At 49.2% G+C, this 115,690-nt stretch overlaps 18 non-coding genes across 18 annotated transcripts; all 18 read left to right on the forward strand.

The window, feature by feature from the left end:
* The first annotated feature begins 13,611 nt into the window (after nucleotides 1-13,611).
* Nucleotides 13,612-13,684, forward strand: Trnaa-ggc (transfer RNA alanine (anticodon GGC)). The gene has a single exon. It is a non-coding gene; the product is annotated as a tRNA-Ala (tRNA).
* An 8,352-nt stretch (nucleotides 13,685-22,036) lies between these two features.
* On the forward strand, nucleotides 22,037-22,109 carry Trnat-agu (transfer RNA threonine (anticodon AGU)). The gene has a single exon. It is a non-coding gene; the product is annotated as a tRNA-Thr (tRNA).
* Nucleotides 22,110-23,625: 1,516 nt separating this feature from the next.
* Trnat-agu (transfer RNA threonine (anticodon AGU)) lies at nucleotides 23,626-23,698 on the forward strand. Its single transcript has one exon. It is a non-coding gene; the product is annotated as a tRNA-Thr (tRNA).
* A 26,894-nt stretch (nucleotides 23,699-50,592) lies between these two features.
* Trnat-agu (transfer RNA threonine (anticodon AGU)) lies at nucleotides 50,593-50,665 on the forward strand. The gene has a single exon. It is a non-coding gene; the product is annotated as a tRNA-Thr (tRNA).
* A 3,055-nt stretch (nucleotides 50,666-53,720) lies between these two features.
* Nucleotides 53,721-53,793, forward strand: Trnat-agu (transfer RNA threonine (anticodon AGU)). Its single transcript has one exon. It is a non-coding gene; the product is annotated as a tRNA-Thr (tRNA).
* Nucleotides 53,794-59,452: 5,659 nt separating this feature from the next.
* On the forward strand, nucleotides 59,453-59,524 carry Trnaa-ggc (transfer RNA alanine (anticodon GGC)). The gene has a single exon. It is a non-coding gene; the product is annotated as a tRNA-Ala (tRNA).
* Nucleotides 59,525-67,318: 7,794 nt separating this feature from the next.
* Trnaa-ggc (transfer RNA alanine (anticodon GGC)) lies at nucleotides 67,319-67,390 on the forward strand. The gene has a single exon. It is a non-coding gene; the product is annotated as a tRNA-Ala (tRNA).
* Nucleotides 67,391-72,004: 4,614 nt separating this feature from the next.
* Nucleotides 72,005-72,076, forward strand: Trnaa-ggc (transfer RNA alanine (anticodon GGC)). The gene has a single exon. It is a non-coding gene; the product is annotated as a tRNA-Ala (tRNA).
* Nucleotides 72,077-73,552: 1,476 nt separating this feature from the next.
* Trnaa-ggc (transfer RNA alanine (anticodon GGC)) lies at nucleotides 73,553-73,624 on the forward strand. Its single transcript has one exon. It is a non-coding gene; the product is annotated as a tRNA-Ala (tRNA).
* A 6,247-nt stretch (nucleotides 73,625-79,871) lies between these two features.
* Nucleotides 79,872-79,943, forward strand: Trnaa-ggc (transfer RNA alanine (anticodon GGC)). The gene has a single exon. It is a non-coding gene; the product is annotated as a tRNA-Ala (tRNA).
* A 2,019-nt stretch (nucleotides 79,944-81,962) lies between these two features.
* Trnat-agu (transfer RNA threonine (anticodon AGU)) lies at nucleotides 81,963-82,035 on the forward strand. The gene has a single exon. It is a non-coding gene; the product is annotated as a tRNA-Thr (tRNA).
* Nucleotides 82,036-86,691: 4,656 nt separating this feature from the next.
* Trnat-agu (transfer RNA threonine (anticodon AGU)) lies at nucleotides 86,692-86,764 on the forward strand. Its single transcript has one exon. It is a non-coding gene; the product is annotated as a tRNA-Thr (tRNA).
* Nucleotides 86,765-89,872: 3,108 nt separating this feature from the next.
* Nucleotides 89,873-89,945, forward strand: Trnat-agu (transfer RNA threonine (anticodon AGU)). The gene has a single exon. It is a non-coding gene; the product is annotated as a tRNA-Thr (tRNA).
* A 12,117-nt stretch (nucleotides 89,946-102,062) lies between these two features.
* Nucleotides 102,063-102,134, forward strand: Trnaa-ugc (transfer RNA alanine (anticodon UGC)). Its single transcript has one exon. It is a non-coding gene; the product is annotated as a tRNA-Ala (tRNA).
* Nucleotides 102,135-105,231: 3,097 nt separating this feature from the next.
* Nucleotides 105,232-105,303, forward strand: Trnaa-ugc (transfer RNA alanine (anticodon UGC)). Its single transcript has one exon. It is a non-coding gene; the product is annotated as a tRNA-Ala (tRNA).
* A 3,107-nt stretch (nucleotides 105,304-108,410) lies between these two features.
* On the forward strand, nucleotides 108,411-108,482 carry Trnaa-ugc (transfer RNA alanine (anticodon UGC)). The gene has a single exon. It is a non-coding gene; the product is annotated as a tRNA-Ala (tRNA).
* A 3,096-nt stretch (nucleotides 108,483-111,578) lies between these two features.
* Trnaa-ugc (transfer RNA alanine (anticodon UGC)) lies at nucleotides 111,579-111,650 on the forward strand. Its single transcript has one exon. It is a non-coding gene; the product is annotated as a tRNA-Ala (tRNA).
* Nucleotides 111,651-113,168: 1,518 nt separating this feature from the next.
* Nucleotides 113,169-113,240, forward strand: Trnaa-ugc (transfer RNA alanine (anticodon UGC)). Its single transcript has one exon. It is a non-coding gene; the product is annotated as a tRNA-Ala (tRNA).
* Nucleotides 113,241-115,690: the final 2,450 nt, after the last annotated feature.

Consider the following 115,690-nt stretch of genomic DNA (forward strand, 5'->3'; position numbering starts at 1 on the left):
AATTCCTCTCACCCGATTTGGACCTAATGCCTCCCTTGCCCCTGCTCCTTCCCCTTCCTCCCCCCGTCAACCCCAACCCCCACGTCGCCCGCCGACCCTCACCGCCGTGATCACTCGGCTTAGCCCGACGATCACGGAGGAAGAGGTGCTGGCGGAGTTGAAGGCCCACCCGTACCTGGAGGTGCGAGCTGTTCGCCGCATTTTCAACTCTGCGGGCCCCACTCGCCTTATGCGAGTTTTCTCCGAACACGCTCCCTCCATCGACCATCTCCTTAAGGAGGGTGCCCTCCTCTTCCACCGCCGGTATAAGGTTGACCCCTCCCGCTCCCCACCACAATCCATTCGCTGCCAGAGGTGTCTGCGTTATAACGCACACCCAACATCCGAGTGCCGCGAGGCCCCAGTCTGCCCGCATTGTAAGCAAGCGCACTTCCTCCGGCAGTGCCCCAACCTTCAGTCTCCTCCCTCCTGCAATACCTGCAACCTCCAACACCCTACCTACTCCCAGAAATGCAAGGCTCGACCTCCTCCATCCGCTCCTGAACTCACTGTTCCTCTCCGCCCTTTGGATGACCCCACCCCTCCTGGCAATTCCCTCCGTCCTCCCCCCACCGCAGAGGACATCATCAGGTTCGTCACAATAGTGCTCCAGAACGTCCATCCCTTTCAGCGTCCCCACACCCTCCACCAGATTTCCCTCGCTGCCCGTTCCGTGTTCCACCTCAACACCTACGCCACCTATTCCCACAACCAGGCCCATTTCACCTTCTCCCGTCTCGACACCCTCGTTTAAATTCCCATTATGGCACGACAGCACCGTATCCTGTTCAATAACATCCGCTCCCTTCCCACCAACAAGCACCTCCTTATGCATACCCTTACGACCCACCGTGTGGATGCCTTCCTTCTGAACGAAACCTTTCTTCAGCCCCACCACACCGTCCACACCTCGCCCTACCTCCTTCACCGGTCTGACAATCCACTCCAGATAGCGCGTGGCGGAGTTGCCATTGGCCACCACCGCCAGATCCCTGTCCGGCTCCAACCCCTCCTTCCTGACCCCACAGAACACTTGATCCTTAGTCTCTTCTTCCCCGGCCTTACCCTTACCTGTGCCACCATCTATGTCCGCCCCGCTGCACCTATTCCTTTCGACTTCCTTTCCCACATCGACCGTACCTTCTCCTCCTACGTGATCGCCGCCGACCTTAACATCCATAGTCGTTCTGCCGCCCAGTTACGGCGGTGGCATCGGTTCCTTGCCACCCTCCAAGGCGACGTCCTTCCAATTCCCCAACACACCCGCCCTGAATCCAATACCACTCCCGATGTCGTCCTAGCCTCCCCCACCCTGCTTGGCCGCATAGCGGTGGACGTCCTTGATCCCATTGGCAGTGACCATCTCCCTGTCCTCCTCACTGTATCAGACGGTCGTCGCCCCCGTCCCGACCCGCGCCATGACCCTCCCCCGAAATATGTCCATGACTACTCCCGTGCCAACTGGAATGCCTACCGGGACTCCCTTGCTCTCCAGGTCGATAGCCACCCCCTCACCTACCACCAACCTGATGACGTTACCCGTGCTGCCTCCTTTCTCCAGCAGACCTTGTCTGAGGCCGTGGAGGCCCACGTCCCTACCATTGCCATCCATCCGCACCGCCCCACCTTACCCCCACAGGCCGTCCTTCTCCTGCGTGAATCCCGCCGGCTCTACCGTGCCTTCCTTCACACACGTGACCAGGACACACTACGACGCCACCGGCAACTACAGCGACACATCAGGAACTTACTCACGGCAAAGAAACGCCGGGACTGGCGACAGACATGCACCCGTCTTAATGCCACCTTACCTATCAACTCGTCCAAGTACTGGTCAGCCTTCCGCCGCCTTACCGGATCTAAACCCTCTCCCTACTACCCTCTCCTTCATGATGACCACCCCTTCCCTGATGCCCTTAGTAAGGCCAACCATTTCGCCTCCTACCTCTCCGATATCCTTACCATCCCTGACGATCCCCAGTTCGATTATTCCCTCTTTCCTGATGTCCGTGATCGAACTGATACCTCTGTCCCCCCGCTTGCTCCTGGCTTCCAGTACTTGGACAACATCACACACACAGAACTAAATACCCCAATCACCACTCAAGATATCATTGCTACACTTCGCCCTAAACGCAACACTGCTCCCGGTCACGATCGTGTTACTTACCGTCACCTCCGTGAAGCTCCTGCCTCCTTCCTCTCCACATTGGCCAGGCTCTACAATGTGGTCCTGTCCACCGGCTACTACCCCGACCTGTGGAAAACCTCCCGGATCCTGATGTTCCTCAAGCCCGACAAACCGCCTTCCGCTGTCTCCTCCTACCGTCCCATCAGCCTTACCTCGGTCTTCAGCAAGGTCCTGGAATCCATTCTTACCCGCCGCCTACACAAGCACCTTCACCAACACCGCCTCCTCCCCCCTACCCAATGTGGCTTTCGGCCGTCCTTCTCAGCCGATGACCTCCTCCTTCACCTCACTCACCTCCTCTCCGAACAACTCAATTCCCGTCGTTCCGCCATCTTCCTTTCCCTCGACCTCGAACGCGCATATGACCGTGTGTGGCATTCCGGTCTCCTTTTCAAGCTCCAAACCTTTGCTCTTCCTCTCAACTATGTCCGTCTGGTCGCTTCCTTCCTTTCCCACCGTCCTTCCTATGTCACCATCCACAACACTGATTCCTACACCTTCTACCCCTCCGCCGGTGTGCCCCAAGGTTCCGTCCTTTCCCCTCTTCTCTACCTCCTTTACACGGCAGACATGCCTCCACCTGCACCTCCCCTACACCTTCTCCAGTACGCCGATGACACTGCCTTCCTTGCCCTCGCTCCCACCCTGCAACGCTCCCAGCACCTTCTCCAATCCTATCTTGACCGGTTCACCACTTGGTGTAACCAGTGGTTGCTCAAGGTCAATCCTTCCAAGACCCAGGCGATCATTGTAGGCAAAACCACTCGTTCCTTCCGTCTCCTTGATTTCTATCTTACTATTTATGGCCGTCCCATCACCCTCACACCTACTCTCAAGTACCTTGGTGTCACCCTCGACCGTCGCCTCTCCTGGAACCCACATCTCCGGACGATCCAAGCCAAGGCACGCTCCCGCCTCCGCCTCCTTAAGCTCCTTTCTGGCCGTACATGGGGTCTGGACCCTTCCACCATCCTCTACACCTACAAGTCCCTCATCCGTCCTATCCTTTGCTATGCTCATCCCGCCTGGATCTCTGCCCCTCCTACCTTCTACAAGTCCATTCAGATCCTAGAACGCCATGCGCTCCGCCTCGCCTATCGCATCCGTCTCCCTTCCCCCACGCGGATCCTCTATGACCTGATTCCCTTCCCGCACCTCCTCCTTTTCCTCGAACGGTTACGGATCCTCTACACCTCCCGCAAGCTTGATCCTCCACACCCTCTTGTCTCTCCCATCCTCTCCCACCCTAACCCGCTGCCGCGCCTGCATTCCTATATCCCACCTGCTCTCCATCTTTACACCCTCCACACCCTCTCCCTCGGTGGCTTCCGTCAACTCCCCCTCCCTGATGATGCCCTCCTCCCCTCCATCTACCCCTCCTACCAACTTTGAGCCTTACCTTCCCTCTCCTCTCCTTTTCCTGTGGGCACCCTCTCTCCCTTCTCTCCCTCCCTCCCCTCCCCTTTCTCCTTGGGCTTCCACTCCCCCTACCCTCCCCCTTCTCCTCCATCCCTCTCCTCCACTGGCATCTTCCCCTCCCCCTCTCTCTCCTCTTCCCCACACCTTTTCCCCTTGGCAGGCCACGACTCTGCTGTCTTCCATCAGTTACTTTCATCGTCCTACGCCGAAGACCATCGCATGTGTTTGTGCCTCGACTCTCCTGCAGTGTGTTTGTGTTTCGTCGTTTGTGCTCCGCTGGTTCACGTGTGGCCATCTGCCATCTGCGTTTGTGCACCGTGTTTCTCCGCTTTTATCCATTGTGCTACGCACGTGACCGACTCCGTTTTAACTCTGTTTTGTCTACTGTTTGTACCCCGCCGTCTTGATTGTTTTTATATCTCACTCATCTCTGTTCTGTGTATACTCTGAGGCCGAAGAGCGGCATACTTGGTCCGCTGCCGGCCTACCTGTTTGTCACAGGTATTAAAATCACAATAAAGGAAAAAAAAAAAAAAAAAAAAAAAGCGTGAGCGTCGTGGAAAGTCGGAAAAGTCGGCTGCAAGGGTGAGTGCCAAGTTTGGGGAACGTTTTGTAGTATGCGCATTGCAATGGAGACGCGGAAACTTGTTGTGGCCCAGTGTTTTGCAGTTGGATGACAAGATTGGAACACAGTAGTAAAGAGCGAGGCACTGAGTTGGCATGAATAATGGAGTGCACAATGGGGCTCGAGATGTGTTTGTTACCTCAGGTGCTGTATGATTGTCGACAAGGAGTGAAAACGGAGCAATTTGTGACGGCTCTTTCAATTTAAGACTTTAAAAACAGACGGAATTTGCATTTGTAATACCAGAGCATCGAAACTACTTGGAACTTTTGTGTATATGAACGGGTCCGCGCCTTTGTACTCTGCTCCCTTCACCGCTACAAACCAACCAACCATCGTGTCCGTGCGCATCTGAGTCGGAAAGAATGGGGAATAGCGCAGTTTGCTCGTGCATGGGGCGTAGCTCAGTTGGTAGAGCGTTCGCTAGGCATGTGAAAGGTCCAGGGTTCAAGCCGTGGCGCCTCCATTTTTTGTGGTCAGTGCATGGTAAGTGTTGGTCGCGGCGAACCAAAAGGCACGCAAGATGTTGCAAAGCCAGCGTCACAGACTGATATGATGTATACTGACGTAAGGAGAGCAAGATGTAAGTGTGGGGACCGGCTGTTATCGAGGTGTCATCGAGTGCAGATCTGTCTTAGGTATCACGGCTTAACCTCATTGAAGTCTAGAGGGTGGACAACACGTTCGTCTTACTCAGAGCGTTATCCGAACTCTATTTTCGACGTTATACGTGCCACTTTCATTGTGGCCAACTACGATTCGATACAGAATGCACGAAACCTGAAAGACACCCTAACGGATACATAGAGAGTAGTGTTTGTCTGCTGAATAATGGGAGTGCAAGGGTCTGTGTCGTCTATATGGCTGTATGTAGCACCATTATTCTTCGGGGGGGCGTGCGTAGCTCAGATGGTAGAGCGCTCGCTTAGTATGCGAGAGGTACTGGGATCAATACCCAGTGCCTCCAGAATTTATAACACACCTACATGCGCACCTTGCCATGCAAGAGGAATAATTCACAACCAGCAGATGTGTCTAGGAAGATACAAGCGAATGATTAGCATCCACAATTGACAAGCGTGCTGTTATTAGTGCGCAGGAAGCACCCTCCTCCCACGCCTACACTTAATTTAGAAACAGTACAAGTGTTCCCGTAAGATTCTCAAGCCTATGCCGGAAAGATCTGCCTTGCGCCGAGTTCACGTAAATCCCACTGCACATTCCTATTCTTTGCGTGCAGTCAGCTGCTACTGGTGTTGCTAGTTGTGACTGCTGATAACAGATGCCGTAGCAATCAATTCATGGAGTGAGTTGTATGTTTTGCGATAGTCTGTCTCTGACAAGCAAGCACAGGTGACATAGGTGCGAACACTGGAAGCTTGCAGACCCTCGCTGCACACCGAAACCGACACCGAGCAGCCACACTAGGAGGGCGGCCTAAGCCGTAGGCGAAATGTGCTCATTCGCTTTGGCGCCACGTCGAACTATAAATAATGCTGTCACTAGCGTGAGCGTTGCGTGAGCGTCGTGGAAAGTCGAAAAAGTCGGCTGCGAGGGTGAGTCCCAAGTTTGGGGAACGTTTCGTAGTATGCGCATTGCAATGGAGACGCGGAAACTTGTTGTGGCCCAGTGTTTTGCAGTTGGACGACAAGATTGGTACACAGTAGTAAAGAGCGAGGCACTGAGTTGGCATGAATAATGGACTGCACAATGGGGCTCGAGATGTGTTTGTTACCTCAGGTGCTGTATGATTGTCGACAAGGAGTGAAAACGGAGCAATTTGTGACGGCTCTTTCAATTTAAGACGTTAAAAACAGACGGAATTTGCATTTGTAATACCAGAGCATCGAAACTACTTGGAACTTTTGTGTATATGAACGGGTCCGCGCCTTTGTACTCTGCTCCCTTCACCGCTACAAACCAACCAACCATCGTGTCCGTGCGCATCTGAGTCGGAAAGAATGGGGAATAGCGCAGTTTGCTCGTGCATGGGGCGTAGCTCATTTGCAGTTGCGAGTCAGCCGCCGAGCGGGACGGACGTGTGGCGGAGCTGGACGTCTGGCTGTAGTAAACACAGGCTGAGTCGCTGCGTTTGAGGTTAGTGGTGCTGCTAAGCCGCTATTCGTGTTGCACTTGTATTCATGAAGTTCTAGAATGAATAGGTCGAATTATTTGAGGAAAGACACAATCAAGTTTACTTTCGATCGAAATTTCGTTCGACCTAAAGCATTTGAAATTAAAGCATGGTTTATCGAAAAAGTATTGATTAACGGTGATGATGTTGTCGGAGTTTATCTCTCGTTTGTGACAAATGCTGTGTATCTGAAGATGAAAAGTCCAGAATTATGTAGTTCCATTGTGGATCGTTGCGGAGGTAGCGTGAAGTTTAATCATTCTGATGGGAATGTGAGTGACGTTGCTGTTAGTCATGCTGGGTACGGGATTCGTACGATCAGAGTGTTTGAGCTCCCTTTTGAAATTCCGCCCGAAGTACTTAATGTTGCCCTTCGGCCTTATGGCAGAATTATTTCCAATGTGGCAGAAAGGTGGTCTGAAGCTCATATGTTTCCTGTCTTGAACGGCGTAAGGCAAATTTAGATTGAATTACAGAAGCATGTCCCCTCTTATCTTAATATTTGTGGGTATCGTGCTTTGATTATCTATGATGGGCAACCGCGGACTTGCGCTTTATGCAATTCCACGGAACACATTCGTGCAGAATGTTCACGGAGGCGTGTCCCGCAGTTACCGCGTGACGAGATGCCGGGTTCCGGCCCTGTTGTTGGTATGAAGTTGTCATACGCTGCCGCTGCTGACTTCCGCAGCCGAGGCGAGTCGGTGCCGCCTGTGCGCGGGGAGCCTGCTGCCTCGCGGGCGGTTGTCGATGATACTCCGGCTTCAAGCTCTAGATTTGCGGATGGTCTGCCGATCAGCTCCGCGCCCCTCGAATCTATGCCGACGCCAACTTTTTCCAACTCTCCCACTGTGGTTGCTCGTTCTTCCGCGGGCTCGGCCGAAGATCCCCAAATACCCGCAACGGAGGTTTCCTTGCGTCGTCAGGATTCCCACCAACGTGAGGATATTGCCACTAGCTTCCGAGGAGTGGACGCTCCAGGCATCCACTCTGCGGGAACTATGAACGAAGATAGCAATCTGGACATTGGTTTCACGTTGGCGCCCATAGAAGACACTTGCGTCAAGGAAACCACAACGAGCGATAGTGTAGAATTGGAGACTGGGTTGCTACCAGTGGGAGCCATGGAAAAAGATGCGCCTCCTTCTGCCGTTGTGGAATGCGATACGCGGACTTTTGTCCGAAAAAAGGAACAGGCGACGTCAGACGTATCATCCGGTACTTCTCCTGACAGGTCGCAAACTTCATCTCCTGCTAGATCGCCGAAGAGATCTTCGAAGAAAGGCAAGAAGAGGAGATTGGCACACAAAGCAGCAGAGAGTTTAGCTCCTGCATTGCGGGAAAAGTTAAAACATTTAAGGGATAATGAACGACTACGAGAACAATGCCCAGTAGCACGAGTTAACGAGTGTACTGAAGCGGAGATGAGTCGTGCCGATGCAGATGATCTTCAACAACAACCTCGCGCACCGCTTGGCGTCGCAGGTTTGCAGACCGGCACTACTATGGATTTAGACCGAACTGTCTCAGGAAAAGGACTTGATTGGGCCGATGCCCAAGAAGATCGCACCGACCACGGAATGGAGATGGACCTGACACATGCTAGTGGCATTTAATTTTTTTTTTTTTTTTAATGTCTATTTTTCTTTCTGACAGACAGAATGGAATGGTACAGACGTGACTCTGCATGGGGTATACTTCATTAGCCAATTTCTTTTACCTGCACCTATGCCAACGGAACTGACATATAATGTGACCACGATCAATATAAATCGGATTCGCAGTGAAACGAAAGTCGCTTCTTTAAAAGATTTCCTTTACCAGTCGGATACTGATATAGCCCTCCTACAGGAATTTAATGTCCACAACTTTTATGTCCCAGGTTTTCAAGAGATTTTAAATATTGCACCGGAAGCCACATGTGGGACTGCGATCCTTGTCAAAGATGGTATTGATGTGAAGGATATCTGTCTGTTAGAAAATGGGAGGGGCATCAGTTGTAAAATTTTTACTACTACTGTTTTAAATGTATATGTCCCCTCTGGTAACAACGCTAGAGATGATAGGGCTAATTTTTTTAAGAACGATATGGTCTATTTACTTAAGGGGAATCCGGCGGAAGCTTTAATCGGTGGTGACTTTAATTGTGTACTTCACAAAAAGGATCAGCGACCAAATTTTAACTTCTCCAGGGAACTGGCGGCTTTGGTGACAAACATGAAGTGGACAGACGTGTGGGAAAGCAAATACCCCACGTTAGTCAAATTTACGTACATCAGTAGTCGCTCGCAAAGCAGAATAGACAGAATATACGTCACAGCAAACCTGGAAAATAAAATCAGTAGTATCGAAGTAATTCCCACTACCTTTTCGGACCATCTTGCAGTGAAATGCAGCATTCGGTTTCAGAAGCAAGGAACGTATTGGGGTCGCCCCTTATGGAAGCTGAATACCCATATGTTGTTCGAGGGTGCCCTATCAAGAACAGTAGCGGAGGTATGGCAGGCTGCTCTACGTATGCGCCATAAATACAGCTCTCGCCTTGCGTGGTGGACCTCATGTGCTAAAAAGAAATTGAGATCATCCCTAATAGCTTACGGGAGGGAGCGAGCGATGTGGTCTCGCAATACCGTTGAATTTTACTATACATGCTTAAGGGAACTATCAGCTCAGCAGATGACTGATGAGGTTTTCATTGAAATAAAGAAGATCAAGGCTCACCTCATAAGTCTCAAGCGACAACAGCTGGAGGGTTTAAAAATTAAATCTCGTGTCCCGACAACGGTGGAGGACGAAAACGCATCGCTGTACCACTTACTCGAACATGAAAGAAATAGAAGACGAGCGTTTATTGCTTGTCTTAGAGTGGGCGATAACCGGGTGCTGACGGAACACTCTGACATTTTAAATGCAGTTTATGGATTTTATCGTACGTTATATACTGATACCCGGTATAATCTAGACTGTGCGAACGATTTGCTACGAACTACAGGTATCGACAACGTTATCAATGACGAGGACAATGTGTCCCTTACCACTGCGATCACATGTGAGGAGGTGTTTGATATACTTAAATATTCGCCTACCCGTAAGTCCCCAGGGCCTGATGGCTTGCCTGTAGAGTTTTATTGTAAATTTTGGCCTCTCATCGGTAATCAATTCACAGAAGTGATAAATGAAGTGTTGCAAGGTGTTACTGTTCCACGCGAGTTCAAAGAAAGCGTAACTGTGCTAATACCAAAGGGAAGGAACGCGACAGTTAAAGATCTCAATCAATTGAGACCAATATGTTTGATGAACTCGGATTATAAAATAATTGCACGTGTACTGAAGGAAAGACTGAGACCTCTAATGGAGAAGATCATAGGTGACCACCAAACCTGTCTCTCGGGGCGGAATATTTTTAAAACTGTTTGTGAATATAGGGATGTCTCTGCAATTTTTGCAACGTCATCCTCACCAGGAGGCCTTTCCTTTATCGACTTCTCAAAGGCTTTTGACAGGGTCAACCACTTATTTTTGTTCAGAACGTTGACCTATGTGGGTTTTAGTCAACATTTTGTGCAAGTTTTAATTAACATTGTTGAAGGCATCCAAACACAAGTGTCTGTAAATGGGCATTTCACTCCACCCATTGAAATTCGCAACGGCGTCCCGCAGGGAAGTCCTTTGTCAATGCTCCTGTATGTTGTTGCACTGGAGCCTTTACTAAGGAGACTCGATGTCGATCTTGAGGGTATCACGATATCTGGCGTTAACACCGTCACGAATGCATATGCTGATGACGTTGGAGTGGTTATTCGTAGTAACGAAGATTTAGAGAAATTAACTACGAATATTCAGATCTTTTGTGAAGCTACAGGCGCTAGGGTTAACGAGGTGAAGAGTTCGTTTTTAAATCTTAAAGGTCTTCAAGATGTCCGTTTGGAATGGGCACGCTCCGTCGATCGTCACACCGCTCTGGGTGTCACCTTTTACCGATGTCCGCTTCAGACCATGACCTACAATTGGAAGAAAGTACTGGATACAATCAGAGGAGCCACAATACTCAATCAGACCAGACATCTGAACATTAAACAACGAATCAGAATAATTAATTGGTCCATTTTATCAAAAGCTATATATATAGGTCAAATATTGCCAGTTTCGAAACCCATTGCCAAACGTATAATGAGTATCATTTGCCGATTTATATGGACAAGGAATATTTTTAGAGTAGCAGTCGGTACAGTTACGTTACCTTCCGCTGAAGGTGGCCTAGGTTTAACAGATATATGGCGGAAGACTACGGCGTTATATATAAAGAGGACCCTACAAATTATAGAAAAACATCCACATAGTATTACAGCCAGGCTGTATCGACTCCTACAGCCAGAAAATTTACGTCCACCCATAAATATAGGCGGAATTAATTATAAATTGAAATATATTCGCCAGTTCTTTTTAGAGATTAGCTACATGGACAGTATTGTCACGAATCCACAATGAAGGAATTGCAGTAAATTAATGGAACTCTTAACAACGAAAGAACATGTCAACAAAATGGAGTGCAGATATCCCGACAAAGACTGGAAAAGAATTTGGAAAAATATTAGTAATCGTGAACTGTCTTCCGACATTCAAGCAACCTGGTACCGAGTTGTTAATAACGTAGTTTCCACTAACGAAAAGTTGCACTCCATTGGTCTTAGTGATACGATTGTGTGCACCCGATGTGACGCAGTTGACACATTGATCCACCGCTTTCTCTGTGGCGGATACGCCGAAATATGGAGGGGACTCCAACGGCGGGTAGCCTTTATAACCAGAACTGTTAGTACTGAGATCAATGTTGAAAAATTACTCTTCCCCGATGGTGTTTTCTTCCCTGTCCAGAAAACTAATGCTGTGTTGTGGTTGTTTGGCAATTATGTACATTACGTTATATCTGAACACGGCAATGACCATGTTTTAGAATACGAATTATACGAACGAGCAAAATATTATCAGATATGTACGCGCAGGGACCACAAAAAAACTTTTGGTAACATGTTACACATTCTGTTTCAGAGACAAGGGATTGGATAAACATCTTAATAGCCCTCGTCTACGAAAAATGTAGTCACAGGCCAAAGTAGGGGATCGCTGTTGAGGGTGAAGTACGGTGGGGACTTCGTGTGCCCCAGGGCCGCTACGGTAGCCGTGAAGGCCTCGGACAGAACCCCGAAACGGCACTGCGGCTTCACACTTACTGCTGGATGAACCCCATATCTCCAGCAACTACTTTCATCTATGATGATTTTCCAGGATCTCGGTAATATCGGAAGGTGGTTTCGTTGCACACAATGCAGTGGAAGCTTTTTGCACGTGTTCCTCAGTTACAATCTTTCTATTTTTGTTTAATTTTTTTCAGTATGAAGCAAGAGTGACAATTTATTAATTCCCAAGAAGCCTTAATTTTTCAATTTTCAGTTCTACGGAGGAGAAGCCTCACATGGCGAAGAAGCCAAACATCATTTCATTTCCCTAACTGTCACAGTAAATTTGAAAAAAAAAACAGTCGATATAGCATAGAAGCTCGCCGAAGAAGGCATAAAAGGAGAGCGAATGGATGGGCTGTGTGGGGAGAAGGGAGGCCCAAAAAAAAAGAAAAAAAAAAGTTGGTAGAGCGTTCGCTTGGCATGTGAAAGGTCCAGGGTTCAAACCGCGGCGCCTCAATTTTTTGTGGTCAGTGCATGGTAAGTGTTGGTCGCGGCGAACCTAAAGGCACGCAAGATGTTGCAAAGCCAGCGTCACAGACTGATATGATGTATAATGACGTAAGGAAAGCAAGATGTAAGTGTGGATACCGGCTGTTATCGAGGTGTCATCGAGTGCAGATCTGTCTTAGGTATCGCGGCTTAACCTCATTGAAGTCTAAAGGATGGACAACACGTTGGTCTTACTCAGAGCGGTGTCCGAATTCTATTTTCGACGTTATACGTGCCACTTTCATTGTGGCCAACTACGATTCGATACAGAATGCACGAAACCTGAAAGACACACTAACGGATACATAGAGAGTAGTGTTTGTCTGCTGAATAATGGGAGCGCAAGGGTCTGTGTCCTCTATATGGCTGTATGTATCACCATTAGTCTCCGGGGGGGCAGGCTTAGCTCAGATGGTAGAGCGCTCGCTTAGTATGCTAGAGGTACTGGGATCAATAACCAGTGCCTCCAGAATTTTTAACACACCTACATGCGCACCTTGCCATGCAAGTGGAATAATTCACAACCAGCAGATGTGTCTAGGAAGATACAAGCGAATGATTAGCATCCACAATTGACAAGCGTGCTGTTATTAGTGCGCAGGAAGCACCCTCCTCCCACGCCTACACTTAATTTAGAAACAGTACAAGTGTTCCCGTAAGATTCTCAAGCCTATGTCGGAAAGATCTGCCTTGCGCCGAGTTCACGTAAATCCCACTGCACATTCCTATTCTTTGCGTGCAGTCAGCTGCTACTGGTGTTGCTAGTTGTGACTGCTGATAACAGATGCCGTAGCAATCAATTCATGGAGTGAGTTGTATGTTTTCCGATAGTCTGTCTCTGACAAGCAAGCACAGGTGATATAGGTGCGAACACAGGAAGCTTGCAGACCCTCGCTGCCTGCAGACACCGAGCAGCCACACTAGCAGGGCGGCCTAAGCCGTAGGCGAAATGTGCTCATTCGCTTTGGCGCGACGTCGAACTATAAATAATGCTGTCACTAGCGTGAGCGTCGTGGAAACTCGGAAATGTCGGCTGCGAGGGTGAGTGCCAAGTTTGGGGAGCGTTTCGTAGTATGCGCAGTGCAATGGAAACGCGGAAACTTGTTGTGGCCCAGTGCTTTGCAGTTGGACGTCAAGATTGGTACACAGTAGTAAAGAGCGAGGCACTGAGTTGGCATGAATAATGGAGTGCACAATGGGGCTCGAGATGTGTTTGTTACCTCAGGTGCTGTATGATTGTCGACAAGGAGTGAAAACGGAGCAATTTGTGACGGCTCTTTCATTTTAAGACGTTAAAAACAGACGGAATTTGCATTTGTAATACCAGAGCATCGAAACTACTTGGAACTTTTGTGTATATGAACGGGTCCGCGCCTTTGTACTCTGCTCCCTTCACCGCTACAAACCAACCAACCATCGTGTCAGTGCGCATCTGAGTCGCAAAGAATGGGGAATAGCGCAGTTTGGTTCGGCATGGGGCGTAGCTCAGTTGGTAGAGCGTTCGCTTGGCATGTGAGAGGTCCAGGGTTCAAGCCACGGCGCCTCAATTTTTTGTGGTCAGTGCATGGTAAGTGTTGGTCGCGGCGAACCTAAAGGCACGCAAGATGTTGCAAAGCCAGCGTCACAGACTGATATGATGTATACTGACGTAAGGAAAGCAAGATGTAAGTGTGGGGACCGGCTGTTATCGAGGTGTCATCGAGTGCAGATCTGTCTTAGGTATCGCGGCTTAACCTCATTGAAGTCTAAAGGATGGACAACACGTTGGTCTTACTCAGAGCGGTGTCCGAATTCTATTTTCGACGTTATACGTGCCACTTTCATTGTGGCCAACTACGATTCGATACAGAATGCACGAAACCTGAAAGACACCCTAACGGATACATAGAGAGTAGTGTTTGTCTGCTGAATAATGGGAGTGCAAGGGTCTGTGTCGTCTATATGGCTGTATGTAGCACCATTAGTCTTCGGGGCGGCCGTAGCTCAGATGGTAGGGCGCTCGCTTAGTATGGTCGAGGTACTGGGATCAATAACCAGTGTCTCCAGAATTTTTAAGACACACACATGCGCACCTTGCCATGCAAGTGGAATAATTCACAACCAGCAGATGTGTCTAGGAAGATACAAGCGAATGATTAGCATCCACAATTGACAAGCGTGCTGTTATTAGTGCGCAGGAAGCACCCTCCTCCCACGCCTACACTTAATTTAGAAACAGTACAAGTGTTCCCGTAAGATTCTCAAGCCTATGTCGGAAAGATCTGCCTTGCGCCGAGTTCACGTAAATCCAACTGCACATTCCTATTCTTTGCGTGCAGTCAGCTGCTACTGGTGTTGCTAGTTGTGACTGCTGATAACAGATGCCGTAGCAATCAATTCATGGAGTGAGTTGTATGTTTTGTGATAGTCTGTCTCTGACAAGCAAGCACAGGTGACGTAGGTGCGAACACAGGAAGCTTGCAGACCCTCGCTGCCTGCAGACACCGAGCAGCCTCACTAGGAGGGCGGCCTAAGCCGTAGGCGAAATGTGCTCATTCGCTTTGGCGCGACGTCGAACTATAAATAATGCTGTCACTAGCGTGAGCGTCGTGGAAAGTCGGGAAAGTCGGCTGCGAGGGTGAGTGCCAAGTTTGGGGAGCGTTTCGTAGTATGCGCAGTGCAATGGAAACGCGGAAACTTGTTGTGGCCCAGTGTTTTGCAGTTGGACGACAAGATTGGTACACAGTAGTAAAGAGCGAAGCACTGAGTTGGCATGAATAATGGAGTGCACAATGGGGCTCGAGACGTGTTTGTTACCTCAGGTGCTGTATGATTGTCGACAAGGAGTGAAAACGGAGCAATTTGTGACGGCTCTTTCAATTTAAGACGTTAAAAACAGACGGAATTTGCATTTGTAATACCAGAGCATCGAAACTACTTGGAACTTTTGTGTATATGAACGGGTCCGCGCCTTTGTACTCTGCTCCCTTCACCGCTACAAACCAACCAACCATCGTGTCCGTGCGCATCTGAGTCGCAAAGAATGGGGAATAGCGCAGTTTGGTCGTGCATGGGGCGAGGCTCAGTTGGCAGAGCGTTCGCTTGGCATGTGAAAGGTCCAGGGTTCAAGCCGCGGCGCCTCAATTTTTTGTGGTCAGTGCATGGTAAGTGTTGGTCGCGGCGAACCTAAAGGCACGCAAGATGTTGCAAAGCCAGCGTCACAGACTGATATGATGTATACTGACGTAAGGAGAGCAAGATGTAAGTGTGGGGACCGGCTGTTATCGAGGTGTCATCGAGTGCACATCTGTCTTAGGTATCGCGGCTTAACCTCATTGAAGTCTAAAGGATGGACAACACGTTGGTCTTACTCAGAGCGGTGTCCGAATTCTATTTTCGACGTTATACGTGCCACTTTCATTGTGGCCAACTACGATTCGATACAGAATGCACGAAACCTGAAAGACACCCTAACGGATACATAGAGAGTAGTGTTTGTCTGCTGAATAATGGGAGTGCAAGGGTCTGTGTCGTCTATATGGCTGTATGTAGCACCATTAGTCTTCGGGGGGGTGGGCGTAGCTCAGATGGTAGAGCGCTCGCTTAGTATGCGAGAGGTACTGGCATCAATACCCAGTGCCTCCAGAATTTTTAACACACCTACATGCGCACCTTGCCATGCAAGAGGAATAATTCACAACCAGCAGATGTGTCTAGGAAGATACAAGCGAATGATTAGCATCCACAATTGACAAGCGTGCTGATATTAATGCGCAGGAAGCACCCTCCTCCCACGCCTACACTTAATTTAGAAACAGTACAAGTGTTCCCGTAAGATTCTCAAGACTATGTCGGAAAGATCTGCCTTGCGCCGAGTCCACGTAAATCCCACTGCACATTCCTATTATTTGCGTGCAGTCAGCTGCTACTGGTGTTGCTAGTTGTGACTGCTGATAACAGATGCCGTAGCAATCAATTCATGGAGTGAGTTGTATGTTTTGCGATAGTCTGTCTCTGACAAGCAAGCACAGGTGACATAGGTGCGAACACTGGAAGCTTGCAGACCCTCGCTGCACACGGAAACCGACACCGAGCAGCCACACTAGGAGGGCGGCCTAAGCCGTAGGCGAAATGTGCTCATTCGCTTTGGCGCGACGTCGAACTATAAATAATGCTGTCACCAGCGTGAGCGTCGTGGAAAGTCGGAAAAGTCGGCTGCGAGGGTGAGTGCCAAGTTTGGAGAGCGTTTCGTATTATGCGCAGTGCAATGGAAATGCGGAAAGTTGTTGTGGCCCAGTGTTTTGCAGTTGGACGACAAGATTGGTACACAGTAGTAAAGAGCGAGGCACTGAGTTGGCATGAATAATGGAGTGCACAACGGGGCTCGAGATGTGTTTGTTACCTCAGGTGCTGTATGATTGTCGACAAGGAGTGAAAACGGAGCAACTTGTGACGGCTCTTTCAATTTAAGACTTTAAAAACAGACGGAATTTGCATTTGTAATACCAGAGCATCGAAACTACTTGGAACTTTTGTGTATATGAACGGGTCCGCGCCTTTGTACTCTGCTCCCTTCACCGCTACAAACCAACCAACCATCGAGTCCGTGCGCATCTGAGTCAAAAGAATGGGGAATAGCGCAGTTTGGTCGTGCATGGGGCGTAGCTCAGTTGGTAGAGCGTTCGCTTGGCATGTGAAAGGTCCAGGGTTCAAGCCGCGGCGCCTCCAGTTTTTGTGGTAAGTGCATGGTAAGTGTTGGTCGCGGCGAACCTAAAGGCACGCAAGATGTTGCAAAGCCAGCGTCACAGACTGATATGATGTATACTGACGTAAGGAGAGCAAGATGTAAGTGTGGGGACCGGCTGTTATCGAGGTGTCATCGAGTGCAGATCTGTCTTAGGTATCGCGGCTTAACCTCATTGAAGTCTAGAGGGTGGACAACACGTTGGTCTTACTCAGAGCGGTGTCCGAATTCTATTTTCGACGTTATACGTGCCACTTTCATTGTGGCCAACTACGATTCGATACAGAATGCACGAAACCTGAAAGACACCCTAACGGATACATAGAGAATAGTGTTTGTCTGCTGCATAATGGGAGTGCAAGGGTCTGTGTCTTCTATATGGCTGTATGTAGCACCATTAGTATTCGGGGGGGGGGGGGGGGGGGCGGGCGTAGCTCAGATGGTAGAGCGCTCGCTTAGTATGCGAGATGCGAGAGGTACTGGGATGAATACCCAGTGCCTCCAGAATTTTTAACACACCTACATGCGCACCTTGATATGCAAGTGGAATAATTCACAGCCAGCAGATGTGTCTAGGAAGATACAAGCGAATGATTAGCATCCACAATTGACAAGCGTGCTGTTATTAGTGCGCAGGGAACACCCTCCTCCCACGCCTACACTTCATTTAGAAACAGTACAAGTGTTCCCGTAAGATTCTCAAGCCTATGTCGGAAAGATCTGCCTTGCGCCGAGTTCACGTAAATCCCACTGCACATTCCTATTCTTTGCGTGCAGTCAGCTGCTACTGGTGTTGCTAGTTGTGACTGCTGATAACAGATGCCGTAGCAATCAATTCATGGAGTGAGTTGTATGTTTTGCGATAGTCTGTCTCTGACAAGCAAGCACAGGTGACGTAGGTGCGAACACAGGAAGCTTGCAGACCCTCGCTGCCTGCAGACACCGAGCAGCCACACTAGGAGGGCGGCCTAAGCCGTAGGCGAAATGTGCTCATTCGCTTTGGCGCGACGTCGAACTATAAATAATGCTGTCACTAGCGTGAGCGTCGTGGAAAGTCGGAAAAGTCGGCTGCGAGGGTGAGAGCCAAGTTTGGGGAACGTTTCGTAGTATGCGCATTGCAATGGAGACGCGGAAACTTGTTGTGGCCCAGTGTTTTGCAGTTGGACGACAAGATTGGTACACAGTAGTAAAGAGCGAGGCACTGAGTTGGCATGAATAATGGAGTGCACAATGGGGCTCGAGATGTGTTTGTTACCTCAGGTGCTGTATGATTGTCGACAAGGAGTGAAAACGGAGCAATTGGTGACGGCTCTTTGAATTTAAGACGTTAAAAACAGACGGAATTTGCATTTGTAATACCAGAGCATCGAAAGTACTTGGAACTTTTGTGTATATGAACGGGTCTGCGCCTTTGTACTCTGCTCCCTTCTCCGCTACAAACCAACCAACCATCGTGTCCGTGCGCATCTGAGTCGGAAAGAATGGGGAATAGCGCAGTTTGCTCGTGCATGGGGCGTAGCTCAGTTGGTAGAGCGTTCGCTTGGCATGTGAAAGGTCCAGGGTTCAAGCCGTGGCGCCTCCATTTATGTGGTCAGTGCATGGTAAGTGTTGGTCGCGGCGAACCAAAAGGCACGCAAGATGTTGCAAAGCCAGCGTCACAGACTGATATGATGTATACTGACGTAAGGAGAGCAAGATGTAAGTGTGGGGACCGGCTGTTATCGAGGTGTCATCGGGTGCAGATCTGTCTTAGGTATCGCGGCTTAACCTCATTCAAGTCTAGAGGGTGGACAACACGTTGGTCTTACTCAGAGCGGTGTCCGAATTCTATTTTCGACGTTATACGTGCCACTTTCATTGTGGCCAACTACGATTCGATACAGAATGCACGAAACCTGAAAGACACCCTAACGGATACATAGAGAGTAGTGTTTGTCTGCTGAATAATGGGAGTGCAAGGGTCTGTGTCGTCTATTTGGCTGTATGTAGCACCATTAGTCTTCGGGGCGGCGGGCGTAGCTCAGATGGTAGAGCGCTAGTGTAGTATGCGAGAGGAACTGGGATCAATACCCAGTGCCTCCTGAATTTTTAACACACCTACATACGCACCTTGCCATGCAAGAGGAATAATTCACAACCAGCAGATGTGTCTAGGAAGATACAAGCGAATGATTAGCATCCACAATTGACAAGCGTGCTGTTATTAGTGCGCAGGAAGCACCCTCCTCCCACGCCTACACTTAATTTAGAAACAGTACAAGTGTTCCCGTAAGATTCTCAAGCCTATGTCGGAAAGATCTGCCTTGCGCCGAGTTCACGTAAATCCCACTGCACATTCCTATTCTTTGCGTGCAGTCAGCTGCTACTGGTGTTGCTAGTTGTGACTGCTGATAACAGATGCCGTAGTAATCAATTTATGGAGTGAGTTGTATGTTTTGCGATAGTCTGTCTCTGACAAGCAAGCACAGGTGACATAGCTGCGAACACAGGAAGCTTGCAGACCCTCGCTGCCTGCAGACACCGAGCAGCCACACTAGGAGGGCGGCCTAAGCCGTAGGCGAAATGTGCTCATTCGCTTTGGCGCGACGTCGAACTATAAATAATGCTGTCACTAGCGTGAGCGTTGCATGAGCGTCGTGGAAAGTCGGAAAAGTCGGCTGCGAGGGTGAGTGCCAAGTTTGGGGAACGTTTCGTAGTATGCGCATTGCAATGGAGACGCGGAAACTTGTTGTGGCCCAGTGTTTTGCAGTTGGACGACAAGATTGGTACACAGTAGTAAAGAGCGAGGCACTCAGTTGGCATGAATAATGGAGTGCACAATGGGGCTCGAGATGTGTTTGTTACCTCAGGTGCTGTATGATTGTCGACAAGGAGTGAAAACGGAGCAATTTTGACGGCTCTTTCAATTTAAGACGTTAAAAACAGACGGAATTTGCATTTGTAATACCAGAGCATCGAAACTACTTGGAACTTTTGTGTATATGAACGGGTCCGCGCCTTTGTACTCTGCTCCCTTCACCGCTACAAACCAACCAACCATCGTGTCCGTGCGCATCTGAGTCGCAAAGAATGGGGAATAGCGCAGTTTGGTCGTGCATGGGGCGTAGCTCAGTTGGTAGAGCGTTCGCTTGGCATGTGAAAGGTCCAGGGTTCAAGCCGCGGCGCCTCCATTTTTTGTGGTCAGTGCATGGTAAGTGTTGGTCGCGGCGAACCAAAAGGCACGCAAGATGTTGCAAAGCCAGCGTCACAGACTGATATAATGTATACTGACGTAAGGAGAGCAAGATGTAAGTGTGGGGACCGGCTGTTATCGAGGTGTCATCGAGTGCAGATCTGTCTTAGGTATCGCGGCTTAACCTCATTGAAGTCTAGAGGGTGGACAACACGTTGGTCTTACTCAGAGCGGTGTCCGAATTCTATTTTCGACGTTATACGTGCCACTTTCATTGTGGCCAACTACGATTCGATACAGAATGCACGAAACCTGAAAGACACCCTAACGGATACATAGAGAGTAGTGTTTGTCTGCTGAATAATGGGAGTGCAAGGGTCTGTGTCGTCTATATGGCTGTATGTAGCACCATTAGTCTTCGGGGGAGCGGGCGTAGCTCAGATGGTAGAGCGCTCGCTTAGTATGCGAGAGGTACTGGGATCAATACCCAGTGCCTCCAGAATTTTTAACACACCTACATGCGCACCTTGCCATTCAAGAGGAATAATTCACAACCAGCAGGTGTGTCTAGGAAGATACAAGCGAAAGATTAGCATCCACAATTGACAAGCGTGCTGTTATTAGTGCGCAGGAAGCACCCTCCTCCCACGCCTACACTTAATTTAGAAACAGTACAAGTGTTCCCGTAAGATTCTCAAGCCTATGTCGGAAAGATCTGCCTTGCGCCGAGTTCACGTAAATCCCACTGCACATTCCTATTCTTTGCGTGCAGTCAGCTGCTACTGGTGTTGCTAGTTGTGACTGCTGATAACAGATGCCGTAGCAATCAATTCATGGAGTGAGTTGTATGTTTTGCGATAGTCTGTCTCTGACAAGCAAGCACAGGTGACATAGGTGCGAACACAGGAAGCTTGCAGACCCTCGCTGCCTGCAGACACCGAGCAGCCACACTAGGAGGGCGGCCTAAGCCGTAGGCGAAATGTGCTCATTCGCTTTGGCGCGACGTCGAACTATAAATAATGCTGTCACTAGCGTGAGCGTCGTGGAAAGTCGGAAAAGTCGGCTGCGAGGGTGAGTGCCAAGTTTGGGGAACGTTTCGTAGTATGCGCATTGCAATGGAGACGCGGAAACTTGTTGTGGCCCAGTGTTTTGCAGTTGGACGACAAGATTGGTACACAGTAGTAAAGAGCGAGGCACTCAGTTGGCATGAATAATGGAGTGCACAATGGGGCTCGAGATGTGTTTGTTACCTCAGGTGCTGTATGATTGTCGACAAGGAGTGAAAACGGAGCAATTTTGACGGCTCTTTCAATTTAAGACGTTAAAAACAGACGGAATTTGCATTTGTAATACCAGAGCATCGAAACTACTTGGAACTTTTGTGTATATGAACGGGTCCGCGCCTTTGTACTCTGCTCCCTTCACCGCTACAAACCAACCAACCATCGTGTCCGTGCGCATCTGAGTCGCAAAGAATGGGGAATAGCGCAGTTTGGTCGTGCATGGGGCGTAGCTCAGTTGGTAGAGCGTTCGCTTGGCATGTGAAAGGTCCAGGGTTCAAGCCGCGGCGCCTCCATTTTTTGTGGTCAGTGCATGGTAAGTGTTGGTCGCGGCGAACCAAAAGGCACGCAAGATGTTGCAAAGCCAGCGTCACAGACTGATATAATGTATACTGACGTAAGGAGAGCAAGATGTAAGTGTGGGGACCGGCTGTTATCGAGGTGTCATCGAGTGCAGATCTGTCTTAGGTATCGCGGCTTAACCTCATTGAAGTCTAGAGGGTGGACAACACGTTGGTCTTACTCAGAGCGGTGTCCGAATTCTATTTTCGACGTTATACGTGCCACTTTCATTGTGGCCAACTACGATTCGATACAGAATGCACGAAACCTGAAAGACACCCTAACGGATACATAGAGAGTAGTGTTTGTCTGCTGAATAATGGGAGTGCAAGGGTCTGTGTCGTCTATATGGCTGTATGTAGCACCATTATTCTTCGGGGGGGCGGGCGTAGCTCAGATGGTAGAGCGCTCGCTTAGTATGCGAGAGGTACTGGGATCAATACCCAGTGCCTGCATAATTTTTAACACACCTACATGCGCACCTTGCCATGCAAGAGGAATAATTCACAACCAGCAGATGTGTCTAGGAAGATACAAGCGAATGATTAGCATCCACAATTGACAAGCGTGCTGTTATTAGTGCGCAGGAAGCACCCTCCCCCACGCCTACACTTAATTTAGAAACAGTACAAGTGTTCCCGTAAGATTGTCAAGCCTATGTCGGAAAGATCTGCCTTGCGCCGAGTTCACGTAAATCCCACTGCACATTCCTATTCTTTGCGTGCAGTCAGCTGCTACTGGTGTTGCTAGTTGTGACTGCTGATAACAGATGCCGTAGCAATCAATTCATGGAGTGAGTTGTATGTTTTGCGATAGTGTGTCTCTGACAAGCAAGCACAGGTGACATAGGTGCGAACACAGGAAGCTTGCAGACCCTCGCTGCCTGCAGACACCGAGCAGCCACACTAGGAGGGCGGCCTAAGCCGTAGGCGAAATGTGCTCATTCGCTTTGGCGCGACGTCGAACTATAAATAATGCTGTCACTAGCGTGAGCGTTGCGTGAGCGCCGTGGAAAGTCGGAAAATACGGCTGCGAGGGTGAGTGCCAAGTTTGGGGAACGTTTCGTAGTATGCGCATTGCAATGGAGACGCGGAAACTTGTTGTGGCCAAGTGTTTTGCAGTTGGACGACAAGATTGGTACACAGTAGTAAAGAGCGAGGCACTGAGTTGGCATGAATAATGGAGTGCACAATGGGGCTCGAGATGTGTTTGTTACCTCAGGTGCTGTATGATTGTCGACAAGGAGTGAAAACGGAGCAATTTGTGACGGCTCTTTCAATTTAAGACGTTAAAAACAGACGGAATTTGCATTTGTAACACCAGAGCATCGAAACTACTTGGAACTTTTGTGTATATGAACGGGTCCGCGCCTTTGTACTCTGCTCCCTTCACCGCTAGAAACCAACCAACCATCGTGTCCGTGCGCATCTGAGTCGCAAAGAATGGGGAATAGCGCAGTTTGGCCGTGCATGGGGCGTAGCTCAGTTGGTAGAGCGTTCGCTTGGCATGTGAAAGGTCCAGGGTTCAAGCCGCGGCGCCTCCATTTTTTGTGGTCAGTGCATGGTAAGTGTTGGTCGCGGCGAACCTAAAGGCACGCAAGATGTTGCAAAGCCAGCGTCACAGACTGATATAATGTATACTGACGTAAGGAGAGCAAGATGTAAGTGTGGGGACCGGCTGTTATCGAGGTGTCATCGGGAGCAGATCTGTCTTAGGTATCGCGGCTTAACCTCATTGAAGTCTAGAGGGTGGACAACACGTTGGTCTTACTCAGAGCGGTGTCCGAATTCTATTTTCGACGTTATACGTGCCACTTTCATTGTGGCCAACTACGATTCGATACAGAATGCACGAAACCTGAAAGACACCCTAACGGATACATAGAGAGTAGTGTTTGTCTGCTGAATAATGGGAGTGCAAGGGTCTGTGTCGTCTATATGGCTGTATGTAGCACCATTATTCTTCGGGGGGGCGGGCGTAGCTCAGATGGTAGAGCGCTCGTTTAGTATGCGAGAGGTACTGGGATCAATACCCAGTGCCTGCAGAATTTTTAACACACCTACATGCGCACCTTGCCATGCAAGAGGAATAATTCACAACCAGCAGATGTGTCTAGGAAGATACAAGCGAATGATTAGCATCCACAATTGACAAGAGTGCTGTTATTAGTGCGCAGGAAGCACCCTCCTCCCACGCCTACACTTAATTTAGAAACAGTACAAGTGTTCCCGTAAGATTCTCAAGCCTATGTCGGAAAGATCTGCCTTGCGCCGAGTTCACGTAAATCCCACTGCACATTCCTATTCTTTGCGTGCAGTCAGCTGCTACTGGTGTTGCTAGTTGTGACTGCTGATAACAGATGCCGTAGCAATCAATTCATGGAGTGAGTTGTATGTTTTGCGATAGTGTGTCTCTGACAAGCAAGCACAGGTGACATAGGTGCGAACACAGGAAGCTTGCAGACCCTCGCTGCCTGCAGACACCGAGCAGCCACACTAGGAGGGCGGCCTAAGCCGTAGGCGAAATGTGCTCATTCGCTTTGGCGCGACGTCGAACTATAAATAATGCTGTCACTAGCGTGAGCGTTGCGTGAGCGTCGTGGAAAGTCGGAAAAGTCGGCTGCGAGGGTGGGTGCCAAGTTTGGGGAACGTTTCGTAGTATGCGCATTGCAATGGAGACGCGGAAACTTGTTGTGGCCCAGTGTTTTGCAGTTGGACGACAAGATTGGTACACAGTAGTAAAGAGCGAGGCACTGAGTTGGCATGAATAATGGAGTGCACAATGGGGCTCGAGATGTGTTTGTTACCTCAGGTGCTGTATGATTGTCGACAAGGAGTGAAAACGGAGCAATTTGTGACGGCTCTTTCAATTTAAGACGTTAAAAACAGACGGAATTTGCATTTGTAATACCAGAGCATCGAAACTACTTGGAACTTTTGTGTATATGAACGGGTCCGCGCCTTTGTACTCTGCTCCCTTCACCGCTACAAACCAACCAACCATCGTGTCCGTGCGCATCTGAGTCGCAAAGAATGGGGAATAGCGCAGTTTGGCCGTGCATGTGGCGTAGCTCAGTTGGTAGAGCGTTCGCTTGGCATGTGAAAGGTCCAGGGTTCAAGCCGCGGCGCCTCCATTTTTTGTGGTCAGTGCATGGTAAGTGTTGGTCGCGGCGAACCAAAAGGCACGCAAGATGTTGCAAAGCCAGCGTCACAGACTGATATGATGTATACTGACGTAAGGAGAGCAAGATGTAAGTGTGGGGACCGGCTGTTATCGAGGTGTCATCGGGAGCAGATCTGTCTTAGGTATCGCGGCTTAACCTCATCGAAGTCTAGAGGGTGGACAACACGTTGGTCTTACTCAGAGCGGTGTCCGAATTCTATTTTCGACGTTATACGTGCCACTTTCATTGTGGCCAACTACGATTCGATACAGAATGCACGAAACCTGAAAGACAACCTAACGGATACATAGAGAGTAGTGTTTGTCTGCTGAATAATGGGAGTGCAAGGGTCTGTGTCGTCTATATGGCTGTATGTAGCACCATTAGTCTTCGGGGGAGCGGGCGTAGCTCAGATGGTAGAGCGCTCGCGTAGTATGCGAGAGGTACTGGGATCAATACCCAGTGCCTCCAGAATTTTTAACACACCTACATGCGCACCTTGCCATTCAAGAGGAATAATTCACAACCAGCAGGTGTGTCTAGGAAGATACAAGCGAATGATTAGCATCCACAATTGACAAGCGTGCTGTTATTAGTGCGCAGGAAGCACCCTCCTCCCACGCCTACACTTAATTTAGAAACAGTACAAGTGTTCCCGTAAGATTCTCAAGCCTATGTCGGAAAGATCTGCCTTGCGCCGAGTTCACGTAAATCCCACTGCACATTCCTATTCTTTGCGTGCAGTCAGCTGCTACTGGTGTTGCTAGTTGTGACTGCTGATAACAGATGCCGTAGCAATCAATTCATGGAGTGAGTTGTATGTTTTGCGATAGTCTGTCTCTGACAAGCAAGCACAGGTGACATAGGTGCGAACACAGGAAGCTTGCAGACCCTCGCTGCCTGCAGACACCGAGCAGCCACACTAGGAGGGCGGCCTAAGCCGTAGGCGAAATGTGCTCATTCGCTTTGGCGCGACGTCGAACTATAAATAATGCTGTCACTAGCGTGAGCGTTGCGTGAGCGCCGTGGAAAGTCGGAAAATACGGCTGCGAGGGTGAGTGCCAAGTTTGGGGAACGTTTCGTAGTATGCGCATTGCAATGGAGACGCGGAAACTTGTTGTGGCCAAGTGTTTTGCAGTTGGACGACAAGATTGGTACACAGTAGTAAAGAGCGAGGCACTGAGTTGGCATGAATAATGGAGTGCACAATGGGGCTCGAGATGTGTTTGTTACCTCAGGTGCTGTATGATTGTCGACAAGGAGTGAAAACGGAGCAATTTGTGACGGCTCTTTCAATTTAAGACGTTAAAAACAGACGGAATTTGCATTTGTAACACCAGAGCATCGAAACTACTTGGAACTTTTGTGTATATGAACGGGTCCGCGCCTTTGTACTCTGCTCCCTTCACCGCTACAAACCAACCAACCATCGTGTCCGTGCGCATCTGAGTCGCAAAGAATGGGGAGTAGCGCAGTTTGGCCGTGCATGGGGCGTAGCTCAGTTGGTAGAGCGTTCGCTTGGCATGTGATAGGTCCAGGGTTCAAGCTGCGGCGCCTCCATTTTTTGTGGTCAGTGCATGGTAAGTGTTGGTCGCGGCGAACCTAAAGGCACGCAAGATGTTGCAAAGCCAGCGTCACAGACTGATATAATGTATACTGACGTAAGGAGAGCAAGATGTAAGTGTGGGGACCGGCTGTTATCGAGGTGTCATCGGGAGCAGATCTGTCTTAGGTATCGCGGCTTAACCTCATTGAAGTCTAGAGGGTGGACAACACGTTGGTCTTACTCAGAGCGGTGTCCGAATTCTATTTTCGACGTTATACGTGCCACTTTCATTGTGGCCAACTACGATTCGATACAGAATGCACGAAACCTGAAAGACACCCTAACGGATACATAGAGAGTAGTGTTTGTCTGCTGAATAATGGGAGTGCAAGGGTCTGTGTCGTCTATATGGCTGTATGTAGCACCATTAGTCTTCGGGGGAGCGGGCGTAGCTCAGATGGTAGAGCGCTCGCTTAGTATGCGAGAGGTACTGGGATCAATACCCAGTGCCTCCAGAATTTTTAACACACCTACATGCGCACCTTGCCATTCAAGAGGAATAATTCACAACCAGCAGGTGTGTCTAGGAAGATACAAGCGAATGATTAGCATCCACAATTGACAAGCGTGCTGTTATTAGTGCGCAGGAAGCACCCTCCTCCCACGCCTACACTTAATTTAGAAACAGTACAAGTGTTCCCGTAAGATTCTCAAGCCTATGTCGGAAAGATCTGCCTTGCGCCGAGTTCACGTAAATCCCACTGCACATTCCTATTCTTTGCGTGCAGTCAGCTGCTACTGGTGTTGCTAGTTGTGACTGCTGATAACAGATGCCGTAGCAATCAATTCATGGAGTGAGTTGTATGTTTTGCGATAGTCTGTCTCTGACAAGCAAGCACAGGTGACATAGGTGCGAACACAGGAAGCTTGCAGACCCTCGCTGCCTGCAGACACCGAGCAGCCACACTAGGAGGGCGGCCTAAGCCGTAGGCGAAATGTGCTCATTCGCTTTGGCGCGACGTCGAACTATAAATAATGCTGTCACTAGCGTGAGCGTTGCGTGAGCGCCGTGGAAAGTCGGAAAATACGGCTGCGAGGGTGAGTGCCAAGTTTGGGGAACGTTTCGTAGTATGCGCATTGCAATGGAGACGCGGAAACTTGTTGTGGCCAAGTGTTTTGCAGTTGGACGACAAGATTGGTACACAGTAGTAAAGAGCGAGGCACTGAGTTGGCATGAATAATGGAGTGCACAATGGGGCTCGAGATGTGTTTGTTACCTCAGGTGCTGTATGATTGTCGACAAGGAGTGAAAACGGAGCAATTTGTGACGGCTCTTTCAATTTAAGACGTTAAAAACAGACGGAATTTGCATTTGTAACACCAGAGCATCGAAACTACTTGGAACTTTTGTGTATATGAACGGGTCCGCGCCTTTGTACTCTGCTCCCTTCACCGCTACAAACCAACCAACCATCGTGTCCGTGCGCATCTGAGTCGCAAAGAATGGGGAATAGCGCAGTTTGGCCGTGCATGGGGCGTAGCTCAGTTGGTAGAGCGTTCGCTTGGCATGTGATAGGTCCAGGGTTCAAGCCGCGGCGCCTCCATTTTTTGTGGTCAGTGCATGGTAAGTGTTGGTCGCGGCGAACCTAAAGGCACGCAAGATGTTGCAAAGCCAGCGTCACAGACTGATATAATGTATACTGACGTAAGGAGAGCAAGATGTAAGTGTGGGGACCGGCTGTTATCGAGGTGTCATCGGGAGCAGATCTGTCTTAGGTATCGCGGCTTAACCTCATTGAAGTCTAGAGGGTGGACAACACGTTGGTCTTACTCAGAGCGGTGTCCGAATTCTATTTTCGACGTTATACGTGCCACTTTCATTGTGGCCAACTACGATTCGATACAGAATGCACGAAACCTGAAAGACACCCTAACGGATACATAGAGAGTAGTGTTTGTCTGCTGAATAATGGGAGTGCAAGGGTCTGTGTCGTCTATATGGCTGTATGTAACACAATTCTTCTTCGGGGGGGCGGGCGTAGCTCAGATGGTAGAGCGCTCACTTAGTATGCGAGAGGTACTGGGATCAATACCCAGTGCCTGCAGAATTTTTAACACACCTACATGCGCACCTTGCCATGCAAGAGGAATAATTCACAACCAGCAGATGTGTCTAGGAAGATACAAGCGAATGATTAGCATCCACAATTGACAAGCGTGCTGTTATTAGTGCGCAGGAAGCACCCTCCTCCCACGCCTACACTTAATTTAGAAACAGTACAAGTGTTCCCGTAAGATTCTCAAGCCTATGTCGGAAAGATCTGCCTTGCGCCGAGTTCACGTAAATCCCACTGCACATTCCTATTCTTTGCGTGCAGTCAGCTGCTACTGGTGTTGCTAGTTGTGACTGCTGATAACAGATGCCGTAGCAATCAATTCATGGAGTGAGTTGTATGTTTTGCGATAGTGTGTCTCTGACAAGCAAGCACAGGTGACATAGGTGCGAACACAGGAAGCTTGCAGACCCTCGCTGCCTGCAGACACCGAGCAGCCACACTAGGAGGGCGGCCTAAGCCGTAGGCGAAATGTGCTCATTCGCTTTGGCGCGACGTCGAACTATAAATAATTCTGTCACTAGCGTGAGCGTTGCGTGAGCGCCGTGGAAAGTCGGAAAATACGGCTGCGAGGGTGAGTGCCAAGTTTGGGGAACGTTTCGTAGTATGCGCATTGCAATGGAGACGCGGAAACTTGTTGTGGCCAAGTGTTTTGCAGTTGGACGACAAGATTGGTACACAGTAGTAAAGAGCGAGGCACTGAGTTGGCATGAATAATGGAGTGCACAATGGGGCTCGAGATGTGTTTGTTACCTCAGGTGCTGTATGATTGTCGACAAGGAGTGAAAACGGAGCAATTTGTGACGGCTCTTTCAATTTAAGACGTTAAAAACAGACGGAATTTGCATTTGTAATACCAGAGCATCAAAACTACTTGGAACTTTTGTGTATATGAACGGGTCCGCGCCTTTGTACTCTGCTCCCTTCACCGCTACAAACCAACCAACCATCGTGTCCGTGCGCATCTGAGTCGCAAAGAATGGGGAATAGCGCAGTTTGGCCGTGCATGTGGCGTAGCTCAGTTGGTAGAGCGTTCGCTTGGCATGTGAAAGGTCCAGGGTTCAAGCCGCGGCGCCTCCATTTTTTGTGGTCAGTGCATGGTAAGTGTTGGTCGCGGCGAACCAAAAGGCACGCAAGATGTTGCAAAGCCAGCGTCACAGACTGATATGATGTATACTGACGTAAGGAGAGCAAGATGTAAGTGTGGGGACCGGCTGTTATCGAGGTGTCATCGGGAGCAGATCTGTCTTAGGTATCGCGGCTTAACCTCATTGAAGTCTAGAGGGTGGACAACACGTTGGTCTTACTCAGAGCGGTGTCCGAATTCTATTTTCGACGTTATACGTGCCACTTTCATTGTGGCCAACTACGATTCGATACAGAATGCACGAAACCTGAAAGACACCCTAACGGATACATAGAGAGTAGTGTTTGTCTGCTGAATAATGGGAGTGCAAGGGTCTGTGTCGTCTATATGGCTGTATGTAGCACCATTAGTCTTCGGGGGAGCGGGCGTAGCTCAGATGGTAGAGCGCTCGCTTAGTATGCGAGAGGTGCTGGGATCAATACCCAGTGCCTCCAGAATTTTTAACACACCTACATGCGCACCTTGCCATTCAAGAGGAATAATTCACAACCAGCAGGTGTGTCTAGGAAGATACAAGCGAATGATTAGCATCCACAATTGACAAGCGTGCTGTTATTAGTGCGCAGGAAGCACCCTCCTCCCACGCCTACACTTAATTTAGAAACAGTACAAGTGTTCCCGTAAGATTCTCAAGCCTATGTCGGAAAGATCTGCCTTGCGCCGAGTTCACGTAAATCCCACTGCACATTCCTATTCTTTGCGTGCAGTCAGCTGCTACTGGTGTTGCTAGTTGTGACTGCTGATAACAGATGCCGTAGCAATCAATTCATGGAGTGAGTTGTATGTTTTGCGATAGTCTGTCTCTGACAAGCAAGCACAGGTGACATAGGTGCGAACACAGGAAGCTTGCAGACCCTCGCTGCCTGCAGACACCGAGCAGCCACACTAGGAGGGCGGCCTAAGCCGTAGGCGAAATGTGCTCATTCGCTTTGGCGCGACGTCGAACTATAAATAATTCTGTCACTAGCGTGAGCGTTGCGTGAGCGCCGTGGAAAGTCGGAAAATACGGCTGCGAGGGTGAGTGCCAAGTTTGGGGAACGTTTCGTAGTATGCGCATTGCAATGGAGACGCGGAAACTTGTTGTGGCCAAGTGTTTTGCAGTTGGACGACAAGATTGGTACACAGTAGTAAAGAGCGAGGCACTGAGTTGGCATGAATAATGGAGTGCACAATGGGGCTCGAGATGTGTTTGTTACCTCAGGTGCTGTATGATTGTCGACAAGGAGTGAAAACGGAGCAATTTGTGACGGCTCTTTCAATTTAAGACGTTAAAAACAGACGGAATTTGCATTTGTAATACCAGAGCATCAAAACTACTTGGAACTTTTGTGTATATGAACGGGTCCGCGCCTTTGTACTCTGCTCCCTTCACCGCTACAAACCAACCAACCATCGTGTCCGTGCGCATCTGAGTCGCAAAGAATGGGGAATAGCGCAGTTTGGCCGTGCATGTGGCGTAGCTCAGTTGGTAGAGCGTTCGCTTGGCATGTGAAAGGTCCAGGGTTCAAGCCGCGGCGCCTCCATTTTTTGTGGTCAGTGCATGGTAAGTGTTGGTCGCGGCGAAGCAAAAGGCACGCAAGATGTTGCAAAGCCAGCGTCACAGACTGATATGATGTATACTGACGTAAGGAGAGCAAGATGTAAGTGTGGGGACCGGCTGTTATCGAGGTGTCATCGGGAGCAGATCTGTCTTAGGTATCGCGGCTTAACCTCATTGAAGTCTAGAGGGTGGACAACACGTTGGTCTTACTCAGAGCGGTGTCCGAATTCTATTTTCGACGTTATACGTGCCACTTTCATTGTGGCCAACTACGATTCGATACAGAATGCACGAAACCTGAAAGACACCCTAACGGATACATAGAGAGTAGTGTTTGTCTGCTGAATAATGGGAGTGCAAGGGTCTGTGTCGTCTATATGGCTGTATGTAGCACCATTAGTCTTCGGGGGAGCGGGCGTAGCTCAGATGGTAGAGCGCTCGCTTAGTATGCGAGAGGTACTGGGATCAATACCCAGTGCCTCCAGAATTCTTAACACACCTACATGCGCACCTTGCCATTCAAGAGGAATAATTCACAACCAGCAGGTGTGTCTAGGAAGATACAAGCGAATGATTAGCATCCACAATTGACAAGCGTGCTGTTATTAGTGCGCAGGAAGCACCCTCCTCCCACGCCTACACTTAATTTAGAAACAGTACAAGTGTTCCCGTAAGATTCTCAAGCCTATGTCGGAAAGATCTGCCTTGCGCCGAGTTCACGTAAATCCCACTGCACATTCCTATTCTTTGCGTGCAGTCAGCTGCTACTGGTGTTGCTAGTTGTGACTGCTGATAACAGATGCCGTAGCAATCAATTCATGGAGTGAGTTGTATGTTTTGCGATAGTCTGTCTCTGACAAGCAAGCACAGGTGACATAGGTGCGAACACAGGAAGCTTGCAGACCCTCGCTGCCTGCAGACACCGAGCAGCCACACTAGGAGGGCGGCCTAAGCCGTAGGCGAAATGTGCTCATTCGCTTTGGCGCGACGTCGAACTATAAATAATTCTGTCACTAGCGTGAGCGTTGCGTGAGCGCCGTGGAAAGTCGGAAAATACGGCTGCGAGGGTGAGTGCCAAGTTTGGGGAACGTTTCGTAGTATGCGCATTGCAATGGAGACGCGGAAACTTGTTGTGGCCAAGTGTTTTGCAGTTGGACGACAAGATTGGTACACAGTAGTAAAGAGCGAGGCACTGAGTTGGCATGAATAATGGAGTGCACAATGGGGCTCGAGATGTGTTTGTTACCTCAGGTGCTGTATGATTGTCGACAAGGAGTGAAAACGGAGCAATTTGTGACGGCTCTTTCAATTTAAGACGTTAAAAACAGACGGAATTTGCATTTGTAATACCAGAGCATCAAAACTACTTGGAACTTTTGTGTATATGAACGGGTCCGCGCCTTTGTACTCTGCTCCCTTCACCGCTACAAACCAACCAACCATCGTGTCCGTGCGCATCTGAGTCGCAAAGAATGGGGAATAGCGCAGTTTGGCCGTGCATGTGGCGTAGCTCAGTTGGTAGAGCGTTCGCTTGGCATGTGAAAGGTCCAGGGTTCAAGCCGCGGCGCCTCCATTTTTTGTGGTCAGTGCATGGTAAGTGTTGGTCGCGGCGAACCAAAAGGCACGCAAGATGTTGCAAAGCCAGCGTCACAGACTGATATGATGTATACTGACGTAAGGAGAGCAAGATGTAAGTGTGGGGCCGGCTGTTATCGAGGTGTCATCGGGAGCAGATCTGTCTTAGGTATCGCGGCTTAACCTCATTGAAGTCTAGAGGGTGGACAACACGTTGGTCTTACTCAGAGCGGTGTCCGAATTCTATTTTCGACGTTATACGTGCCACTTTCATTGTGGCCAACTACGATTCGATACAGAATGCACGAAACCTGAAAGACACCCTAACGGATACATAGAGAGTAGTGTTTGTCTGCTGAATAATGGGAGTGCAAGGGTCTGTGTCGTCTATATGGCTGTATGTAGCACCATTAGTCTTCGGGGGAGCGGGCGTAGCTCAGATGGTAGAGCGCTCGCTTAGTATGCGAGAGGTGCTGGGATCAATACCCAGTGCCTCCAGAATTTTTAACACACCTACATGCGCACCTTGCCATTCAAGAGGAATAATTCACAACCAGCAGGTGTGTCTAGGAAGATACAAGCGAATGATTAGCATCCACAATTGACAAGCGTGCTGTTATTAGTGCGCAGGAAGCACCCTCCTCCCACGCCTACACTTAATTTAGAAACAGTACAAGTGTTCCCGTAAGATTCTCAAGCCTATGTCGGAAAGATCTGCCTTGCGCCGAGTTCACGTAAATCCCACTGCACATTCCTATTCTTTGCGTGCAGTCAGCTGCTACTGGTGTTGCTAGTTGTGACTGCTGATAACAGATGCCGTAGCAATCAATTCATGGAGTGAGTTGTATGTTTTGCGATAGTCTGTCTCTGACAAGCAAGCACAGGTGACATAGGTGCGAACACAGGAAGCTTGCAGACCCTCGCTGCCTGCAGACACCGAGCAGCCACACTAGGAGGGCGGCCTAAGCCGTAGGCGAAATGTGCTCATTCGCTTTGGCGCGACGTCGAACTATAAATAATTCTGTCACTAGCGTGAGCGTTGCGTGAGCGCCGTGGAAAGTCGGAAAATACGGCTGCGAGGGTGAGTGCCAAGTTTGGGGAACGTTTCGTAGTATGCGCATTGCAATGGAGACGCGGAAACTTGTTGTGGCCAAGTGTTTTGCAGTTGGACGACAAGATTGGTACACAGTAGTAAAGAGCGAGGCACTGAGTTGGCATGAATAATGGAGTGCACAATGGGGCTCGAGATGTGTTTGTTACCTCAGGTGCTGTATGATTGTCGACAAGGAGTGAAAACGGAGCAATTTGTGACGGCTCTTTCAATTTAAGACGTTAAAAACAGACGGAATTTGCATTTGTAATACCAGAGCATCAAAACTACTTGGAACTTTTGTGTATATGAACGGGTCCGCGCCTTTGTACTCTGCTCCCTTCACCGCTACAAACCAACCAACCATCGTGTCCGTGCGCATCTGAGTCGCAAAGAATGGGGAATAGCGCAGTTTGGCCGTGCATGTGGCGTAGCTCAGTTGGTAGAGCGTTCGCTTGGCATGTGAAAGGTCCAGGGTTCAAGCCGCGGCGCCTCCATTTTTTGTGGTCAGTGCATGGTAAGTGTTGGTCGCGGTGAAGCAAAAGGCACGCAAGATGTTGCAAAGCCAGCGTCACAGACTGATATGATGTATACTGACGTAAGGAGAGCAAGATGTAAGTGTGGGGACCGGCTGTTATCGAGGTGTCATCGGGAGCAGATCTGTCTTAGGTATCGCGGCTTAACCTCATTGAAGTCTAGAGGGTGGACAACACGTTGGTCTTACTCAGAGCGGTGTCCGAATTCTATTTTCGACGTTATACGTGCCACTTTCATTGTGGCCAACTACGATTCGATACAGAATGCACGAAACCTGAAAGACACCCTAACGGATACATAGAGAGTAGTGTTTGTCTGCTGAATAATGGGAGTGCAAGGGTCTGTGTCGTCTATATGGCTGTATGTAGCACCATTAGTCTTCGGGGGAGCGGGCGTAGCTCAGATGGTATAGCGCTCGCTTAGTATGCGAGAGGTGCTGGGATCAATACCCAGTGCCTCCAGAATTTTTAACACACCTACATGCGCACCTTGCCATTCAAGAGGAATAATTCACAACCAGCAGGTGTGTCTAGGAAGATACAAGCGAATGATTAGCATCCACAATTGACAAGCGTGCTGTTATTAGTGCGCAGGAAGCACCCTCCTCCCACGCCTACACTTAATTTAGAAACAGTACAAGTGTTCCCGTAAGATTCTCAAGCCTATGTCGGAAAGATCTGCCTTGCGCCGAGTTCACGTAAATCCCACTGCACATTCCTATTCTTTGCGTGCAGTCAGCTGCTACTGGTGTTGCTAGTTGTGACTGCTGATAACAGATGCCGTAGCAATCAATTCATGGAGTGAGTTGTATGTTTTGCGATAGTCTGTCTCTGACAAGCAAGCACAGGTGACATAGGTGCGAACACAGGAAGCTTGCAGACCCTCGCTGCCTGCAGACACCGAGCAGCCACACTAGGAGGGCGGCCTAAGCCGTAGGCGAAATGTGCTCATTCGCTTTGGCGCGACGTCGAACTATAAATAATGCTGTCACTAGCGTGAGCGTTGCGTGAGCGCCGTGGAAAGTCGGAAAATACGGCTGCGAGGGTGAGTGCCAAGTTTGGGGAACGTTTCGTAGTATGCGCATTGCAATGGAGACGCGGAAACTTGTTGTGGCCAAGTGTTTTGCAGTTGGACGACAAGATTGGTACACAGTAGTAAAGAGCGAGGCACTGAGTTGGCATGAATAATGGAGTGCACAATGGGGCTCGAGATGTGTTTGTTACCTCAGGTGCTGTATGATTGTCGACAAGGAGTGAAAACGGAGCAATTTGTGACGGCTCTTTCAATTTAAGACGTTAAAAACAGACGGAATTTGCATTTGTAATACCAGAGCATCAAAACTACTTGGAACTTTTGTGTATATGAACGGGTCCGCGCCTTTGTACTCTGCTCCCTTCACCGCTACAAACCAACCAACCATCGTGTCCGTGCGCATCTGAGTCGCAAAGAATGGGGAATAGCGCAGTTTGGCCGTGCATGTGGCGTAGCTCAGTTGGTAGAGCGTTCGCTTGGCATGTGAAAGGTCCAGGGTTCAAGCCGCGGCGCCTCCATTTTTTGTGGTCAGTGCATGGTAAGTGTTGGTCGCGGCGAACCAAAAGGCACGCAAGATGTTGCAAAGCCAGCGTCACAGACTGATATGATGTATACTGACGTAAGGAGAGCAAGATGTAAGTGTGGGGACCGGCTGTTATCGAGGTGTCATCGGGAGCAGATCTGTCTTAGGTATCGCGGCTTAACCTCATTGAAGTCTAGAGGGTGGACAACACGTTGGTCTTACTCAGAGCGGTGTCCGAATTCTATTTTCGACGTTATACGTGCCACTTTCATTGTGGCCAACTACGATTCGATACAGAATGCACGAAACCTGAAAGACACCCTAACGGATACATAGAGAGTAGTGTTTGTCTGCTGAATAATGGGAGTGCAAGGGTCTGTGTCGTCTATATGGCTGTATGTAGCACCATTAGTCTTCGGGGGAGCGGGCGTAGCTCAGATGGTAGAGCGCTCGCTTAGTATGCGAGAGGTACTGGGGTCAATACCCAGTGCCTCCAGAATTTTTAACACACCTACATGCGCACCTTGCCATTCAAGAGGAATAATTCACAACCAGCAGGTGTGTCTAGGAAGATACAAGCGAATGATTAGCATCCACAATTGACAAGCGTGCTGTTATAAGTGCGCAGGAAGCACCCTCCTCCCACGCCTACACTTAATTTAGAAACAGTACAAGTGTTCCCGTAAGATTCTCAAGCCTATGTCGGAAAGATCTGCCTTGCGCCGAGTTCACGTAAATCCCACTGCACATTCCTATTCTTTGCGTGCAGTCAGCTGCTACTGGTGTTGCTAGTTGTGACTGCTGATAACAGATGCCGTAGCAATCAATTCATGGAGTGAGTTGTATGTTTTGCGATAGTCTGTCTCTGACAAGCAAGCACAGGTTTCATAGGTGCGAACACAGGAAGCTTGCAGACCCTCGCTGCCTGCAGACACCGAGCAGCCACACTAGGAGGGCGGCCTAAGCCGTAGGCGAAATGTGCTCATTCGCTTTGGCACGACGTCGAACTATAAATAATGCTGTCACTAACGTGAGCGTTGCGTGAGCGCCGTGGAAAGTCGGAAAATACGGCTGCGAGGGTGAGTGCCAAGTTTGGGGAACGTTTCGTAGTATGCGCATTGCAATGGAGACGCGGAAACTTGTTGTGGCCAAGTGTTTTGCAGTTGGACGACAAGATTGGTACACAGTAGTAAAGAGCGAGGCACTGAGTTGGCATGAATAATGGAGTGCACAATGGGGCTCGAGATGTGTTTGTTACCTCAGGTGCTGTATGATTGTCGACAAGGAGTGAAAACGGAGCAATTTGTGACGGCTCTTTCAATTTAAGACGTTAAAAACAGACGGAATTTGCATTTGTAACACCAGAGCATCGAAACTACTTGGAACTTTTGTGTATATGAACGGGTCCGCGCCTTTGTACTCTGCTCCCTTCACCGCTACAAACCAACCAACCATCGTGTCCGTGCGCATCTGAGTCGCAAAGAATGGGGAATAGCGCAGTTTGGCCGTGCATGGGGCGTAGCTCAGTTGGTAGAGCGTTCGCTTGGCATGTGATAGGTCCAGGGTTCAAGCCGCGGCGCCTCCATTTTTTGTGGTCAGTGCATGGTAAGTGTTGGTCGCGGCGAACCTAAAGGCACGCAAGATGTTGCAAAGCCAGCGTCACAGACTGATATAATGTATACTGACGTAAGGAGAGCAAGATGTAAGTTTGGGGACCGGCTGTTATCGAGGTGTCATCGGGAGCAGATCTGTCTTAGGTATCGCGGCTTAACCTCATTGAAGTCTAGAGGGTGGACAACACGTTGGTCTTACTCAGAGCGGTGTCCGAATTCTATTTTCGACGTTATACGTGCCACTTTCATTGTGGCCAACTACGATTCGATACAGAATGCACGAAACCTGAAAGACACCCTAACGGATACATAGAGAGTAGTGTTTGTCTGCTGAATAATGGGAGTGCAAGGGTCTGTGTCGTGTATATGGCTGTATGTAGCACCATTCTTCTTCGGGGGGGCGTAGCTCAGATGGTAGAGCGCTCACTTAGTATGCGAGAGGTACTGGGATCAATACCCAGTGCCTGCAGAACTTTTAACACACCTACATGCGCACCTTGCCATGCAAGAGGAATAATTCACAACCAGCAGATGTGTCTAGGAAGATACAAGCGAATGATTAGCATCCACAATTGACAAGCGTGCTGTTATTAGTGCGCAGGAAGCACCCTCCTCCCACGCCTACACTTAATTTAGAAACAGTACAAGTGTTCCCGTAAGATTCTCAAGCCTATGTCGGAAAGATCTGCCTTGCGCCGAGTTCACGTAAATCCCACTGCACATTCCTATTCTTTGCGTGCAGTCAGCTGCTACTGGTGTTGCTAGTTGTGACTGCTGATAACAGATGCCGTAGCAATCAATTCATGGAGTGAGTTGTATGTTTTGCGATAGTCTGTCTCTGACAAGCAAGCACAGGTGACATAGGTGCGAACACAGGAAGCTTGCAGACCCTCGCTGCCTGCAGACACCGAGCAGCCACACTAGGAGGGCGGCCTAAGCCGTAGGCGAAATGTGCTCATTCGCTTTGGCGCGACGTCGAACTATAAATAATGCTGTCACTAGCGTGAGCGTTGCGTGAGCGCCGTGGAAAGTCGGAAAATACGGCTGCGAGGGTGAGTGCCAAGTTTGGGGAACGTTTCGTAGTATGCGCATTGCAATGGAGACGCGGAAACTTGTTGTGGCCCAGTGTTTTGCAGTTGGACGACAAGATTGGTACACAGTAGTAAAGAGCGAGGCACTGAGTTGGCATGAATAATGGAGTGCACAATGGGGCTCGAGATGTGTTTGTTACCTCAGGTGCTGTATGATTGTCGACAAGGAGTGAAAACGGAGCAATTTGTGACGGCTCTTTCAATTTAAGACGTTAAAAACAGACGGAATTTGCATTTGTAATACCAGAGCATCAAAACTACTTGGAACTTTTGTGTATATGAACGGGTCCGCGCCTTTGTACTCTGCTCCCTTCACCGCTACAAACCAACCAACCATCGTGTCCGTGCGCATCTGAGTCGCAAAGAATGGGGAATAGCGCAGTTTGGCCGTGCATGTGGCGTAGCTCAGTTGGTAGAGCGTTCGCTTGGCATGTGAAAGGTCCAGGGTTCAAGCCGCGGCGCCTCCATTTTTTGTGGTCAGTGCATGGTAAGTGTTGGTCGCGGCGAACCAAAAGGCACACAAGATGTTGCAAAGCCAGCGTCACAGACTGATATGATGTATACTGACGTAAGGAGAGCAAGATGTAAGTGTGGGGACCGGCTGTTATCGAGGTGTCATCGGGAGCAGATCTGTCTTAGGTATCGCGGCTTAACCTCATTGAAGTCTAGAGGGTGGACAACACGTTGGTCTTACTCAGAGCGGTGTCCGAATTCTATTTTCGACGTTATACGTGCCACTTTCATTGTGGCCAACTACGATTCGATACAGAATGCACGAAACCTGAAAGACACCCTAACGGATACATAGAGAGTAGTGTTTGTCTGCTGAATAATGGGAGTGCAAGGGTCTGTGTCGTCTATATGGCTGTATGTAGCACCATTAGTCTTCGGGGGAGCGGGCGTAGCTCAGATGGTAGAGCGCTCGCTTAGTATGCGAAAGGTACTGGGATCAATACCCAGTGCCTCCAGAATTTTTAACACACCTACATGCGCACCTTGCCATTCAAGAGGAATAATTCACAACCAGCAGGTGTGTCTAGGAAGATACAAGCGAATGATTAGCATCCACAATTGACAAGCGTGCTGTTATTAGTGCGCAGGAAGCACCCTCCTCCCACGCCTACACTTAATTTAGAAACAGTACAAGTGTTCCCGTAAGATTCTCAAGCCTATGTCGGAAAGATCTGCCTTGCGCCGAGTTCACGTAAATCCCACTGCACATTCCTATTCTTTGCGTGCAGTCAGCTGCTACTGGTGTTGCTAGTTGTGACTGCTGATAACAGATGCCGTAGCAATCAATTCATGGAGTGAGTTGTATGTTTTGCGATAGTCTGTCTCTGACAAGCAAGCACAGATGACATAGGTGCGAACACAGGAAGTTTGCAGACCCTCGCTGCCTGCAGACACCGAGCAGCCACACTAGGAGGGCGGCCTAAGCCGTAGGCGAAATGTGCTCATTCGCTTTGGCGCGACGTCGAACTATAAATAATGCTGTCACTAGCGTGAGCGTTGCGTGAGCGCCGTGGAAAGTCGGAAAATACGGCTGCGAGGGTGAGTGCCAAGTTTGGGGAACGTTTCGTAGTATGCGCATTGCAATGGAGACGCGGAAACTTGTTGTGGCCAAGTGTTTTGCAGTTGGACGACAAGATTGGTACACAGTAGTAAAGAGCGAGGCACTGAGTTGGCATGAATAATGGAGTGCACAATGGGGCTCGAGATGTGTTTGTTACCTCAGGTGCTGTATGATTGTCGACAAGGAGTGAAAACGGAGCAATTTGTGACGGCTCTTTCAATTTAAGACGTTAAAAACAGACGGAATTTGCATTTGTAATACCAGAGCATCGAAACTACTTGGAACTTTTGTGTATATGAACGGGTCCGCGCCTTTGTACTCTGCTCCCTTCACCGCTACAAACCAACCAACCATCGTGTCCGTGCGCATCTGAGTCGCAAAGAATGGGGAATAGCGCAGTTTGGCCGTGCATGTGGCGTAGCTCAGTTGGTAGAGCGTTCGCTTGGCATGTGAAAGGTCCAGGGTTGAAGCCGCGGCGCCTCCATTTTTTGTGGTCAGTGCATGGTAAGTGTTGGTCGCGGCGAACCAAAAGGCACGCAAGATGTTGCAAAGCCAGCGTCACAGACTGATATGATGTATACTGACGTAAGGAGAGCAAGATGTAAGTGTGGGGACCGGCTGTTATCGAGGTGTCATCGGGAGCAGATCTGTCTTAGGTATCGCGGCTTAACCTCATTGAAGTCTAGAGGGTGGACAACACGTTGGTCTTACTCAGAGCGGTGTCCGAATTCTATTTTCGACGTTATACGTGCCACTTTCATTGTGGCCAACTACGATTCGATACAGAATGCACGAAACCTGAAAGACACCCTAACGGATACATAGAGAGTAGTGTTTGTCTGCTGAATAATGGGAGTGCAAGGGTCTGTGTCGTCTATATGGCTGTATGTAGCACCATTTGTCTTCGGGGGAGCGGGCGTAGCTCAGATGGTAGAGCGTTCGCTTAGTATGAGAGAGGTACTGGGATCAATACCCAGTGCCTCCAGAATTTTTAACACACCTACATGCGCACCTTGCCATTCAAGAGGAATAATTCACAACCAGCAGGTGTGTCTAGGAAGATACAAGCGAATGATTAGCATCCACAATTGACAAGCGTGCTGTTATTAGTGCGCAGGAAGCACCCTCCTCCCACGCCTACACTTAATTTAGAAACAGTACAAGTGTTCCCGTAAGATTCTCAAGCCTATGTCGGAAAGATCTGCCTTGCGCCGAGTTCACGTAAATTCCTATTCTTTGCGTGCAGTCAGCTGCTACTGGTGTTGCTAGTTGTGACTGCTGATAACAGATGCCGTAGCAATCAATTCATGGAGTGAGTTGTATGTTTTGCGATAGTCTGTCTCTGACAAGCAAGCACAGGTGACATAGGTGCGAACACAGGAAGCTTGCAGACCCTCGCTGCCTGCAGACACCGAGCAGCCACACTAGGAGGGCGGCCTAAGCCGTAGGCGAAATGTGCTCATTCGCTTTGGCGCGACGTCGAACTATAAATAATGCTGTCACTAGCGTGAGCGTTGCGTGAGCGCCGTGGAAAGTCGGAAAATACGGCTGCGAGGGTGAGTGCCAAGTTTGGGGAACGTTTCGTAGTATGCGCATTGCAATGGAGACGCGGAAACTTGTTGTGGCCAAGTGTTTTGCAGTTGGACGACAAGATTGGTACACAGTAGTAAAGAGCGAGGCACTGAGTTGGCATGAATAATGGAGTGCACAATGGGGCTCGAGATGTGTTTGTTACCTCAGGTGCTGTATGATTGTCGACAAGGAGTGAAAACGGAGCAATTTGTGACGGCTCTTTCAATTTAAGACGTTAAAAACAGACGGAATTTGCATTTGTAACACCAGAGCATCGAAACTACTTGGAACTTTTGTGTATATAACGGGTCCGCGCCTTTGTACTCTGCTCCCTTCACCGCTACAAACCAACCAACCATCGTGTCCGTGCGCATCTGAGTCGCAAAGAATGGGGAATAGCGCAGTTTGGCCGTGCATGGGGCGTAGCTCAGTTGGTAGAGCGTTCGCTTGGCATGTGAAAGGTCCAGGGTTCAAGCCGCGGCGCCTCCATTTTTTGTGGTCAGTGCATGGTAAGTGTTGATCGCGGCGAACCTAAAGGCACGCAAGATGTTGCAAAGCCAGCGTCACAGACTGATATAATGTATACTGACGTAAGGAGAGCAAGATGTAAGTGTGGGGACCGGCTGTTATCGAGGTGTCATCGAGTGCAGATCTGTCTTAGGTATCGCGGCTTAACCTCATTGAAGTCTAGAGGGTGGACAACACGTTGGTCTTACTCAGAGCGGTGTCCGAATTCTATTTTCGACGTTATACGTGCCACTTTCATTGTGGCCAACTACGATTCGATACAGAATGCACGAAACCTGAAAGACACCCTAACGGATACATAGAGAGTAGTGTTTGTCTGCTGAATAATGGGAGTGCAAGGGTCTGTGTCGTCTATATGGCTGTATGTAGCACCATTATTCTTCGGGGGAACGGGCGTAGCTCAGATGGTAGAGCGCTCGCTTAGTATGCGAGAGGTACTGGGATCAATACCCAGTGCCTCCAGAATTTTTAACACACCTACATGCGCACCTTGCCATGCAAGAGGAATAATTCACAACCAGCAGATGTGTCTAGGAAGATACAAGCGAATGATTAGCATCCACAATTGACAAGCGTGCTGTTATTAGTGCGCAGGAAGCACCCTCCTCCCACGCCTACACTTAATTTAGAAACAGTACAAGTGTTCCCGTAATATTGTCAAGCCTATGTCGGAAAGATCTGCCTTGCGCCGAGTTCACGTAAATCCCACTGCACATTCCTATTCTTTGCGTGCAGTCAGCTGCTACTGGTGTTGCTAGTTGTGACTGCTGATAACAGATGCCGTAGCAATCAATTCATGGAGTGAGTTGTATGTTTTGCGATAGTGTGTCTCTGACAAGCAAGCACAGGTGACATAGGTGCGAACACAGGAAGCTTGCAGACCCTCGCTGCCTGCAGACACCGAGCAGCCACACTAGGAGGGCGGCCTAAGCCGTAGGCGAAATGTGCTCATTCGCTTTGGCGCGACGTCGAACTATAAATAATGCTGTCACTAGCGTGAGCGTTGCGTTAGCGCCGTGGAAAGTCGGAAAATACGGCTGCGAGGGTGAGTGCCAAGTTTGGGGAACGTTTCGTAGTATGCGCATTGCAATGGAGACGCGGAAACTTGTTGTGGCCAAGTGTTTTGCAGTTGGACGACAAGATTGGTACACAGTAGTAAAGAGCGAGGCACTGAGTTGGCATGAATAATGGAGTGCACAATGGGGCTCGAGATGTGTTTGTTACCTCAGGTGCTGTATGATTGTCGACAAGGAGTGAAAACGGAGCAATTTGTGACGGCTCTTTCAATTTAAGACGTTAAAAACAGACGGAATTTGCATTTGTAACACCAGAGCATCGAAACTACTTGGAACTTTTGTGTATATGAACGGGTCCGCGCCTTTGTACTCTGCTCCCTTCACCGCTACAAACCAACCAACCATCGTGTCCGTGCGCATCTGAGTCGCAAAGAATGGGGAATAGCGCAGTTTGGCCGTGCATGGGGCGTAGCTCAGTTGGTAGAGCGTTCGCTTGGCATGTGAAAGTTCCAGGGTTCAAGCCGCGGCGCCTCCATTTATTGTGGTCAGTGCATGGTAAGTGTTGATCGCGGCGAACCTTAAGGCACGCAAGATGTTGCAAAGATAGCGTCACATACTGATATAATGTATACTGACGTAAGGAGAGCAAGATGTAAGTGTGGGGACCGGCTGTTATCGAGGTGTCATCGAGTGCAGATCTGTCTTAGGTATCGCGGCTTAACCTCATTGAAGTCTAGAGGGTGGACAACACGTTGGTCTTACTCAGAGCGGTGTCCGAATTCTATTTTCGACGTTATACGTGCCACTTTCATTGTGGCCAACTACGATTCGATACAGAATGCACGAAACCTGAAAGACACCCTAACGGATACATAGAGAGTAGTGTTTGTCTGCTGAATAATGGGAGTGCAAGGGTCTGTGTCGTCTATATGGCTGTATGTAGCACCATTATTCTTCGGGGGGGGGGGGGGGGCGGGCGTAGCTCAGATGGTAGAGCGCCCGCTTAGTATGCGAGAGGTACTGGGATCAATACCCAGTGCCTGCAGAATTTTTAACACACCTACATGCGCACCTTGCCATGCAAGAGGAATAATTCACAACCAGCAGATGTGTCTAGGAAGATACAAGCGAATGATTAGCATCCACAATTGACAAGCGTGCTGTTATTAGTCCGCAGGAAGCACCCTCCTCCCACGCCTACACTTAATTTAGAAACAGTACAAGTGTTCCCGTAAGATTGTCAAGCCTATGTCGGAAAGATCTGCCTTGCGCCGAGTTCACATAAATCCCACTGCACATTCCTATTCTTTGCGTGCAGTCAGCTGCTACTGGTGTTGCTAGTTGTGACTGCTGATAACAGATGCCGTAGCAATCAATTCATGGAGTGAGTTGTATGTTTTGCGATAGTGTGTCTCTGACAAGCAAGCACAGGTGACATAGGTGCGAACACAGGAAGCTTGCAGACCCTCGCTGCCTGCAGACACCGAGCAGCCACACTAGGAGGGCGGCCTAAGCCGTAGGCGAAATGTGCTCATTCGCTTTGGCGCGACGTCGAACTATAAATAATGCTGTCACTAGCGTGAGCGTTGCGTGAGCGTCGTGGAAAGTCGGAAAAGTCGGCTGCGAGGGTGAGTGCCAAGTTTGGGGAACGTTTCGTAGTATGCGCATTGCAATGGAGACGCGGAAACTTGTTGTGGCCCAGTGTTTTGCAGTTGGACGACAAGATTGGTACACAGTAGTAAAGAGCGAGGCACTGAGTTGGCATGAATAATGGAGTGCACAATGGGGCTCGAGATGTGTTTGTTACCTCAGGTGCTGTATGATTGTCGACAAGGAGTGAAAACGGAGCAATTTGTGACGGCTCTTTCAATTTAAGACGTTAAAAACAGACGGAATTTGCATTTGTAATACCAGAGCATCGAAACTACTTGGAACTTTTGTGTATATGAACGGGTCCGCGCCTTTGTACTCTGATCCCTTCACCGCTACAAACCAACCAACCATCGTGTCCGTGCGCATCTGAGTCGCAAAGAATGGGGAATAGCGCAGTTCGGCCGTGCATGTGGCGTAGCTCAGTTGGTAGAGCGTTCGCTTGACATGTGAAAGGTCCAGGGTTCAAGCTGCGGCGCCTCCATTTTTTGTGGTCAGTGCATGGTAAGTGTTGGTCGCGGCGAACCAAAAGGCACGCAAGATGTTGCAAAGCCAGCGTCAAAGACTGATATGATGTATACTGACGTAAGGAGAGCAAGATGTAAGTGTGGGGACCGGCTGTTATCGAGGTGTCATCGGGAGCAGATCTGTCTTAGGTATCGCGGCTTAACCTCATTGAAGTCTAGAGGGTGGACAACACGTTGGTCTTACTCAGAGCGGTGTCCGAATTCTATTTTCGACGTTATACGTGCCACTTTCATTGTGGCCAACTACGATTCGATACAGAATGCACGAAACCTGAAAGACACCCTAACGGATACATAGAGAGTAGTGTTTGTCTGCTGAATAATGGGAGTGCAAGGGTCTGTGTCGTCTATATGGCTGTATGTAGCACCATTAGTCTTCGGGGGTGCGGGCGTAGCTCAGATGGTAGAGCGCTCGCTTAGTATGCGAGAGGTACTGGGATCAATACCCAGTGCCTCCAGAATTTTTAACACACCTACATGCGCACCTTGCCATTCAAGAGGAATAATTCACAACCAGCAGGTGTGTCTAGGAAGATACAAGCGAATGATTAGCATCCACAATTGACAAGCGTGCTGTTATTAGTGCGCAGGAAGCACCCTCCTCCCACGCCTACACTTAATTTAGAAACAGTACAAGTGTTCCCGTAAGATTCTCAAGCCTATGTCGGAAAGATCTGCCTTGCGCCGAGTTCACGTAAATCCCACTGCACATTCCTATTCTTTGCGTGCAGTCAGCTGCTACTGGTGTTGCTAGTTGTGACTGCTGATAACAGATGCCGTAGCAATCAATTCATGGAGTGAGTTGTATGTTTTGCGATAGTCTGTCTCTGACAAGCAAGCACAGGTGACATAGGTGCGAACACAGGAAGCTTGCAGACCCTCGCTGCCTGCAGACACCGAGCAGCCACACTAGGAGGGCGGCCTAAGCCGTAGGCGAAATGTGCTCATTCGCTTTGGCGCGACGTCGAACTATAAATAATGCTGTCACTAGCGTGAGCGTTGCGTGAGCGCCGTGGAAAGTCGGAAAATACGGCTGCGAGGGTGAGTGCCAAGTTTGGGGAACGTTTCGTAGTATGCGCATTGCAATGGAGACGCGGAAACTTGTTGTGGCCAAGTGTTTTGCAGTTGGACGACAAGATTGGTACACAGTAGTAAAGAGCGAGGCACTGAGTTGGCATGAATAATGGAGTGCACAATGGGGCTCGAGATGTGTTTGTTACCTCAGGTGCTGTATGATTGTCGACAAGGAGTGAAAACGGAGCAATTTGTGACGGCTCTTTCAATTTAAGACGTTAAAAACAGACGGAATTTGCATTTGTAATACCAGAGCATCGAAACTACTTGGAACTTTTGTGTATATGAACAGGTCCGCGCCTTTGTACTCTGCTCCCTTCACCGCTACAAACCAACCAACCATCGTGTCCGTGCGCATCTGAGTCGCAAAGAATGGGGAATAGCGCAGTTTGGCCGTGCATGGGGCGTAGCTCAGTTGGTAGAGCGTTCGCTTGGCATGTGAAAGGTCCAGGGTTCAAGCCGCGGCGCCTCCATTTTTTGTGGTCAGTGCATGGTAAGTGTTGGTCGCGGCGAACCTAAAGGCACGCAAGATGTTGCAAAGCCAGCGTCACAGACTGATATAATTTATACTGACGTAAGGAGAGCAAGATGTAAGTGTGGGGACCGGCTGTTATCGAGGTGTCATCGAGTGCAGATCTGTCTTAGGTATCGCGGCTTAACCTCATTGAAGTCTAGAGGGTGGACAACACGTTGGTCTTACTCAGAGCGGTGTCCGAATTCTATTTTCGACGTTATACGTGCCACTTTCATTGTGGCCAACTACGATTCGATACAGAATGCACGAAACCTGAAAGACACCCTAACGGATACATAGAGAGTAGTGTTTGTCTGCTGAATAATGGGAGTGCAAGGGTCTGTGTCGTCTATATGGCTGTATGTAACACCATTATTCTTCGGGGGGGCGGGCGTAGCTCAGATGGTAGAGCGCTCGCTTAGTATGCAGAATTTTTAACACACCTACATGCGCACCTTGCCATGCAAGAGGAATAATTCACAACCAGCAGATGTGTCTAGGAAGATACAAGCGAATGATTAGCATCCACAATTGACAAGCGTGCTGTTATTAGTGCGCAGGAAGCACCCTCCTCCCACGCCTACACTTAATTTAGAAACAGTACAAGTGTTCCCGTAAGATTCTCAAGCCTATGTCGGAAAGATCTGCCTTGCGCCGAGTTCACGTAAATCCCACTGCACATTCCTATTCTTTGCGTGCAGTCAGCTGCTACTGGTGTTGCTAGTTGTGACTGCTGATAACAGATGCCGTAGCAATCAATTCATGGAGTGAGTTGTATGTTTTGCGATAGTCTGTCTCTGACAAGCAAGCACAGGTGACATAGGTGCGAACACAGGAAGCTTGCAGACCCTCGCTGCCTGCAGACACCGAGCAGCCACACTAGGAGGGCGGCCTAAGCCGTAGGCGAAATGTGCTCATTCGCTTTGGCGCGACGTCGAACTATAAATAATGCTGTCACTAGCGTGAGCGTCGTGGAAAGTCGGAAAAGTCGGCTGCGAGGGTGAGTGCCAAGTTTGGGGAACGTTTCGTAGTATGCGCATTGCAATGGAGACGCGGAAACTTGTTGTGGCCCAGTGTTTTGCAGTTGGACGACAAGATTGGTACACAGTAGTAAAGAGCGAGGCACTGAGTTGGCATGAATAATGGAGTGCACAATGGGGCTCGAGATGTGTTTGTTACCTCAGGTGCTGTATGATTGTCGACAAGGAGTGAAAACGGAGCAATTTGTGACGGCTCTTTCAATTTAAGACGTTAAAAACAGACGGAATTTGCATTTGTAATACCAGAGCATCGAAACTACTTGGAACTTTTGTGTATATGAACGTGTCCGCGCCTTTGTACTCTGCTCCCTTCACCGCTACAAACCTACCAACCATCGTGTCCGTGCGCATCTGAGTCGCAAAGAATAGGGAATAGCGCAGTTTGCCCGTGCATGTGGCGTAGCTCAGTTGGTAGAGCGTTCGCTTGGCATGTGAAAGGTCCAGGGTTCAAGCCGCGGCGCCTCCATTTTTTGTGGTCAGTGCATGGTAAGTGTTGGTCGCGGCGAACCAAAAGGCACGCAAGATGTTGCAAAGCCAGCGTCACAGACTGATATGATGTATACTGACGTAAGGAGAGCAAGATGTAAGTGTGGGGACCGGCTGTTATCGAGGTGTCATCGAGTGCAGATCTGTCTTAGGTATCGCGGCTTAACCTCATTGAAGTCTAGAGGGTGGACAACACGTTGGTCTTACTCAGAGCGGTGTCCGAATTCTATTTTCGACGTTATACGTGCCACTTTCATTGTGGCCAACTACGATTCGATACAGAATGCACGAAACCTGAAAGACACCCTAACGGATACATAGAGAGTAGTGTTTGTCTGCTGAATAATGGGAGAGCAAGGGTCTGTGTCGTCTATATGGCTGTATGTAGCACCATTAGTCTTCGGGGGGAGCGGGCGTAGCTCAGATGATAGAGCGCTCGCTTAGTATGCGGGAGGTACTTTGATCAATACCCAGTGCCTCCAGAATTTTTAAAACACCTACATGCGCACCTTGCCATTCAAGAGGAATAATTCACAACCAGCAGGTGTGTCTAGGAAGATACAAGCGAATGATTAGCATCCACAATTGACAAGCGTGCTGTTATTAGTGCGCAGGAAGCACCCTCCTCCCACGCCTACACTTAATTTAGAAACAGTACAAGTGTTCCCGTAAGATTCTCAAGCCTATGTCGGAAAGATCTGCCTTGCGCCGAGTTCACGTAAATCCCACTGCACATTCCTATTCTTTGCGTGCAGTCAGCTGCTACTGGTGTTGCTAGTTGTGACTGCTGATAACAGATGCCGTAGCAATCAATTCATGGAGTGAGTTGTGTGTTTTGCGATAGTCTGTCTCTGACAAGCAAGCACAGGTGACATAGGTGCGAACACAGGAAGCTTGCAGACCCTCGCTGCCTGCAGACACCGAGCAGCCACACTAGGAGGGCGGCCTAAGCCGTAGGCGAAATGTGCTCATTCGCTTTGGCGCGACGTCGAACTATAAATAATGCTGTCACTAGCGTGAGCGTCGTGGAAAGTCGGAAAAGTCGGCTGCGAGGGTGAGTGCCAAGTTTGGGGAACGTTTCGTAGTATGCGCATTGCAATGGAGACGCGGAAACTTGTTGTGGCCCAGTGTTTTGCAGTTGGACGACAAGGTTGGTACACAGTAGTAAAAAGCGAGGCACTGAGTTGGCATGAATAATGGAGTGCACAATGGGGCTCGAGATGTGTTTGTTACCTCAGGTGCTGTATGATTGTCGACAAGGAGTGAAAACGGAGCAATTTGTGACGGCTCTTTCAATTTAAGACGTTAAAAACAGACGGAATTTGCATTTGTAATACAGAGCATGGAAACTACTTGGAACTTTTGTGTATATGAACGGGTCCGCGCCTTTGTACTCTGCTCGCTTCACCGCTACAAACCAACCAACCATCGTGTCCGTGCGCATCTGAGTCGCAAAGAATGGGGAATAGCGCAGTTTGGTAGTGCATGGGGCGTAGCTCAGTTGGTAGAGCGTTCGCTTTGCATGTGAAAGGTCTACGGTTCAAGCCGCGGCGCATCCATTTTTTGTGGTCAGTGCATGGTAAGTGTTGGTCGCGGCGAACCTAAAGGCACGCAAGATGTTGCAAAGCCAGCGTCACAGACTGATATGATGTATACTGACGTAAGGAGAGCAAGATGTAAGTGTGGGGACCGGCTGTTATCGAGGTGTCATCGAGTGCAGATCTGTCTCAGGTATCGCGGCTTAACCTCATTGAAGTCTAGAGGGTGGACAACACGTTGGTCTTACTCAGAGCGGTGTCCGAATTCTATTTTCGACGTTATACGTGCCACTTTCATTGTGGCCAACTACGATTCGATACAGAATGCACGAAACCTGAAAGACACCCTAACGGATACAAAGAGAGTAGTGTTTGCCTGCCGAATAATGGGAATGCAAGGGTCTGTGTCGTCTATATGGCTGTATGTAGCACCATTAGTCTTCGGGGTGGCGGGCGTAGCTCAGATGGTAGAGCGCTCGCTTAGTATGCGAGAGGTACTGGGATCAATACCCAGTGCCTGCAGAATTTTTAACACACCTACATGCGCACCTTGCCATGCAAGAGGAATAATTCACAACCAGCAGATGTGTCTAGGAAGATACAAGCGAATGATTAGCATCCACAATTGACAAGCGTGCTGTTATTAGTGCGCAGGAAGCACCCTCCTCCCACGCCTACACTTAATTTAGAAACAGTACAAGTGTTCCCGTAAGATTCTCAAGCCTATGTCGGAAAGATCTGCCTTGCGCCGAGTTCACGTAAATCCCACTGCACATTGCTATTCTTTGCGTGCAGTCAGCTGCTACTGGTGTTGCTAGTTGTGACTGCTGATAACAGATGCCGTAGCAATCAATTCATGGAGTGAGTTGTGTGTTTTGCGATAGTCTGTCTCTGACAAGCAAGCACAGGTGACATAGGTGCGAACACAGGAAGCTTGCAGACCCTCGCTGCCTGCAGACACCGAGCAGCCACACTAGGAGGGCGGCCTAAGCCGTAGCCGAAATGTGCTCATTCGCTTTGGCGCGACGTCGAACTATAAATAATGCTGTCACTAGCGTGAGCGTTGCGTGAGCGTCTTGGAAAGTCGGAAAAGTCGGCTGCGAGGGTGAGTGCCAAGTTTGGGGAACGTTTCGTAGTATGCGCATTGCAACGGAGACGCGGAAACTTGTTGTGGCCCTGTGTTTTGCAGTTTGACGACAAGATTGGTACACAGTAGTAAAGAGCGAGGCACTGAGTTGGCATGAATAATGGAGTGCACAATGGGGCTCGAGATGTGTTTGTTACCTCAGGTGCTGTATGATTGTCGACAAGGAGTGAAAACGGAGCAATTTGTGACGGCTCTTTCAATTTAAGACGTTAAAAACAGACGGAATTTGCATTTGTAATACCAGAGCATCGAAACTACTTGGAACTTTTGTGTATATGAACGGGTCCGCGCCTTTGTACTCTGCTCCCTTCACCGCTACAAACCTTCCAACCATCGTGCCGTGCGCATCTGAGTCGCAAAGAATGGGGAATAGCGCAGATTGGTCGTGCATGGGGCGTAGCTCAGTTGGTAGAGCGTTCGCTTGGCATGTGAAAGGTCCAGGGTTCAAGCCGCGGCGCATCCATTTTTTGTGGTCAGTGCATGGTAAGTGTTGGTCGCGGCGAACCTAAAGGCACGCAAGATGTTGCAAAGCCAGCGTCACAGACTGATATGATGTATACTGACGTAAGGAGAGCAAGATGTAAGTGTGGGGACCGGCTGTTATCGAGGTGTCATCGAGTGCAGATCTGTCTTAGGTATCGCGGCATAACCTCATTGAAGTCTAGAGGGTGACAAACACGTTGGTCTTACTCAGAGCGGTGTCCGAATTCTATTTTCGACGTTATACGTGCCACTTTCATTGTGGCCAACTACGAAACCTGAAAGACACCCTAACGGATACATAGAGAGTAGTGTTTGTCTGCTGAATAATGGGAGTGCAAGGGTCTGTGTCGTCTATATGGCTGTATGTAGCACCATTAGTCTTTGGGGGGGCGGGCGTAGCTCAGATGGTAGAGCGCTGGCTTAGTGTGCGAGAGGTACTGGGATCAATACCCAGTGCCTCCAGAATTTTTAACACATAATTCACAACCAGCAGATGTGTCTAGGAAGATACAAGCGAATGATTAGCATCCACAATTGACAAGCGTGCTGTTATTAGTGCGCAGGAAGCACCCTCCTCCCACGCCTACACTTAATTTAGAAACAGTACAAGTGTTCCCGTAAGATTCTCAAGCCTATGTCGGAAAGATCTGCCTTGCGCCGAGTTCACGTAAATCCCACTGCACATTCCTATTCTTTGCGTGCAGTCAGCTGCTACTGGTGTTGCTAGTTGTGACTGCTGATAACAGATGCCGTAGCAATCAATTCATGGAGTGAGTTGTATGTTTTGCGATAGTCTGTCTCTGACAAGCAAGCACAGGTGACATAGGTGCGAACACAGGAAGCTTGCAGACCCTCGCTGCCTGCAGACACCGAGCAGCCACACTAGGAGGGCGGCCTAAGCCGTAGCCGAAATGTGCTCATTCGCTTTGGCGCGACGTCGTACTATAAATAATGCTGTCACTAGCGTGAGCGTTGCGTGAGCGTCGTGGAAAGTCGGAAAAGTCGGCTGCGAGGGTGAGTGCCAAGTTTGGGGAACGTTTCGTAGTATGCGCATTGCAATGGAGACGCGGAAACTTGTTGTGGCCCAGTGTTTTGCAGTTGGACGACAAGGTTGGTACACAGTAGTAAAAAGCGAGGCACTGAGTTGGCATGAATAATGGAGTGCACAATGGGGCTCGAGATGTGTTTGTTACCTCAGGTGCTGTATGATTGTCGACAAGGAGTGAAAACGGAGCAATTTGTGACGGCTCTTTCAATTTAAGACGTTAAAAACAGACGGAATTTGCATTTGTAATACAGAGCATGGAAACTACTTGGAACTTTTGTGTATATGAACGGGTCCGCGCCTTTGTACTCTGCTCGCTTCACCGCTACAAACCAACCAACCATCGTGTCCGTGCGCATCTGAGTCGCAAAGAATGGGGAATAGCGCAGTTTGGTAGTGCATGGGGCGTAGCTCAGTTGGTAGAGCGTTCGCTTTGCATGTGAAAGGTCTACGGTTCAAGCCGCGGCGCATCCATTTTTTGTGGTCAGTGCATGGTAAGTGTTGGTCGCGGCGAACCTAAAGGCACGCAAGATGTTGCAAAGCCAGCGTCACAGACTGATATGATGTATACTGACGTAAGGAGAGCAAGATGTAAGTGTGGGGACCGGCTGTTATCGAGGTGTCATCGAGTGCAGATCTGTCTCAGGTATCGCGGCTTAACCTCATTGAAGTCTAGAGGGTGGACAACACGTTGGTCTTACTCAGAGCGGTGTCCGAATTCTATTTTCGACGTTATACGTGCCACTTTCATTGTGGCCAACTACGATTCGATACAGAATGCACGAAACCTGAAAGACACCCTAACGGATACAAAGAGAGTAGTGTTTGCCTGCCGAATAATGGGAATGCAAGGGTCTGTGTCGTCTATATGGCTGTATGTAGCACCATTAGTCTTCGGGGTGGCGGGCGTAGCTCAGATGGTAGAGCGCTCGCTTAGTATGCGAGAGGTACTGGGATCAATACCCAGTGCCTGCAGAATTTTTAACACACCTACATGCGCACCTTGCCATGCAAGAGGAATAATTCACAACCAGCAGATGTGTCTAGGAAGATACAAGCGAATGATTAGCATCCACAATTGACAAGCGTGCTGTTATTAGTGCGCAGGAAGCACCCTCCTCCCACGCCTACACTTAATTTAGAAACAGTACAAGTGTTCCCGTAAGATTCTCAAGCCTATGTCGGAAAGATCTGCCTTGCGCCGAGTTCACGTAAATCCCACTGCACATTGCTATTCTTTGCGTGCAGTCAGCTGCTACTGGTGTTGCTAGTTGTGACTGCTGATAACAGATGCCGTAGCAATCAATTCATGGAGTGAGTTGTGTGTTTTGCGATAGTCTGTCTCTGACAAGCAAGCACAGGTGACATAGGTGCGAACACAGGAAGCTTGCAGACCCTCGCTGCCTGCAGACACCGAGCAGCCACACTAGGAGGGCGGCCTAAGCCGTAGCCGAAATGTGCTCATTCGCTTTGGCGCGACGTCGAACTATAAATAATGCTGTCACTAGCGTGAGCGTTGCGTGAGCGTCTTGGAAAGTCGGAAAAGTCGGCTGCGAGGGTGAGTGCCAAGTTTGGGGAACGTTTCGTAGTATGCGCATTGCAACGGAGACGCGGAAACTTGTTGTGGCCCTGTGTTTTGCAGTTTGACGACAAGATTGGTACACAGTAGTAAAGAGCGAGGCACTGAGTTGGCATGAATAATGGAGTGCACAATGGGGCTCGAGATGTGTTTGTTACCTCAGGTGCTGTATGATTGTCGACAAGGAGTGAAAACGGAGCAATTTGTGACGGCTCTTTCAATTTAAGACGTTAAAAACAGACGGAATTTGCATTTGTAATACCAGAGCATCGAAACTACTTGGAACTTTTGTGTATATGAACGGGTCCGCGCCTTTGTACTCTGCTCCCTTCACCGCTACAAACCTTCCAACCATCGTGCCGTGCGCATCTGAGTCGCAAAGAATGGGGAATAGCGCAGATTGGTCGTGCATGGGGCGTAGCTCAGTTGGTAGAGCGTTCGCTTGGCATGTGAAAGGTCCAGGGTTCAAGCCGCGGCGCATCCATTTTTTGTGGTCAGTGCATGGTAAGTGTTGGTCGCGGCGAACCTAAAGGCACGCAAGATGTTGCAAAGCCAGCGTCACAGACTGATATGATGTATACTGACGTAAGGAGAGCAAGATGTAAGTGTGGGGACCGGCTGTTATCGAGGTGTCATCGAGTGCAGATCTGTCTTAGGTATCGCGGCATAACCTCATTGAAGTCTAGAGGGTGACAAACACGTTGGTCTTACTCAGAGCGGTGTCCGAATTCTATTTTCGACGTTATACGTGCCACTTTCATTGTGGCCAACTACGAAACCTGAAAGACACCCTAACGGATACATAGAGAGTAGTGTTTGTCTGCTGAATAATGGGAGTGCAAGGGTCTGTGTCGTCTATATGGCTGTATGTAGCACCATTAGTCTTTGGGGGGGCGGGCGTAGCTCAGATGGTAGAGCGCTGGCTTAGTGTGCGAGAGGTACTGGGATCAATACCCAGTGCCTCCAGAATTTTTAACACATAATTCACAACCAGCAGATGTGTCTAGGAAGATACAAGCGAATGATTAGCATCCACAATTGACAAGCGTGCTGTTATTAGTGCGCAGGAAGCACCCTCCTCCCACGCCTACACTTAATTTAGAAACAGTACAAGTGTTCCCGTAAGATTGTCAAGCCTATGTCGGAAAGATCTGCCTTGCGCCGAGTTCACGTAAATCCCACTGCACATTCCTATTCTTTGCGTGCAGTCAGCTGCTACTGGTGTTGCTAGTTGTGACTGCTGATAACAGATGCCGTAGCAATCAATTCATGGAGTGAGTTGTATGTTTTGCGATAGTCTGTCTCTGACAAGCAAGCACAGGTGACATAGGTGCGAACACAGGAAGCTTGCAGACCCTCGCTGCCTGCAGACACCGAGCAGCCACACTAGGAGGGCGGCCTAAGCCGTAGGCGAAATGTGCTCATTCGCTTTGGCGCGACGTCGAACTATAAATAATGCTGTCACTAGCGTGAGCGTTGCATGAGCGTCGTGGAAAGTCGGAAAAGTCGGCTGCGAGGGTGAGTGCCAAGTTTGGGGAACGTTTCGTAGTATGCGCATTGCAATGGAGACGCGGAAACTTGTTGTGGCCCAGTGTTTTGCAGTTGGACGACAAGATTGGTACACAGTAGTAAAGAGCGAGGCACTGAGTTGGCATGAATAATGGAGTGCACAATGGGGCTCGAGATGTGTTTGTTACCTCAGGTGCTGTATGATTGTCGACAAGGAGTGAAAACGGAGCAATTTGTGACGGCTCTTTCAATTTAAGACGTTAAAAACAGACGGAATTTGCATTTGTAATACCAGAGCATCGAAACTACTTGGAACTTTTGTGTATATGAACGGGTCCGCGCCTTTGTACTCTGCTCCCTTCACCGCTACAAACCAACCAACCGTCGTGTCCGTGCGCATCTGAGTCGCAAAGAATGGGGAATAGCGCAGCTTGGTCGTGCATGGGGCGTAGCTCAGTTGGTAGAGCGTTCGCTTGGCATGTGAAAGGTCCAGGGTTCAAGCCGCGGCGCCTCCATTTTTTGTGGTCAGTGCATGGTAAGTGTTGGTCGCGGCGAACCTAAAGGCACGCAAGATGTTGCAAAGCCAGCGTCACAGACTGATATGATGTATACTGACGTAAGGAGAGCAAGATGTAAGTGTGGGGACCGGCTGTTATCGAGGTGTCATCGAGTGCAGATCTGTCTTAGGTATCGCGGCTTAACCTCATTGAAGTCTAGAGGGTGGACAACACGTTGGTCTTACTCAGAGCGGTGTCCGAATTCTATTTTCGACGTTATACGTGCCACTTTCATTGTGGCCAACTACGATTCGATACAGAATGCACGAAACCTGAAAGACACCCTAACGGATACAAAGAGAGTAGTGTTTGTCTGCTGAATAATGGGAATGCAAGGGTCTATGTCGTCTATATGGCTGTATGTAGCACCATTAGTCTTCGGGGTGGCGGGCGTAGCTCAGATGGTAGAGCGCTCGCTTAGTATGCGAGAGGTACTGGGATCAATACCCAGTGCCTCCAGAATTTTTAACACACCTACATGCGCACCTTGCCATGCAAGAGGAATAATTCACAACCAGCAGATGTGTCTAGGAAGATACAAGCGAATGATTAGCATCCACAATTGACAAGCGTGCTGTTATTAGTGCGCAGGAAGCACCCTCCTCCCACGCCTACACTTAATTTAGAAACAGTACAAGTGTTCCCGTAAGATTCTCAAGCCTATGTCGGAAAGATCTGCCTTGCGCCGAGTTCACGTAAATCCCACTGCACATTCCTATTCTTTGCGTGCAGTCAGCTGCTACTGGTGTTGCTAGTTGTGACTGCTGATAACAGATGCCGTAGCAATCAATTCATGGAGTGAGTTGTGTGTTTTGCGATAGTCTGTCTCTGACAAGCAAGCACAGGTGACATAGGTGCGAACACAGGAAGCTTGCAGACCCTCGCTGCCTGCAGACACCGAGCAGCCACACTAGGAGGGCGGCCTAAGCCGTAGCCGAAATGTGCTCATTCGCTTTGGCGCGACGTCGTACTATAAATAATGCTGTCACTAGCGTGAGCGTCTTGGAAAGTCGGAAAAGTCGGCTGCGAGGGTGAGTGCCAAGTTTGGGGAACGTTTCGTAGTATGCGCATTGCAACGGAGACGCGGAAACTTGTTGTGGCCCTGTGTTTTGCAGTTTGACGACAAGATTGGTACACAGTAGTAAAGAGCGAGGCACTGAGTTGGCATGAATAATGGAGTGCACAATGGGGCTCGAGATGTGTTTGTTACCTCAGGTGCTGTATGATTGTCGACAAGGAGTGAAAACGGAGCAATTTGTGACGGCTCTTTCAATTTAAGACGTTAAAAACAGACGGAATTTGCATTTGTAATACCAGAGCATCGAAACTACTTGGAACTTTTGTGTATATGAACGGGTCCGCGCCTTTGTACTCTGCTCCCTTCACCGCTACAAACCTTCCAACCATCGTGCCGTGCGCATCTGAGTCGCAAAGAATGGGGAATAGCGCAGTTTGGTCGTGCGTGGGGCGTAGCTCAGTTGGTAGAGCGTTCGCTTGGCATGTGAAAGGTCCAGGGTTCAAGCCGCGGCGCCTCCACTTTTTGTGGTCAGTGCATGGTAAGTGTTGGTCGCGGCGAACCTAAAGGCACGCATGATGTTGCAAAGCCAGCGTCACAGACTGATATGATGTATACTGACGTAAGGAGAGCAAGATGTAAGTGTGGGGACCGGCTGTTATCGAGGTGTCATCGAGTGCAGATCTGTCTTAGGTATCGCGGCATAACCTCATTGAAGTCTAGAGGGTGACAAACACGTTGGTCTTACTCAGAGCGGTGTCCGAATTCTATTTTCGACGTTATACGTGCCACTTTCATTGTGGCCAACTACGGAACCTGAAAGACACCCTAACGGATACATAGAGAGTAGTGTTTGTCTGCTGAATAATGGGAGTGCAAGGGTCTGTGTCGTCTATATGGCTGTATGTAGCACCACTAGTCTTCGGGGGGGCGGGCGTAGCTCTGATGGTAGAGCGCTGGCTTAGTGTGCGAGAGGTACTGGGATCAATACCCAGTGCCTCCAGAATTTTTAACACATAATTCACAACCAGCAGATGTGTCTAGGAAGATACAAGCGAATGATTAGCATCCACAATTGACAAGCGTGCTGTTATTAGTGCGCAGGAAGCACCCTCCTCCCACGCCTACACTTAATTTAGAAACAGTACAAGTGTTCCCGTAAGATTGTCAAGCCTATGTCGGAAAGATCTGCCTTGCGCCGAGTTCACGTAAATCCCACTGCACATTCCTATTCTTTGCGTGCAGTCAGCTGCTACTGGTGTTGCTAGTTGTGACTGCTGATAACAGATGCCGTAGCAATCAATCCATGGAGTGAGTTGTGTGTTTTGCGATAGTCTGTCTCTGACAAGCAAGCACAGGTGACATAGGTGCGAACACAGGAAGCTTGCAGACCCTCGCTGCCTGCAGACACCGAGCAGCCACACTAGGAGAGCGGCCTAAGCCGTAGGCGAAATGTGCTCATTCGCTTTGGCGCGACGTCGAACTATAAATAATGCTGTCACTAGCGTGAGCGTTGTGGAAAGTCGGAAAAGTCGGCTGCGAGGGTGAGTGCCAAGTTAGGGGGAACGTTTCGTAGTATGCGCATTGCAATGGAGACGCGGAAACTTGTTGTGGCCCAGTGTTTTTGGACGACAAGATTGGTACACAGTAGTAAAGAGCGAGGCACTGAGTTGGCATGAATAATGGAGTGCACAATGGGGCTCGAGATGTGTTTGTTACCTCAGGTGCTGTATGATTGTCGACAAGGAGTGAAAACGGAGCAATTTGTGACGGCTCTTTCAATTTAAGACGTTAAAAACAGACGGAATTTGCATTTGTAATACCAGAGCATCGAAACTACTTGGAACTTTTGTGTATATGAACGGGTCCGCGCCTTTGTACTCTGCTCCCTTCACCGCTACAAACCAACCAACCGTCGTGTCCGTGCGCATCTGAGTCGCAAAGAATGGGGAATAGCGCAGCTTGGTCGTGCATGGGGCGTAGCTCAGTTGGTAGAGCGTTCGCTTGGCATGTGAAAGGTCCAGCGTTCAAGCCGCGGCGCATCCATTTTTTGTGGTCAGTGCATGGTAAGTGTTGGTCGCGGCGAACCTAAAGGCACGCAAGATGTTGCAAAGCCAGCGTCACAGACTGATATGATGTATACTGACGTAAGGAGAGCAAGATGTAAGTGTGGGGACCGGCTGTTATCGAGGTGTCATCGAGTGCAGATCTGTCTTAGGTATCGCGGCTTAACCTCATTGAAGTCTAGAGGGTGGACAACACGTTGGTCTTACTCAGAGCGGTGTCCGAATTCTATTTTCGACGTTATACGTGCCACTTTCATTGTGGCCAACTACGATTCGATACAGAATGCACGAAACCTGAAAGACACCCTAACGGATACATAGAGAGTAGTGTTTGTCTGCTGAATAATGGGAGTGCAAGGCTCTGTGTCGTCTATATGGCTGTATGTAGCACCATTAGTCTTCGGGGCGGGCGTAGCTCAGGTGGTAGAGCGCTCGCTTAGTATGCGAGAGGAACTGGGATCAATACCCAGTGCCTCCAGAATTTTTAACACACCTACATGCGCACCTTGCCATGCAAGAGGAATAATTCACAACCAGCAGATGTGTCTAGGAAGATACAAGCGAATGATTAGCATCCACAATTGACAAGCGTGCTGTTATTAGTGCGCAGGAAGCACCCTCCTCCCACGCCTACACTTAATTTAGAAACAGTACAAGTGTTCCCGTAAGATTCTCAAGCCTATGTCGGAAAGATCTGCCTTGCGCCGAGTTCACGTAAATCCCACTGCACATTCCTATTCTTTGCGTGCAGTCAGCTGCTACTGGTGTTGCTAGTTGTGACTGCTGATAACAGATGCCGTAGCAATCAATTCATGGAGTGAGTTGTATGTTTTGCGATAGTCTGTCTCTGACAAGCAAGCACAGGTGACATAGGTGCGAACACAGGAAGCTTGCAGACCCTCGCTGCCTGCAGACACCGAGCAGCCACACTAGGAGGGCGGCCTAAGCCGTAGGCGAAATGTGCTCATTCGCTTTGGCGCGACGTCGAACTATAAATAATGCTGTCACTAGCGTGAGCGTTGTGGAAAGTCGGAAAAGTCGGCTGCGAGGGTGAGTGCCAAGTTTGGGGAACGTTTCGTAGTATGCGCATTGCAATGGAGACGCGGAAACTTGTTGTGGCCCAGTGTTTTGCAGTTGGACGACAAGATTGGTACACAGTAGTAAAGAGCGAGGCACTGAGTTGGCATGAATAATGGAGTGCACAATGGGGCTCGAGATGTGTTTGTTACCTCAGGTGCTGTATGATTGTCGACAAGGAGTGAAAACGGAGCAATTTGTGACGGCTCTTTCAATTTAAGACGTTAAAAACAGACGGAATTTGCATTTGTAATACCAGAGCATCGAAACTACTTGGAACTTTTGTGTATATGAACGGGTCCGCGCCTTTGTACTCTGCTCCCTTCACCGCTACAAACCAACCAACCGTCGTGTCCGTGCGCATCTGAGTCGCAAAGAATGGGGAATAGCGCAGCTTGGTCGTGCATGGGGCGTAGCTCAGTTGGTAGAGCGTTCGCTTGGCATGTGAAAGGTCCAGGGTTCAAGCCGCGGCGCCTCCATTTTTTGTGGTCAGTGCATGGTAAGTGTTGGTCGCGGCGAACCTAAAGGCACGCAAGATGTTGCAAAGCCAGCGTCACAGACTGATATGATGTATACTGACGTAAGGAGAGCAAGATGTAAGTGTGGGGACCGGCTGTTATCGAGGTGTCATCGAGTGCAGATCTGTCTTAGGTATCGCGGCTTAACCTCATTGAAGTCTAGAGGGTGGACAACACGTTGGTCTTACTCAGAGCGGTGTCCGAATTCTATTTTCGACGTTATACGTGCCACTTTCATTGTGGCCAACTACGATTCGATACAGAATGCACGAAACCTGAAAGACACCCTAACGGATACAAAGAGAGTAGTGTTTGTCTGCTGAATAATGGGAATGCAAGGGTCTATGTCGTCTATATGGCTGTATGTAGTACCATTAGTCTTCGGGGTGGCGGGCGTAGCTCAGATGGTAGAGCGCTCGCTTAGTATGCGAGAGGTACTGGGATCAATACCCAGTGCCTCCAGAATTTTTAACACACCTACATGCGCACCTTGCCATGCAAGAGGAATAATTCACAACCAGCAGATGTGTCTAGGAAGATACAAGCGAATGATTAGCATCCACAATTGACAAGCGTGCTGTTATTAGTGCGCAGGAAGCACCCTCCTCCCACGCCTACACTTAATTTAGAAACAGTACAAGTGTTCCCGTAAGATTCTCAAGCCTATGTCGGAAAGATCTGCCTTGCGCCGAGTTCACGTAAATCCCACTGCACATTCCTATTCTTTGCGTGCAGTCAGCTGCTACTGGTGTTGCTAGTTGTGACTGCTGATAACAGATGCCGTAGCAATCAATTCATGGAGTGAGTTGTGTGTTTTGCGATAGTCTGTCTCTGACAAGCAAGCACAGGTGACATAGGTGCGAACACAGGAAGCTTGCAGACCCTCGCTGCCTGCAGACACCGAGCAGCCACACTAGGAGGGCGGCCTAAGCCGTAGCCGAAATGTGCTCATTCGCTTTGGCGCGACGTCGTACTATAAATAATGCTGTCACTAGCGTGAGCGTCTTGGAAAGTCGGAAAAGTCGGCTGCGAGGGTGAGTGCCAAGTTTGGGGAACGTTTCGTAGTATGCGCATTGCAACGGAGACGCGGAAACTTGTTGTGGCCCTGTGTTTTGCAGTTTGACGACAAGATTGGTACACAGTAGTAAAGAGCGAGGCACTGAGTTGGCATGAATAATGGAGTGCACAATGGGGCTCGAGATGTGTTTGTTACCTCAGGTGCTGTATGATTGTCGACAAGGAGTGAAAACGGAGCAATTTGTGACGGCTCTTTCAATTTAAGACGTTAAAAACAGACGGAATTTGCATTTGTAATACAGAGCATGGAAACTACTTGGAACTTTTGTGTATATGAACGGGTCCGCGCCTTTGTACTCTGCTCGCTTCACCGCTACAAACCAACCAACCATCGTGTCCGTGCGCATCTGAGTCGCAAAGAATGGGGAATAGCGGAGCTTGGTCGTGCATGGGGCGTAGCTCGGTTGGTAGAGCGTTCGCTTTGCATGTGAAAGGTCCACGGTTCAAGCCGCGGCGCATCCATTTTTTGTGGTCAGTGCATGGTAAGTGTTGGTCGCGGCGAACCTAAAGGCACGCAAGATGTTGCAAAGCCAGCGTCACAGACTGATATGATGTATACTGACGTAAGGAGAGCAAGATGTAAGTGTGGGGACCGGCTGTTATCGAGGTGTCATCGAGTGCAGATCTGTCTTAGGTATCGCGGCTTAACCTCATTGAAGTCTAGAGGGTGGACAACACGTTGGTCTTACTCAGAGCGGTGTCCGAATTCTATTTTCGACGTTATACGTGCCACTTTCATTGTGGCCAACTACGATTCGATACAGAATGCACGAAACCTGAAAGACACCCTAACGGATACATAGAGAGTAGTGTTTGTCTGCTGAATAATGGGAGTGCAAGGCTCTGTGTCGTCTATATGGCTGTATGTAGCACCATTAGTCTTCGGGGGGGGGGGGGGGGGGGGGGCGGGCGTAGCTCAGGTGGTAGAGCGCTCGCTTAGTATGCGAGAGGAACTGGGATCAATACCCAGTGCCTCCAGAATTTTTAACACACCTACATGCGCACCTTGCCATGCAAGAGGAATAATTCACAACCAGCAGATGTGTCTAGGAAGATACAAGCGAATGATTAGCATCCACAATTGACAAGCGTGCTGTTATTAGTGCGCAGGAAGCACCCTCCTCCCACGCCTACACTTAATTTAGAAACAGTACAAGTGTTCCCGTAAGATTCTCAAGCCTATGTCGGAAAGATCTGCCTTGCGCCGAGTTCACGTAAATCCCACTGCACATTCCTATTCTTTGCGTGCAGTCAGCTGCTACTGGTGTTGCTAGTTGTGACTGCTGATAACAGATGCCGTAGCAATCAATTCATGGAGTGAGTTGTATGTTTTGCGATAGTCTGTCTCTGACAAGCAAGCACAGGTGACATAGGTGCGAACACAGGAAGCTTGCAGACCCTCGCTGCCTGCAGACACCGAGCAGCCACACTAGGAGGGCGGCCTAAGCCGTAGGCGAAATGTGCTCATTCGCTTTGGCGCGACGTCGAACTATAAATAATGCTGTCACTAGCGTGAGCGTTGCGTGAGCGTCGTGGAAAGTCGGAAAAGTCGGCTGCGAGGGTGAGTGCCAAGTTTGGGGAACGTTTCGTAGTATGCGCATTGCAATGGAGACGCGGAAACTTGTTGTGGCCCAGTGTTTTGCAGTTGGACGACAAGATTGGTACACAGTAGTAAAGAGCGAGGCACTGAGTTGGCATGAATAATGGAGTGCACAATGGGGCTCGAGATGTGTTTGTTACCTCAGGTGCTGTATGATTGTCGACAAGGAGTGAAAACGGAGCAATTTGTGACGGCTCTTTCAATTTAAGACGTTAAAAACAGACGGAATTTGCATTTGTAATACCAGAGCATCGAAACTACTTGGAACTTTTGTGTATATGAACGGGTCCGCGCCTTTGTACTCTGCTCCCTTCACCGCTACAAACCAACCAACCGTCGTGTCCGTGCGCATCTGAGTCGCAAAGAATGGGGAATAGCGCAGCTTGGTCGTGCATGGGGCGTAGCTCAGTTGGTTGAGCGTTCGCTTGGCATGTGAAAGGTCCAGGGTTCAAGCCGCGGCGCCTCCATTTTTTGTGGTCAGTGCATGGTAAGTGTTGGTCGCGGCGAACCTAAAGGCACGCAAGATGTTGCAAAGCCAGCGTCACAGACTGATATGATGTATACTGACGTAAGGAGAGCAAGATGTAAGTGTGGGGACCGGCTGTTATCGAGGTGTCATCGAGTGCAGATCTGTCTTAGGTATCGCGGCTTAACCTCATTGAAGTCTAGAGGGTGGACAACACGTTGGTCTTACTCAGAGCGGTGTCCGAATTCTATTTTCGACGTTATACGTGCCACTTTCATTGTGGCCAACTACGATTCGATACAGAATGCACGAAACCTGAAAGACACCCTAACGGATACAAAGAGAGTAGTGTTTGTCTGCTGAATAATGGGAATGCAAGGGTCTATGTCGTCTATATGGCTGTATGTAGCACCATTAGTCTTCGGGGTGGCGGGCGTAGCTCAGATGGTAGAGCGCTCGCTTAGTATGCGAGAGGTACTGGGATCAATACCCAGTGCCTCCAGAATTTTTAACACACCTACATGCGCACCTTGCCATGCAAGAGGAATAATTCACAACCAGCAGATGTGTCTAGGAAGATACAAGCGAATGATTAGCATCCACAATTGACAAGCGTGCTGTTATTAGTGCGCAGGAAGCACCCTCCTCCCACGCCTACACTTAATTTAGAAACAGTACAAGTGTTCCCGTAAGATTCTCAAGCCTATGTCGGAAAGATCTGCCTTGCGCCGAGTTCACGTAAATCCCACTGCACATTCCTATTCTTTGCGTGCAGTCAGCTGCTACTGGTGTTGCTAGTTGTGACTGCTGATAACAGATGCCGTAGCAATCAATTCATGGAGTGAGTTGTGTGTTTTGCGATAGTCTGTCTCTGACAAGCAAGCACAGGTGACATAGGTGCGAACACAGGAAGCTTGCAGACCCTCGCTGCCTGCAGACACCGAGCAGCCACACTAGGAGGGCGGCCTAAGCCGTAGCCGAAATGTGCTCATTCGCTTTGGCGCGACGTCGTACTATAAATAATGCTGTCACTAGCGTGAGCGTCTTGGAAAGTCGGAAAAGTCGGCTGCGAGGGTGAGTGCCAAGTTTGGGGAACGTTTCGTAGTATGCGCATTGCAACGGAGACGCGGAAACTTGTTGTGGCCCTGTGTTTTGCAGTTTGACGACAAGATTGGTACACAGTAGTAAAGAGCGAGGCACTGAGTTGGCATGAATAATGGAGTGCACAATGGGGCTCGAGATGTGTTTGTTACCTCAGGTGCTGTATGATTGTCGACAAGGAGTGAAAACGGAGCAATTTGTGACGGCTCTTTCAATTTAAGACGTTAAAAACAGACGGAATTTGCATTTGTAATACCAGAGCATCGAAACTACTTGGAACTTTTGTGTATATGAACGGGTCCGCGCCTTTGTACTCTGCTCCCTTCACCGCTACAAACCTTCCAACCATCGTGCCGTGCGCATCTGAGTCGCAAAGAATGGGGAATAGCGCAGTTTGGTCGTGGGTGGGGCGTAGCTCAGTTGGTAGAGCGTTCGCTTGGCATGTGAAAGGTCCAGGGTTCAAGCCGCGGCGCCTCCATTTTTTGTGGTCAGTGCATGGTAAGTGTTGGTCGCGGCGAACCTAAAGGCACGCAAGATATTGCAAAGCCAGCGTCACAGACTGATATGATGTATACTGACGTAAGGAGAGCAAGATGTAAGTGTGGGGACCGGCTGTTATCGAGGTGTCATCGAGTGCAGATCTGTCTTAGGTATCGCGGCATAACCTCATTGAAGTCTAGAGGGTGACAAACACGTTGGTCTTACTCAGAGCGGTGTCCGAATTCTATTTTCGACGTTATACGTGCCACTTTCATTGTGGCCAACTACGAAACCTGAAAGACACCCTAACGGATACATAGAGAGTAGTGTTTGTCTGCTGAATAATGGGAGTGCAAGGGTCTGTGTCGTCTATATGGCTGTATGTAGCACCATTAGTCTTCGGGGGGGCGGGCGTTGCTCAGATGGTAGAGCGCTGGCTTAGTGTGCGAGAGGTACTGGGATCAATACCCAGTGCCTCCAGAATTTTTAACACATAATTCACAACCAGCAGATGTGTCTAGGAAGATACAAGCGAATGATTAGCATCCACAATTGACAAGCGTGCTGTTATTAGTGCGCAGGAAGCACCCTCCTCCCTCGCCTACACTTAATTTAGAAACAGTACAAGTGTTCCCGTAAGATTGTCAAGCCTATGTCGGAAAGATCTGCCTTGCGCCGAGTTCACGTAAATCCCACTGCACATTCCTATTCTTTGCGTGCAGTCAGCTGCTACTGGTGTTGCTAGTTGTGACTGCTGATAACAGATGCCGTAGCAATCAATTCATGGAGTGAGTTGTATGTTTTGCGATAGTCTGTCTCTGACAAGCAAGCACAGGTGACATAGGTGCGAACACAGGAAGCTTGCAGACCCTCGCTGCCTGCAGACACCGAGCAGCTACACTAGGAGAGCGGCCTAAGCCGTAGGCGAAATGTGCTCATTCGCTTTGGCGCGACGTCGAACTATAAATAATGCTGTCACTAGCGTGAGCGTTGTGGAAAGTCGGAAAAGTCGGCTGCGAGGGTGAGTGCCAAGTTTGGGGAACGTTTCGTAGTATGCGCATTGCAATGGAGACGCGGAAACTTGTTGTGGCCCAGTGTTTTGCAGTTGGACGACAAGATTGGTACACAGTAGTAAAGAGCGAGGCACTGAGTTGGCATGAATAATGGAGTGCACAATGGGGCTCGAGATGTGTTTGTTACCTCAGGTGCTGTATGATTGTCGACAAGGAGTGAAAACGGAGCAATTTGTGACGGCTCTTTCAATTTAAGACGTTAAAAACAGACGGAATTTGCATTTGTAATACCAGAGCATCGAAACTACTTGCAACTTTTGTGTATATGAACGGGTCCGCGCCTTTGTACTCTGCTCCCTTCACCGCTACAAACCAACCAACCGTCGTGTCCGTGCGCATCTGAGTCGCAAAGAATGGGGAATAGCGCAGCTTGGTCGTGCATGGGGCGTAGCTCAGTTGGTAGAGCGTTCGCTTGGCATGTGAAAGGTCCAGCGTTCAAGCCGCGGCGCATCCATTTTTTGTGGTCAGTGCATGGTAAGTGTTGGTCGCGGCGAACCTAAAGGCACGCAAGATGTTGCAAAGCCAGCGTCACAGACTGATATGATGTATACTGACGTAAGGAGAGCAAGATGTAAGTGTGGGGACCGGCTGTTATCGAGGTGTCATCGAGTGCAGATCTGTCTTAGGTATCGCGGCTTAACCTCATTGAAGTCTAGAGGGTGGACAACACGTTGGTCTTACTCAGAGCGGTGTCCGAATTCTATTTTCGACGTTATACGTGCCACTTTCATTGTGGCCAACTACGATTCGATACAGAATGCACGAAACCTGAAAGACACCCTAACGGATACAAAGAGAGTAGTGTTTGTCTGCTGAATAATGGGAATGCAAGGGTCTGTGTCGTCTATATGGCTGTATGTAGCACCATTAGTCTTCGGGGTGGCGGGCGTAGCTCAGATGGTAGAGCGCTCGCTTAGTATGCGAGAGGTACTGGGATCAATACCCAGTGCCTCCAGAATTTTTAACACACCTACATGCGCACCTTGCCATGCAAGAGGAATAATTCACAACCAGCAGATGTGTCTAGGAAGATACAAGCGAATGATTAGCATCCACAATTGACAAGCGTGCTGTTATTAGTGCGCAGGAAGCACCCTCCTCCCACGCCTACACTTAATTTAGAAACAGTACAAATGTTCCCGTAAGATTCTCAAGCCTATGTCGGAAAGATCTGCCTTGCGCCGAGTTCACGTAAATCCCACTGCACATTCCTATTCTTTGCGTGCAGTCAGCTGCTACTGGTGTTGCTAGTTGTGACTGCTGATAACAGATGCCGTAGCAATCAATTCATGGAGTGAGTTGTGTGTTTTGCGATAGTCTGTCTCTGACAAGCAAGCACAGGTGACATAGGTGCGAACACAGGAAGCTTGCAGACCCTCGCTGCCTGCAGACACCGAGCAGCCACACTAGGAGGGCGGCCTAAGCCGTAGGCGAAATGTGCTCATTCGCTTTGGCGCGACGTCGAACTATAAATAATGCTGTCACTAGCGTGAGCGTCGTGGAAAGTCGGAAAAGTCGGCTGCGAGGGTGAGTGCCAAGTTTGGGGAACGTTTCGTAGTATGCGCATTGCAATGGGGACGCGGAAACTTGTTGTGGCCCAGTGTTTTGCAGTTGGACGACAAGATTGGTACACAGTAGTAAAGAGCGAGGCACTGAGTTGGCATGAATAATGGAGTGCACAATGGGGCTCGAGATGTGTTTGTTACCTCAGGTGCTGTATGATTGTCGACAAGGAGTGAAAACGGAGCAATTTGTGACGGCTCTTTCAATTTAAGACGTTAAAAACAGACGGAATTTGCATTTGTAATACCAGAGCATCGAAACTACTTGGAACTTTTGTGTATATGAACGGGTCCGCGCCTTTGTACTCTGCTCCCTTCACCGCTACAAACCAACCAACCGTCGTGTCCGTGCGCATCTGAGTCGCAAAGAATGGGGAATAGCGCAGCTTGGTCGTGCATGGGGCGTAGCTCAGTTGGTAGAGCGTTCGCTTGGCATGTGAAAGGTCCAGGGTTCAAGCCGCGGCGCCTCCATTTTTTGTGGTCAGTGCATGGTAAGTGTTGGTCGCGGCGAACCTAAAGGCACGCAAGATGTTGCAAAGCCAGCGTCACAGACTGATATGATGTATACTGACGTAAGGAGAGCAAGATGTAAGTGTGGGGACCGGCTGTTATCGAGGTGTCATCGAGTGCAGATCTGTCTTAGGTATCGCGGCTTAACCTCATTGAAGTCTAGAGGGTGGACAACACGTTGGTCTTACTCAGAGCGGTGTCCGAATTCTATTTTCGACGTTATACGTGCCACTTTCATTGTGGCCAACTACGATTCGATACAGAATGCACGAAACCTGAAAGACACCCTAACGGATACAAAGAGAGTAGTGTTTGTCTGCTGAATAATGGGAATGCAAGGGTCTATGTCGTCTATATGGCTGTATGTAGCACCATTAGTCTTCGGGGTGGCGGGCGTAGCTCAGATGGTAGAGCGCTCGCTTAGTATGCGAGAGGTACTGGGATCAATACCCAGTGCCTCCAGAATTTTTAACACACCTACATGCGCACCTTGCCATGCAAGAGGAATAATTCACAACCAGCAGATGTGTCTAGGAAGATACAAGCGAATGATTAGCATCCACAATTGACAAGCGTGCTGTTATTAGTGCGCAGGAAGCACCCTCCTCCCACGCCTACACTTAATTTAGAAACAGTACAAGTGTTCCCGTAAGATTCTCAAGCCTATGTCGGAAAGATCTGCCTTGCGCCGAGTTCACGTAAATCCCACTGCACATTCCTATTCTTTGCGTGCAGTCAGCTGCTACTGGTGTTGCTAGTTGTGACTGCTGATAACAGATGCCGTAGCAATCAATTCATGGAGTGAGTTGTGTGTTTTGCGATAGTCTGTCTCTGACAAGCAAGCACAGGTGACATAGGTGCGAACACAGGAAGCTTGCAGACCCTCGCTGCCTGCAGACACCGAGCAGCCACACTAGGAGGGCGGCCTAAGCCGTAGCCGAAATGTGCTCATTCGCTTTGGCGCGACGTCGTACTATAAATAATGCTGTCACTAGCGTGAGCGTCTTGGAAAGTCGGAAAAGTCGGCTGCGAGGGTGAGTGCCAAGTTTGGGGAACGTTTCGTAGTATGCGCATTGCAACGGAGACGCGGAAACTTGTTGTGGCCCTGTGTTTTGCAGTTTGACGACAAGATTGGTACACAGTAGTAAAGAGCGAGGCACTGAGTTGGCATGAATAATGGAGTGCACAATGGGGCTCGAGATGTGTTTGTTACCTCAGGTGCTGTATGATTGTCGACAAGGAGTGAAAACGGAGCAATTTGTGACGGCTCTTTCAATTTAAGACGTTAAAAACAGACGGAATTTGCATTTGTAATACCAGAGCATCGAAACTACTTGGAACTTTTGTGTATATGAACGGGTCCGCGCCTTTGTACTCTGCTCCCTTCACCGCTACAAACCTTCCAACCATCGTGCCGTGCGCATCTGAGTCGCAAAGAATGGGGAATAGCGCAGTTTGGTCGTGGGTGGGGCGTAGCTCAGTTGGTAGAGCGTTCGCTTGGCATGTGAAAGGTCCAGGGTTCAAGCCGCGGCGCCTCCATTTTTTGTGGTCAGTGCATGGTAAGTGTTGGTCGCGGCGAACCTAAAGGCACGCAAGATGTTGCAAAGCCAGCGTCACAGACTGATATGATGTATACTGACGTAAGGAGAGCAAGATGTAAGTGTGGGGACCGGCTGTTATCGAGGTGTCATCGAGTGCAGATCTGTCTTAGGTATCGCGGCATAACCTCATTGAAGTCTAGAGGGTGACAAACACGTTGGTCTTACTCAGAGCGGTGTCCGAATTCTATTTTCGACGTTATACGTGCCACTTTCATTGTGGCCAACTACGAAACCTGAAAGGCACCCTAACGGATACATAGAGAGTAGTGTTTGTCTGCTGAATAATGGGAGTGCAAGGGTCTGTGTCGTCTATATGGCTGTATGTAGCACCATTAGTCTTCGGGGGGGCGGGCGTTGCTCAGATGGTAGAGCGCTGGCTTAGTGTGCGAGAGGTACTGGGATCAATACCCAGTGCCTCCAGAATTTTTAACACATAATTCACAACCAGCAGATGTGTCTAGGAAGATACAAGCGAATGATTAGCATCCACAATTGACAAGCGTGCTGTTATTAGTGCGCAGGAAGCACCCTCCTCCCTCGCCTACACTTAATTTAGAAACAGTACAAGTGTTCCCGTAAGATTGTCAAGCCTATGTCGGAAAGATCTGCCTTGCGCCGAGTTCACGTAAATCCCACTGCACATTCCTATTCTTTGCGTGCAGTCAGCTGCTACTGGTGTTGCTAGTTGTGACTGCTGATAACAGATGCCGTAGCAATCAATTCATGGAGTGAGTTGTATGTTTTGCGATAGTCTGTCTCTGACAAGCAAGCACAGGTGACATAGGTGCGAACACAGGAAGCTTGCAGACCCTCGCTGCCTGCAGACACCGAGCAGCCACACTAGGAGAGCGGCCTAAGCCGTAGGCGAAATGTGCTCATTCGCTTTGGCGCGACGTCGAACTATAAATAATGCTGTCACTAGCGTGAGCGTTGTGGAAAGTCGGAAAAGTCGGCTGCGAGGGTGAGTGCCAAGTTTGGGGAACGTTTCGTAGTATGCGCATTGCAATGGAGACGCGGAAACTTGTTGTGGCCCAGTGTTTTGCAGTTGGACGACAAGATTGGTACACAGTAGTAAAGAGCGAGGCACTGAGTTGGCATGAATAATGGAGTGCACAATGGGGCTCGAGATGTGTTTGTTACCTCAGGTGCTGTATGATTGTCGACAAGGAGTGAAAACGGAGCAATTTGTGACGGCTCTTTCAATTTAAGACGTTAAAAACAGACGGAATTTGCATTTGTAATACCAGAGCATCGAAACTACTTGCAACTTTTGTGTATATGAACGGGTCCGCGCCTTTGTACTCTGCTCCCTTCACCGCTACAAACCAACCAACCGTCGTGTCCGTGCGCATCTGAGTCGCAAAGAATGGGGAATAGCGCAGCTTGGTCGTGCATGGGGCGTAGCTCAGTTGGTAGAGCGTTCGCTTGGCATGTGAAAGGTCCAGCGTTCAAGCCGCGGCGCATCCATTTTTTGTGGTCAGTGCATGGTAAGTGTTGGTCGCGGCGAACCTAAAGGCACGCAAGATGTTGCAAAGCCAGCGTCACAGACTGATATGATGTATACTGACGTAAGGAGAGCAAGATGTAAGTGTGGGGACCGGCTGTTATCGAGGTGTCATCGAGTGCAGATCTGTCTTAGGTATCGCGGCTTAACCTCATTGAAGTCTAGAGGGTGGACAACACGTTGGTCTTACTCAGAGCGGTGTCCGAATTCTATTTTCGACGTTATACGTGCCACTTTCATTGTGGCCAACTACGATTCGATACAGAATGCACGAAACCTGAAAGACACCCTAACGGATACAAAGAGAGTAGTGTTTGTCTGCTGAATAATGGGAATGCAAGGGTCTGTGTCGTCTATATGGCTGTATGTAGCACCATTAGTCTTCGGGGTGGCGGGCGTAGCTCAGATGGTAGAGCGCTGGCTTAGTGTGCGAGAGGTACTGGGATCAATACCCAGTGCCTCCAGAATTTTTAACACATAATTCACAACCAGCAGATGTGTCTAGGAAGATACAAGCGAATGATTAGCATCCACAATTGACAAGCGTGCTGTTATTAGTGCGCAGGAAGCACCCTCCTCCCTCACCTACACTTAATTTAGAAACAGTACAAGTGTTCCCGTAAGATTGTCAAGCCTATGTCGGAAAGATCTGCCTTGCGCCGAGTTCACGTAAATCCCACTGCACATTCCTATTCTTTGCGTGCAGTCAGCTGCTACTGGTGTTGCTAGTTGTGACTGCTGATAACAGATGCCGTAGCAATCAATTCATGGAGTGAGTTGTATGTTTTGCGATAGTCTGTCTCTGACAAGCAAGCACAGGTGACATAGGTGCGAACACAGGAAGCTTGCAGACCCTCGCTGCCTGCAGACACCGAGCAGCCACACTAGGAGAGCGGCCTAAGCCGTAGGCGAAATGTGCTCATTCGCTTTGGCGCGACGTCGAACTATAAATAATGCTGTCACTAGCGTGAGCGTTGTGGAAAGTCGGAAAAGTCGGCTGCGAGGGTGAGTGCCAAGTTTGGGGAACGTTTCGTAGTATGCGCATTGCAATGGAGACGCGGAAACTTGTTGTGGCCCAGTGTTTTGCAGTTGGACGACAAGATTGGTACACAGTAGTAAAGAGCGAGGCACTGAGTTGGCATGAATAATGGAGTGCACAATGGGGCTCGAGATGTGTTTGTTACCTCAGGTGCTGTATGATTGTCGACAAGGAGTGAAAACGGAGCAATTTGTGACGGCTCTTTCAATTTAAGACGTTAAAAACAGACGGAATTTGCATTTGTAATACCAGAGCATCGAAACTACTTGCAACTTTTGTGTATATGAACGGGTCCGCGCCTTTGTACTCTGCTCCCTTCACCGCTACAAACCAACCAACCGTCGTGTCCGTGCGCATCTGAGTCGCAAAGAATGGGGAATAGCGCAGCTTGGTCGTGCATGGGGCGTAGCTCAGTTGGTAGAGCGTTCGCTTGGCATGTGAAAGGTCCAGCGTTCAAGCCGCGGCGCATCCATTTTTTGTGGTCAGTGCATGGTAAGTGTTGGTCGCGGCGAACCTAAAGGCACGCAAGATGTTGCAAAGCCAGCGTCACAGACTGATATGATGTATACTGACGTAAGGAGAGCAAGATGTAAGTGTGGGGACCGGCTGTTATCGAGGTGTCATCGAGTGCAGATCTGTCTTAGGTATCGCGGCTTAACCTCATTGAAGTCTAGAGGGTGGACAACACGTTGGTCTTACTCAGAGCGGTGTCCGAATTCTATTTTCGACGTTATACGTGCCACTTTCATTGTGGCCAACTACGATTCGATACAGAATGCACGAAACCTGAAAGACACCCTAACGGATACAAAGAGAGTAGTGTTTGTCTGCTGAATAATGGGAATGCAAGGGTCTGTGTCGTCTATATGGCTGTATGTAGCACCATTAGTCTTCGGGGTGGCGGGCGTAGCTCAGATGGTAGAGCGCTCGCTTAGTATGCGAGAGGTACTGGGATCAATACCCAGTGCCTCCAGAATTTTTAACACACCTACATGCGCACCTTGCCATGCAAGAGGAATAATTCACAACCAGCAGATGTGTCTAGGAAGATACAAGCAAATGATTAGCATCCACAATTGACAAGCGTGCTGTTATTAGTGCGCAGGAAGCACCCTCCTCCCACGCCTACACTTAATTTAGAAACAGTACAAGTGTTCCCGTAAGATTCTCAAGCCTATGTCGGAAAGATCTGCCTTGCGCCGAGTTCACGTAAATCCCACTGCACATTCCTATTCTTTGCGTGCAGTCAGCTGCTACTGGTGTTGCTAGTTGTGACTGCTGATAACAGATGCCGTAGCAATCAATTCATGGAGTGAGTTGTGTGTTTTGCGATAGTCTGTCTCTGACAAGCAAGCACAGGTGACATAGGTGCGAACACAGGAAGCTTGCAGACCCTCGCTGCCTGCAGACACCGAGCAGCCACACTAGGAGGGCGGCCTAAGCCGTAGGCGAAATGTGCTCATTCGCTTTGGCGCGACGTCGAACTATAAATAATGCTGTCACTAGCGTGAGCGTTGCGTGAGCGTCGTGGAAAGTCGGAAAAGTCGGCTGCGAGGGTGAGTGCCAAGTTTGGGGAACGTTTCGTAGTATGCGCATTGCAATGGGGACGCGGAAACTTGTTGTGGCCCAGTGTTTTGCAGTTGGACGACAAGATTGGTACACAGTAGTAAAGAGCGAGGCACTGAGTTGGCATGAATAATGGAGTGCACAATGGGGCTCGAGATGTGTTTGTTACCTCAGGTGCTGTATGATTGTCGACAAGGAGTGAAAACGGAGCAATTTATGACGGCTCTTTCAATTTAAGACGTTAAAAACAGACGGAATTTGCATTTGTAATACCAGAGCATCGAAACTACTTGGAACTTTTGTGTATATGAACGGGTCCGCGCCTTTGTACTCTGCTCCCTTCACCGCTACAAACCAACCAACCATCGTGTCCGTGCGCATCTGAGTCGCAAAGAATGGGGAATAGCGCAGTTTGGTAGTGCATGGGGCGTAGCTCAGTTGGTAGAGCGTTCGCTTTGCATGTGAAAGGTCCACGGTTCAAGCCGCGGCGCATCCATTTTTTGTGGTCAGTGCATGGTAAGTGTTGGTCGCGGCGAACCTAAAGGCACGCAAGATGTTGCAAAGCCAGCGTCACAGACTGATATGATGTATACTGACGTAAGGAGAGCAAGATGTAAGTGTGGGGACCGGCTGTTATCGAGGTGTCATCGAGTGCAGATCTGTCTTAGGTATCGCGGCTTAACCTCATTGAAGTCTAGAGGGTGGACAACACGTTGGTCTTACTCAGAGCGGTGTCCGAATTCTATTTTCGACGTTATAAGTGCCACTTTCATTGTGGCCAACTACGATTCGATACAGAATGCACGAAACCTGAAAGACACCCTAACGGATACATAGAGAGTAGTGTTTGTCTGCTGAATAATGGGAGTGCAAGGCTCTGTGTCGTCTATATGGCTGTATGTAGCACCATTAGTCTTCGGGGGGGGCGGGCGTAGCTCAGATGGTAGAGCGCTCGCTTAGTATGCGAGAGGTAATGGGATCAATACCCAGTGCCTGCAGAATTTTTAACACACCTACATGCGCACCTTGCCATGCAAGAGGAATAATTCACAACCAGCAGATGTGTCTAGGAAGATACAAGCGAATGATTAGCATCCACAATTGACAAGCGTGCTGTTATTAGTGCGCAGGAAGCACCCTCCTCCCACGCCTACACTTAATTTAGAAACAGTACAAGTGTTCCCGTAAGATTGTCAAGCCTATGTCGGAAAGATCTGCCTTGCGCCGAGTTCACGTAAATCCCACTGCACATTCCTATTCTTTGCGTGCAGTCAGCTGCTACTGGTGTTGCTAGTTGTGACTGCTGATAACAGATGCCGTAGCAATCAATTCATGGAGTGAGTTGTGTGTTTTGCGATAGTCTGTCTCTGACAAGCAAGCACAGGTGACATAGGTGCGAACACAGGAAGCTTGCAGACCCTCGCTGCCTGCAGACACCGAGCAGCCACACTAGGAGGGCGGCCTAAGCCGTAGCCGAAATGTGCTCATTCGCTTTGGCGCGACGTCGAACTATAAATAATGCTGTCACTAGCGTGAGCGTTGCGTGAGCGTCGTGGAAAGTCGGAAAAGTCGGCTGCGAGGGTGAGTGCCAAGTTTGGGGAACGTTTCGTAGTATGCGCATTGCAATGGAGACGCGGAAACTTGTTGTGGCCCAGTGTTTTGCAGTTGGACGACAAGATTGGTACACAGTAGTAAAAAGCGAGGCACTGAGTTGGCATGAATAATGGAGTGCACAATGGGGTTCGAGATGTGTTTGTTACCTCAGGTGCTGTATGATTGTCGACAAGGAGTGAAAACGGAGCAATTTGTGACGGCTCTTTCAATTTAAGACGTTAAAAACAGACGGAATTTGCATTTGTAATACCAGAGCATCGAAACTACTTGCAACTTTTGTGTATATGAACGGGTCCGCGCCTTTGTACTCTGCTCCCTTCACCGCTACAAACCAACCAACCATCGTGTCCGTGCGCATCTGAGTCGCAAAGAATGGGGAATAGCGCAGCTTGGTCGTGCATGGGGCGTAGCTCAGTTGGTAGAGCGTTCGCTTTGCATGTGAAAGGTCCACGGTTCAAGCCGCGGCGCATCCATTTTTTGTGGTCAGTGCATGGTAAGTGTTGGTCGCGGCGAACCTAAAGGCACGCAAGATGTTGCAAAGCCAGCGTCACAGACTGATATGATGTATACTGACGTAAGGAGAGCAAGATGTAAGTGTGGGGACCGGCTGTTATCGAGGTGTCATCGAGTGCAGATCTGTCTTAGGTATCGCGGCTTAACCTCATTGAAGTCTAGAGGGTGGACAACACGTTGGTCTTACTCAGAGCGGTGTCCGAATTCTATTTTCGACGTTATACGTGCCACTTTCATTGTGGCCAACTACGATTCGATACAGAATGCACGAAACCTGAAAGACACCCTAACGGATACAAAGAGAGTAGTGTTTGTCTGCTGAATAATGGGAATGCAAGGGTCTGTGTCGTCTATATGGCTGTATGTAGCACCATTAGTCTTCGGGGTGGCGGGCGTAGCTCAGATGGTAGAGCACTCGCTTAGTATGCGAGAGGTACTGGGATCAATACCCAGTGCCTCCAGAATTTTTAACACACCTACATGCGCACCTTGCCATGCAAGAGGAATAATTCACAACCAGCAGATGTGTCTAGGAAGATACAAGCGAATGATTAGCATCCACAATTGACAAGCGTGCTGTTATTAGTGCGCAGGAAGCACCCTCCTCCCACGCCTACACTTAATTTAGAAACAGTACAAGTGTTCCCGTAAGATTCTCAAGCCTATGTCGGAAAGATCTGCCTTGCGCCGAGTTCACGTAAATCCCACTGCACATTCCTATTCTTTGCGTGCAGTCAGCTGCTACTGGTGTTGCTAGTTGTGACTGCTGATAACAGATGCCGTAGCAATCAATTCATGGAGTGAGTTGTGTGTTTTGCGATAGTCTGTCTCTGACAAGCAAGCACAGGTGACATAGGTGCGAACACAGGAAGCTTGCAGACCCTCGCTGCCTGCAGACACCGAGCAGCCACACTAGGAGGGCGGCCTAAGCCGTAGGCGAAATGTGCTCATTCGCTTTGGCGCGACGTCGAACTATAAATAATGCTGTCACTAGCGTGAGCGTTGCGTGAGCGTCGTGGAAAGTCGGAAAAGTCGGCTGCGAGGGTGAGTGCCAAGTTTGGGGAACGTTTCGTAGTATGCGCATTGCAATGGGGACGCGGAAACTTGTTGTGGCCCAGTGTTTTGCAGTTGGACGACAAGATTGGTACACAGTAGTAAAGAGCGAGGCACTGAGTTGGCATGAATAATGGAGTGCACAATGGGGCTCGAGATGTGTTTGTTACCTCAGGTGCTGTATGATTGTCGACAAGGAGTGAAAACGGAGCAATTTATGACGGCTCTTTCAATTTAAGACGTTAAAAACAGACGGAATTTGCATTTGTAATACCAGAGCATCGAAACTACTTGGAACTTTTGTGTATATGAACGGGTCCGCGCCTTTGTACTCTGCTCCCTTCACCGCTACAAACCAACCAACCATCGTGTCCGTGCGCATCTGAGTCGCAAAGAATGGGGAATAGCGCAGTTTGGTAGTGCATGGGGCGTAGCTCAGTTGGTAGAGCGTTCGCTTTGCATGTGAAAGGTCCACGGTTCAAGCCGCGGCGCATCCATTTTTTGTGGTCAGTGCATGGTAAGTGTTGGTCGCGGCGAACCTAAAGGCACGCAAGATGTTGCAAAGCCAGCGTCACAGACTGATATGATGTATACTGACGTAAGGAGAGCAAGATGTAAGTGTGGGGACCGGCTGTTATCGAGGTGTCATCGAGTGCAGATCTGTCTTAGGTATCGCGGCTTAACCTCATTGAAGTCTAGAGGGTGGACAACACGTTGGTCTTACTCAGAGCGGTGTCCGAATTCTATTTTCGACGTTATACGTGCCACTTTCATTGTGGCCAACTACGATTCGATACAGAATGCACGAAACCTGAAAGACACCCTAACGGATACAAAGAGAGTAGTGTTTGTCTGCTGAATAATGGGAATGCAAGGGTCTGTGTCGTCTATATGGCTGTATGTAGCACCATTAGTCTTCGGGGTGGCGGGCGTAGCTCAGATGGTAGAGCGCTGGCTTAGTGTGCGAGAGGTACTGGGATCAATACCCAGTGCCTCCAGAATTTTTAACACATAATTCACAACCAGCAGATGTGTCTAGGAAGATACAAGCGAATGATTAGCATCCACAATTGACAAGCGTGCTGTTATTAGTGCGCAGGAAGCACCCTCCTCCCTCACCTACACTTAATTTAGAAACAGTACAAGTGTTCCCGTAAGATTGTCAAGCCTATGTCGGAAAGATCTGCCTTGCGCCGAGTTCACGTAAATCCCACTGCACATTCCTATTCTTTGCGTGCAGTCAGCTGCTACTGGTGTTGCTAGTTGTGACTGCTGATAACAGATGCCGTAGCAATCAATTCATGGAGTGAGTTGTATGTTTTGCGATAGTCTGTCTCTGACAAGCAAGCACAGGTGACATAGGTGCGAACACAGGAAGCTTGCAGACCCTCGCTGCCTGCAGACACCGAGCAGCCACACTAGGAGAGCGGCCTAAGCCGTAGGCGAAATGTGCTCATTCGCTTTGGCGCGACGTCGAACTATAAATAATGCTGTCACTAGCGTGAGCGTTGTGGAAAGTCGGAAAAGTCGGCTGCGAGGGTGAGTGCCAAGTTTGGGGAACGTTTCGTAGTATGCGCATTGCAATGGAGACGCGGAAACTTGTTGTGGCCCAGTGTTTTGCAGTTGGACGACAAGATTGGTACACAGTAGTAAAGAGCGAGGCACTGAGTTGGCATGAATAATGGAGTGCACAATGGGGCTCGAGATGTGTTTGTTACCTCAGGTGCTGTATGATTGTCGACAAGGAGTGAAAACGGAGCAATTTGTGACGGCTCTTTCAATTTAAGACGTTAAAAACAGACGGAATTTGCATTTGTAATACCAGAGCATCGAAACTACTTGCAACTTTTGTGTATATGAACGGGTCCGCGCCTTTGTACTCTGCTCCCTTCACCGCTACAAACCAACCAACCGTCGTGTCCGTGCGCATCTGAGTCGCAAAGAATGGGGAATAGCGCAGCTTGGTCGTGCATGGGGCGTAGCTCAGTTGGTAGAGCGTTCGCTTGGCATGTGAAAGGTCCAGCGTTCAAGCCGCGGCGCATCCATTTTTTTTGGTCAGTGCATGGTAAGTGTTGGTCGCGGCGAACCTAAAGGCACGCAAGATGTTGCAAAGCCAGCGTCACAGACTGATATGATGTATACTGACGTAAGGAGAGCAAGATGTAAGTGTGGGGACCGGCTGTTATCGAGGTGTCATCGAGTGCAGATCTGTCTTAGGTATCGCGGCTTAACCTCATTGAAGTCTAGAGGGTGGACAACACGTTGGTCTTACTCAGAGCGGTGTCCGAATTCTATTTTCGACGTTATACGTGCCACTTTCATTGTGGCCAACTACGATTCGATACAGAATGCACGAAACCTGAAAGACACCCTAACGGATACAAAGAGAGTAGTGTTTGTCTGCTGAATAATGGGAATGCAAGGGTCTGTGTCGTCTATATGGCTGTATGTAGCACCATTAGTCTTCGGGGTGGCGGGCGTAGCTCAGATGGTAGAGGGCTCGCTTAGTATGCGAGAGGTACTGGGATCAATACCCAGTGCCTCCAGAATTTTTAACACACCTACATGCGCACCTTGCCATGCAAGAGGAATAATTCACAACCAGCAGATGTGTCTAGGAAGATACAAGCGAATGATTAGCATCCACAATTGACAAGCGTGCTGTTATTAGTGCGCAGGAAGCACCCTCCTCCCACGCCTACACTTAATTTAGAAACAGTACAAGTGTTCCCGTAAGATTCTCAAGCCTATGTCGGAAAGATCTGCCTTGCGCCGAGTTCACGTAAATCCCACTGCACATTCCTATTCTTTGCGTGCAGTCAGCTGCTACTGGTGTTGCTAGTTGTGACTGCTGATAACAGATGCCGTAGCAATCAATTCATGGAGTGAGTTGTGTGTTTTGCGATAGCCTGTCTCTGACAAGCAAGCACAGGTGACATAGGTGCGAACACAGGAAGCTTGCAGACCCTCGCTGCCTGCAGACACCGAGCAGCCACACTAGGAGGGCGGCCTAAGCCGTAGGCGAAATGTGCTCATTCGCTTTGGCGCGACGTCGAACTATAAATAATGCTGTCACTAGCGTGAGCGTTGCGTGAGCGTCGTGGAAAGTCGGAAAAGTCGGCTGCGAGGGTGAGTGCCAAGTTTGGGGAACGTTTCGTAGTATGCGCATTGCAATGGGGACGCGGAAACTTGTTGTGGCCCAGTGTTTTGCAGTTGGACGACAAGATTGGTACACAGTAGTAAAGAGCGAGGCACTGAGTTGGCATGAATAATGGAGTGCACAATGGGGCTCGAGATGTGTTTGTTACCTCAGGTGCTGTATGATTGTCGACAAGGAGTGAAAACGGAGCAATTTATGACGGCTCTTTCAATTTAAGACGTTAAAAACAGACGGAATTTGCATTTGTAATACCAGAGCATCGAAACTACTTGGAACTTTTGTGTATATGAACGGGTCCGCGCCTTTGTACTCTGCTCCCTTCACCGCTACAAACCAACCAACCATCGTGTCCGTGCGCATCTGAGTCGCAAAGAATGGGGAATAGCGCAGTTTGGTAGCGCATGGGGCGTAGCTCAGTTGGTAGAGCGTTCGCTTTGCATGTGAAAGGTCCACGGTTCAAGCCGCGCCGCATCCATTTTTTGTGGTCAGTGCATGGTAAGTGTTGGTCGCGGCGAACCTAAAGGCACGCAAGATGTAGCAAAGCCAGCGTCACAGACTGATATGATGTATACTGACATAAGGAGAGCAAGATGTAAGTGTGGGGACCGGCTGTTATCGAGGTGTCATCGAGTGCAGATCTGTCTTAGGTATCGCGGCTTAACCTCATTGAAGTCTAGAGGGTGGACAACACGTTGGTCTTACTCAGAGCGGTGTCCGAATTCTATTTTCGACGTTATAAGTGCCACTTTCATTGTGGCCAACTACGATTCGATACAGAATGCACGAAACCTGAAAGACACCCTAACGGATACATAGAGAGTAGTGTTTGTCTGCTGAATAATGGGAGTGCAAGGCTCTGTGTCGTCTATATGGCTGTATGTAGCACCATTAGTCTTCGGGGGAGGCGGGCGTAGCTCAGATGGTAGAGCGCTCGCTTAGTATGCGAGAGGTACTGGGATCAATACCCAGTGCCTGCAGAATTTTTAACACACCTACATGCGCACCTTGCCATGCAAGAGGAATAATTCACAACCAGCAGATGTGTCTAGGAAGATACAAGCGAATGATTAGCATCCACAATTGACAAGCGTGCTGTTATTAGTGCGCAGGAAGCACCCTCCTCCCACGCCTACACTTAATTTAGAAACAGTACAAGTGTTCCCGTAAGATTGTCAAGCCTATGTCGGAAAGATCTGCCTTGCGCCGAGTTCACGTAAATCCCACTGCACATTCCTATTCTTTGCGTGCAGTCAGCTGCTACTGGTGTTGCTAGTTGTGACTGCTGATAACAGATGCCGTAGCAATCAATTCATGGAGTGAGTTGTGTGTTTTGCGATAGTCTGTCTCTGACAAGCAAGCACAGGTGACATAGGTGCGAACACAGGAAGCTTGCAGACCCTCGCTGCCTGCAGACACCGAGCAGCCACACTAGGAGGGCGGCCTAAGCCGTAGCCGAAATGTGCTCATTCGCTTTGGCGCGACGTCGAACTATAAATAATGCTGTCACTAGCGTGAGCGTTGCGTGAGCGTCGTGGAAAGTCGGAAAAGTCGGCTGCGAGGGTGAGTGCCAAGTTTGGGGAACGTTTCGTAGTATGCGCATTGCAATGGAGACGCGGAAACTTGTTGTGGCCCAGTGTTTTGCAGTTGGACGACAAGATTGGTACACAGTAGTAAAAAGCGAGGCACTGAGTTGGCATGAATAATGGAGTGCACAATGGGGTTCGAGATGTGTTTGTTACCTCAGGTGCTGTATGATTGTCGACAAGGAGTGAAAACGGAGCAATTTGTGACGGCTCTTTCAATTTAAGACGTTAAAAACAGACGGAATTTGCATTTGTAATACCAGAGCATCGAAACTACTTGCAACTTTTGTGTATATGAACGGGTCCGCGCCTTTGTACTCTGCTCCCTTCACCGCTACAAACCAACCAACCATCGTGTCCGTGCGCATCTGAGTCGCAAAGAATGGGGAATAGCGCAGCTTGGTCGTGCATGGGGCGTAGCTCAGTTGGTAGAGCGTTCGCTTTGCATGTGAAAGGTCCACGGTTCAAGCCGCGGCGCATCCATTTTTTGTGGTCAGTGCATGGTAAGTGTTGGTCGCGGCGAACCTAAAGGCACGCAAGATGTTGCAAAGCCAGCGTCACAGACTGATATGATGTATACTGACGTAAGGAGAGCAAGATGTAAGTGTGGGGACCGGCTGTTATCGAGGTGTCATCGAGTGCAGATCTGTCTTAGGTATCGCGGCTTAACCTCATTGAAGTCTAGAGGGTGGACAACACGTTGGTCTTACTCAGAGCGGTGTCCGAATTCTATTTTCGACGTTATACGTGCCACTTTCATTGTGGCCAACTACGATTCGATACAGAATGCACGAAACCTGAAAGACACCCTAACGGATACAAAGAGAGTAGTGTTTGTCTGCTGAATAATGGGAATGCAAGGGTCTGTGTCGTCTATATGGCTGTATGTAGCACCATTAGTCTTCGGGGTGGCGGGCGTAGCTCAGATGGTAGAGCACTCGCTTAGTATGCGAGAGGTACTGGGATCAATACCCAGTGCCTCCAGAATTTTTAACACACCTACATGCGCACCTTGCCATGCAAGAGGAATAATTCACAACCAGCAGATGTGTCTAGGAAGATACAAGCGAATGATTAGCATCCACAATTGACAAGCGTGCTGTTATTAGTGCGCAGGAAGCACCCTCCTCCCACGCCTACACTTAATTTAGAAACAGTACAAGTGTTCCCGTAAGATTCTCAAGCCTATGTCGGAAAGATCTGCCTTGCGCCGAGTTCACGTAAATCCCACTGCACATTCCTATTCTTTGCGTGCAGTCAGCTGCTACTGGTGTTGCTAGTTGTGACTGCTGATAACAGATGCCGTAGCAATCAATTCATGGAGTGAGTTGTGTGTTTTGCGATAGTCTGTCTCTGACAAGCAAGCACAGGTGACATAGGTGCGAACACAGGAAGCTTGCAGACCCTCGCTGCCTGCAGACACCGAGCAGCCACACTAGGAGGGCGGCCTAAGCCGTAGGCGAAATGTGCTCATTCGCTTTGGCGCGACGTCGAACTATAAATAATGCTGTCACTAGCGTGAGCGTTGCGTGAGCGTCGTGGAAAGTCGGAAAAGTCGGCTGCGAGGGTGAGTGCCAAGTTTGGGGAACGTTTCGTAGTATGCGCATTGCAATGGGGACGCGGAAACTTGTTGTGGCCCAGTGTTTTGCAGTTGGACGACAAGATTGGTACACAGTAGTAAAGAGCGAGGCACTGAGTTGGCATGAATAATGGAGTGCACAATGGGGCTCGAGATGTGTTTGTTACCTCAGGTGCTGTATGATTGTCGACAAGGAGTGAAAACGGAGCAATTTATGACGGCTCTTTCAATTTAAGACGTTAAAAACAGACGGAATTTGCATTTGTAATACCAGAGCATCGAAACTACTTGGAACTTTTGTGTATATGAACGGGTCCGCGCCTTTGTACTCTGCTCCCTTCACCGCTACAAACCAACCAACCATCGTGTCCGTGCGCATCTGAGTCGCAAAGAATGGGGAATAGCGCAGTTTGGTAGTGCATGGGGCGTAGCTCAGTTGGTAGAGCGTTCGCTTTGCATGTGAAAGGTCCACGGTTCAAGCCGCGGCGCATCCATTTTTTGTGGTCAGTGCATGGTAAGTGTTGGTCGCGGCGAACCTAAAGGCACGCAAGATGTTGCAAAGCCAGCGTCACAGACTGATATGATGTATACTGACGTAAGGAGAGCAAGATGTAAGTGTGGGGACCGGCTGTTATCGAGGTGTCATCGAGTGCAGATCTGTCTTAGGTATCGCGGCTTAACCTCATTGAAGTCTAGAGGGTGGACAACACGTTGGTCTTACTCAGAGCGGTGTCCGAATTCTATTTTCGACGTTATACGTGCCACTTTCATTGTGGCCAACTACGATTCGATACAGAATGCACGAAACCTGAAAGACACCCTAACGGATACAAAGAGAGTAGTGTTTGTCTGCTGAATAATGGGAATGCAAGGGTCTGTGTCGTCTATATGGCTGTATGTAGCACCATTAGTCTTCGGGGTGGCGGGCGTAGCTCAGATGGTAGAGCGCTGGCTTAGTGTGCGAGAGGTACTGGGATCAATACCCAGTGCCTCCAGAATTTTTAACACATAATTCACAACCAGCAGATGTGTCTAGGAAGATACAAGCGAATGATTAGCATCCACAATTGACAAGCGTGCTGTTATTAGTGCGCAGGAAGCACCCTCCTCCCTCACCTACACTTAATTTAGAAACAGTACAAGTGTTCCCGTAAGATTGTCAAGCCTATGTCGGAAAGATCTGCCTTGCGCCGAGTTCACGTAAATCCCACTGCACATTCCTATTCTTTGCGTGCAGTCAGCTGCTACTGGTGTTGCTAGTTGTGACTGCTGATAACAGATGCCGTAGCAATCAATTCATGGAGTGAGTTGTATGTTTTGCGATAGTCTGTCTCTGACAAGCAAGCACAGGTGACATAGGTGCGAACACAGGAAGCTTGCAGACCCTCGCTGCCTGCAGACACCGAGCAGCCACACTAGGAGAGCGGCCTAAGCCGTAGGCGAAATGTGCTCATTCGCTTTGGCGCGACGTCGAACTATAAATAATGCTGTCACTAGCGTGAGCGTTGTGGAAAGTCGGAAAAGTCGGCTGCGAGGGTGAGTGCCAAGTTTGGGGAACGTTTCGTAGTATGCGCATTGCAATGGAGACGCGGAAACTTGTTGTGGCCCAGTGTTTTGCAGTTGGACGACAAGATTGGTACACAGTAGTAAAGAGCGAGGCACTGAGTTGGCATGAATAATGGAGTGCACAATGGGGCTCGAGATGTGTTTGTTACCTCAGGTGCTGTATGATTGTCGACAAGGAGTGAAAACGGAGCAATTTATGACGGCTCTTTCAATTTAAGACGTTAAAAACAGACGGAATTTGCATTTGTAATACCAGAGCATCGAAACTACTTGGAACTTTTGTGTATATGAACGGGTCCGCGCCTTTGTACTCTGCTCCCTTCACCGCTACAAACCAACCAACCATCGTGTCCGTGCGCATCTGAGTCGCAAAGAATGGGGAATAGCGCAGTTTGGTAGTGCATGGGGCGTAGCTCAGTTGGTAGAGCGTTCGCTTTGCATGTGAAAGGTCCACGGTTCAAGCCGCGCCGCATCCATTTTTTGTGGTCAGTGCATGGTAAGTGTTGGTCGCGGCGAACCTAAAGGCACGCAAGATGTTGCAAAGCCAGCGTCACAGACTGATATGATGTATACTGACATAAGGAGAGCAAGATGTAAGTGTGGGGACCGGCTGTTATCGAGGTGTCATCGAGTGCAGATCTGTCTTAGGTATCGCGGCTTAACCTCATTGAAGTCTAGAGGGTGGACAACACGTTGGTCTTACTCAGAGCGGTGTCCGAATTCTATTTTCGACGTTATAAGTGCCACTTTCATTGTGGCCAACTACGATTCGATACAGAATGCACGAAACCTGAAAGACACCCTAACGGATACATAGAGAGTAGTGTTTGTCTGCTGAATAATGGGAGTGCAAGGCTCTGTGTCGTCTATATGGCTGTATGTAGCACCATTAGTCTTCGGGGGAGGCGGGCGTAGCTCAGATGGTAGAGCGCTCGCTTAGTATGCGAGAGGTACTGGGATCAATACCCAGTGCCTGCAGAATTTTTAACACACCTACATGCGCACCTTGCCATGCAAGAGGAATAATTCACAACCAGCAGATGTGTCTAGGAAGATACAAGCGAATGATTAGCATCCACAATTGACAAGCGTGCTGTTATTAGTGCGCAGGAAGCACCCTCCTCCCACGCCTACACTTAATTTAGAAACAGTACAAGTGTTCCCGTAAGATTGTCAAGCCTATGTCGGAAAGATCTGCCTTGCGCCGAGTTCACGTAAATCCCACTGCACATTCCTATTCTTTGCGTGCAGTCAGCTGCTACTGGTGTTGCTAGTTGTGACTGCTGATAACAGATGCCGTAGCAATCAATTCATGGAGTGAGTTGTGTGTTTTGCGATAGTCTGTCTCTGACAAGCAAGCACAGGTGACATAGGTGCGAACACAGGAAGCTTGCAGACCCTCGCTGCCTGCAGACACCGAGCAGCCACACTAGGAGGGCGGCCTAAGCCGTAGCCGAAATGTGCTCATTCGCTTTGGCGCGACGTCGAACTATAAATAATGCTGTCACTAGCGTGAGCGTTGCGTGAGCGTCGTGGAAAGTCGGAAAAGTCGGCTGCGAGGGTGAGTGCCAAGTTTGGGGAACGTTTCGTAGTATGCGCATTGCAATGGAGACGCGGAAACTTGTTGTGGCCCAGTGTTTTGCAGTTGGACGACAAGATTGGTACACAGTAGTAAAAAGCGAGGCACTGAGTTGGCATGAATAATGGAGTGCACAATGGGGTTCGAGATGTGTTTGTTACCTCAGGTGCTGTATGATTGTCGACAAGGAGTGAAAACGGAGCAATTTGTGACGGCTCTTTCAATTTAAGACGTTAAAAACAGACGGAATTTGCATTTGTAATACCAGAGCATCGAAACTACTTGCAACTTTTGTGTATATGAACGGGTCCGCGCCTTTGTACTCTGCTCCCTTCACCGCTACAAACCAACCAACCATCGTGTCCGTGCGCATCTGAGTCGCAAAGAATGGGGAATAGCGCAGCTTGGTCGTGCATGGGGCGTAGCTCAGTTGGTAGAGCGTTCGCTTTGCATGTGAAAGGTCCACGGTTCAAGCCGCGGCGCATCCATTTTTTGTGGTCAGTGCATGGTAAGTGTTGGTCGCGGCGAACCTAAAGGCACGCAAGATGTTGCAAAGCCAGCGTCACAGACTGATATGATGTATACTGACGTAAGGAGAGCAAGATGTAAGTGTGGGGACCGGCTGTTATCGAGGTGTCATCGAGTGCAGATCTGTCTTAGGTATCGCGGCTTAACCTCATTGAAGTCTAGAGGGTGGACAACACGTTGGTCTTACTCAGAGCGGTGTCCGAATTCTATTTTCGACGTTATACGTGCCACTTTCATTGTGGCCAACTACGATTCGATACAGAATGCACGAAACCTGAAAGACACCCTAACGGATACAAAGAGAGTAGTGTTTGTCTGCTGAATAATGGGAATGCAAGGGTCTGTGTCGTCTATATGGCTGTATGTAGCACCATTAGTCTTCGGGGTGGCGGGCGTAGCTCAGATGGTAGAGCACTCGCTTAGTATGCGAGAGGTACTGGGATCAATACCCAGTGCCTCCAGAATTTTTAACACACCTACATGCGCACCTTGCCATGCAAGAGGAATAATTCACAACCAGCAGATGTGTCTAGGAAGATACAAGCGAATGATTAGCATCCACAATTGACAAGCGTGCTGTTATTAGTGCGCAGGAAGCACCCTCCTCCCACGCCTACACTTAATTTAGAAACAGTACAAGTGTTCCCGTAAGATTCTCAAGCCTATGTCGGAAAGATCTGCCTTGCGCCGAGTTCACGTAAATCCCACTGCACATTCCTATTCTTTGCGTGCAGTCAGCTGCTACTGGTGTTGCTAGTTGTGACTGCTGATAACAGATGCCGTAGCAATCAATTCATGGAGTGAGTTGTATGTTTTGCGATAGTCTGTCTCTGACAAGCAAACACAGGTGACATAGGTGCGAACACAGGAAGCTTGCAGACCCTCGCTGCCTGCAGACACCGAGCAGCCACACTAGGAGGGCGGCCTAAGCCGTAGGCGAAATGTGCTCATTCGCTTTGGCGCGACGTCGAACTATAAATAATGCTGTCACTAGCGTGAGCGTTGCGTGAGCGTCGTGGAAAGTCGGAAAAGTCGGCTGCGAGGGTGAGTGCCAAGTTTGGGGAACGTTTCGTAGTATGCGCATTGCAATGGGGACGCGGAAACTTGTTGTGGCCCAGTGTTTTGCAGTTGGACGACAAGATTGGTACACAGTAGTAAAGAGCGAGGCACTGAGTTGGCATGAATAATGGAGTGCACAATGGGGCTCGAGATGTGTTTGTTACCTCAGGTGCTGTATGATTGTCGACAAGGAGTGAAAACGGAGCAATTTATGACGGCTCTTTCAATTTAAGACGTTAAAAACAGACGGAATTTGCATTTGTAATACCAGAGCATCGAAACTACTTGGAACTTTTGTGTATATGAACGGGTCCGCGCCTTTGTACTCTGCTCCCTTCACCGCTACAAACCAACCAACCATCGTGTCCGTGCGCATCTGAGTCGCAAAGAATGGGGAATAGCGCAGTTTGGTAGTGCATGGGGCGTAGCTCAGTTGGTAGAGCGTTCGCGTTGCATGTGAAAGGTCCACGGTTCAAGCCGCGGCGCATCCATTTTTTGTGGTCAGTGCATGGTAAGTGTTGGTCGCGGCGAACCTAAAGGCACGCAAGATGTTGCAAAGCCAGCGTCACAGACTGATATGATGTATACTGACGTAAGGAGAGCAAGATGTAAGTGTGGGGACCGGCTGTTAACGAGGTGTCATCGAGTGCAGATCTGTCTTAGGTATCGCGGCTTAACCTCATTGAAGTCTAGAGGGTGGACAACACGTTGGTCTTACTCAGAGCGGTGTCCGAATTCTATTTTCGACGTTATAAGTGCCACTTTCATTGTGGCCAACTACGATTCGATACAGAATGCACGAAACCTGAAAGACACCCTAACGGATACATAGAGAGTAGTGTTTGTCTGCTGAATAATGGGAGTGCAAGGCTCTGTGTCGTCTATATGGCTGTATGTAGCACCATTAGTCTTCGGGGGGGGCGGGCGTAGCTCAGATGGTAGAGCGCTCGCTTAGTATGCGAGAGGTACTGGGATCAATACCCAGTGCCTGCAGAATTTTTAACACACCTACATGCGCACCTTGCCATGCAAGAGGAATAATTCACAACCAGCAGATGTGTCTAGGAAGATACAAGCGAATGATTAGCATCCACAATTGACAAGCGTGCTGTTATTAGTGCGCAGGAAGCACCCTCCTCCCACGCCTACACTTAATTTAGAAACAGTACAAGTGTTCCCGTAAGATTCTCAAGCTTATGTCGGAAAGATCTGCCTTGCGCCGAGTTCACGTAAATCCCACTGCACATTCCTATTCTTTGCGTGCAGTCAGCTGCTACTGGTGTTGCTAGTTGTGACTGCTGATAACAGATGCCGTAGCAATCAATTCATGGAGTGAGTTGTGTGTTTTGCGATAGTCTGTCTCTGACAAGCAAGCACAGGTGACATAGGTGCGAACACAGGAAGCTTGCAGACCCTCGCTGCCTGCAGACACCGAGCAGCCACACTAGGAGGGCGGCCTAAGCCGTAGCCGAAATGTGCTCATTCGCTTTGGCGCGACGTCGAACTATAAATAATGCTGTCACTAGCGTGAGCGTTGCGTGAGCGTCGTGGAAAGTCGGAAAAGTCGGCTGCGAGGGTGAGTGCCAAGTTTGGGGAACGTTTCGTAGTATGCGCATTGCAATGGAGACGCGGAAACTTGTTGTGGCCCAGTGTTTTGCAGTTGGACGACAAGATTGGTACACAGTAGTAAAAAGCGAGGCACTGAGTTGGCATGAATAATGGAGTGCACAATGGGGTTCGAGATGTGTTTGTTACCTCAGGTGCTGTATGATTGTCGACAAGGAGTGAAAACGGAGCAATTTGTGACGGCTCTTTCAATTTAAGACGTTAAAAACAGACGGAATTTGCATTTGTAATACCAGAGCATCGAAACTACTTGCAACTTTTGTGTATATGAACGGGTCCGCGCCTTTGTACTCTGCTCCCTTCACCGCTACAAACCAACCAACCATCGTGTCCGTGCGCATCTGAGTCGCAAAGAATGGGGAATAGCGCAGCTTGGTCGTGCATGGGGCGTAGCTCAGTTGGTAGAGCGTTCGCTTTGCATGTGAAAGGTCCACGGTTCAAGCCGCGGCGCATCCATTTTTTGTGGTCAGTGCATGGTAAGTGTTGGTCGCGGCGAACCTAAAGGCACGCAAGATGTTGCAAAGCCAGCGTCACAGACTGATATGATGTATACTGACGTAAGGAGAGCAAGATGTAAGTGTGGGGACCGGCTGTTATCGAGGTGTCATCGAGTGCAGATCTGTCTTAGGTATCGCGGCTTAACCTCATTGAAGTCTAGAGGGTGGACAACACGTTGGTCTTACTCAGAGCGGTGTCCGAATTCTATTTTCGACGTTATACGTGCCACTTTCATTGTGGCCAACTACGATTCGATACAGAATGCACGAAACCTGAAAGACACCCTAACGGATACAAAGAGAGTAGTGTTTGTCTGCTGAATAATGGGAATGCAAGGGTCTGTGTCGTCTATATGGCTGTATGTAGCACCATTAGTCTTCGGGGTGGCGGGCGTAGCTCAGATGGTAGAGCGCTCGCTTAGTATGCGAGAGGTACTGGGATCAATACCCAGTGCCTCCAGAATTTTTAACACACCTACATGCGCACCTTGCCATGCAAGAGGAATAATTCACAACCAGCAGATGTGTCTAGGAAGATACAAGCGAATGATTAGCATCCACAATTGACAAGCGTGCTGTTATTAGTGCGCAGGAAGCACCCTCCTCCCACGCCTACACTTAATTTAGAAACAGTACAAGTGTTCCCGTAAGATTCTCAAGCCTATGTCGGAAAGATCTGCCTTGCGCCGAGTTCACGTAAATCCCACTGCACATTCCTATTCTTTGCGTGCAGTCAGCTGCTACTGGTGTTGCTAGTTGTGACTGCTGATAACAGATGCCGTAGCAATCAATTCATGGAGTGAGTTGTGTGTTTTGCGATAGTCTGTCTCTGACAAGCAAGCACAGGTGACATAGGTGAGAACACAGGAAGCTTGCAGACCCTCGCTGCCTGAAGACACCGAGCAGCCACACTAGGAGAGCGGCCTAAGCCGTAGGCGAAATGTGCTCATTCGCTTTGGCGCGACGTCGAACTATAAATAATGCTGTCACTAGCGTGAGCGTTGCATGTGCGTCGTGGAAAGTCGGAAAAGTCGGCTGCGAGGGTGAGTGCCAAGTTTGGGGAACGTTTCGTAGTATGCGCATTGCAATGGAGACGCGGAAACTTGTTGTGGCCCAGTGTTTTGCAGTTGGACGACAAGATTGGTACACAGTAGTAAAGAGCGAGGCACTGAGTTGGCATGAATAATGGAGTGCACAATGGGGCTCGAGATGTGTTTGTTACCTCAGGTGCTGTATGATTGTCGACAAGGAGTGAAAACGGAGCAATTTGTGACGGCTCTTTCAATTTAAGACGTTAAAAACAGACGGAATTTGCATTTGTAATACCAGAGCATCGAAACTACTTGGAACTTTTGTGTATATGAACGGGTCCGCGCCTTTGTACTCTGCTCCCTTCACCGCTACAAACCAACCAACCATCGTGTCCGTGCGCATCTGAGTCGCAAAGAATGGGGAATAGCGCAGCTTGGTCGTGCATGGGGCGTAGCTCAGTTGGTAGAGCGTTCGCTTTGCATGTGAAAGGTCCACGGTTCAAGCCGCGGCGCATCCATTTTTTGTGGTCAGTGCATGGTAAGTGTTGGTCGCGGCGAACCTAAAGGCACGCAAGATGTTGCAAAGCCAGCGTCACAGACTGATATGATGTATACTGACGTAAGGAGAGCAAGATGTAAGTGTGTGGACCGGCTGTTATCGAGGTGTCATCGAGTGCAGATCTGTCTTAGGTATCGCGGCTTAACCTCATTGAAGTCTAGAGGGTGGACAACACGTTGGTCTTACTCAGAGCGGTGTCCGAATTCTATTTTCGACGTTATACGTGCCACTTTCATTGTGGCCAACTACGATTCGATACAGAATGCACGAAACCTGAAAGACACCCTAACGGATACAAAGAGAGTAGTGTTTGTCTGCTGAATAATGGGAATGCAAGGGTCTGTGTCGTCTATATGGCTGTATGTAGCACCATTAGTCTTCGGGGTGGCGGGCGTAGCTCAGATGGTAGAGCGCTCGCTTAGTATGCGAGAGGTACTGGGATTAATACCCAGTGCCTCCAGAATTTTTAACACACCTACATGCGCACCTTGCCATGCAAGAGGAATAATTCACAACCAGCAGATGTGTCTAGGAAGATACAAGCGAATGATTAGCATCCACAATTGACAAGCGTGCTGTTATTAGTGCGCAGGAAGCACCCTCCTCCCACGCCTACACTTAATTTAGAAACAGTACAAGTGTTCCCGTAAGATTCTCAAGCCTATGTCGGAAAGATCTGCCTTGCGCCGAGTTCACGTAAATCCCACTGCACATTCCTATTCTTTGCGTGCAGTCAGCTGCTACTGGTGTTGCTAGTTGTGACTGCTGATAACAGATGCCGTAGCAATCAATTCATGGAGTGAGTTGTGTGTTTTGCGATAGTCTGTCTCTGACAAGCAAGCACAGGTGACATAGGTGCGAACACAGGAAGCTTGCAGACCCTCGCTGCCTGCAGACACCGAGCAGCCACACTAGGAGGGCGGCCTAAGCCGTAGGCGAAATGTGCTCATTCGCTTTGGCGCGACGTCGAACTATAAATAATGCTGTCACTAGCGTGAGCGTTGCGTGAGCGTCGTGGAAAGTCGGAAAAGTCGGCTGCGAGGGTGAGTGCCAAGTTTGGGGAACGTTTCGTAGTTGCGCATTGCAATGGAGACGCGGAAACTTGTTGTGGCCCAGTGTTTTGCAGTTGGACGACAAGATTGGTACACAGTAGTAAAAAGCGAGGCACTGAGTTGGCATGAAAAATGGAGTGCACAATATGGCTCGAGATGTGTTTGTTACCTCAGGTGCTGTATGATTGTCGACAAGGAGTGAAAACGGAGCAATTTGTGACGGCTCTTTCAATTTAAGACGTTAAAAACAGACGGAATTTGCATTTGTAATACCAGAGCATCGAAACTACTTGGAACTTTTGTGTATATGAACGGGTCCGCGCCTTTGTACTCTGCTCCCTTCACCACTACAAACCAACCAACCATCGTGTCCGTGCGCATCTGAGTCGCAAAGAATGGGGAATAGCGCAGCTTGGTCGTGCATGGGGCGAAGCCCAGTTGGTAGAGCGTTCGCTTTGCATGTGAAAGGTCCAGCGTTCAACCCGCGGCGCATCCATTTTTTGTGGTCAGTGCATGGGAAGTATTGGTCGCGGCGAACCTAAAGGCACGCAAGATGTTGCAAAGCCAGCGTCACAGACTGATATGATGTATACTGACGTAAGGAGAGCAAGATGTAAGTGTGGGGACCGGCTGTTATCGAGGTGTCATCGAGTGCAGATCTGTCTTAGGTATCGCGGCTTAACCTCATTGAAGTCTAGAGGGTGGACAACACGTTGGTCTTACTCAGAGCGGTGTCCGAATTCTATTTTCGACGTTATACGTGCCACTTTCATTGTGGCCAACTACGATTCGATACAGAATGCACGAAACCTGAAAGACACCCTAATGGATACAAAGAGAGTAGTGTTTGTCTGCTGAATAATGGGAATGCAAGGGTCTGTGTCGTCTATATGGCTGTATGTAGCACCATTAGTCTTCGGGGTGGCGGGCGTAGCTCAGATGGTAGAGCGCTCGCTTAGTATGCGAGAGGTACTGGGATCAATACCCAGTGCCTCCAGAATTTTTAACACACCTACATGCGCACCTTGCCATGCAAGAGGAATAATTCACAACCAGCAGATGTGTCTAGGAAGATACAAGCGAATGATTAGCATCCACAATTGACAAGCGTGCTGTTATTAGTGCGCAGGAAGCACCCTCCTCCCACGCCTACACTTAATTTAGAAACAGTACAAGTGTTCCCGTAAGATTCTCAAGCCTATGTCGGAAAGATCTGCCTTGCGCCGAGTTCACGTAAATCCCACTGCACATTCCTATTCTTTGCGTGCAGTCAGCTGCTACTGGTGTTGCTAGTTGTGACTGCTGATAACAGATGCCGTAGCAATCAATTCATGGAGTGAGTTGTGTGTTTTGCGATAGTCTGTCTCTGACAAGCAAGCACAGGTGACATAGGTGCGAACACAGGAAGCTTGCAGACCCTCGCTGCCTGCAGACACCGAGCAGCCACACTAGGAGGGCGGCCTAAGCCGTAGGCGAAATGTGCTCATTCGCTTTGGCGCGACGTCGAACTATAAATAATGCTGTCACTAGCGTGAGCGTTGTGGAAAGTCGGAAAAGTCGGCTGCGAGGGTGAGTGCCAAGTTTGGGGAACGTTTCGTAGTATGCGCATTGCAATGGAGACGCGGAAACTTGTTGTGGCCCAGTGTTTTGCAGTTGGACGACAAGATTGGTACACAGTAGTAAAGAGCGAGGCACTGAGTTGGCATGAATAATGGAGTGCACAATGGGGCTCGAGATGTGTTTGTTACCTCAGGTGCTGTATGATTGTCGACAAGGAGTGAAAACGGAGCAATTTGTGACGGCTCTTTCAATTTAAGACGTTAAAAACAGACGGAATTTGCATTTGTAATACCAGAGCATCGAAACTACTTGGAACTTTTGTGTATATGAACGGGTCCGCGCCTTTGTACTCTGCTCCCTTCACCGCTACAAACCAACCAACCATCGTGTCCGTGCGCATCTGAGTCGCAAAGAATGGGGAATAGCGCAGCTTGGTCGTGCATGGGGCGTAGCTCAGTTGGTAGAGCGTTCGCTTTGCATGTGAAAGGTCCACGGTTCAAGCCGCGGCGCATCCATTTTTTGTGGTCAGTGCATGGTAAGTGTTGGTCGCGGCGAACCTAAAGGCACGCAAGATGTTGCAAAGCCAGCGTCACAGACTGATATGATGTATACTGACGTAAGGAGAGCAAGATGTAAGTGTGGGGACCGGCTGTTATCGAGGTGTCATCGAGTGCAGATCTGTCTTAGGTATCGCGGCTTAACCTCATTGAAGTCTAGAGGGTGGACAACACGTTGGTCTTACTCAGAGCGGTGTCCGAATTCTATTTTCGACGTTATACGTGCCACTTTCATTGTGGCCAACTACGATTCGATACAGAATGCACGAAACTTGAAAGACACCCTAACGGATACATAGAGAGTAGTGTTTGTCTGCTGAATAATGGGAGTGCAAGGCTCTGTGTCGTCTATATGGCTGTATGTAGCACCATTAGTCTTCGGGGGGGCGGGCGTAGCTCAGATGGTAGAGCGCTCGCTTAGTATGCGAGAGGTACTGGGATCAATACCCATTGCCTGCAGAATTTTTAACACACCTACATGCGCAACTTGCCATGCAAGAGGAATAATTCACAACCAGCAGATGTGTCTAGGAAGATACAAGCGAATGATTAGCATCCACAATTGACAAGCGTGCTGTTATTAGTGCGCAGGAAGCACCCTCCTCCCACGCCTACACTTAATTTAGAAACAGTACAAGTGTTCCCGTAAGATTCTCAAGCCTATGTCGGAAAGATCTGCCTTGCGCCGAGTTCACGTAAATCCCACTGCACATTCCTATTCTTTGCATGCAGTCAGCTGCTACTGGTGTTGCTAGTTGTGACTGCTGATAACAGATGCCGTAGCAATCAATTCATGGAGTGAGTTGTGTGTTTTGCGATAGTCTGTCTCTGACAAGCAAGCACAGGTGACATAGGTGCGAACACAGGAAGCTTGCAGACCCTCGCTGCCTGCAGACACCGAGCAGCCACACTAGGAGGGCGGCCTAAGCCGTAGGCGAAATGTGCTCATTCGCTTTGGCGCGACGTCGAACTATAAATAATGCTGTCACTAGCGTGAGCGTTGTGGAAAGTCGGAAAAGTCGGCTGCGAGGGTGAGTGCCAAGTTTGGGGAACGTTTCGTAGTATGCGCATTGCAATGGAGACGCGGAAACTTGTTGTGGCCCAGTGTTTTGCAGTTGGACGACAAGATTGGTACACAGTAGTAAAAAGCGAGGCACTGAGTTGGCATGAATAATGGAGTGCACAATGGGGCTCGAGATGTGTTTGTTACCTCAGGTGCTGTATGATTGTCGACAAGGAGTGAAAACGGAGCAATTTGTGACGGCTCTTTCAATTTAAGACGTTAAAAACAGACGGAATTTGCATTTGTAATACCAGAGCATCGAAACTACTTGGAACTTTTGTGTATATGAACGGGTCCGCGCCTTTGTACTCTGCTCCCTTCACCACTACAAACCAACCAACCATCGTGTCCGTGCGCATCTGAGTCGCAAAGAATGGGGAATAGCGCAGCTTGGTCGTGCATGGGGCGAAGCCCAGTTGGTAGAGCGTTCGCTTTGCATGTGAAAGGTCCAGCGTTCAACCCGCGGCGCATCCATTTTTTGTGGTCAGTGCATGGGAAGTATTGGTCGCGGCGAACCTAAAGGCACGCAAGATGTTGCAAAGCCAGCGTCACAGACTGATATGATGTATACTGACGTAAGGAGAGCAAGATGTAAGTGTGGGGACCGGCTGTTATCGAGGTGTCATCGAGTGCAGATCTGTCTTAGGTATCGCGGCTTAACCTCATTGAAGTCTAGAGGGTGGACAACACGTTGGTCTTACTCAGAGCGGTGTCCGAATTCTATTTTCGACGTTATACGTGCCACTTTCATTGTGGCCAACTACGATTCGATACAGAATGCACGAAACCTGAAAGACACCCTAATGGATACAAAGAGAGTAGTGTTTGTCTGCTGAATAATGGGAATGCAAGGGTCTGTGTCGTCTATATGGCTGTATGTAGCACCATTAGTCTTCGGGGTGGCGGGCGTAGCTCAGATGGTAGAGCGCTCGCTTAGTATGCGAGAGGTACTGGGATCAATACCCAGTGCCTCCAGAATTTTTAACACACCTACATGCGCACCTTGCCATGCAAGAGGAATAATTCACAACCAGCAGATGTGTCTAGGAAGATACAAGCGAATGATTAGCATCCACAATTGACAAGCGTGCTGTTATTAGTGCGCAGGAAGCACCCTCCTCCCATGCCTACACATAATTTAGAAACAGTACAAGTGTTCCCGTAAGATTGTCAAGCCTATGTCGGAAAGATCTGCCTTGCGCCGAGTTCACGTAAATCCCACTGCACATTCCTATTCTTTGCGTGCAGTCAGCTGCTAATGGTGTTGCTAGTTGTGACTGCTGATAACAGATGCCGTAGCAATCAATTCATGGAGTGAGTTGTGTGTTTTGCGATAGTCTGTCTCTGACAAGCAAGCACAGGTGACATAGGTGCGAACACAGGAAGCTTGCTGACCCTCGCTGCCTGCAGACACCGAGCAGCCACACTAGGAGGGCGGCCTAAGCCGTAGCCGAAATGTGCTCATTCGCTTTGGCGCGACGTCGAACTATAAATAATGCTGTCACTAGCGTGAGCGTTGCGTGAGCGTCTTGGAAAGTCGGAAAAGTCGGCTGCGAGGGTGAGTGCCAAGTTTGGGGAACGTTTCGTAGTATGCGCGTTGCAACGGAGACGCGGAAACTTGTTGTGGCCCTGTGTTTTGCAGTTTGACGACAAGATTGGTACACAGTAGTAAAGAGCGAGGCACTGAGTTGGCATGAATAATGGAGTGCACAATGGGGCTCGAGATGTGTTTGTTACCTCAGGTGCTGTATGATTGTCGACAAGGAGTGAAAACGGAGCAATTTGTGACGGCTCTTTCAATTTAAGACGTTAAAAACAGACGGAATTTGCATTTGTAATACCAGAGCATCGAAACTACTTGGAACTTTTGTGTATATGAACGGGTCCGCGCCTTTGTACTATGCTCCCTTCACCGCTACAAACCTTCCAACCATCGTGTCCGTGCGCATCTGAGTCGCAAAGAATGGGGAAGAGCGCAGTTTGGTCGTGCGTGGGGCGTAGCTCAGTTGGTAGAGCGTTCGATTGGCATGTGAAAGGTCCAGGGTTCAAGCCGCGGCGCCTCCATTTTTTGTGGTCAGTGCATGTTAAGTGTTGGTCGCGGCGAACCTAAAGGCACGCAAGATGTTGCAAAGCCAGCGTCACAGACTGATATGATGTATACTGACGTAAGGAGAGCAAGATGTAAGTGTGGGGACCGGCTGTTATCGAGGTGTCATCGAGTGCAGATCTGTCTTAGGTATCGCGGCTTAACCTCATTGAAGTCTAGAGGGTGGACAACACGTTGGTCTTACTCAGAGCGGTGTCCGAATTCTATTTCGACGTTATACGTGCCACTTTCATTGTGGCCAACTACGATTCGATACAGAATGCACGAAACCTGAAAGACACCCTAACGGATACAAAGAGAGTAGTGTTTGTCTGCTGAATAATGGGAATGCAAGGGTCTGTGTCGTCTATATGGCTGTATGTAGCACCATTAGTCTTCGGGGTGGCGGGCGTAGCTCAGATGGTAGAGCGCTCGCTTAGTATGCGAGAGGTACTGGGATCAATACCCAGTGCCTCCAGAATTTTTAACACACCTACATGCGCACCTTGCCATGCAAGAGGAATAATTCACAACCAGCAGATGTGTCTAGGAAGATACAAGCGAATGATTATCATCCACAATTGACAAGCGTGCTGTTATTAGTGCGCAGGAAGCACCCTCCTCCCACGCCTACACTTAATTTAGAAACAGTACAAGTGTTCCCGTAAGATTCTCAAGCCTATGTCGGAAAGATCTGCCTTGCGCCGAGTTCACGTAAATCCCACTGCACATTCCTATTCTTTGCGTGCAGTCAGCTGCTACTGGTGTTGCTAGTTGTGACTGCTGATAACAGATGCCGTAGCAATCAATTCATGGAGTGAGTTGTATGTTTTGCGATAGTCTGTCTCTGACAAGCAAGCACAGGTGACATAGGTGCGAACACAGGAAGCTTGCAGACCCTCGCTGCCTGCAGACACCGAGCAGCCACACTAGGAGAGCGGCCTAAGCCGTAGGCGAAATGTGCTCATTCGCTTTGGCGCGACGTCGAACTATAAATAATGCTGTCACTAGCGTGAGCGCTGCATGAGCGTCGTGGAAAGTCGGAAAAGTCGGCTGCGAGGGTGAGTGCCAAGTTTGGGGAACGTTTCGTAGTATGCGCATTGCAATGGAGACGCGGAAACTTGTTGTGGCCCAGTGTTTTGCAGTTGGACGACAAGATTGGTACACAGTAGTAAAGAGCGAGGCACTGAGTTGGCATGAATAATGGAGTGCACAATGGGGCTCGAGATGTGTTTGTTAGGTGCTGTATGATTGTCGACAAGGAGTGAAAACGGAGCAATTTGTGACGGCTCTTTCAATTTAAGACGTTAAAAACAGACAGAATTTGCATTTGTAATACCAGAGCATCGAAACTACTTGTAACTTTTGTGTATATGAACGGGTCCGCGCCTTTGTACTCTGCTCCCTTCACCGCTACAAACCTTCCAACCATCGTGTCCGTGCGCATCTGAGTCGCAAAGAATGGGGAATAGTGCAGCTTGGTCGTGCATGGGGCGTAGCTCAGTTGGTAGAGCGTTCGCTTGTCATGTGAAAGGTCCAGGGTTCAAGCCGCGGCGCCTCCGTTTTTTGTGGTCAGTGCATGGTAAGTGTTGGTCGCGGCGAACCTAAAGGCACGCAAGATGTTGCAAAGCCAGCGTCACAGACTGATATGATGTATACTGACGTAAGGAGAGCAAGATGTAAGTGTGGGGACCGGCTGTTATCGAGGTGTCATCGAGTGCAGATCTGTCTTAGGTATCGCGGCTTAACCTCATTGAAGTCTAGAGGGTGGACAACACGTTGGTCTTACTCAGAGCGGTGTCCGAATTCTATTTTCGACGTTATACGTGCCACTTTCATTGTGGCCAAATACGATTCGATACAGAATGCACGAAACCTGAAAGACACCCTAACGGATACAAAGAGAGTAGTGTTTGTCTGCTGAATAATGGGAATGCAAGGGTCTGTGTCGTCTATATGGCTGTATGTAGTACCATTAGTCTTCGGGGTGGCGGGCGTAGCTCAGATGGTAGAGCGCTCGCTTAGTATGCGAGAGGTACTGGGATCAATACCCAGTGCCTCCAGAATTTTTAACACACCTACATGCGCACCTTGCCATGCAAGAGGAATAATTCACAACCAGCAGATGTGTCTAGGAAGATACAAGCGAATGATTAGCATCCACAATTGACAAGCGTGCTGTTATTAGTGCGCAGGAAGCACCCTCCTCCCACGCCTACACTTAATTTAGAAACAGTACAAGTGTTCCCGTAAGATTCTCAAGCCTATGTCGGAAAGATCTGCCTTGCGCCGAGTTCACGTAAATCCCACTGCACATTCCTATTCTTTGCGTGCAGTCAGCTGCTACTGGTGTTGCTAGTTGTGACTGCTGATAACAGATGCCGTAGCAATCAATTCATGGAGTGAGTTGTATGTTTTGCGATAGTCTGTCTCTGACAAGCAAGCACAGGTGACATACGTGCGAACACAGGAAGCTTGCAGACCCTCGCTGCCTGCAGACACTGAGCAGCCACACTAGGAGGGCGGCCTAAGCCGTAGGCGAAATGTGCTCATTCGCTTTGGCGCGACGTCGAACTATAAATAATGCTGTCACTAGCGTGAGCGTTGCGTGAGCGTCGTGGAAAGTCAGAAAAGTCGGCTGCGAGGGTAAGTGCCAAGTTTGGGGAACGTTTCGTAGTATGCGCATTGCAATGGAGACGCGGAAACTTGTTGTGGCCCTGTGTTTTGCAGTTTGACGACAAGATTGGTACACAGTAGTAAAGAGCGAGGCACTGAGTTGGCATGAATAATGGAGTGCACAATGGGGCTCGAGATGTGTTTGTTACCTCAGGTGCTGTATGATTGTCGACAAGGAGTGAAAACGGAGCAATTTGTGACGGCTCTTTCAATTTAAGACGTTAAAAACAGACGGAATTTGCATTTGTAATACCAGAGCATCGAAACTACTTGCAACTTTTGTGTATATGAACGGGTCCGCGCCTTTGTACTCTGCTCCCTTCACCGCTACAAAATTTCCAACCATCGTGCCGTGCGAATCTGAGTCGCAAAGAATGGGGAATAGCGCAGTTTGGTCGTGCATGGGGCGTAGCTCAGTTGGTAGAGCGTTCGCTTTGCATGTGAAAGGTCCAGCGTTCAAGCCGCGGCGCATCCATTTTTTGTGGTCAGTGCATGGTAAGTGTTGGTCGCGGCGAACCTAAAGGCACGCAAGATGCTGCAAAGCCAGCGTCACAGACTGATATGATGTATACTGACGTAAGGAGAGCAAGATGTAAGTGTGGGGACCGGCTGTTATCGAGGTGTCATCGAGTGCAGATCTGTCTTAGGTATCGCGGCTTAACCTCATTGCAGTCTAGAGGGTGGACAACACGTTGGTCTTACTCAGAGCGGTGTCCGAATTCTATTTTCGACGTTATACGTGCCACTTTCATTGTGGCCAACTACGATTCGATACAGAATGCACGAAACCTGAAAGACACCCTAACGGATACAAAGAGAGTAGTGTTTGTCTGCTGAATAATGGGAATGCAAGGGTCTGTGTCGTCTATATGGCTGTATGTAGCACCATTAGTCTTCGGAGTTGCGGGCGTAGCTCAGATGGTACAGTGCTCGCTTAGTATGCGAGAGGTACTGGGATCAATACCCAGTGCCTCCAGAATTTTTAACACACCTACATGCGAACCTTGCCATGCAAGAGGAATAATTCACAACCAGCAGATGTGTCTAGGAAGATACAAGCGAATGATTAGCATCCACAATTGACAAGCGTGCTGTTATTAGTGCGCAGGAAGCACCCTCCTCCCACGCCTACACTTAATTTAGAAACAGTACAAGTGTTCCCGTAAGATTCTCAAGCCTATGTCGGAAAGATCTGCCTTGCGCCGAGTTCACGTAAATCCCACTGCACATTCCTATTCTTTGCGTGCAGTCAGCTGCTACTGGTGTTGCTAGTTGTGACTGCTGATAACAGATGCCGTAGCAATCAATTCATGGAGTGAGTTGTGTGTTTTGCGATAGTCTGTCTCTGACAAGCAAGCACAGGTGACATAGGTGCGAACACAGGAAGCTTGCAGACCCTCGCTGCCTGCAGACACCGAGCAGCCACACTAGGAGGGCGGCCTAAGCCGTAGCCGAAATGTGCTCATTCGCTTTGGCGCGACGTCGAACTATAAATAATGCTGTCACTAGCGTGAGCGTTGCGTGAGCGTCGTGGAAAGTCGGAAAAGTCGGCTGCGAGGGTGAGTGCCAAGTTTGGGGAACGTTTCGTAGTATGCGCATTGCAATGGAGACGCGGAAACTTGTTGTGGCCCTGTGTTTTGCAGTTTGACGACAAGATTGGTACACAGTAGTAAAGAGCGAGGCACTGAGTTGGCATGAATAATGGAGTGCACAATGGGGTTCGAGATGTGTTTGTTACCTCAGGTGCTGTATGATTGTCGACAAGGAGTGAAAACGGAGCAATTTGTGACGGCTCTTTCAATTTAAGACGTTAAAAACAGACGGAATTTGCATTTGTAATACCAGAGCATCGAAACTACTTGGAACTTTTGTGTATATGAACGGGTCCGCGCCTTTGTACTCTGCTCCCTTCACCGCTACAAACCAACCAACCATCGTGTCCGTGCGCATCTGAGTCGCAAAGAATGGGGAATAGCGCAGTTTGGTAGTGCATGGGGCGTAGCTCAGTTGCTAGAGCGTTCGCTTTGCATGTGAAAGGTCCAGAGTTCAAGCCGCGGCGCCTCAATTTTTTGTGGTCAGTGCATTGTACGTGTTGGTCGCGGCGAACCTAAAGGCACGCAAGATGTTGCAAAGCCAGCGTCACAGACTGATATGATGTATACTGACGTAAGGAGAGCAAGATGTAAGTGTGGGGACCGGCTGTTATCGAGGTGTCATCGAGTGCAGATCTGTCTTAGGTATCGCGGCTTAACCTCATTGAAGTCTAGAGGGTGGACAACACGTTGGTCTTACTCAGAGCGGTGTCCGAATTCTATTTTCGACGTTATACGTGCCACTTTCATTGTGGCCAACTACGATTCGATACAGAATGCACGAAACCTGAAAGACACCCTAACGGATACAAAGAGAGTAGTGTTTGTCTGCTGAATAATGGGAATGCAAGGGTCTGTGTCGTCTATATGGCTGTATGTAGCACCATTAGTCTTCGGGGTGGCGGGCGTAGCTCAGATGGTAGAGCGCTCGCTTAGTATGCGAGAGGTGCTGGGCTCAATACCCAGTGCCTCCAGAATTTTTAACACACCTACATGTGCACCTTGCCATGCAAGAGGAATAATTCACAACCAGCAGATGTGTCTAGGAAGATACAAGCGAATGATTAGCATCCACAATTGACAAGCGTGCTGTTATTAGTGCGCAGGAAGCACCCTCCTCCCACGCCTACACTTAATTTAGAAACAGTACAAGTGTTCCCGTAAGATTCTCAAGCCTATGTCGGAAAGATCTGCCTTGCGCCGAGTTCACGTAAATCCCACTGCACATTCCTATTCTTTGCGTGCAGTCAGCTGCTACTGGTGTTGCTAGTTGTGACTGCTGATAACAGATGCCGTAGCAATCAATTCATGGAGTGAGTTGTGTGTTTTGCGATAGTCTGTCTCTGACAAGCAAGCACAGGTGACATAGGTGCGAACACAGGAAGCTTGCAGACCCTCGCTGCCTGCAGACACCGAGCAGCCACACTAGGAGGGCGGCCTAAGCCGTAGGCGAAATGTGCTCATTCGCTTTGGCGCGACGTCGAACTATAAATAATGCTGTCACTAGCGTGAGCGTCGTGGAAAGTCGGAAAAGTCGGCTGCGAGGGTGAGTGCCTTGTTTGGGGAACGTTTCGTAGTATGCGCATTGCAATGGAGACGCGGAAACTTGTTGTCGCCCAGTGTTTTGCAGTTGGACGACAAGATTGGTACACAGTAGTAAAGAGCGAGGCACTGAGTTGGCATGAATAATGGAGTGCACAATGGGGCTCGAGATGTGTTTGTTACCTCAGGTGCTGTATGATTGTCGACAAGGAGTGAAAACGGAGCAATTTGTGACGGCTCTTTCAATTTAAGACGTTAAAAACAGACGGAATTTGCATTTGTAATACCAGAGCATCGAAACTACTTGGAACTTTTGTGTATATGAACGGGTCCGCGCCTTTGTACTCTGCTCCCTTCACCGCTACAAACCAACCAACCATCGTGTCCGTGCGCATCTGAGTCGCAAAGAATGGGGAATAGCGCAGCTTGGTCGTGCATGGGGCGTAGCTCAGTTGGTAGAGCGTTCGCTTTGCATGTGAAAGGTCCAGCGTTCAAGCCGCGGCGCATCCATTTTTTGTGGTCAGTGCATGGTAAGTGTTGGTCGCGGCGAACCTAAAGGCACGCAAGATGTTGCAAAGCCAGCGTCACCGACTGATATGATGTATACTGACGTAAGGAGAGCAAGATGTAAGTGTGGGGACCGGCTGTTATCGAGGTGTCATCGAGTGCAGATCTGTCTTAGGTATCGCGGCTTAACCTCATTGAAGTCTAGAGGGTGGACAACACGTTGGTCTTACTCAGAGCGGTGTCCGAATTCTATTTCGACGTTATACGTGCCACTTTCATTGTGGCCAACTACGATTCGATACAGAATGCACGAAACCTGAAAGACACCCTAACGGATACAAAGAGAGTAGTGTTTGTCTGCTGAATAATGGGAATGCAAGGGTCTGTGTCGTCTATATGGCTGTATGTAGCACCATTAGTCTTCGGGGTGGCGGGCGTAGCTCAGATGGTAGAGCGCTCGCTTAGTATGCGAGAGGTACTGGGATCAATACCCAGTGCCTCCAGAATTTTTAACACACCTACATGCGCACCTTGCCATGCAAGAGGAATAATTCACAACCAGCAGATGTGTCTAGGAAGATACAAGCGAATGATTATCATCCACAATTGACAAGCGTGCTGTTATTAGTGCGCAGGAAGCACCCTCCTCCCACGCCTACACTTAATTTAGAAACAGTACAAGTGTTCCCGTAAGATTCTCAAGCCTATGTCGGAAAGATCTGCCTTGCGCCGAGTTCACGTAAATCCCACTGCACATTCCTATTCTTTGCGTGCAGTCAGCTGCTACTGGTGTTGCTAGTTGTGACTGCTGATAACAGATGCCGTAGCAATCAATCCATGGAGTGAGTTGTGTGTTTTGCGATAGTCTGTCTCTGACAAGCAAGCACAGGTGACATAGGTGCGAACACAGGAAGCTTGCAGACCCTCGCTGCCTGCAGACACCGAGCAGCCACACTAGGAGGGCGGCCTAAGCCGTAGCCGAAATGTGCTCATTCGCTTTGGCGCGACGTCGAACTATAAATAATGCTGTCACTAGCGTGAGCGTTGCGTGAGCATCGTGGAAAGTCGGAAAAGTCGGCTGCGAGGGTGAGTGCCAAGTTTGGGGAACGTTTCGTAGTATGCGCATTGCAATGGAGACGCGGAAACTTGTTGTCGCCCAGTGTTTTGCAGTTGGACGACAAGATTGGTACACAGTAGTAAAGAGCGAGGCACTGAGTTGGCATGAATAATGGAGTGCACAATGGGGCTCGAGATGTGTTTGTTACCTCAGGTGCTGTATGATTGTCGACAAGGAGTGAAAACGGAGCAATTTGTGACGGCTCTTTCAATTTAAGACGTTAAAAACAGACGGAATTTGCATTTGTAATACCAGAGCATCGAAACTACTTGGAACTTTTGTGTATATGAACGGGTCCGCGCCTTTGTACTCTGCTCCCTTCACCGCTACAAACCAACCAACCATCGTGTCCGTGCGCATCTGAGTGGCAAAGAATGGGGAATACCGCAGCTTGGTCGTGCATGGGGTGTAGCTCAGTTGGTAGAGCGTTCGCTTTGCATGTGAAAGGTCCAGCGTTCAAGCCGCGGCGCATCCATTTTTTGTGGTCAGTGCATGGTAAGTGTTGGTCGCGGCGAACCTAAAGGCACGCAAGATGTTGCAAAGCCAACGTCACAGACTGATATGATGTATACTGACGTAAGGAGAGCAAGATGTAAGTGTGGGGACCGGCTGTTATCGAGGTGTCATCGAGTGCAGATCTGTCTTAGGTATCGCGGCTTAACCTCATAGAAGTCCAGAGGGTGGACAACACGTTGGTCTTACTCAGAGCGGTGTCCGAATTCTATTTTCGACGTTATACGTGCCACTTTCATTGTGGCCAACTACGATTCGATACAGAATGCACGAAACCTGAAAGACACCCTAACGGATACAAAGAGAGTAGTGTTTGTCTGCTGAATAATGGGAATGCAAGGGTCTGTGTCGTCTATATGGCTGTATGTAGCACCATTAGTCTTCGGGGTGGCGGGCGTAGCTCAGATGGTAGAGCGCTCGCTTAGTATGCGAGAGGTAGTGGGATCAATACCCAGTGCTTCCAGAATTTTTAACACACCTACATGCGCACCTTGCCATGCAAGAGGAATAATTCACAACCAGCAGATGTGTCTAGGAAGATACAAGCGAATGATTAGCATCCACAATTGACAAGCGTGCTGTTATTAGTGCGCAGGAAGCACCCTCCTCCCACGCCTACACTTAATTTAGAAACAGTACAAGTGTTCCCGTAAGATTCTCAAGCCTATGTCGGAAAGATCTGCCTTGCGCCGAGTTCACGTAAATCCCACTGCACATTCCTATTCTTTGCGTGCAGTCAGCTGCTACTGGTGTTGCTAGTTGTGACTGCTGATAACAGATGCCGTAGCAATCAATCCATGGAGTGAGTTGTGTGTTTTGCGATAGTCTGTCTCTGACAAGCAAGCACAGGTGACATAGGTGCGAACACAGGAAGCTTGCAGACCCTCGCTGCCTGCAGACACCGAGCAGCCACACTAGGAGGGCGGCCTAAGCCGTAGCCGAAATGTGCTCATTCGCTTTGGCGCGACGTCGAACTATAAATAATGCTGTCACTAGCGTGAGCGTTGCGTGAGCATCGTGGAAAGTCGGAAAAGTCGGCTGCGAGGGTGAGTGCCAAGTTTGGGGAACGTTTCGTAGTATGCGCATTGCAATGGAGACGCGGAAACTTGTTGTCGCCCAGTGTTTTGCAGTTGGACGACAAGATTGGTACACAGTAGTAAAGAGCGAGGCACTGAGTTGGCATGAATAATGGAGTGCACAATGGGGCTCGAGATGTGTTTGTTACCTCAGGTGCTGTATGATTGTCGACAAGGAGTGAAAACGGAGCAATTTGTGACGGCTCTTTCAATTTAAGACGTTAAAAACAGACGGAATTTGCATTTGTAATACCAGAGCATCGAAACTACTTGGAACTTTTGTGTATATGAACGGGTCCGCGCCTTTGTACTCTGCTCCCTTCACCGCTACAAACCAACCAACCATCGTGTCCGTGCGCATCTGAGTGGCAAAGAATGGGGAATACCGCTGCTTGGTCGTGCATGGGGCGTAGCTCAGTTGGTAGAGCGTTCGCTTTGCATGTGAAAGGTCCAGCGTTCAAGCCGCGGCGCATCCATTTTTTGTGGTCAGTGCATGGTAAGTGTTGGTCGCGGCGAACCTAAAGGCACGCAAGATGTTGCAAAGCCAGCGTCACAGACTGATATGATGTATACTGACGTAAGGAGAGCAAGATGTAAGTGTGGGGACCGGCTGTTATCGAGGTGTCATCGAGTGCAGATCTGTCTTAGGTATCGCGGCTTAACCTCATAGAAGTCCAGAGGGTGGACAACACGTTGGTCTTACTCAGAGCGGTGTCCGAATTCTATTTTCGACGTTATACGTGCCACTTTCATTGTGGCCAACTACGATTCGATACAGAATGCACGAAACCTGAAAGACACCCTAACGGATACAAAGAGAGTAGTGTTTGTCTGCTGAATAATGGGAATGCAAGGGTCTGTGTCGTCTATATGGCTGTATGTAGCACCATTAGTCTTCGGGGTGGCGGGCGTAGCTCAGATGGTAGAGCGCTCGCTTAGTATGCGAGAGGTACTGGGATCAATACCCAGTGCTTCCAGAATTTTTAACACACCTACATGCGCACCTTGCCATGCAAGAGGAATAATTCACAACCAGCAGATGTGTCTAGGAAGATACAAGCGAATGATTAGCATCCACAATTGACAAGCGTGCTGTTATTAGTGCGCAGGAAGCACCCTCCTCCCACGCCTACACTTAATTTAGAAACAGTACAAGTGTTCCCGTAAGATTCTCAAGCCTATGTCGGAAAGATCTGCCTTGCGCCGAGTTCACGTAAATCCCACTGCACATTCCTATTCTTTGCGTGCAGTCAGCTGCTACTGGTGTTGCTAGTTGTGACTGCTGATAACAGATGCCGTAGCAATCAATCCATGGAGTGAGTTGTGTGTTTTGCGATAGTCTGTCTCTGACAAGCAAGCACAGGTGACATAGGTGCGAACACAGGAAGCTTGCAGACCCTCGCTGCCTGCAGACACCGAGCAGCCACACTAGGAGGGCGGCCTAAGCCGTAGCCGAAATGTGCTCATTCGCTTTGGCGCGACGTCGAACTATAAATAATGCTGTCACTAGCGTGAGCGTCGTGGAAAGTCGGAAAAGTCGGCTGCGAGGGTGAGTGCCAAGTTTGGGGAACGTTTCGTAGTATGCGCATTGCAATGGAGACGCGGAAACTTGTTGTCGCCCAGTGTTTGTCAGTTGGACGACAAGATTGGTACACAGTAGTAAAGAGCGAGGCACTGAGTTGGCATGAATAATGGAGTGCACAATGGGGCTCGAGATGTGTTTGTTACCTCAGGTGCTGTATGATTGTCGACAAGGAGTGAAAACGGAGCAATTTGTGACGGCTCTTTCAATTTAAGACGTTAAAAACAGACGGAATTTGCATTTGTAATACCAGAGCATCGAAACTACTTGGAACTTTTGTGTATATGAACGGGTCCGCGCCTTTGTACTCTGCTCCCTTCACCGCTACAAACCAACCAACCATCGTGTCCGTGCGCATCTGAGTCGCAAAGAATGGGGAATAGCGCAGCTTGGTCGTGCATGGGGCGTAGCTCAGTTGGTAGAGCGTACGCTTTGCATGTGAAAGGTCCAGCGTTCAAGCCGCGGCGCATCCATTTTTTGTGGTTAGTGCATGGTAAGTGTTGGTCGCGGCGAACCTAAAGGCACGCAAGATGTTGCAAAGCCAGCGTCACAGACTGATATGATGTATACTGACGTAAGGAGAGCAAGATGTAAGTGTGGGGACCGGCTGTTATCGAGGTGTCATCGAGTGCAGATCTGTCTTAGGTATCGCGGCTTAACCTCATTGAAGTCTAGAGGGTGGACAACACGTTGGTCTTACTCAGAGCGGTGTCCGAATTCTATTTCGACGTTATACATGCCACTTTCATTGTGGCCAACTACGATTCGATACAGAATGCACGAAACCTGAAAGACACCCTAACGGATACAAAGAGAGTAGTGTTTGTCTGCTGAATAATGGGAATGCAAGGGTCTGTGTCGTCTATATGGCTGTATGTAGCACCATTAGTCTTCGGGGTGGCGGGCGTAGCTCAGATGGTAGAGCGCTCGCTTAGTATGCGAGAGGTACTGGGATCAATACCCAGTGCCTCCAGAATTTTTAATACAACTACATGCGCACCTTGCCATGCAAGAGGAATAATTCACAACCAGCAGATGTGTCTAGGAAGATACAAGCGAATGATTAGCATCCACAATTGACAAGCGTGCTGTTATTAGTGCGCAGGAAGCACCTTCCTCCCACGCCTACACTTAATTTAGAAACAGTACAAGTGTTCCCGTAAGATTCTCAAGCCTATGTCGGAAAGATCTGCCTTGCGCCGAGTTCACGTAAATCCCACTGCACATTCCTATTCTTTGCGTGCAGTCAGCTGCTACTGGTGTTGCTAGTTGTGACTGCTGATAACAGATGCCGTAGCAATCAATCCATGGAGTGAGTTGTGTGTTTTGCGATAGTCTGTCTCTGACAAGCAAGCACAGGTGACATAGGTGCGAACACAGGAAGCTTGCAGACCCTCGCTGCCTGCAGACACCGAGCAGCCACACTAGGAGGGCGGCCTAAGCCGTAGCCGAAATGTGCTCATTCGCTTTGGCGCGACGTCGAACTATAAATAATGCTGTCACTAGCGTGAGCGTTGCGTGAGCATCGTGGAAAGTCGGAAAAGTCGGCTGCGAGGGTGAGTGCCAAGTTTGGGGAACGTTTCGTAGTATGCGCATTGCAATGGAGACGCGGAAACTTGTTGTCGCCCAGTGTTTTGCAGTTGGACGACAAGATTGGTACACAGTAGTAAAGAGCGAGGCACTGAGTTGGCATGAATAATGGAGTGCACAATGGGGCTCGAGATGTGTTTGTTACCTCAGGTGCTGTATGATTGTCGACAAGGAGTGAAAACGGAGCAATTTGTGACGGCTCTTTCAATTTAAGACGTTAAAAACAGACGGAATTTGCATTTGTAATACCAGAGCATCGAAACTACTTGGAACTTTTGTGTATATGAACGGGTCCGCGCCTTTGTACTCTGCTCCCTTCACCGCTACAAACCAACCAACCATCGTGTCCGTGCGCATCTGAGTGGCAAAGAATGGGGAATACCGCAGCTTGGTCGTGCATGGGGCGTAGCTCAGTTGGTAGAGCGTTCGCTTTGCATGTGAAAGGTCCAGCGTTCAAGCCGCGGCGCATCCATTTTTTGTGGTCAGTGCATGGTAAGTGTTGGTCGCGGCGAACCTAAAGGCACGCAAGATGTTGCAAAGCCAGCGTCACAGACTGATATGATGTATACTGACGTAAGGAGAGCAAGATGTAAGTGTGGGGACCGGCTGTTATCGAGGTGTCATCGAGTGCAGATCTGTCTTAGGTATCGCGGCTTAACCTCATAGAAGTCCAGAGGGTGGACAACACGTTGGTCTTACTCAGAGCGGTGTCCGAATTCTATTTTCGACGTTATACGTGCCACTTTCATTGTGGCCAACTACGATTCGATACAGAATGCACGAAACCTGAAAGACACCCTAACGGATACAAAGAGAGTAGTGTTTGTCTGCTGAATAATGGGAATGCAAGGGTCTGTGTCGTCTATATGGCTGTATGTAGCACCATTAGTCTTCGGGGTGGCGGGCGTAGCTCAGATGGTAGAGCGCTCGCTTAGTATGCGAGAGGTACTGGGATCAATACCCAGTGCTTCCAGAATTTTTAACACACCTACATGCGCACCTTGCCATGCAAGAGGAATAATTCACAACCAGCAGATGTGTCTAGGAAGATACAAGCGAATGATTAGCATCCACAATTGACAAGCGTGCTGTTATTAGTGCGCAGGAAGCACCCTCCTCCCACGCCTACACTTAATTTAGAAACAGTACAAGTGTTCCCGTAAGATTCTCAAGCCTATGTCGGAAAGATCTGCCTTGCGCCGAGTTCACGTAAATCCCACTGCACATTCCTATTCTTTGCGTGCAGTCAGCTGCTACTGGTGTTGCTAGTTGTGACTGCTGATAACAGATGCCGTAGCAATCAATCCATGGAGTGAGTTGTGTGTTTTGCGATAGTCTGTCTCTGACAAGCAAGCACAGGTGACATAGGTGCGAACACAGGAAGCTTGCAGACCCTCGCTGCCTGCAGACACCGAGCAGCCACACTAGGAGGGCGGCCTAAGCCGTAGCCGAAATGTGCTCATTCGCTTTGGCGCGACGTCGAACTATAAATAATGCTGTCACTAGCGTGAGCGTTGCGTGAGCATCGTGGAAAGTCGGAAAAGTCGGCTGCGAGGGTGAGTGCCAAGTTTGGGGAACGTTTCGTAGTATGCGCATTGCAATGGAGACGCGGAAACTTGTTGTCGCCCAGTGTTTTGCAGTTGGACGACAAGATTGGTACACAGTAGTAAAGAGCGAGGCACTGAGTTGGCATGAATAATGGAGTGCACAATGGGGCTCGAGATGTGTTTGTTACCTCAGGTGCTGTATGATTGTCGACAAGGAGTGAAAACGGAGCAATTTGTGACGGCTCTTTCAATTTAAGACGTTAAAAACAGACGGAATTTGCATTTGTAATACCAGAGCATCGAAACTACTTGGAACTTTTGTGTATATGAACGGGTCCGCGCCTTTGTACTCTGCTCCCTTCACCGCTACAAACCAACCAACCATCGTGTCCGTGCGCATCTGAGTGGCAAAGAATGGGGAATACCGCAGCTTGGTCGTGCATGGGGCGTAGCTCAGTTGGTAGAGCGTTCGCTTTGCATGTGAAAGGTCCAGCGTTCAAGCCGCGGCGCATCCATTTTTTGTGGTCAGTGCATGGTAAGTGTTGGTCGCGGCGAACCTAAAGGCACGCAAGATGTTGCAAAGCCAGCGTCACAGACTGATATGATGTATACTGACGTAAGGAGAGCAAGATGTAAGTGTGGGGACCGGCTGTTATCGAGGTGTCATCGAGTGCAGATCTGTCTTAGGTATCGCGGCTTAACCTCATAGAAGTCCAGAGGGTGGACAACACGTTGGTCTTACTCAGAGCGGTGTCCGAATTCTATTTTCGACGTTATACGTGCCACTTTCATTGTGGCCAACTACGATTCGATACAGAATGCACGAAACCTGAAAGACACCCTAACGGATACAAAGAGAGTAGTGTTTGTCTGCTGAATAATGGGAATGCAAGGGTCTGTGTCGTCTATATGGCTGTATGTAGCACCATTAGTCTTCGGGGTGGCGGGCGTAGCTCAGATGGTAGAGCGCTCGCTTAGTATGCGAGAGGTACTGGGATCAATACCCAGTGCTTCCAGAATTTTTAACACACCTACATGCGCACCTTGCCATGCAAGAGGAATAATTCACAACCAGCAGATGTGTCTAGGAAGATACAAGCGAATGATTAGCATCCACAATTGACAAGCGTGCTGTTATTAGTGCGCAGGAAGCACCCTCCTCCCACGCCTACACTTAATTTAGAAACAGTACAAGTGTTCCCGTAAGATTCTCAAGCCTATGTCGGAAAGATCTGCCTTGCGCCGAGTTCACGTAAATCCCACTGCACATTCCTATTCTTTGCGTGCAGTCAGCTGCTACTGGTGTTGCTAGTTGTGACTGCTGATAACAGATGCCGTAGCAATCAATCCATGGAGTGAGTTGTGTGTTTTGCGATAGTCTGTCTCTGACAAGCAAGCACAGGTGACATAGGTGCGAACACAGGAAGCTTGCAGACCCTCGCTGCCTGCAGACACCGAGCAGCCACACTAGGAGGGCGGCCTAAGCCGTAGCCGAAATGTGCTCATTCGCTTTGGCGCGACGTCGAACTATAAATAATGCTGTCACTAGCGTGAGCGTCGTGGAAAGTCGGAAAAGTCGGCTGCGAGGGTGAGTGCCAAGTTTGGGGAACGTTTCGTAGTATGCGCATTGCAATGGAGACGCGGAAACTTGTTGTCGCCCAGTGTTTGTCAGTTGGACGACAAGATTGGTACACAGTAGTAAAGAGCGAGGCACTGAGTTGGCATGAATAATGGAGTGCACAATGGGGCTCGAGATGTGTTTGTTACCTCAGGTGCTGTATGATTGTCGACAAGGAGTGAAAACGGAGCAATTTGTGACGGCTCTTTCAATTTAAGACGTTAAAAACAGACGGAATTTGCATTTGTAATACCAGAGCATCGAAACTACTTGGAACTTTTGTGTATATGAACGGGTCCGCGCCTTTGTACTCTGCTCCCTTCACCGCTACAAACCAACCAACCATCGTGTCCGTGCGCATCTGAGTCGCAAAGAATGGGGAATAGCGCAGCTTGGTCGTGCATGGGGCGTAGCTCAGTTGGTAGAGCGTACGCTTTGCATGTGAAAGGTCCAGCGTTCAAGCCGCGGCGCATCCATTTTTTGTGGTCAGTGCATGGTAAGTGTTGGTCGCGGCGAACCTAAAGGCACGCAAGATGTTGCAAAGCCAGCGTCACAGACTGATATGATGTATACTGACGTAAGGAGAGCAAGATGTAAGTGTGGGGACCGGCTGTTATCGAGGTGTCATCGAGTGCAGATCTGTCTTAGGTATCGCGGCTTAACCTCATTGAAGTCTAGAGGGTGGACAACACGTTGGTCTTACTCAGAGCGGTGTCCGAATTCTATTTCGACGTTATACATGCCACTTTCCTTGTGGCCAACTACGATTCGATACAGAATGCACGAAACCTGAAAGACACCCTAACGGATACAAAGAGAGTAGTGTTTGTCTGCTGAATAATGGGAATGCAAGGGTCTGTGTCGTCTATATGGCTGTATGTAGCACCATTAGTCTTCGGGGTGGCGGGCGTAGCTCAGATGGTAGAGCGCTCGCTTAGTATGCGAGAGGTACTGGGATCAATACCCAGTGCCTCCAGAATTTTTAATACAACTACATGCGCACCTTGCCATGCAAGAGGAATAATTCACAACCAGCAGATGTGTCTAGGAAGATACAAGCGAATGATTAGCATCCACAATTGACAAGCGTGCTGTTATTAGTGCGCAGGAAGCACCTTCCTCCCACGCCTACACTTAATTTAGAAACAGTACAAGTGTTCCCGTAAGATTCTCAAGCCTATGTCGGAAAGATCTGCCTTGCGCCGAGTTCACGTAAATCCCACTGCACATTCCTATTCTTTGCGTGCAGTCAGCTGCTACTGGTGTTGCTAGTTGTGACTGCTGATAACAGATGCCGTAGCAATCAATCCATGGAGTGAGTTGTGTGTTTTGCGATAGTCTGTCTCT

Source organism: Schistocerca gregaria, chromosome 10 (genome assembly GCF_023897955.1).
Source record: "Schistocerca gregaria isolate iqSchGreg1 chromosome 10, iqSchGreg1.2, whole genome shotgun sequence".
NCBI classification, from domain to species: Eukaryota; Metazoa; Arthropoda; class Insecta; order Orthoptera; family Acrididae; genus Schistocerca; species Schistocerca gregaria.